Genomic DNA, 138059 nt, shown 5'->3' with positions numbered 1-138059 from the left:
TTTGCTAATGCTCGTTATCTGTAGGTGCAGCGGCAGATTGATTCTTACAAAAAATATGGTCCAGCATGCGGTGCCTCCTTCCTTCCGAGAGCCGGCGGCGTTGGCCTGCAGGCTCCATCTTGTCATACACCGTTTAATTCTAGAGAAAACATGGGAACATGTTCATTCTCTCAGCCCTCATCCCCCCGCTGTTGATCTGGGCCAACGGGAGCCACTACGACAACGCGCGCTAAGGCGGTTCAGCATCCGTTTAATTCCGCAGAAAACAAGGAAACATGTTCGTTCTCTCTGCCCTCATCCCGGCGTGTTGATCTAGGCCAACGGGAGCCACTACGACAACGCGCGCTAAGGCGGTTCAGCCGTGATTATGGGGGATGATTGAGGAGGGGAAAAGGAAGGGAAGGGTAGTGGGATACGGTTCAGAGCACCTGGAGGGGTTGTGGGTCGAGGAGACGTCGTCGAGGGTGGAGAGGGCGGCGACCGGCGCACGCATGTGCTGCTTTTGGCGCAAGGAGGAAGACGGGCACGAGAACTCGTGCGGACATGGGCGGGACGCTTTTGGAGAAGCTGGTCCAAGAGGGAAAACGGATGTGGCCCAAGACGAAAAAAAGAAAAAGAGAAAAAAACATAAAAAACCTAAAAGTGACTTTCTTGGGCCCTGTGATAGCGCACGGACATTCTGCTATTAAGAAAAAAAATCATGCAGGTGATCTTGAGGGGTGTTGGTTTACTACGATTTCGGACGCTAGCTGCCGCAGAAACTGGAGTTTAGGCAGGCAATGGTCCAAAAGAGCAGCTGACAGAACTCTTTGCTATTGCTAATAAAAATTGGTACACCTGCGGAAGATTAGGCGTCGTCGGTCTTCATGTGTCATGATTTACCTAAGCTAATATACCCCTTTTTTGTTCTCGCATTCGATAGGAGTCTACAGAAAGTTGCAACACTGTTGCAGAAGTCGGAAGACCAGTAAAAAGTTTTTTTCAGAAGATAGATGTCGGGATAAAATATTCTGATCAATCGCAGTAGATCCGACGGCTTAAAAAGTGCACGGTTCGACAGCCGCAGCGGGTCCGACCGTCCACGCCTCTCCAGCCAGTTCATAAAGACGAGCCATCTGCCATTCCTCGCCACCATCGCATCCTCCCTTCTTCCTGGCACACAACAAACACGTCGGCATACCACACAGAGCAGAGACAGAGAGAGCGAGCCAAAGAAGATGCCCATGGAGAGGTCGGTGTCCTGCGCCGAGAGGAGCTCCGCCTTCAAGCCCGCAGCCCCCGCGATCGACCTCCGCTCCCACAGCGCCTCCTACGCCGCCCGCTACGCCCCCGCGCCGACCACCAAGCCGCCGCCGCAGCAGCTCGCCAGGAGCAACAGCTCCTGGTCGCGCCCCCCCGCCGCCGCCGTGCAGCGGAGCGGCAGCACCAAGTCCGTCTCCGGAGGACCCACGCCGGGGCTGAACCTCCGGTGCTACAGCGCCTCCTACGCCGCCTCCTACGACCCCTTCTCCGACGCCGCCGGGGGACCCGCCCAGGCGAAGGCGCCCGGCACCACCGCCGCCGCCGCCTGGTGCTCCGCCGGCCGCCGCTCCCTCAACCTCAGGGGATACACGCCCTCCTTCGCCGCATTGGTCGACGACGACCCGGCCCCGGCGCCCAAGTCGACGGCGGCGGCGGATGACGCCGAGGCGGAGATGCAGAGGAAGAAGCGGCTGGTTGCCTACAAGGTGTTCGACGTGGAAGGGAAGGTGAAGCTCTCCGTGCGGCGCAGCGTCAAGTGGATCAAGGGCAAGTACTCCCGCGCCGTCTACGGTGTCTGACGATGGCCTCTGCTAGTCCCGGTACAGTTGAGCCGAGCTCTGTTCTGCTATGTCTGATGAGCTCCTGTTGCCTGATTACTATTCTATCCCTCTGCTCTTGTCTTTGCTCTCTCCCTTCCTTCTTTTCTTCTTCTTGGAATAGGATTTTTGACCAGATTTGTTGTGGCATATGTGTAATACTCTAGTACGTAGTACGAGCGGTGCTTCTCTTGGTGATTTGTTTGCGTAGCCAAATCCAAAGAGAAGCTGGGTCTGCGTTGTCCTTGTAAATATGGATCCTTTTTTCCCGGTGTACCATTATCTGATTATGTGATCTAGTAGACACTGTATATGTAGAATAAGATTTTGGTGGTGTGAGATGTAAATTACTACTACTAGATGATACTACTATTACATGATTCCCCATGTTCTTCCGTGGTTATTACTGAACTGACTCTACTGATCTGTGATAACTGATAATTAAGTCTACTGTCCACTTGTCCAGTACGAACTGTACCCTGTCTTGTTCTTTTTCCTCATGATACAACTGTGCGAACTGCCAAGTGTGTTCAGTGCTTGAGCTGAAAAATGCCAAAGAGGAACTCCTGCTAGTACAATTGGTTAGTTTCAGCGTCTCTTCTTCTTGTTGTTTACCAAGGAGGATGAGTGTTGTCCCCGTGCCCATCCCTGTCGGAATCCGATTCTTCTATGGCCTGAAAGAATGGATTCTCTGCCGACGCCCCTGCACTTTCATCTTCTTGAATTGACCTGGCGCTGCCGAAGTGGGGTTTCTTGATTCCGTTTCCTGCAGCACAAAACCAATATCCAGGTAAAACATGTTTCTGAAGTGTTAATGGTTACAGTGATGATATACATACTCCAGACTCCAGTACAGGTGTAATTCTCCTAGTCACCTTTTTCAGAGCAACTGGACGAAGTCTTCCTCTTCCCTACCATTTCCCTTTTATCTGCGCGGTCCAATTCAAGTCCACAGGTAAAGGTTTGCGCTTGATTGTTCCGTAATCAGTTGAAAAGTCTTGGCCGATTATGTTGCTTGCGAGAATGGACTTCTCCGTGGCTTCTTCTTTTTGCCGGTTAGGTCACTAATTTGTCCATGCGTTCTGGCCTGTACCGAGATATGTTAGTTTTACCTTACCTCACCGACGGCAAATAATTCTTGAGTTACGTCATTCTATCTTATCTGATCCGTATTAAGGAAATCATGCTCTAAAGAATTAGTATCTCGTTGCCTGTCATTCTACTACGAGCATGTTCTTTTTTCGAAGTGTGCTGCTCACGGTGAATTTGGATTACCGAGAAAAGAACCCCAATGTCTTGTCCTTGATCAATCAGCCTGCAGTCCCTTTCTTGAATCGGTCTCTTGACAGCGGACGGGAGCAATATTTTCTTCTCGCTGACAGCAACCCGGGACGTTGCGCGCTTATTGCAGATCGAGGGGGTCTCATCCGAGTTCGATGTGTGCAGCTCAACGCTTTGCTTTTATCCCGAACCTAATTGCTACAATCATGCACAGTTGGGGTACTATTTCCTGATGCAAATCTGAAATCTAGTCTACGTGGAAGGAAATACTCATCTGATTAAGGACATTCTGGCGTAAACTGTTCACTGATAGGAGGGGGTCGCAAGTTGCGCCAAAGCTTTTGGATGTTTCCTTTGGGAAGTTGAAGACGCTGGCGACGGAACCGCATCGATCAGGGGTCCAGTTGCTCGCATCTACCCGTGCAACTAGCCATGCATGTCTTATCCTTGTGTCAGCAGCGAGTGACTCAAATTTGTTCAAATATGAAAGTATTTATGTCTAAAAAACGTCTAAATACATATGATAGAAAATCAGTTAATATGGGACGGAAACAGTAGTATTTTCATCAGTGGCTCGAGCGACGGTGTCCTAACTAGGTAGTGACAGCACGTACGTACGCCCGTTGGCTCATCGACTCGTGATTAACTGAGAGCTCAATGGCTCAGTGCCTACCTGACACACCTGGTCGGGTCAGGTCAACTCAGATCTGAAGAGAGATACAGCATATGATCCCCACTAATCCATGGCTTACTCGTACCCTGAAATGCAATTAGGGCGAGTATTCGGTTGGTCACAAGCGTGTATAATCGCTCATCAGATAGTCCATGGTTTATTTGGTTACACAGTCTCATTATGTCTGTTCTGGGTGCATTTGTTTGTGCCTGCACTGTTCCAGGTTACAGGGTTCCTTTTGCTTTATGATGCTGAATCGCCGATCGGTCCTCTTCCGGGAGTTCCACTGAAACCTGCCTGGCTTGGCTCCTACCGATCACCGGACCAGACGCCTTCGGAAAGATCGGAAGAGGACACGACGGGCCATAGATCTGGCTGCACTGTTGTACTACCTTCGTACGAAATGTTTTGGGGTTCTAGAATACACGCCACGCCATACAGGAACACCTTCAAACTCCTGATTATTGATTTCTTTTTCCCTAAAAAATATAGCCGGGGCTGTTTTGCGGTACCATGCATACACCTTCAAACTCATGATTATCACATAAGTATACTGTGGAAACATACATCATGCTCCTTCCGTCACAAAATAAGTGACTTGGATTTATATAGTAATCCCTCCGATCCATATTAATTGTCCAAATTTGCCAAATATGGATGTATCTATATCTAAAAAAATGTCTAAATAGATGTAATATTTTGACAATTAATATGGATCGGAGGAAGTAACAGATTTGATAAAACTAGACTAATTTAGAGACGCACTCCCAAAAATGTCTAGATACATGTAATATTTCGATAAGAATTATGAGACAAAGGGAGTAGATGTTAGTAGATTTCAATAGATGTCTATAATTTGGTCAATGAGACGGAGGGAGTAGATGTTAGTAGATTTCTATAATTTGGTCACATGAGTTCAGGAAAGATAGTTTCATGAATTTAATCTCTATTTGTGTAGAATATGGAGAAAAAAATTATACGGAAGTGCTGCCCCAGGATATACCACGCGTCCGTGGCCTGCCATAGATCAGCCAATGCCCCCTCATCTGGGTTACAGGCTAGCGACACCAAGCTCGGTTTATGCTGGCTGGCTTAAGGTATTTAAGCCGGCTCAATTTGTCTCAAACAAGCCGTGTGGGACTAAAGTTTAGATATCCCATGAAAGACGATAGCGCGTGGGCCTCAGCCCACAACCAAACACTACATGGGCCATATACTTCGCCCAGGCTAGTATTCACCTCACGAGATGGCAGCAGCCGGCCCATATCAATTTGTGGACTTTGCGTCGCACGTGCCGAGAAATCCCTGCACGTGTCCAGCATCTTCAGCGAATCAGCCAGCGTCAGGAGCAGCGACCATGCCAAACGCTGTCGTCCGAACAGAAACTGTGAATCAATCCCGTACAATGAACCGTAGTACCGTACTGTACTCCCATGGATCAGCCGTCAGCGGGCTAGCTAGCGTATTACGGAGTACAGTATAACTTCTCGAAGGGAAGGGATGAGAGTGGGGACCTGTCTGTGGTAGTTTGGAGTAATCTCATAATCACGAGTATTCTTTCAGAAGGACATGCGGTGGAATCTGCTGCAGCATAGCATGGCGCAATCACGATTAAATTGACACCGTCTACTCATGTATAGGAGCTCAAATTTTCCACGGGGTTAACTAATTCCTAGAGCCAATGCTGTCTGATTGTTACTTAAACCGAGGGAACCCCCAAATAAGCAGGATTTGTTTCCCAAATTGGTGTCAGACCAAGGGAGAGCCTAATTTTTTTAGCCACACAGCCGGCCGGGCTTGATCAAAACAGAGATAGTCGACGCATGATCGCTGTCATGGAGTAGATGCAAAGTACTCTTGGTGCTCCATCGTAGTACGCTGAACTAGCCTCGTGACACTGTCACAGCATCGGGTGAAGCCTTCCTAACCAAGTACTCCATAATTAACCAACTAACACTGATGTGATTAGATTAAGATGCTCCGACCCATTACACCCACCCGAATGCGCAACGGTGAAAACCACAATGCCCATACGCTGCTCTAACCAAGTAAATTTGTCCAAGTAAGCACTTGAAATTCAGTGTGATAAAGCTCCTTTCGCTGTAGCTCCAAGTCCAACTGAACTAATTTAGCTATTTAGTAGTTCTAAAGTGCTTCGTAAGTATGCCCTACTGTCAGTGTGTACATAGCTTGAGAGATTGCACCCTTTTAGCATAATTACTACAACACATCTGACCATATGTTTAGTACGACCATGCTTGAATTCTGCACATGCGACAGATCGCTAGGAGTTCTCAAGATGCTAATTAGTACCCACTGTATATATTGATGCTACCACGTGATTATCTTATTTCCAGGAGCACAGTGCCATCTCAATTTTTTCTGCCGACGAGCCTGCTGCAGATCAAGATAGGCCGTTTTGAGGTTTCTTCAAAAGATTGCAACGTGCACAATTATCTTCTCTTCGCTGCTCATGAGTATCCAAATGCCAGCAACAACTAAATAGGTCTTGCATATGTAGTTTTTTGGTGTAGCAAAATCTAGCTACGTACTCATATGTGACAATAGTTGACCTGTTGTGTCATATTATCTGACCATAGCTAGCTCTAGCCATCTACGGATTTGTCATGTCTGTAATGAGTTTCTGTTGGTTGTTAATTTTGACTTCATTTTAATTTATTTGTATTTGAACAATAAAATGGTCAATATAAATTCATATATGGTCAATACATATTTCAATATGGTTTCCTATGGTGTATTTTAGAGTCATGTAGGTAAATTCCTCTATGGGAAGATGATGATGTGGCAATACCTGATTTAAATTTTGGTACCACGCCTTTTCTTAGAGCTAAATTGACCCTAGGGACCGTAACTTTCCACCTTGGCATACAACTGCTATGTGATTACTTTCTCTAGAGTTCCAGTCGCTAGGTAAAGAAATGTTTCCCTAGAGGTGTTGAAATGCCACTAGGTAAAGCCTTTACCTAAGTTTTTTTTTCTTTCACCTAGAGTATTTGGCCGAAGGGAAAATTGTGATTTCTACTGGTGTTTGTACTTTTGATGAACAGTTATAATAAATTTGTGTTTTTTCATAAATTAAAAAAATTTGGAGCACGAGCCTTATTGTCTAACATGTCGTGACGAGCCGATCGAAAGGCTGTTTGTACCCCCAAGCCAGCAGGTTGGTCAAGTCGGTCAATCCTTTCTAGCGAACACAAAGCCAAAGTGATGTACTGCGGTCAATCGTGTACGACTACATCGTACTAAGAATATTAAGAATACTAGATAAAAGCACATGCGTTGCTACGGAAATATTATTATTATTTTAGATAAGTTGGTTAATTGCGTTTTTCTCTTATGTTCTCAAATTTTGTGTTAAATAACAATTATCTCAAGATATACATTCGTTTTCTAGCTGTATAGGTGATAGCCTCAATTAAGTGAATTGACGACCACCAACTCGAATCTTTATAACAAGTAAAAATTGAAATCTTGGTCTATGCATGCCAAACTTGGGTCATGCATGGATTCGTGAGTCATGATACGGCGTCCCGCACATGACCATATGGGGGCACCGGCGCAAGCATTTTGTTTGGGGTAGAGCTGGCATCCAGCCGCACCCCCCAAACGTCGGTCCTCCAAATTTGGTTTGTTTTGCCGGCAAGGGTGGCCCGCGTTGGTTTTTACCTTCACCCGACGCCCCCGCTAACCCCCTTGTGAGTAGGGTGCGGCCTGGGGACGCCGGATGTTTTGTTGGGCCGCCACGGCTTCTTTTTGGTTTCCTAAACCACGAGAGAATCACGCTCCCCTACAGGGTAGAGTAGCAATGGCGTCGATTACGAGATTTTCAGAGGTAATTTCCTAAACCACGAGAGAATCACGCTCCCCCTACACATTCTACCTAATTACAATTTCTCGGGTCTAGGTTCATACAACTTACTCTTGTCTCGCCAGAGCCCATATAGCATTGTGGTTGTACTGGAAGCTGCTAAATAGGAAACTAGTCCAGTCTCGCTTACCCCAGGTGGCATTCCACAGTTGCAACGTAGGTGCTCTCCGAATCCACGGGAGAGACGTCCATAGACGATCCCTCCCGGATCCACGGGAAGTCGACTCAGAGGGACCCATAGAAATGGATCTGACGCCGCTAATCCTCAAAATCCTCAAAGCAGCCCACCCAGGATGGTTCATTGAATTAATTGTTTTGCCTTACTCTAACAAAACATTTCATATCTCCACAGGCACAACAATTATCATAATGTAGTAATTTCCCCCACGATACTACCATAACCTAGCATTTCAACTACAATCGATAGCAATTTGGTAGCAAGGTAATGGCGAGGGTAAACTATACTACCTGGGATTTATAGCTAGCATAGAGGTACGAGTTTCCTAATGCATCCAATAAAACATTTAGTGCATAGTAAAGTATTTAGGAGAATGATCAAAGTGAACTTGCCTTGTCCAAGGTTGTGGTAGGTCTCGCCCTCTTCGCAACAACAAGGTTCACAAACCACACAATGTAAAATAAAAGAAGTCACACACACAATAAACACAACATTCAATACAAAAACATGCTATGATGCATATGCTGTGATGATGCACACTTGATTATTTCCAATTGCAACTTGTTTAGCTTTCCGTTTTGAAAATTTTCACCAAAGGTTTGGACAGCATAAACAAATAACAAAATATAATTATTATGAATGAAACAAAGGTGGGCTTTAATTAAAAACTTATATGGTTTTTGCAAAACATAGATCAAGATTAAACTTATATGGCAATATCCTTTACAAAATAATTTCTCTTCTAGTCCTAATGGACAGAGAACATGCTTAAATAATTTTACAGCAAGCTAACATGCTCAAAATTATTTTGAAATAATTCATTTAAAATTTAAACCATAATTAAGCATTCTGTAATTTGCTTCTGACAAAGTTGTTCAAAATTGAAAATAAACTATGCCAAAAGATTCTACAAGTCGAGAGGATTTCAGAAAGGTGTGGATCACAATTTTTCGACAAACGGTTTAAAAGTTATGATGGTTTGAATAATCGGGACTTTTCTGCAAAATTTACAATTTTAATTCGGCCGAAAATATGATTAAAATTGCTTGACAGGTGGCAGGACGGTATTGGCCCGTACCGGTTCGAAGTTAGGGTTTTAATCTGGGCCGTATGATTGAGATCCAAGGTTGAGGATTAGGGGGCCTTACCGGGGCGACGCGGGCTGCCGGAGACGAAGAGGAACGCGGCGGCGACGGTCGGGCGGTGGCGGCGTGGTGTCTTCGGGCGGCGGCCGGGCTCGGGAAAACGGGAAAGATGGGCGGCGTGGCGATGCGGTCCAGGCCGCGGCCTTGGCTTCGGGCGGCAGCGGTCGGGCGGAGGCGGACGGCGGTGAGCACGGGCGGCGGCGACGCGGTAGTTGCGGCAACTAAACACAATTTCGTCCGCGTCACGGAGTGCGCACGGGAGAGGAGAGAAGGAAATAGGAGGGCGACGGACGAGAGACTCACCGGAGCGGCGGCGAAATCGCGAAGATGGCGGCGGCCGAAAGCTTTCTCCGGCGAGAAATTAAAGCGTGGAGCGAGAGAAATCGGGTGAGAGAGTTTGGGGAAAAGAGAGGCGGCCAAGAGCTTCAAACTGACGCGCGGGGTTTCGAAGATGGGGTCGCGTGGCCAGAGAAATCAGGGTGGCGTCATGGGTGGTTCGGGCGCGTGCGTGGCGTGGACTCCGGGCGGCAGTTGGAGAAAGAGGGCATGGGGCCCACCTGGCGAATTATTTGTAGTCCCTTCCTCTTGAAATAACTGACATGGATTTGTATAAGATTTGTATAAGAATCTATACAAATCCACGTGAATTAATTCGGAAGGAGTAGTTTTGATGGCAGAGAACATGCAGAAAGTTGTACACACACAACCGACGCAGACACGTATTGCTATTTATGGAAATAGAGAATAGTATATGGAAATAGAAAAATGTGCATACATAATAAACAGTGCAATAAAACAGAAAAGACCAAACTAGATAAAAAAAAAGTATTAAACAGACCAATTATGGAGTCCTAACAGTTGAGAGGATCGAAAAGCATGAGATAGTTCAGCAAGACACATCAAACATAATCAGAATATTGCTCAAACATGGTCCACATCACTATCTTTACTCATACACCTTCAATATCTTCAAGTCCAGTACTCTCTGTTCCAATGCTCCCCAACTTCTGAATCATGTAGCAAATGCTCCCATCACCTTGGTGCAACCGCCCTGTAACTCATGCCCACTAAGAGCATGATCTTTGTGCCTGCGTGCAACAAAATAGGGCATGCCTCAGTTATTAAAAGAAAAACTCAATGAGATGTTACTTACATTACATGATATAAGATGTCACCCTAATCAAATACTCCCTCCGTTCCATGATTCTTGTCTCAAATTTGTCCAAAAGTGGATGTATCTATTCCTAAAAAGTGTCTACGTACATGTAATATTTCGACAAGAATTATGGAACGGAGGGAGTAATTCTTTGTAGGTTTCCTGAACATCAGCAACAACAATAAATCAATACCATCCGCGTCAAACAGGTCCGGCAACGAACGAATCCTTCTACTCCCATTGCAAGCCGCAGTAACAGAAAGAGCCAGGTTTCACCTGAGGTACCCACTTACTTAGCTGTTTCATCCCACCTAACTATTTGCAAGGATACTATCCATACCAGCATTATCAGAAGCGAAGTAGATAGCACCCAGCCAATTAATCCCTAGGTTAATCCCTACTATGCCTACTCAGGTGGTGACATGCATCAGATGACCAACGGTCATGGATGTGTTTCCATGGCAACTTTAACCCAAAACTAGCAAGAAGAGTCTTTATGTTCATGAATCATGGTTCCAGGTGCCTAATAAATCAGATGCAAACGATATTTTCATTTTGTGATGGTCCATGGGTTGTTCACAAGCAATGTCAATTTATTTTTGGTGTACGTTGGCATTGACCATGCATCTGCAGGGAGTATGTACTCCTAGTAGTATGGTACGGGCGTCCTAGAACAAAATAGGTGTCCTATGTAAGAAACAGTATGGCTTATCAGACGAGTATTAATAACTATACCAAATGGGGCACTAACAGACTCCATAAATATTAAGTGGCATAAACCATATCTTGCCTTCGTTGATCAGCAGTAGTCCGAAACTTCAACAGATGATGACAAACTTCTCCTTCAAAGTGACGACTGTCAAGCACATATACGTATTAGTTGAACTGCATAATTATTAATTCCAGAAAACAGCAGGTTAACGGGCCTCTACGCGACTAGAGATACAAATAGGCACGCTCACGTATAATAGTTACCTGTTGGAAGACCTTTTGGCCAGATGCTTGGAGATCTTGCTTTGAAGGTACGTCAAATTGAAACGATAGGTTCTTTCAGGCCTGAAATCAGCCACTCCATTTAGAGTCTTGTTCCTCATATCAACAGCAAGCATCCACGCCTTATGGCTGTCCATGTGGTGAACCTTGGCCATGATGTACACAGTATCATCATGCATGCTCAGAGCAGGATGGCCCACATGGAGTCTTCTCAAAGTTGGCTTCATCTCTGTAGGCCCATGGGGATGAAGAGGATTAGGGAGCAATTCATAGTGACTCTTGTCCACCAGGACATTGGAAGCTTTGAGCCTGTACTCCATGTGCCAATTCTTCTCAGAATCCACCCATTTCCATGTGGCGGCCTCCCAGTCTTGGGAAGTGTAGGAGGTGCCAATGCACGAGCCAGGCTCAGCATGAACACACATATCAAAGTACTTGATGTAGCCCTGACTGACGGTGATGTCCCGATCGCACGTCGGAGGGTCTCGGCACATCTTGTTCGAAGCCATGAGAAAGGGCAACCGGATGTAGCGAAGGATATTGTCATCCCCCATAAGCACATCACAGATGAGGATACCCTGCAAGAGGTCAACGAAGCCGATTGAACCTCGTTTCCCTCCTATGGTGATCACTTTGGTTGTGCTAGTGAAAGAGTAGTCATGAGCCTGCGACGACTCAACATACATGGGCTTGGTGCTCCATATGCGTTTCCTGGAGTCGTACAGCTCGAGCTTGTAATGCCCACGGCGGTAAACTGAAGAGAGAGCGGCTACGAAGAACCTGCCGGTGTCGTCATGGCAATTGAGGAGACCAACTTGCGCGTCACAAGGTAAGCGCTTGCGGTCTGGATTGAGGGGGAGCACCTGAAGCGTCTTGCTGCCGGCCCGGTAGATGATGTGGTCATTGAATTCCGGGCGGAGGCGGAGACCGGGAGGGCAGACGGACACACGGAGTAGGACGAGGTCGCCGTCGGTGCGGACGATCCGGGGCAACTCGCCGATCTTGCCCGAGGGTTCAGGGAGATCCGGAAAGTGCACGGTGAAATATGACACGCGCGGTGGGTGTGAAATCCAGAAGGTCACCTTGATGCGATGGCCGCGGGCCGTGCAGCCCTCGGCGGTGGAGGCATTGGTGCGGTCGTCGAGGTAGGCCTGGGCGTCGAGGACGATCGATTCGGGGGGAGGATCGTCCATGAAGCTGGGGTGGTGGATGGGTGGACGGATCCGGAACCGATGATTTTCTGGTAAGCATCGAGGGCGCTTTTCCTTGTCCACTCTCTGCGATAGATCGGAAAGGATCACTCCATCGCCATCGGGTGCAGCCATGGCGGTGTAGAGAAGAACAATCGGAGATCGGAGAGGATGGGGAAAAGAGGCCGCGACGGCGGAAGAAGAGAAGGCAAACAAGGAACGCAAACCCTAGGTTGGGCAACCCTTTTCTTTTTTCTTTTATTTCTTTTCTTTGAGCGCAGGGTACCCTTTTTCTTCGGCGTAGAATCAATGGCGTGCGAGTTTCGGTATCCTCTTTCTTTTTAGCTTGGGCTTGTACATTTTTTTCTTTCGCGGACGGTTGGTTTTCTACTTGTTTCTTAGGACACCATCTTCGGGTGAAACGGTCCGCAGTCATCCTGAAAAAAAAGTCTTCGAAAAGTCCACGTGAGACCCACCTGACAGCTCGGTGTTACTTAGTGGCTGCATGGTTTTTTTTTTCTTTTTCGAAAAGGCCAAGCCATATGTTAAAATCAACCAACCCTTGCAGCACCATCTTTAAAATAAAAGAAAATTGCATGCAAGTTCTTATAAAGTAAACGTTGTTAGTTTCCTCCTGCACTCGCCGGTGGCGCGCCGTGAGCGAAGCTCGATGCTGCGTCTGGACCTCCAAACCATGTCGGAGTCAGGAAACCGTTGATGACGTAGTGGCCGGGAAGTTGCCGGTCAGAGCCAGAAGACGCTAGCGACAGTGATCTGAGAAACAGACCATCGTCCCGGAGAAGAAAACGACGAACATGGTTGGATGACCAACCCAGATCCGGCCAGACGGATCCGAGAAGACCTGCCGAACTAACTCCACTATGAGGTTGAAGCTGGCCAAGTCTCATCGGTAGAAAAGAAACGAATAAACCGATCCGTGTAGACGACCTGCAAAGCAAAAACACATAACCAGATCCAGCACTTCAGAAGAGTAGCGACCAACCGTCCCGCACTCCTCAACGCCACAGGTAGAATCGCCGTCGATGAGGTGGATGAGGACTCGGGAAAACCTTATTCTTTACCCGCACAGTGCTAGAAGAAGCAGGGACGTAGTTCTCCGGCCGGGCTTGGAGACGAGATCGATCTGAGGCGACGCTGGGTGGCGGCTAGGGCAGAGCCTTTTTCTAAGGCCTGTGTGATTTAATACTAGGCTTGCCTTGCCAAGATATTGATCAAGCTTTTGCTTGTTCATGAATTGGCCAATTTTGATCAAAAGATGAACTAAGAATGGCAAAGTAGAAATTGGCATGCCAAAAGGTTGGCTATCATGCATACAAACACCAAAAATTTGGTCATATCAAAAAATTGAAGGCTGCGACAGTCCAAGTCGAGAAGACATGCTGCCCCACCAAACGGCCACCCGAGGGCGTGAAACGGCGACGGTGTGCTTGGCGGCGGACGTCTCCTAAAGCCCCCATGGTGGTAGCATGGCACATGGATCCACATCGATTGGCGCCCCATCCTCAAGCTCCATGGAAAGAACCTTTGAGTGCCCAGAGGGGGATTTGACTGCATCCTGGCTTGTACATCGATCTTGGAGAAGAAACCTAGATTGATTTGATTTTTTGTTCGCTCGTTGCGTTTCGCGGGAAAGGGGGAAACATGTTTTCTGGGAAGATGTGATCCAACCCACTATAACCAACGCTATGAGATACAACGGGAACGTGGCCGTCGGTAAGGAACCATTTGCGCGGAAATCGCCGGTCTATGTTTCTATCGACGTATTGTGTCGCACCGGTGACACCCGCGGTGCCACCGGTGCACGACGCGTGGGTCGCACCGCTTGGTTCCCGGGAGATCGCACCCCGGGCGGCAGCGTCCAGGCTGCCCGGCAAGCTACCAGCCCGGCAGGGCTAGCGGGGCTTCGGGGAAAAATCCCGCATGGGCACCTCTCGGGAAGGCACTTGCCGAGAGGAGGCGTTCCCGGGCACAGGTTTCTGCCGCGAGGGCGGGGCCGAGCGAACAGAGTAGCAGCGCCACGTGGGCGCGCGGCAGGCGCCCGGTGCGCAGGATCGCCAGGACGAGGAGTGAAGCGCACGGCGCATTTAATGAGCCGACAGGAGGGGGGTTATTATTTTGAAAGTTGTTTGCAATCTTAGTAGAGAAATAAGTGTCGACAAACGTAGTCTTTCTATTGTATATTTCTCTAGGGTCTAAGTAATTTGTGGAAATTTCGTTTACCCTTGGTGACTGTTCGCAATTTCCCGTTGCGGTTAACTCCAGGCTTTCCGATGCTCCAGCATCAGTAATTGAGTGCACTATTGAGCTGGGTTGTTGAAGCGACTGCCCCGTACAAGGGTTCGATCTCTGTGTTTACAGTGCTAGTCCCTGGATCGACTCGCTAGCACACACAGTATTAAGATGTAAGATCAAGATACAAAGGTCTCAAGTATTACAACGCAATGATCCAGAATTTTAATAATACCTTACATATTGCATAACCTCATGGGTTAGCTCAAAGAAAATAAAATCTTGCAGCGGAAGGCAGAAGATACAGGAGTCCCATAACAACTCCATAGTCGAAACATGTTGGAATGTAAACTCGCAACCCTAACAATTCGTACCTCACTCTTCACCTGGTTCACCTGCAACATTTAAACGTTGCAGCCACTAGGGGGTCAATACATTGAATGTATTGGCAAGTTCACCAAAGGGTTATAACAGATCCTATCAAGTACATGCACTATTTGGCCAGGTGTGGTTTGGCTATTTGCGTAAAAGCCTAAATGTTTCATCCTATCATTTTAGACAAAATAGTTTTATCACTATTGGACATGGGGTACACACACCCATGCTCCTATTAAACTAAGCACATTGAGTAGACACATCAATGCTCCTAAACCCAAGTTCAAACCATTCATTTTATTAAGAAATTAGAATGAGTGAGACTTTCCTTACAGCTCCACATCTAGTTGCTCAAATTGTCCATTGCCGGGAACACGGCTAAGTACTTAGTTTTGACGCTCTCGAGAGTTTGTACACATTGCCCACAAGAAACCGACGGGTTAATCCATTGCTGTCCTCAGGGTAGAGTAGCAACGGCGTCGATTACGAGATTTTCAGAGTTAATTTCCTAAACCACGAGAGAATCACGCCCCCCCTACACATTCTACCTCAGTACAATTTCTCGGGTCTAGGATCATACAACTTACTCTTGTCTCGCCAGAGCCCATATAGCATTGTGGTTGTACTGTAAGCTGCTAAATAGGAAACTAGTCCAGTCTCGGTTACCACAGGTGGCATTCCACAGTTGCAACGTAGGCGCTCTCCGAATCCACGGGAGAGACGTCCATGGACGATCCCTTTCCGGATCCACGGGAAGTCGACTCAGAGGGACCCATAGAAATGGACCTGACGCCGCTAATCCTCAAAATCATCAAAGCAGCCCACCCAGGATGTTTCATTGAATTAATTGTTTGTCCTTACTCTAACAAAACATTTCATATCTCCACAGGCATAACAATTATCATAATGTAGTAATTTCCCCCACGATACTACCATAGCCTAGGATTTCAACTACAATCGATGGCAATTTGGTAGCAAGGTAATGGCGAGGGTAAACTATACTATCTGGGATTTATAGCTAGCATAGAGGTACGAGTTTCCTAATGCATCCAATAAAACATTTATTGCATAGTAAAGTATTTAGGAGAATGATCAAAGTGAACTTGCCTTGTCCAAGGTTGTGGTAGTTCTCGCACTGTTCGCAACAACAAGGTTCACAAACCACACAATCTAAAATAAAAGAAGGCATACACACAATAAACACAACATTCAATACAAAAACATGCTATGATGCATATGCGGTGATGATGCACACTTGATTATTTCCAATTGCAACTTGTTTAGTTTTCCGTTTTGAAAAGCTTCACCAAAGGTTTCGACAGCATAAAAAAATAACAAAAGATAATTATTATGCATGAAACAAAGGTGGGCTGTAATTATAAACTTATATGGTTTTTGCAAAACATAGATCAAGATTAAACTTATATGGCAATATTCTTCACAAAATAATTTCTCTTCTGGTCCTAATGGACAGAGAACATGCTTAAATAATTTTAAGCAAGCTAACATGTTCAAAACTATTTTGAAATAATTCATTTGAAATTTAAACCATAATTAAGCATTATGTAATTTGCTTCTGGCAAAGTTGTTCCAAATTGAAAATAAACTATGCCAAAAGATTCTACAAGTTGAGAGGATTCCGGAAAGGTGCGGATAACAATTTTTGGACAAACGGTTTAAAAGTTATGATGGTTTGAATAATCGGGGCTTTTCTGCAAAATTTACAATTTTAATTCGGCCAAAAATATGATTAAAATTGCTTGACAGGTGGCAGGACGGTATTGGCCCGTACCGGTTCGAAGTTAGGGTTTTAATTTGGGCCGTATGATTGAGATCCAAGGGTGAGGATTAGGGGGCCTTACCGGGGCGGCGCGGGCTGCCGGAGACGAAGAGGAACGCGGCGGCGGCGGCGTCGTGGCGTCTTCGAGCGGCGGCCGGGCTCGGGAAAACAAGAAAGATGGGCGGCTCGGCGATGTGGTCCCGGCGGCAGCGGTCGGGCGGCGGCGGACGGTGGTGAGCACGGGCGGCGGCGACGTGGTAGCTGCGGCAACCAAACACAATTTCGTCCGCGTCATGGAGTGCGCACGGGAGAGGAGAGAAGGAAATAGGCGGGCGACGGACGGGTGACTCATCGGAGCGGCAGCGAAATCACGAAGACGGCGGCGGCCGAAAGCTTTCTCCGGCGAGAAATTAAAGCGTGGAGCGAGAAAAATCGGGCGAGGGAGTTTGGGGAAAGGAGAGAGGCGGCCGAGAGCTTCAAACTGACATGCGGGGTTTCGAATATGGGGTCGCGTGGCCGGAGAAATCGGGGTGGCGTCGTGGGGTGGTTCGGGCGCGTGCGTGGCGTGGACGCCGGGCGGCTGTTGGAGACGAAGGGGGGCGTGGGGCCCACCGGGCAGCGACAGAGCGCGTGGACGCGCGGGGCTGGGCCTGTCGGCTTGGTCGGCTCGGTCCGGTTCGGCCCATTAGGCCGGGCCGGCCCTGGTTTTTTTTTTCTTTTTTCTTCTTCTTTCCTTTTTCTTTTCTATTTTCTGTTTTTGAACTCCAAAATTGATTCAAAGCTCCAAATCACTCCAAATAAAATGCAACAAAATTTGTAAAATCATATCTTCATATGATCTAACTTTTGGAACAAGAATTTCCTCGAAATAAAATATTTAAAAATACATTTGCCTATAAAATGGGCTTTAGGGCTTTTTTGGCTATCAAAATAAATTATTTTTGGCTATCAAAATAAATTTGATGGTTTTTTTTCTTTTTCGAAAAGGCCAAGCCATATGTTAGAATCAACCAACCCTTCAGCATCTTTAAAATAAAAAAAAATTGCATGCAAGTTCTTATAAAGTAAACGTTGTTAGATTCCTCCGGCAAGAAATCGCGAAGATGGCGGCGGCAGAAAGCTTTCTCCGGCAAGAAATTAAAGCGTGAAGCGAGAGAAATCGGGCGAGGGAGTTTGGGAAAAAGAGAGAGGCGGCCGAGAGCTTCAAACTGACACGCGGGGTTTCGAAGATGGGGTCGCGTGGCCGGAGAAATCGGGGTGGCGTCGTGGGGTGGCTAGGGCGCGTGCGTGGCGTGGACTCCGGGCGGCAGTTGGAGAAGGGGGACGTGGGGCCCACCTGGCAGCGACAGAGCGCGTGGACGCGCGGGGCTGGGCCTGTTGGCTCGGTCCGGTTCGGCCAAATAGGCCGGGCCGTCTTCGGTTTTCTTTTTTTTTCCTTTTTTTTTTGTATTTTCTGTTTTTGAACTCCAAAATTGATTCAAAGCTCCAAATCACTCCAAATAAAATGCAATTTTTTTTGTAAAATCATATCTTCATATGATCTAACTTTTGGAACAAGAATTTCCTCAAAATAAAATATTTAAAAATACATTTGCCTATAAAATGGCCTTTTAGACTATCAAAATAAATTATTTTTCAAAATAAATTCAAAAGCCAATTTATGGGATAGCTTTATACAAGCATTAAATCCCTTTTTATGCCAAAACCCTCATGGGTTAAAATGCAAATTATTCAAAAGCAAGAACAAAACCCAAATTCAAACAAAACTCTTTTGTATAGGGATTTTTGAAGGGACGCGTAGAGATAAACAAAACTTTTCCTACGCGAACTCCCAAGATCTAGCCGAGGTAGAAGGCCACGAGGATTACCACTAGACGCGCAGTTGCGGATTATCGATGCGGCGCCTTGATGCAGTGCAGTCCCTCGATCCAATCCAGCCGATCCAATCCCGCGATCGTCGAAGTGCTGAACGTACAGCACCTCTGCCGGTATCCACACGTGCGAGGAGGAGCTCCGGCGGCGGACTGCTAGGTCCGGTGCGACGGTTGAACTGAATCGGGCTAGGGTTCTCAACGCATGAGAGTGGAAAAAAACGTGCCCCTTAGGCATCCCACGCCCCTGCTTATATACCGAGTGGAAGTGGGCTCCAAGCCTTGTGGCCCATCCACCCTGCGAGTCCAACTCGCATTGTCAGCCCAATTCCAGTTCGGGTCCAACCCGACCAAATACTTGCTCCCGCTCTTAAGTGTGTGACCCCGCAGGCTCATGGCAACTTGGACACGATTGGAGTCCGACTCACAATCGATCAATCGGTAGCGGCTCCTAGCAGAACGTGCCGACTCCCAAGTACCATCGAGTCATGACGACGTACCTTCCAATGTGACATACGTCTTAGTCCCTTTTGCCTCACGATATACCTTGTCGAACTATAGGCGATTAATCGTCATCCCTTTAATAGTTCAACTCTCTTCTCGATCTGTGATATACGATTCATCCGACTAACTCTTAGTCGATCGACCCGGTTAACAGTTCACCAAGTCGCGCATGGCCATGCTTCCCAAATCATATCACTCGAGAGGGCCCAGATAATATCTCTCCAGTCGGAGGGGCAAAATCCCATCTTGGTTATCCACATCACACAGCTTGATTCTCAGTCAACCCGAACTCTGCCTTTATAACTGCCCTGTTACGGAACAACGTTTGACAGAACCTAAGTTGGTGATCCACAACTCGGATTGTACGATAACCTCAGGTCTAAGGATTACATTGATTGAGACATGCAAATGACGACCTACTCGTTGCATCTCAATATGGGTCAGTCCGACTCGCTAAACTCTTTAGCCGAGTCCGTGTAAGCTGGAATGACATCACCATGCCCATGACAAGTGGAACCGAGTCATCAGCCAACTTTCACATTAGTCTAGGTTATGTGTCCAGCACAACCTCAATGACTAAGGACAATTTAGTATGAACAACATGAATACATAGTTCCACAATCAAATCACATATTCAATGATACATATCAGATGTTCAAACAAGGACAACTTAATAATATTTATGAATACATTGGGAATTACATCATACATGATTGCCTCTAGGGCATATTCCCAACAATTTTCTGGGTTAATTTTAGGGTTTTCAAATGTGATCAACTGCAAGGGTGACATGATGCTTATGAAATGCAATGCACATGAAGGGTTTTGAAAATTGGGATGTTACAGACCTAACCCCCTTAAGATGAATCTCGTCCTCGAGATTCCTGTTGGTCAGCAAAAAGGTGTGGGTGGTCTTCTCGAAGATCATCTCCGCGTTCCCACGTACCTTCTTCTTCGGTGTGGTGATTCCATTGGACCTTGCAGAATTTGATGGTCTTGGAATGGGTATGTCTTTCAGCTGTTTCCAAGATCCTGGTAGGTTTCTCTTCATAGGTGAGGTCGCTTTGAATCTCAACTTCATCGAGAGGTATCCCTTAGTGGCGTATCGGCCATCTCCGGGTGACACTTCTTTAACTGTGATACATGGAACATGTCGTGGACACTTGTCAACACTTCAGGTAATTCCAACTTGTAAGCTATCTCTCCTTGGCGTGCTAAAACCTTGTAGGGTCCAATAAAACGGGGCGCTAATTTATTTTAACTCCGCGTATCGGGAAAACTCTGAGATACGCTCTGTCACCAACCTCATAAGTGACCTCCCTTCGCTTCAAATCTGCATCACTCTTTTGCCTGGATTGAGCTATCTTAAGCCTGTCTCGAATCAGCCTGACCTTCTCTTCGGCATCCTTTATCATGTCGGGTCCGAATAGACTACGGCCTCCTACTCCATCCCATAGCAAAGGTGTTCTGCATTTCTTGCCATACAAAGCTTCGAATGGTGCCATTCCCCCTCGCTTGAAAACTGTTGTTGTATGAGAACTCTGCATACGGTAGATTCTCGTCCCAGCTAGAACCATAGTCCAGAGCGCAAGCTCTTAACATATCGTCGAGGATTTGGTTCACTCTTTCCGTTTGTCCATCCGTCTGTGGATGAAACGCTGTGCTAAACTCTAGTCTCGTGCCTAGAGATTCGTGCAATTGTCCCCAAAATCTTGAGGTAAATTGGGTACCTCTGTTTGAGACGATCTCTTTAGGAACTCCATGTAGGCATACAATCCTAAACATGTAGCGTTTGGCCAATTGAGCACTTGTATAGGTGGTCTTCACAGGTATGAAATGGGCAACCTTGGTCAAACGGTCAACTACAACCCATATTGAATCATAACCAGATCTTGTCCTTGGCAAGCCGGTGACAAAGTCCATGCCCACTTTATCCCATTTCCAGTCTGGCACTAGCAATGGTCGTAGTAATCCAGCTAGTTTCTGATGTTCAGGCTTGACTCTGCTACATACATCACACAGAGCGATATACTCGGCGATATCTCGCTTCAATCTTGTCCACCAAAACTTTTCCCTCAAGTCCATGTACATCTTTGTGTTCCCGGGGTGGATTGAGTACGGTGAATCGTGAGCTTCCTGTAGTATTAGCTTTCTGATCTCGGGGTCCTGTGGTAAAATATGCTTCTCAAACCATATGGTACCTGTGTCATCCTCAATGAATCCTTTTGCCTTTTCGATCGCCATATTATCCTTTATCTCTCTAATTTCTGAGTTTTCTTTTTGGGCTTTTCTAATTCTGTCCAGCAAGATGGGTCGTACTTCCATGTTAGCTAAATAACCTTCCGGGACTATCTCTAATCTAAGATCCTTGAATTGCTCACACAATTCAGCAGGTAACTCTCCAGCTGTAAGTCCGTTGACATAGCATTTTCGGCTCAAAGTATCGGCCACTACATTAGCCTTGTCTAGATGGTATTGAAGATTCAGATTATAATTCTTGATTAACTCTAACCATCTTCTTTGTCTGAAGTTCAACTCCTTCTGCGTGAATATACTTCAATCTCTTGTGATCGGTGAAAAATTCACAACGCTTTCCCATGAGATAGTGCCTCCAAGTCTTGAGTGCGTGTACTACCGATGCTAGTTCCAAATTATGAGTGGGGTAATTTCTTTCATGATTCTTAAGTTCCATGAGGCGTAAGCTACGACTCTTCCTCCTTGCATCAAAACACATCACAGTCCTAGACGCGAGGCGTCACAGTGCACTTGGAAATTTTCTAGTAAGTCGGGCAAAACGAGGATGGGTGCTGACACCAACCTCTTCTTCAAATCTTGAAAACTTTCTTCACACTTATCAGTCCATTCAAATTTTTTTTCCTTTTTCAGAAGTTCAGTCATAGGTTTAGCTATCTTGGAGAAATTCTCAATGAACCTCCGATAATATCCAGCAAGTCCTAAAAAGCCGTGAACATTGCTTATCCTATGAATATTGGTTAGTATACCCCCAAAGCTTGACTGTTGGAACCCCAGCTTTCACCTACATAAAAAAACAAAAAGATTATCAAACCTATTCCTCTCTATATGCGCTTATGTATAGAAAAAGCACACTGAAAAAGACTAGATGGGGAAAGAGACATAAACATTACAGTTTCTGTTTTGTAGTCCGTAGGGAAGAGCAAAGAAGATGGAGCAAACAAAGAAAAAAACATCTGATATGAAGAGCACACCTGGGAGTGAGGACAACTGGACAAGTAGGTGGTACATGTCGTCAATGGACACAGAACACAACTCTGACTAACCAATAACTAAAACTATAGAAGCTGGCCGGCATATAACAAAAAAGGGCAGAGATAGAGCACACAGCTATCACAAGAGACTAATTCCGTCTAGGCTAACATACATCAGGCAGGCAGGCTAGGCAGTTTAATCCATAGGCAACAAAAACTGAGCATAAGAGAAACAGAAAAATATAAATCTGATGATAACAACCAAATAACATACTCCCTCCGTCCAACAAAGGATGTCTCAACTTTGACTAAATTTGAATCCATCTATACACTAAGTCATGTCTAGATACGTCTAAATTTTGATAAACTTGAGACATCTTTTGTTGGACGGAGGGAGTAACTTAAAAAGGGACCTAGTTTCAGACTTTAGGCAGACTTTTAGTTTATATACAGGGACTAATAGTTGAGTGGCCCAAAAGCAACTAATTATGCACTTAGTCTGGCAACTCATGATTCGACAAAGTTTAGGAAGTTAATTTAACCTAATTTGGTACAACAACTTTTAATTCAACACAGTTGCTTGAGGAAAAAAATGTTCGCTATAACCTATAACTGAATTGGCACAACGATAGTCGAATTGAGGGTCAAACCTAGAACCAACACAATTAGGTTGTATCCATTTCCATAGAGGAGTGCAACAGCAGCTATAATTAGGAGCAACAATCTCAATATTGGGCTCATTATTCTCTGGCACACCCTGCACACGAATTAGCCATGTAAATTTTAAGCACTAGCAGCAAACTTATAAGGCACTTTGTCAGAGGAAAAAAAAATGCAGCATGTTGTCAACCCCTGAAGCGATTCTTCTCACATTGTCACCCTGCAAGTTTTGACCTCCCTGTAATTATCGTCTGCTACAGCGATGAATTAAATCTCCAGAATTATCTTCGACCCCAGCTGCTTCATCCTGGTTTGAATTCATGATATCCACTACACACGAGCCACAAAGCAACATGTCAACACCTACAAAACATCCACCGCTAGCAAAACTTGCCTGAAATCCAGTACTACAAACATCTGGGCAACATCTGTAACACCTGCAAAAACTGATGTGATTTAGCTAATAGTCCATAGCCGACATGCACCGTACGAGTGCCATACTGAAAACTAGAGGGGCCTAGCACCCTGAGTTGCAAGTTTACAACAACAAAAATCCAAAATTAGCAAACACCATGAAGACAAGTCTGTAGCATCTGACCCCATCTACACGGACTGCAAAACCAAGCTCCACATGCAAGTACACTAGATGCGTTTTTGGGAGGGCAGTTTCTGAAATGAGCCGCATCTAATCGACCCCCACCTCCCCCTACGAACCGAAATCCAACCAACCCGCCCAGCCGTAACACTCAAATCGTGTGGGAAAAATCGCACGATCCAACCCCAAAGCGCGCCCCGCGAACCCGGGCACAAGCAAACTACTCCTGCGAAGGGGATTGCTACGAGAACAGTTAGGGAAGGAACAATATCTACGTCGCCTAACGACACCAAAAGTCGACAAGTGCAAGAAAAACTACCAGCAACAAAGGGCCTGTTTGGTTGATGCCCTGAGCTCCATGCCTGAAGAAAAGCAGCGCCTGACTTGCGCCTGAATTTTTTGTGTTTTTGGCCTGCTCAGGCAGCCTGCAACAGGACTGTTTGGTTCCTGTCCTGGCCTGATAGAGTATTACTGTAGGAGAATACACCGTTGTCTGAACATTAGCTTATCTCTCTTGCTTGTACCGTGAACAAATCAAGTAATTAATACCCAAATCAATCACAGTCAGATCAAGATGCATGTGAGCACGTAAGGAGTTGGCGGAGATAGAACTTCATGGAAGGAGAGGCAAACCCTGTGGCTGGAGAAAATAGGGACGAGGATCCATGGATCATCTGGCTCCACCGGCAAGCCCATCGGTTGGAGCAAGGTCCGCCGGCGATCTACGCAGAGCGAGCTCGTCTTCCAGTCCTACGATTCATACGCGGCGGCCGCTGAACTTGTACGTAGGCTTCAAGGCTGCGACGGCTGTAGCTGACCCCGGCGACGCGGTGGCGAGCTAACCTTGCCGCTATGCTATCGCTTTTCCTCTCCGCTGAATCTTCTCTCTTGTTAAAGTGATTAGCATCCCAGGCGCGCGGGTGCAGAGCCAGGCCTTCGATTTGGAGCGCCTGAGCCAGACTAATGATGCTCCCGCGTTGTCCAGGCCAGGCTAGCAATTGATTTCTCAGGACACCAACCAAACAAGTGTCAGGCAGATCACAGGGAGGCCTCCGGCCAGGCACGACATGCTCAGGACACCAACCAAACAGACCCAAACAACCGTGGAACACACACTGCGGGCGCTGGCGGAGGAAGCCAAAACATGAACCCCCGGTGGAAATTGCTTAGGTCAATCGAATCGATTTGGTAAATTCGATCGATTCTGTCGCCATGGACCTCGAATCGTAAGTCAAAACGCTTCTGAAAAAGCAACTCGCCGTAGAACATGCAATTATCGGCCGGCCGGCCGGCTACACCGAAGGGGCTAAGGAACTAACCGGGGCGCTGCTTCGTCGCCGCAGAAAAACCCGTCCGCTGTTCTGGAAGCTCGCAGCGCGCGCCTCTCGCGGGCGGCGCACGCTTCTCCCAGGCGGCTCGCCGTTCAGCGCAACGCTCTGCCTCACCCCGCTGCGACCTCGCCGTCGAAATCCAGCCGCTGATGCTCACCGCGTCTCCCGAAAAAATAGCCTGGCGAAGGAGGCGAGGAAAGAGGAGATGGGAAATGTTGGGGATGACTGAGATCCGGTGCGTGCCCTGACAGATGGGCCCCGACCTCCACGAAAGTGTTGTGCTGTCTGAAAAGCGGTGTTGGATGAGGGAGGCAAATCGGACGCCTAGCTTGCGACGCGCGTGATCGGGCGGTGCAGAGCCCTGTGAGCCAGACGATGGCAATAAGTGCATTGGCCGCTTACTCTCATGTGCACCGTGCATCCTCCACCAGCTTACTTACACCCCTGACATATCCCTCAAAACTGTTAATATACCAAATGAGAGCAAAAGGACATCTTCACCAACTTACGTATGTGGTTGTCTATACCTATACTTTTAGTTAGTTATCCAAATTTTATATTTCCTTTGCTCAAATATAAGTAACCACAAGTAAAATTTCAACACATGCGCGGGAGACCAACTGTCGCACGGAGGCTTCCGTTTTGTCGCATCCCGCCGCCACCGGGCCTAAATCTGGCCGGCGTCGGCCGCTCCTCCCCAACCCTCACCGCCCCTCTCCGGCCCCTCCCCCCGTCCTTTCCCGCCCCTCCGACCACTCCTCCCCGCCCCTCTCTCGTAGGCAGCCGCGGGAGCACAACAGCAACACGCGGCATGGGTGCCCCTCCCTGCTCCTCCCCGCCCCTCTCCCGTCGAAAGCAACGGTGGACGCGCGGCAGCATCGCGTGGCATGTGCGCCCCTCCCTGCTCCTCCCGTCGGAAGCAGGCGGCGGCAGACGCGCGGCAGTAGCGCTTGGTAGGCGCAGCGCTTGGGCTCACGAGGCGGCAACCGGGTGTGTCGGCAGTGGCAACTGGGCGCCGATGCATCAGGAGAAGAAGACTGGGGAATGCGGATAAGTAAGCTGGTGGAGATGCTCTCAGGCTACCGATCTGCAAATACTCTGTCGGACACTTAAAATAGCGGCAGGCAGCGAACTGAGCCTAACTCAGGTGGTTGGTTCCTTGTGGTGGAACCAGCCCACCCAGGTTCAAGTCTCTGACTTGACGTGGGTGCTCGCATTTCCCTGGATTTATTCCCAGAACTAACCGGCGTTGTGCTTTCAGTGGGAGTGACGTACCCGTCAACTACGAGGCGCCTGTGGTGACTTCGTCAATCTCAAGATGATGTGTCGGACCAATCTCTCGGAGGTGCTCATAGGGATAGGGTGTGCGTGCGTGTGTTCATAAAGGGTGAGTGTGCGTGCGTACTTGTGAGCGTCTGTGTCTGTACCGTGTTTCCTGAAAAAAAAGAACCGATCTCCATTGGCAATATTGATCTGAACAGGGTTTGTTGAAGCCAGACCGAAATAGTACTTTTTTTTATGGACGAAATAGTATATTGGTACAGATCAATATGGGGTACAATGTTAGAACACTTTTTGTTTAATTTGTGCATCAACTCCACTACGACATGATACTGCGCTGCATAAGTTGCGCAAGTAGTGTTCAGGATGCAAATGCATAAATCCTCTGCTTTCTGTAGATATGATAAAAGACTTATACTCCGTAGTTATGATAAAAGACTGGTAGTATAGCTTAGTTCATTGATAAAAGACTGTTTTGACTCGCCCTGGCTTCTATGATATTTTTTCATATGATGTAAATTTTTATAATCTATACAAATCCACGTCACTTATTTTGAGACTATTTTGAGACGGAGGTAGTAAAATAAACTTTTTCTTATCATCTCATGGATTGTCGGATCATTTTGGCTGCCAGTGAAGCGACCACATCCATGCGCAGCCGTAGCTTAGCCCAGGAGATCACCACTTGGATCTCTCTTTGTTCTCCTTGCGCGTGGTTTTTATGTTTGACGCATGATGACACCCTAGATTATCTCTAGACAAGGAGATCACCACAGTAGATTATCTGAATATTGAAAATTTCTTGCCAGTTTCGTACTGAAACTAGCGCCAGGTTCATTCGGCGCAAGGAATTTGATCTTGTATCAAGCGGCCTGCAGCTTCATGCAATCATAGCCATACGTAGTATGCAATGTACCGTTTCAAAAACCCCAATCAAACTTTACCTGCATTATTTGTTCAGCTTGAAAGACATGGATAACTCTGCACATTAGCAACACCGACATACGCCAATTTAAGAAAAAGGTAAATACCGGATAGGATAAATGAACAACTGCATTTGCACCACATCAGTATCAAACCGCTATGATATAGCACACCAGAAATCAACAAGTTTGTTACAATCCCATATGATTCCCATGATCCAACAAAATGCAGCTGTTGTCCAGGAAAGATAACAAAAGTCTACCCAAACTTACTGGCAACCATCATGGGTGTAGGTACCATTCTCAACTACATTCTTAACAAAGCGGCAACGTTGGTGGCATCTCCCCTATCTGAGTGTTGCAGAACCTTTGGATGTCAGACAGGACACGCTCATCAGTGGGAGTGATGAAGCTGATGACAACACCCTTTCCTCCAGACTCTCCGCTTCGACGCACATGACGAAGGTAGCGTATTGGTTGTGTTGGCAGATCATAGTTGATGACGACGGGGACCTGCAGCGCATCGATGCCATGAAGGTTTGTGGCAACAAGGACATGGGACGATCCAGACCGGAGTTCCTCAACAGCAACATCTCTAGCCTGCTGGTCCATACCGCCATGGCTTGCTGAGACGGTGTACTTCCAGCCTCTGATCTTCTCAGCCAGTGACTTGACCTTTCGACGTGCATTGACAAAGATGATGCTTTTTGTGACCGCCATGGTGTCAAAAAGATCACACAATTTAGCAAACTTAAATTCTTCCTTCTCAAATTTAACATAGAACTGCTTGATATTGATGCCCTCAAGTTCATCATCTTTCGGCACGATGACCTTAAAAGGATTATTCATGAACTTGGAGCAAAGCTCAAGAACTTCTTGGGACATGGTGGCAGAGAATACTCCAAACTGGATTTTGGTTGGCAGAAGCTGGATAATATCATAGATCTGCAAGAAACATGGATGCCCATGAGTTACACAACATAGGTCACCATACTACCATAGAATCACATGAGCATAACAAGGATATATATATTCGGATTTTCGAATTAATAGAACAAGAATAGTTAGGTCAGGGAAGTTTGAATGCATGCTATGTAATGCAAGTCGTTCATTGTGATTACTGTACAGCTGAGACGGTAGGAGGGTGCAAAACCAACCTGGTCCTTGAAACCTCCAGCGAGTATTTCATCTGCTTCATCCAAGACGAACATTCTGATGTGATCTGGACAGAGTGTTCGCCTTCTCAGCATGTCAAGAATGCGACCAGGAGTACCTACAATGACCTGAACGCTGCTCAACAAAATTTGCCCATCCTCACGAATACTAGTTCCTCCAAAACAAGCATGAGCTTTGACACCTAGACAGTGCCCAAGTGCTCCAATAACTTTTTCCGTCTCCTGTGCCAAGTCACGTGTTGGTACAAGAACCAAAGCTTGGCATTGCGTAGATCCATAATCGAGTCGTTGCAGAACTCCACAGCCAAGTGTCACAGTTGTTCCAGACAATGATTGCTGGATAACATCCAGACCCTTGCACAATGGGACAATTCCTCGCTGATGGACTGCTGAAGGCTTCTCCAGACCTTCAAACAAAATTGCATGAGAACTTCACTACCATATATGCCGGGTCAATAAATAATTTTATAAATAGGCATCTAAAACAAGTAGCAGATAAAGTAGGAATCACCATATGCATATATTCCTTTCAGCAGATTTTCTCCAAGACCCATCTCGATGAAACTGTCATAGATTTCACAATATGTGCTGAACTCCTTGGAAATTTGAGTAAGCCTATAGCATGCCATGTTGGAAATAATTAAATGTTCATAAATATGGACACAATTAGTAGACCATAATGCTGAAATAATGAGACATGAAGAGAAACAAATAGACAGAAGGAAAATATGAGACCACATACTCTGCGTTCTTTTTAGAAACAGGTTGCTTTCCATCAAACTGAGCTCCTTCTGGTGCCAGTCCAGCCATGTCAACACCTTCAGAGATGGTGTAAACAACATTAAACTTTGATAAACAGGGGGCTGGTTTACCCGGCTCCATCAGAAATATTGTCAGTATTTTACAGAAATAAGATTGGAACTAAACCCCTATTTTACTTGTCCCATAGTAACCAACTAACCGCATCAAAATCAATGAAGCAGTTATTGTTTCTCGCATAACTCAAGTACTGATTTAAACTGCATTTCTAATTTGATATTTGTATTTCAAAAAAGAATTGCTATATCTATGGAATGTAGAGTTGATTAACTGTAGTTGTTCGGAACAACAAGTTCTGTGCAAGAAGAATAGACCTACAGATAACTCTTTGTTTTCCTAGAACCAAAGCGAATGGCTTGTGGGCTACCGCGTAATAAACACCTTTTTTTGGAAAAGGGTAAAAGGGATAGGAAATTTTTTGTATTCCTAAAACATCCCATCTATTTTCACTCTCCTTCCAGTTCCACCTCATTCCAAGTTGGTAAGATTGGAAACTGGTAGAAAGAAGCTTGTACAATAAGCGAAAGCAAATAATATACATTAGCCTGCCTCTAATTGGGTGCATTAGGATTTAATATCATGCTACCCTTGGAGTAATGTAAGACATTCTCCTTATGATCATGTTGACAGATATCCCGTCATTATTTAGTAAGGCTGCCATCTTGCACTGGTCTCTATAGTCCAGTTGTTGGCGTACACCCTTATTCCTATATTTCCAATTATGGCTCTCAAAAATTGAAAATTTGTTGTTTTTCCTTTTTATAGACTGGTAGTCCAATACCATTTAGGCACTTTTCTTCTAAACTGGGATAGAAGGTATATAATATACACAAGGTTTGAAGGTATATAAGACAAGTACAATGATTTTATGCACAGAGGATTCTGACTCACCATTTGTCTGTGCTCCTTTAATCATGCATGCTGAACTTCTGCTAATAGATTGCACTCCTTCAGCATACAGACTGTTCGGTTTTGTTTTCTTTTTTGTGTAGGCTGTACTGGTCCTTACGTTGTTGTCTTTATTCTCTCCATCTCCAAACTCTTCAGTTGACTTTTGCCCTTTCCCCAGTAGAGCTGTTTCTGCCATTTCTAGTTCTTTCTCATGTTTCTTTTCTAAGAAACTTTTGGAACCCAACATATTGCATGTTGAGGTTGCTACCCTTGTGGCATGACTGCTACTCCCTGGGTTTGTTCCTTTGTTCAGTTCCTTTGAAGCAGCTTCTTGCTCTGTGGATCCGTTTTGCTTCCGGTTTCTTCTCGTGTATACATATTTTATAGGTGGCTTCTGTATAGCTACACGGGCACCATCAGGAAGTGATCCTTCTGCGGTGCATCCTTTTTGCTCCCGGTCTTTTCTTCTCTCGTACACATTTATTATAGGTGGCTTCTGTATACCTTCATGGGCATTGCAGAAATGATGTCAGCAAACAAAGTGTAAACCAATTATTACTATGCCCAGCAAATTCACAGCATACAAATTATTATTAATTACAATTTTTCAAGAACTAAGAATCCATATGTTTCCTTTTATGTAAATAATTAGCCCATGCACTTACAAGTACTTGCCTTTCATTTCATTTCGAAAGGAATTTCTCATAACATATTCGATAAATATAGGACAATAACATTTAAAAAAATGCAGTTTTCTTTCACCTCTGCAGAGTCCTCCAATCAAACTCGTTGGACTTCCACTTGTGGATTGCCCACCTTCAGCTTCTGGAGTGTCTTCTGTTGTTTTCTCAGAGTTCAGTGCGGTGGCTGCTATAGCACTGCCATTGTTTTCTTTTATCCCTCCATCAGCTCTGAACTCTTCAATGCACTTCGGCACGTCCAGCAATGTAGGTGTTTCCCAGGTCTTTAGTTCCTTTCTATGTTCCTTGTCTGACAAACCTTCCAAATCGAACATATGATTACCTCTTGCTGAACTACCGCTTGTGGATCGCCCCTCTTCTGATATATTCTTAGAGTTTGTTGTACTGACCACTGGAGCATTTGATTTGTTTCCTTTGATCTCTGCATCAACTCGCAACTCTTCAATTAACTCTGTGTCTTCCAGCAATAGAGCTATTCCTGTGGTCTGCAGTTCTTTTTCATGCTCCTTGTGTGAGCAACCTTTGAAATCCAACATGCACTTGCCTGCCAAAGCTACACTGGTGCTTTCTGGATTCATTTCTTTATTCAACGCCTCTGGAGGTACCTCAACACCTTTTTCTCTTTTGTCTTCACATTCCTGAATGATGCTACCGTTAAGTTCTTCTAATTCTTCCCTTTGCCCTTCTATCCTTTTTACTTTGTCTTCGATCATGAACTTGACTAGTCTAGAAGACCATCCAAACACGAAGTGGTTAGAGAAAGGAGCGCCATCAAGACTTTGCAATGCTATCCTCAACCTAATAGGTTCTTTATCCCCACATTCCAGACTTTCCTCATCCACCTCAAGCAAGACTCCAATTGCAGATGCAACTTGATATAGCTCCTTCCAGTTTCTGTATGTTCTTGGGACTCCATAGACCAAAAGCCACTCTCCGATCAAGTCAAGCTTTTGCCCATTGCCTTCGTTCCACCTTACTGCAGTGAACTGCACCTCCATTTCATCCAGAAATATTTCTATTTTGGGAGGCTTCAAACAGCTTGTTAAGTCATCCTCTGAGTTGAAGGATGCTAGGAAACTATGTGTGCCCTCTCTACTTATCTCCCAGTCATCAGTCATCTTCCAAAACTTGTTTAGTTCAGTCTTCACTCTTTCTGGCTCCAAGTTACTCATATTAGATGTGATCAGCAGGCAGTGATGATAGAATTTCTCATTTTCAACAACTTCCTCTGAAGGTCGAATCATGTAGAACGGAGACCTTGTAGAATGTCCAAATAGCTGGGCTACAGCACCCAGTTTTTCTTTTATCATGCACTGATCCAAAGTGTGTGATATCTCTTTACAAGCAAAGCACTTCTTTTTATTGGACACAGTAGTTTGTCCTTGCTCCAGCACAGCCTTGTTTTCTCGGCTGCTTTCCATAGCTCGTTTTGCGATCTGTACTTCTTCGCCACTTTCCAACACCATGTGTATGCCCTCTTGCGTTAATGTACCTTGAACCTACATAAGTGAATATCCCAATAAAAAGAAAAGAGAATTAATACCAGATCCTTCTAAAAATAGAAGATACGCGCACTGCAATATTTACTAGTTGAAACAAAAGGAAGGTTGCTTTTCCTAAGCATATCCAACATATACGAGACATTTGCAGGCAAATTAACCATTTCAATTAATATTACCTTACAACAGCATAGCTTACAGTCAAAGTACCAAACTAATGTCTCAAATACTGTCTTTCATTATAAATTTAACTATTTTAAGGTACACCGCAGTGGTCACCGTGTGGGTTTAGAGCACGCATGCTGCACATCCGGGTTCGATCCCTGGTTGGACCCCTTCAAAAAAATCTACTATATTAAAATTTTCTTTTGACTCGACTAGGTAACAAATGTGAGTTTCTGACATGTGAAAGATTTAAAGTAGAAATCAACATAAATATTTGCACCTATTTCTTTCTCTGCAATATAGGAAAACATTTCAGAGTAGTGCTTCTATGCTCTCGAAATATGGTAGCAGGAAAGTCTTGAAGCACATCCTAGTATTTTACTGAATTCTCGTACTAAGAATAACTCAATAATAGAAACCTTTTTTAAGCAAAAATAATAGAAACCATAGCAGTGTCGCCAACTCAGAAACACCTAGCGAAACGGCAATCACACCGTGAGCGTGAAGATACCTTCACCACGCTAACAAGATAAAGCATCACTAGACAACATCAAACAAAACAGTAAAGACATGCCAAACAAGTAAAAGTACGACATGTTCACTATCCACATAGCAACTAAGATCTCATAAATAACGATTTGCGGCGCGGATACCACCGCAGCAGCGTGAGGGCAAGGCCCCCCAACCGTCAAATCGGGCTAATCTACGCCGTCTAATTCCAACTGCTGGGAGGAAGATCAAGTTGCCATGTGACGGTGGTGGTCCATAAACCACACATCCCTAGGCCCCAGCCCAATTCCTCCCAAATAAAATAAACCAAAGGTGGGCATCATCGGACCAAACTAATGGTCCCATAAGCCAAGTAATCATGTTACAGATGTTGGTCGCCCTTTTCTACGAGGGGGCGGACTCAATCGTGCTCCATCGGGTTCAGCGAAAGAGAAGAAATGGAAAAATGGACTGGTATTCAGCAGTATGCGAGTTGCGAGCACAGCTCGCCGGTGCTGTTGAGGCCTGACCTAGACGGGCCCTCCGCCGCTTCGGACGACGAGCGCCGGGGACGCGGTTTAGGGCGATGCTAGGGTTTTGGACAGAGACGGCGGCGGCTAGACGGGGATGGGCCAAGGGGACGGCCGGATGAACAAAGACGAGTATTTATTGCGTTTGAATGAATTGGAGGAGACTCGTAGCAGCAGCAGTAGTAGTAGGTAGTGGTGGTTCTGTGGATACCGGCCGGAATGTTCCAGAACATCATCGTCCCGTTTTGGTAAGAAACGCAGACAGAAATGCCTGGAGGATAGTACGCCGGAGTTCAGTTCTCTCCCTCCCCACCGAGCAGCGTCGCCTCTCTCCAACCCTAATCCCGCGCCGCCACCGCCGCCCGCAGGTTCGTGTCGTGAGAAAGAGGCAGAGCGAGAGAAGAAGCGCGTGAGAAGCAGACGAGGCGAATCGGTATCGGCCATCAGCCAGACGCCCAGACCCACGAGGCCACGCCGATTCCGAGGCCCACGAAGGAACCGACGGCCCAACACCCAAATCACGCTAACCTCTAAGGCTCTAACGAGTCATCGGAGCGAAACCGCCCGCAGTGCTGGTATTGGTACATGGGCCGTAAGATAAAACCGATTATGCAATGAAATGAATACTCCCTCCGTTCTTTTTTCACAAAATATTATACTCCGTTTTTTAGTCGGAATTTTTAAAATTTGATCAGCTTTACAGAAAATCAACCAACATCTACATGTCTGAATTAGTTCTATTAAACCTGTCATGATATACTATACCTTTGTAGATATTAGTACTCCCGTTGACAAGTAACATGGGTGGGAGGAAGTAGTTTTTTTTCTTCCGTAAATTTAGTTTAAGGTAGCACGGTCCGGTATGTCAAACACACACCGTGCACACAAAAAATTGACACAAGATGTCAGCAACACAATTCGAGGCAGCCACACTTTGAATGAAGTGAATGTGGCACAAAACGAGTCGTGCCAATATTAATCCTCAATCAACCAGGAAAGGGAGCAATATACATTTAAAAATTCAAGTCCAAAAATATATAAACATGTTCGAGTATGCACGCCTAAACGGCTTTTCAATTTTGCTGCACAATACAGGGAAATGAAACCGAGATGAGATCCAACTTGTGATTTGTTGAGACTACATGACAATTACAAAAGCCGCAAGTGACAAGTCATGTGGATGAACTTGTGCCCACAGCCTGGAAAGAATAGGATCGGACTATATAATGTACCAAAAAGATACAAGTTTGGATTCCTCTCTTTATTCAAGCTGCTGCCGCTCCTCAAACTTTGAAATTATGGACAAAATTATCAATGGGTGGCATCTCTGCTGTAGAATTGATCCAATGTCTTCGCGGGAATACGGTGGAGAAGTTCGCGGGGGAATATGCGTAGCAATGTCCATGCCAGATCAAGTGACTGGAAAATGTTTCGAGTATCATATGCTCCTTGCGCTACAAATTTCCTCTCAAACTTGTCAAGGAATTCTAAATAGAGCTGCACAACAAGAAAACATACTACATTAGTTTTGGTCTAAGAGATAATCAGGGCACGCGTCAATTAATTTGTAACAGACCAGGTCCTCGGACGAAAGAGCCTCCTCTCCAACAACAGCTTTCATCGCTTGGACATCCTTCCCAATTGCATAGTTGGCATAGAGCTGAACAGCAAGGAATGTTAGCCAATCAAAAGGAAATAAGGAGAATGAAAAATAATCAGTGATATCAATGTTCAAATGGATACCTGATTGGACACATCTGAATGATCTCGACGTGTCATACCTTCACCAATAGCACTCTGCACGTAAAGAATTATGGCATAATTCTCGATGTAATTCCAAAATGAGAGAAAAAAATATGTCAAAAATTTGAATAGCTATGAATGGCACCTTCATCAATCGAGAGAGAGATGGCAGGACGTTGATAGGTGGGTATATCTGAGAAAGCAACACAACATCATCCATATTGTCAAAGGGTAAACGCAAATGTGAAGATTTTTTTTTCCTCACATCCATATATTTGAAGGAACAATCAATGCCTATAACAGGAGACAGAACAGCAACGAATATATAGAACACGCAGATGCACCTGTCTGTTGTGAAGCTGTCTGTCAATATATATTTGCCCTTCAGTAATGTATCCCGTAAGATCGGGAGTTGGATGTGTGATATCTGTTGAAGAAACAAACAAAAACTTAGACATGACACTGCAATCTGCCGGGAAGCAAGAGTTCCGGGCGAAGGATAAACTACAGATGAAATTTTTCATTAGCCCATTGGGTAGGCACTAAACAACACCGAGTCACTGAGACAGCAGATACTTAAGCATGCATGGTCAGGTCACAATTTATGCTCTCGTTTGTTCCATCTAATAATTTGTAGTTGATTGAATATCCAATGGATAGGATACAAAATATCCCATTAAGTGGCTGAACACTATATTTACAACAACAACAACAAAAAGGTTTTCTAGAATGAAATTGACATGGCATTATAAGATTTAACTCTAAGAATGTAAACAGTTCAATTGCTTACCGTCATTAGGCATTGTAAGAATAGGAATTTGGGTAATTGATCCTTTCCTGCCCTCAATACGCCCAGCTCGCTCATATATGGTGGCTAGATCAGTATACATATACCCAGGATAACCACGCCTACCGGGCACCTCTTCGCGTGCCGCTGAGACCTAAATACAAATAAATCTCTCATATAATTACAAAGATAAAAATTTGTCAAGTCTTAGGCCATCAACAAAAATATATCTATAAGGATGATGCTGTCCTCAAAATTGATTTTATTCAGAAAGTAAATAGTACTGGAAGATATAAGCTCAGGGAATATGTGAAGACATGATAAAATCATAGAGAAAATGAAATACCTCACGAAGTGCATCTGCATAAGAGCTCATATCTGTCAGTATGACAAGAACATGCTTCCCACATTCATATGCCAAATATTCAGCTGTTGTTAGAGCAATTCGAGGAGTGATAATACGCTCAATAGTGGGATCATTTGCCTGCAAAACAATCAAGACAGTGTGATTCTTCCAGTTTAATAATAAACAGCCGTCAAACAAAAAATAAGGCAAAAATAAATTTACCAGATTCAAGAAAAGGGTGACCCGCTCCATGGAACCATTTTCTTCAAAGTCACGTTTGAAAAACTGGGCTGTTTCCATGTTTACTCCCATAGCAGCAAACACAATTGCAAAGTTGTCTTCTTCGCCACCCTAAAGAATGTATAAACCAAACCAGAAATGAGCGGGAGAAAGAAAATGTGCTGACAAAACAACAAAAGTAAAACTTACATCATGTTTTCTTTACACTATTGAGGGCAATCCAAAATTGAAGACCCAGCCATGTTATTCGGTACTTATACTTTGCTTTATTTCCAGACACTTATTTCAACAATGAATAAGTCTAAATCTACCTCAAAACCATGTATCTTTCCCCTCACTAGAAAATTAAAAATGAAAAAGGCAGAGGTTTATTATAGCTGCACATGTATTTTTATGAACAATGCAAGCTCAGTGAAAACAATACAATGCTCAAGAACATAAATATTGACTTCAAGAATAGGTAAGTGTTTGTCCATAACAAACACCCTTTATTTTAATGAGCAAAAATTTCAACGGCACAAGCAAATGGTATGCCCATTACCTCTGCCTGCTTGCTTTTCTCCAGCCTTTTAACAAGACCGGCCTGACGACAAATTTGAGCAGCAATCTCATTGTGAGGAAGCCCAGCAGCAGAGAAAAGAGGGATTTTTTGCCCACGAGCAATCGAATTCATAACATCAATAGTGGATATTCCTGTTTGAATCATCTCTTCTGGATAGGTTCTCTCACTGGGGTTGATAGAACTTCCTGTGATAACATCAGTCATCAGATATTACAAGGTTACCATAAGTTAACAGGGAAGTTTAATAGAAAGAATGGATTGTTTGACTCGTTCCCAATCCTCTTAAGCGTCATTCCATATGTATACCCGAAGAATAAGCATTAATTAATTCCAAAAGGTCCGCAGAACACATAATACTGTGAAATAACTCACCAGAAATATCCAAGTAAGCCTCGGGCAATATGGGAGGACCATTATCAATAGGCTTTCCAGAACCATTGAAAATGCGTCCTAGCATATCAAGTGAGACAGGAGTTTTCAAAACCTGGATAAAAATTATGTGTCATATGTAAAGGGAAAAATGCTGCTTCACTGTTTATGTGAAATAAAAACATCATCCAAGTTGATTTTTGGATATTGAAGGCACTAACATAAACATGTACTCCTCCTTCAGTTTCCACCAGCATGCAAGTTAGTATCATACGATTCATACAACAAATTAAAACAACTCAACAAAGCCACATTAAAAATTAAGCTATCTAGGAGGTGTCTGATATCACTCATTGTCCATGCCTAGCATTGTCTGGCTTATACATATCTGTTCATGGTAGCATTGTATACCTAAAGGAAGTTTGGTGATTTGGGTAGTTATTGAAGAGAAAGAAATAAAGCATTTACGAAACTGGAGGACAGAGAATCAAAACCAAAGATGGGAATAGCAGGATACTGATTACCTCTCCTGTAAACTGCACAGTAGTATACTTGTTGTCTATCCCTGAAGTACCTTCAAAGACCTTATTTGGCAGGCAGTTCAGTATCCAGAAAAAAGTAAATATGTAAATATGTATAATTTAATGCAGTGGATCCTAGCTAAGCACACTATGTAGACAAATCAGATCAAAAGCAGTAAGGCGTAAAACTTGATCAGCATTCTTCAATAAAAAAAAATGGTACATGCAAAGGAAGCAACCTGCACGACAGCTTTTTCACCATCGACTTCCAGGACTTGACCACGACGAGTGGTGCCATCTCCCAATCGAATATTCACAATCTCCTGATACTTTGGCCCCTAGAGAAGATTTAAAAAGAAAGAACATTGAGTTGCAAAGTGGGTATTTGGTTCAGCCATAGTATTTTCAGCGACTAGTAGCCCTAGCTATATGGAGAAAAACAAAACATACCTTCACTTTGTCCAAGATAACCAATGGCCCTGCCACACCAGAGACGGTCCTATACTCTGCATAACAAGAACTTCAATTAACGAACTGTAGACTAGATGTCATCTTTGCTATGTCACTCAAACAGTTTTTTTCATGAAGTAACTATATATGCCGGGCAGAAGATACGAAACAATGGCAAGGGAGAACAGTTCATAAAGACTAGAAAAAACTCTGACGAGAAATTCTGGAGGAAAAGCCAAAATACTCCATCCATTGCTAAATATAGGACGCACACATTTTCTAAGATTTAACTTTGACCAACGATTAATCCAACTACACGTGGATTGAGTTATACAAAATTGTCATCGTCGGATTCATACTGAAAAGAACTCTTTATTGGTATCAATTTTGTATAAACTAATCCATATATGGCTAGTCAAATCATTGGTCAAGGAAAAACTTTGAAAAATGTGCAGGCCCTATATAGGAATGGATTGCATACCTCGAGTTCAGTGATCTCTGTGGCCATTTTATGCGCCTTATCTTTATAGTTTACAACTGAAGCAATCATTCATAAATAGGCGGCTTTTGCAGAACTTTTTTATAGATACACTAACAGCTACTCAGACCCTGAATCACAAGTTCATCAACTTGCGAATATAATATAACAGTTACTGGGGTATTCTGTAATTAGTGTTTCATTCCACTGCCCTGGGGGTTTATTCGCATGTATATACTCTTAGAACATTTGTCTTTTCTTTAATATACCGCAATGTTGTCAGGGCCTCCCCTACAGTTTTCCGTAGAAAAAACCAAGTGCATCTACTTCATGTGAGCAATTCAAATAAATAACCATTAAAAGAAAAGATGAATGGTCAGAAAATAGCATGCTCTTCTCATGGACATGACCATAACTACCAGAGTGAGAATGCAGAGTTGAATTGAACCAGATGTTGCACCACATTTCCTATCCAAAAAGTGGTAGACATTCTTGATCTCCAAGGAAAAAAGTTATAGTATCAACTGTCTTCCGGTCTATTTTCTTTAAAGATCGGTAAAATCACAGTTTGATCATGGGAGTGCATTCTAGCAGCATGGCAATCATCCAGCATCTACTAGCTTCATATTGCCTTCTGGCCCTAATTAGACACAACTTGTGACATTGGTACTTGTAGAATACAATGCTTCCTAAACTAGTGAACAAATTGCCATGCAAAGCCTGGCAAACCAAACAAATTCTAGATTTCACACTGTACATGGTAACGATTCGAAACTTCAAGCTCTACCATTTTGGATTCTTAGGGAACTAGATTCCTAAATCCTACTCCCTCCAATCCATAACTTTGTACTAACTTCGTACTAAATCCCCGACACTTATTATGGATCGGAGGGAGCACAACATACCGGCTAGGCAGTTAACAAATCAACATGCTAGCCCACAATAACCTGTATATGTCAACTGCAACATGAAAGACCGCAATGGAGTACATGATACGATTAGGCGGTTTGTTTGTTTGTTTGTTTGCTTTTGATAAAAGGGATTTCACCCCGATTTCATTAAGGAAACCATAGAGATTCTTACAGCGTGACTGGAAAACTGCAGCCTGGAACAGCTAGGCAGTTAACAGATCAACATGCTACGCAACAATTGCTGAGTATATGCCCCAAACGCTGATGTAGCAAACCAACTATTGTCCATTGGAGCAAAAAAACGAAAATAGCAACACGCAAAGCTAAAACAAGCTTGGCTGTGACTTTCTAGACCAATGAACAGACCACGAGCATCATATTGCCACGGTGAAAACTTACCCATGCCAATCTCCAGTGTCCCCTCCTCCATCTCGGCACCATCCTTCGCCAGACCCATGCTGGCGGCGACGAACAACCTGCAGGAAATGACAACATCAAGGAGACCATCCAAATAAACAAAAGAGGAAGAATGTCAGCACTAGAGGCCGTAAGACAAAATCTAGGCTGATGGATCACTCCAACAAACACCAGCAGTACCAAACGCGTCAACATCGGAAAAAAATTGCCCTTTACCCAGTCCCCGAATCAAGAAAAGGTCTCGCTATATCTATCTCAGACTCTACTCCCGGATCTGGGCACTCGGTCGGATATTGCCGGGATCCGAGGGCGCGAGCAGCACAGCACAAGGATCAACCCAATTCTCCGGGCGGGGATTGGGCGCTAGTTGGGTGGGATTCGTGAGTTGGGAGGAGACGTACCTCGGCTTGGATAGGCAGCGGGGAGCGCAGCAGATCGGGGAAGGAGAGAGGGAGAGACGTGGTTAAGAGGGATGGAGACGACGACACGAGCGGAGGAGGAAGGCTAACGAAATTAAACGGGAAATTTTTTACTCCGTAGATTATAAAATTGACCTCATAATGAATAAGTATACAATACGCTGATCATGAATTTGTATTTCATTTATCTGTCTTTTCATACAAGGTGTTTCGTTAGGATAATTTGACCAGAAATTGCTATGTTACTATATGTTCTAAAGACATGAAATTTATATCAATAAAATAGTGTTCAAAAATTCTTACTGGTAATTGTGATTTTTTATTGTATTATTGGTCAAAGTTTTGTCTTAATGAAACCAAATACGACAATTTTTTAAAAGGTGAGATAATTCTAGTATTTCCTTAGATATTACTATTTCTAACTGGTACCAGTTTGGAAAAGAGTAAAGGTGATTATTAATCAATCCCTATTGTTACTTTTAATAATTCAGCTTTGTGCATTGTCGATGTGATGACTTTTTGACATCGTGTTGTCGCTACGTCAAGTAATTAAGTGTACATAGAATCAACTTGGTATCAATATAGGCGACGTATCCAGTGAAAACTCCGGTCGAGTGAAAATCTAAAAACTTTCATCGAGAACCGTTCGATAAAAAAAACCGTACAGTTCGGATCGGAGGTAGGATTCCCTCAGGCCACTTAAACGGACTTTTACGGAAAACCTCCTCACATTTCTCTGAATTGCAATGGAATCGTCGCCATCATCGCCAGGAGAAATCAATCGAGGCGATGGGAGCGCGTCGCCCTCCGTGCGTCGGTGCCGGCCCTCCGACGGACGTCTTCCATCCCTATCCGACGGCGCCCATTGAGTTGCACCCTCACCCACGCACTCCATCTGCCCCGTCCAGCATCCTACGCCCTCCGCCCGTTATTCCCCGCCCTATGCGGGAGCACTGGACCTCCGCCGGCCACGTGCAACACGGTGGACCAACCTTTGATCATGAACACACACCTGCCTCCTAGTAGCAGTACAGAGGTATGCATTGCAATTCGGTGATGGCTGCTTTTGTTCATTGATATAAATTGTTCAATGAACAAAATCACGGTTTAAGTGAAAATGCAAGGGGGTTTTCTGTAAAAATCCATTTAGGTGGTCCGAGGGAATCCCACCTCCGATCCAAACTGTACGTTTTTTATCAAACCACTCACGATGTAAGTTTTCAGGTTTTCACCGGACTGGAGTTTTCATCAGATACGTCGCCATTAATTGCTTGTTATCAAAAGAACGTTGTGATCGTTTTAGAAGATGCCTCGCCTTAGTTTGAAGCACTTTGGACTCCGGATGCTGATGTAGAGGGTGTGGGTACCACCCGTGTGCTTGCGTGACGCTAACCATAGCAATCGTCACCGACACCCCTGTAATTTTTTAATGTGTAGGAAAACACGCACCATCATCACCAACCGTAAAATAAAGAGAGTTTAGATAAGTTAAGAAAAAAAAAAGAGACTATATTTATCTAAGAGTCGGTCTTACTAGCACCATAAACTATTATCGTTCATAATGACAAATCGACGAAATCGTATATGATCAGCTTAACATACAAGCCACTGCATGATTTATTTTAAGATCCACTATAGATAACTAAATTTGTGAACGTCCTTAACTCCGTTATTTTGTTCGGAGTTTTTGTTTTAAGTAAAAAAAAAGTCCAATATAGGCCTCGAGTCTCGAGACTCAATTATAACCAATGAAAAAAACACCGAAAGTCTAGCCCAATATAGGCCTCGAGACATTTAGGCCTTGTTCTGTTTTATGTCAACATTTAGGCCTTGTTTACTTGCTCTAGTTGATGGTCAGTGATTGGATCTCTATGCTGACCGAATTATAGTGCACTCGTTGTGTTAGGGATTTATCTTTTGTGTAGGAGGAACTTACAAGGCCTTAACGGGCTGAATCTAGGCAGCGCTGCAGGCAGTTCAAGGCCCACACAGCAAGTCGGGCTTTTTGCATGGCTGCCCGGTACTGTGCAGGCAGCAGGGGCACCATTATTGACTTTTGACTCGGTCCACTCCGGCCACGGGGTGACGGGGTGACGAATTCCGTCGTCGCGAAGGAAGCGGCCAGAAGAAACATTTTATTTTCTGCTTGGTATAAACGCGTGCCTAAATGCCTAATGCCACTCTCAAATGGGCAGAAGAGTAATCAGAAAAATCATGGGCATATAAACGCACACACTGGTGAGCGGTGACTGGCGCGTCTTATTGAGATAATCACTTCGTCACTATATAATACTCTCTTTATTTTTTGTTGATGAAGGTCCCATGCATGTTGACCGGGATTTGACTCCAGAAACGGCCGCGGAGGATGGATGTCTTTCCTTACATTACAATGCTGAGAGTACAAAGAAAACGATGGTTTTATTTCCAATTTCTACATGTGTATGTAGAGAAATAATATTACTCGTAAATTAAGGAGCACAGCAACGATTCGACTGGTCAGATTACAATAATCAAGAAATGTAGCATTTGGGTCAAATTCGACGGATTTGGGAATGATTTTCAAGAAGAAGACAATTAGACAAATAGTAGAGATTTGGAATCAAGTAGGAGTAACTAAACTCCACTTGTGAGCTGATCAGATCCCAGACTCCCAGTCAACCAATCAACTCAACTACCAGCCTGTTTACAAAATGACGAAAAAGGCGAAGACAAATAAATAATATCAGCGTTGCACTCGGTACTACTTTTCCGAGAAACATGTCGTCAACTCATATGCACTTTCTTCACCAAACAAGGTACGGCGTCAAGCATCAGGATTCGCATGGACACGCGCGCACGCATGTAATTAAGTTGACACTTTCAGGAATGTGCACGCATGCAGTTTGGCGGGAATCAAATTTATATTGGAGGCGAGAATATATATTCGATAAGTGGCATGTCTCTTTTAGAGAGAGACGACGTGCATATTTAATCGACCTTTTTGGACTGTTATTTGCCTAATTAGTTAGGACATATGGATGTGTTAGCTAGACTATACTACACTAGCTAGTGCATATGTGCACGGATTATGACTACATTTTGACTACACATGCTAATTTTGTGTTGTGACTTTGCTATATATATTTCCGTGAAAAATAAGTTCACTTTTGGACCTTAAACTTTGCACCAGTTGAAGTTCGCTCACTTCTGAACCTCAAAACTTTTAAAACGTCTAGAGCGAACCTCAAACTCTGTCAAACCAGTCTTATTCGTTGTATCTCGTGGGAGTGACGTGGCGTATATTAGTGTTCATCGTATCTTGTACTCAATTAAGTGACTCAATGCTCGAATATGGATGTATCTATATCTCAAAAGTGTTTAGATACATGTAATATTTCGTCACACTTAATATGGAACGGAGGGAGTTCATGCATGAGAACGAATTAAGTACGCTTTCGTGAGCATGAGCATGAAGGATGTTAATTAATTAGACAAGCGAAACAGTGCCAAAGAATTCAAGAATACATTAACTAGTTACACTTTTTCAACAATAAAAAATAACTAGTTGCACTAATTTTTTTGAAGCAACTAGTTGCACGTACTGGGTCGTCTCTGATTAATCACACGATCGAGCATTGCCGACTCACCTGGGAGTCAACGCGGTCGAGATCATCCGTACTACGTACTGTGAATCTAACCGTCGAGTTGGAAGTTGGTCTAGCTAGCAGACAACCACCCCAACCTCTAGCGATTTAGCGAAGTAAATGAAAAAAGAAGAGTCAAATCGTCTAACAACTTTGCGCAAAAAAAAATCGTCTAACAACTTGTGAACTCGTGTAAATTTTTACTACTGGATATGTGGTTCTAGTTTTCTCGTGCTACTATTTTCGCTATCCTCCATTTAGGATTTCTTTGGGGAAAAAAATCATTCTGGCAATTATCTCTACGACATCCGACCTATTCAAGGATTCGCTCCACATGAGTCTGCGCCGCTAAAATCTTGCGTACTAGTAACGGGCAGAAAGAAAGACGAACAGAAGTTTTACTGTCTTAATTACTCTTTTTTTGAGGGAACTGTCTTAATTACTCCTAGTTGATTTGGAAACGGGGACCCGCTCGCTTGTACCTGGTTTTACTGTCTTCGTCGGTACGATAGTGCGTTCTTTGACTGGTAAAACCAAGGAGGAGTATAGTTTAAGAAGAGCAGAGATTAGAAATAGTCCATGGGCCATATCACTTGTACATGTGTGCATTACGAACTGCGCCCTTGACCTGGCTCGCAGAAAGGTACACATAGGTAGACCAAATCCCATTTTTGGAAGAGAAAAGCAGTGGACCGAGTGCATGCATGGGCCCTGGTTTGCCATGGACCCCATGGTACTGCTTAAAGAGAATCGCTTTACCAAATCGTTCGAGGAAGGAAAACGGTGCTTCAAGATAGCCACAGGTTTCACCTGAATGCACGGATCCAAACCTCGATCGATCTTGACTGATTGGTTTGACTGCATGCATGTCTATCTGCATGCTAGCTACTTCACTGTCGTGGATTAGTTCAAATTTATACTAAAATCACGACAAATCACGACAAGAATTTAGAAAATGGAGAAGTAGCTAGATATTTACACTCTTAAAGGAAACTAGTTAATTTGCTAACATGCTTGGGTATATTTTCCACCAACGCACGATTTTTAACAGATACACTATGCTTAAGATTGTGCGGGTAGATATATCTCATCTGATTACTATGCACATTCACAACCTGGACCACTAAAATAACCTGAATTTCTTGCCTACGTGCTTGGACTTATGTATCTGTGGGAATGTATGTCAACAACTAGTTCCTAGCACCTTCTAAAAATCTCACTTTCAAAAAAAAATGTATTAGAAGAGACAAAAGTGAGAACAATATCGCTTATATATTTTTGTTCTTAATTCATGCTCTATTACCAAATATTTTCCATTCTTTTTTCGGATGTTAAGTGATTTTTTAATACAAATATGAAGTAAATATACATGCAGAGATAAATGCATAGTACTTACTTGAACTAAGCATCATTTTAAAGTTCAACCATGAACTCCAATACCAGTTAGCAATGACCACCCAACTATCATAGTATGGACAAAAATTGCTGATCGATGTACCGTCCAAATGTTTGGAAAAATACAATGAAACAATAAGATAAAACTAGTGCAATACTCGTACGTTGGTAGCGGTCCGACGTCACCTTCAGACCGTAGCATCGTTTTGTTACAATGAGATGCAAGTAAACAATGATTATTTGATGTGAGACAGTAAATAGTAGAAATAACATTTTCTGTAAATATGTATTATATGTTTGTCCATGTCAATATTAGGTGAGTCAAAAATAAGTTGACATGTAGGTGTGAACAGGCGGCAAATGAATGGTTTCAAGAGCTGGGTGTGGGTGAGTTAAAGCGATTTTTTTTACCGGAGCCGGTACCTAAGTTAAAACGATTTTTTTACCCGAGCTGGTACCTAATTAAACTCCGGTAGGTACCAGCTCCGGTAAATTAGAATTTTTGGTGGGTCAGTGGGTTGTATCGATCTTGCAGCAAAAAAAATCAGAGACCCACAACAGGTTTCGCTATCTTCCTGGAAATACCAGCCGGCGCCACAAGTTGAAGTAGAAATTCTTGTATATGTCTTGAAAGGGTTGGGTAGTTGGGTTCTCGGTGTGGAATGGATCCTGGGCCTGCTACTGTCGAGATGTAACAATATTTTAGATATGCGACCTGGCTAATTTATGGTCTGATTTTAATTAGTAAGAGATTTAATAAGATGATTACTAAAACAATACTTACTACAGATGTGTTTCTAAATATAAGAAGCGCAGCTTTGTTCTAAGTGAAATTTCTTAAAATTTGATCAAATCTATAGAAAAATCTAGTAACAAGTATACTATGAAAATGTATATCGATATGAATTTAAGAAAAGGATTAATTTAGATTTCTTTTTGCGTGAAGAAAACTGATTTAGAGTTGCACATGTTGGTAGATTGCTTTATAAATTTGTTCAAAGCTAAGACTTCTTATACGAGTATTTATATTTAGGAACATGAAAGAATTGTAAAAAGACACATGCTGAAAATTGGTTCTTCATCGTATTTGCTTTCATATTTTTAGTAGAGCATGAAAAAATTGTAAAAAGGCACGCTGAAAAATTAGTTCTTCATCCATTTGAAGAACGCTTGAAACAAAGAGATAGACAGAAGAGAAAACACTCTTCTACGGCCACTTTATGTCAATGATTGTGATGATTCTATATGGATTATGGAGACATCAAGACAGTCTATATTGGAGGTTCTCACGATTTATGAGACATAATAAAAAGTGTAAGAAAAAGACATCAAAACATTGAATCAAATCTATGCATAAATAATAGGGTGTGGCTATTTTTCAGTCGTCTGATTTTTAAGCAAAACGTCTTAACTCTAAGTTGATGGATCAGAGCCGTTGCATTAAGATATGAGGGTCGTCCCCACCTTTTTCCCTCTCCCACATGGTACCGTTGGATTACGATCCGACGACCAAGAAAAATCAACTGATTTTTAACTAAAAAAGACAACTTCTCAGTAGCAAAAGAGTCCTAAACAATATTGGATAAAAAAAATGCATCACGGTTTTTCTTACGTGAGGCTGATCCTGCTGGCAGTTTGTGCTCAGCTAGTACCCACGATGGGTGGACAGATCCTGCGAACAAAGAGCCATCCCCGGAAGCCAAAGCAGCTATCAGAGGACAGAGCTAGGTTCAAGCGAACCATGTGAAGAAAGAGGCCAACGAGTGACTTACAGGCTTACAACGGGAATTGCTCAATTAGGAGAACCGTCGAACTCAGCCCATAGTATACGAGGTTAATATGCACATTCGTGTTTGGTGTCCGTATAAGTACGGAGGATGGAATCCCTTGGACAATGTTGAAGTGTATAAATAGATTGTCGAGTTCTATCCATCAGATTAGTCTTTTGGGTGCATTACCTAGCGCATGACGCTTGACATGATATCAGACCCAAAGGTCTCAAGTTCAAGTCCTGACTTTCGCAAAATTGCTCGTGCCTCCTCCGTCCACGTATTGGCCTCTTGAGTCATACCTCTGAGTTTACACGTGAGGAGGGGTGCTGGTATAAGTGGATTGTTTAGCCCTTTCCTTTTAGCCTTCCATCAGATCGGTCTTTTGTTTATGTTGGCTAGCGCATGAAGCTTGACTTGTCTTCCCCGTCACACGTGAGCAGGAGGGTGTTAAAATGTAGGGATTTTTATTTATGTGCCCTCCATTGTTTAGCTCAGCTCAGTTTTGTTCAAGGCTTAAGACATTGCTCGCTTCTACCCTTCCTTCTTTAGACAAATGCTCACAAATACCCTCACGGCGCACCTATTAACGGTCAAGGCGCTTTGACCGTTTGCTTCTGAAGTGTGGGACCAGGTTAAACCCTGGCTGGTGGGGCCGACCACTTGCCACGTCCACGTTCTTCTTCCTCCGACTCGAGCCATTTGAAGGCAGCTGCGGAGCTCCGGGCTCGTCAACGAGGTGTGTGATGGGCCCGACAAGAGACTTTAGGCGGCATGCGTCGTCAGGCGAGAGGTGGCGCGCATGTAGGACATGGGTGGCCAAAGCATGCCCATCAATGGTGGCGGACGGCGGCATGAGCACGGAATCAGCATGGGGATTCAGTGCGCGGGAGACTCTTTGGACGGCACTGTCTGGTTCGTCTTGACGATACGAAGCTCATGGAGGTAGCGACACAGTCTGAGGATCTTTGGATGGAGAGACCGGCCTGGCGGCGCGGCTGGCTGGATTTGGGGGAGATGGACGGGGCGCAGGAGATTGGGGCCGATTGGGGTAGATTCTTTCCATGGGGTGGCTCAATGCGGCGACGCGAGTCTATTAGACATGGTGGCGTGGCTCGAGGGGCTTGGTAATCCGGCCGTTCAAGGCGGCGGCGCACGAGCGTGCACTGGACTCGTGCGGAACGAAACGTGTGCCACTCGTGTTCCCGGCGGCGGGGGCAACCATAGGAGATGCGGCTTGGGGCACCTGATGCGCGGTCTCGGGGTCAGAGGGGAGCTCTACGCTATAAAATCCAGTTTTGAGCTTGGTTTGGATCTGGGGGTTTGGAGCTGGGAGCTGAGGGTTTGGAGCTGAGTTTGGAGGGGTTTGGAGTTGGGGGTTTGGAGGGGTTTGGATGCAATCATTTGGCATATACATATCTCAGTTTATTGTTTCATCACCAAATTTTGCACCAACATAGGTCTCACAATTGTACACAAGATTGCCAACTAGATTTTTTATTTTTATGTGATAAAATTTTTATTAAAAATTTTAAAGTGTGAAATATGCCATCTTTTGTGAAACAAGTACCCGAAATAAGATTGATAGTTTGAATTTTTCAACTTGAATATTAATTACATTATAATGGAGGTCTAATGCTGATTTTTCATGATTTTTGGAGGTGTTGTGCTATTTTTAATATATTTAATGGATTTCTAGACATTTACCTTAAGTAATTAAAATTTCAACTACAAGTGTGTTATACATTGTTCAAACAATATGGAAAAAATCATTTTATGCAGTGCTAGTATGATTGTACCTACCCTGAGGAAATAAAGTTGAAAGAACCAAACCCTAACATGAAATAGTCATGCATGCAAGTTTGACCACAATTTGTAAAATGAAAAAAATATCAAAAACTGAAATCCTTTTGCATGGGGTCATTTTATGTGTACTACTGTTTAGGAAAAAGTATAAACCTCAAATTAAACATGATGGAAGAAATTTTCTTCACAAAATGGCCTATCACGTATGAAGTTTAATGAGTTCTAAACTAAATGAATGAATCTTAGGGCATATGAGTGTCTCAATTTTTATTTCCTCACCAAATTTTGCACATACATGGGTCTTATCATTCTAAACAAGATTTCGAAGTAAAGTTTTTAATTTTAAGCTATACGTATTTAATTTAATTTTTTTAGGTGTCAAAATTGACATTTTTTATGAAGGAAGTACTCCAAGTAAGATATTCAACTTCCATACTAAGTAGATTACAATGGAGGACTAATGCCAATTGTGCATGACCTTTCATACAAAGTCATGCGACGAGTTTTCAAATTTTGACATGATTCGACAGCATGCGCATTTCATCGAGCACCCTAGGGGGGGGGGGCGAGGCAGCTGCACCTAGCGTACATGCAGACGAGCGCGTTCCATGCGGCTGGCTGACCGAGCCGTTGCCGTAGGTAGGCATCTCGCAGGCGCGGAGGACAAGCTCAGACGCACGTTTTTTTGGCTTTCTGCGAGGACTGGTATACCGTGCGCTGCGGTTTTGGGTCGTGCAAGTAGGCACCTCGCATTTCATCGAACACCCTGGGGGCGTCGGCATGGCGGCCGCACCTTGCGTACATGCAGATGAGCGCATTCCATGCGACCGAAGGAGGCCACGAAGGGGCAACAATCGTTTCATGCTGCTTAGTGCACTTTTAGACAGAGTTCATATGTTTGTTCATAATGCCAAAATGACACAAGTGGTTTGGCTGCATGTACGCAATCACGAGCAATCATTTTCTATCTTGGCGTTTGCAGCTGCCTGCGTGTTTGGCTGCATGTACGCAATCACGAGCAAGTTGTTAGCTCGGTTAGTATAGTTTGTCAGGCGCACGCCGGATCATGGGATGGGCATCTTCGTGGCCGCTCTTTCTGCCGTCCATCGTGACACCGTCGCTTCTCCCCTCGACCGCTAAACCTTGCCTCCGTGACCTCGTAGACATGCCGAAGCTATATCCGCAAGCCGCGCATCCTATCGTGCTCTATTCTGGCCAGAACACAAACGGCGTTCGCGCCGTCCAGAGCGCGCTCATGTGCCGTCGTGGCCAGCGTCCTCCATGAGGCGCTCCACCTTGCCCAAGAGACCCGCATCGGCTCGAGGATCCTTCCTGCGGAAGTAATCGACCCGAGGTGCCTCCAATCGCCGCGTCACAATCGTCTTCCTCAGCTCCGGCCGGTAGCCGCCACCGAGCAGATCTCGTTCTCCGGCGACCTTCGGACTCCACCGCCACCTCCCTCAGCTCCACCTGATCACTCTGAACCTTCTAGTGATTCTCATCGAGCCTCGCGTGGTCCGAGTCATCCCCGCGTCGCTGCTCTTCTCTGCCCGCCACCCGCCGGCGTCGAGGATCTCGCGGCAGTGCTTCTCCACCCCTTCCAACGCCTTTGTCAGATTCGTTATGACCTACCCATTCTTTTGCCCCTCTTTCCTGCCTCTCCTGTGCTCTGTATCGCCCCGCCTCCTAGTGTCACCCTCTGCCGCGCCGCACAAGCCAGCGGCCTTGCGCCTTCTAGACACACCACCCCCTGCCTAGCCTGTGTCGCACAGGAGACCAACTTCGGCAACGGCAAAGCGTCGGCGAGGCAGTGGCCAGAAGCCGTCAGATTTTTCCTTCCGACGTTGGACCCACTTGCAAATTAATCATTTCCTCTAACAGTCAAAGGGATCATTTTCCTGTTGCTTCAACCCCACATGTCAGTAGCTAGGTCGGCCCCACCAGTCAGGGTTTAACCCGGTCCCACACGTCAGCAGCAAACGGTCAAAGCGTCTTGACCGTTAACAGGTGCGCTGTGAGGGTATCTGTGAGCATTTGTCTAAGGAACGAAGGGTAGAAGCGAGCAATGTCTTAAGCCTTGGACAAAACTGAGCAGAACTAAGCAATGGAGGGCACAGAAATAAAAATCCCAAAAATGTATAAGAGAAGCTTGACATGATATCAGAGCAAAGGTTTTAAGTTCAAGTCCTGACTTTCACAATTATATTAAAAAATATTGTTACCCCTCCGTCCATATATTGGCCTCTTAAGACACCATAATTTTGAGTTTACACTTTCACAATTTATATTAAAAACTGACTAGTCTTTTCCATCATATCAATTTTTTTGTTGCGTTGGTTAGATCATGAATCTGGACACACACAAGAGGCAATTACTCGATCTGGGTTTCGACTTTCGAGAGGCCAAAATTAAGGGTGGGACGAGAGGCTGAACCGAAGATCGATCATGAGCCATCCATCCAGCAACCCACCTTGTTTGACCCTTTTTCAAGCCCATCACCACCTTTGAACGTAACGAAAGACTTGGCAGCATCTTTCATACTTTTCAACCCCCCCTCCCATCCCTCCCATGTCTCCATCCATTCTCCCCGAGCCAAACCCAACCCGGCTAGCTATCTTCAATTCCCTCCCCAACCGCACTACTATACTCCTCCTCCTAGCTCGGTACTCCTGCTAATACTTTTCCCTCCACTCACGTCCACACATGCATGCATACACACATCTCCGCCCCCGGTCGTATGTGTATATATATACCTACCGACCCAGCCATGGATCGGCGACGGCACTTGACAACGAACCAGCAGATATCGATCATCCATGGACGCCGTGGGGATCTCTCGCCGCCGTGCTGTTCTGGGAATGATATGATGGACACGCTCTTCGTCCTCGGCCAGGAATCCCGGCTGCGCATCCTCCAGCAGGCCGCGGCGCGCGTCCCCGGCTGCGCCTACATCTGCGTCTGGGCCCCAATTAATCCCGGCGCCGCCCAGCAACAGCAGCTTCTGCTGCCTCCTCCTCCTCTTTCTTCCGCCAGGTTCATCTCTCAGCGATCTCCATTATTTGATCAACGGCTCTCAACGCCTCGTCTCTAATCTCCACGCATTGTGCTGGCGCATGCATGCAGGTCACGCGGCCACCTGCTGTGTTGCCTGGACGCGTGGCTCCGGGGCGACGTGGGCGACCGCGGGCGCGCGCTGTTCCAGGCGTACAGGGGCTCGCTCTGCGGCGTGGAGAGCGGGTGCGTGCCCGGGTGGGCTTTCCGGGAAGGCCGGTCCTACATGGAGCTCCCGGAGCACGACCTGGCCGCCTCCGCGTCGCTGCCGTTGCAGCTGCAGTTCTACCAGGTCAGCAAATAGACATGCTCATGATAGTAATTCACGATTGCAATAATCGAGATATATCCCGTGGTCCAGTGGGGAAAATTCAATGCTGATCGATGCTTGTGTGATCTTCTTGTGTTTCAGGAAGCTGGCATTGAGGTTTGTTCTTGTCTACCCCTTTTGTAATCTCGCCTGAATGTCGTCACACATTGGAACGAAGCTGAGCTGTTGTATGTTATAATGGTTGTGGCATGGCATGCAGATGGCGGCCTTCGTGGGATGCGAGAGCGGCGAGATCGAGATGGGCGTGTCGGCGCCGACGAACAACCTGCGGGCGAGCGTGGAGCAGGTATTCTCCGAGGACTTCTTCCAGCAGTCGCTGCTCGAGGAGCTGCTCCAGCTCCCGCCCACGCGCCCTTCGTCCTCATCCTCCTCGATCCCCTCCATCTCCGTCGGCAGCCCGGCCGCCGACGGCGCCTCGACCTCGCTCCCCCGCAGCACGGCAACCACAATGGCCATGCCCATGGCGGCGTCCTCCGCCACGCCGTCTCCACGAGACCTCTCGCTAGCGCAGCAGCCGCTTCTCCACCCGCTGTTCAGCCGGCACGCCGCCTATGGCCACGGGCAATTCCCGAGCGCGGAGGCCGACGACGCGGCCATGGCGCAGGCCATGCTGGCCGTCATCTCCTCTTCCTCCTCGCCATCTTCTTCTTCCATGCCGGCCTTCTTCGGCACCCGCCGCGGCGCGCACCGGGGCTCGAGCACGACGACTACGGCGTTCCGGGCGTACAACGCGGCGCTGGCGCCGAGGCGTGCGCCGGGCCTAGGCGCGGCGGCAGGGCAGCGGATGATCAAGCGGGGCATCTCCATCCTCAGGAGGATGCACGTGCTCAAGTGCGGCTACGGCCAGAACCACCAGGACCAGCAGCGCGCCGCGGCCGGCGCGGCAGTGCAGCGGCGGCGAGACGAGGTGGAGGAGGAGGAGGCCGCACAGCCGCCGGCGCCGTCGAGCAGCCAGCTGCACCATATGATATCGGAGCGGAGGCGGCGGGAGCGGCTCAACGAGAGCTTCGAGGCGCTCAGAGGCCTTCTTCCTCCCGGATCAAAGGTAGGTGTATGTTAATTTACCATGAATTTATTACTGATCAATGACCAATGTTGGTTAGTTAGAGGGAACATTGCATGGAATGTTTGCACGGACTCCTACTTTGTCAGTAACCCTCTGTCAGCAATTACAACCTTCTTTTTTGAAGGATGTTCAAAAGCTGTAAACTAATTTGCTTTGCGTGCGCAATGTAGAACGACAAGGCCACGGTCCTGGCAAACACGCTGGAGTACATGAACATCCTGATAACCCAGATCGCAGACCTCGAGTCCAAGAACCGAGCCCTCGAGGCGGCGGCGCAAGTCTACCGACCCATCGTCAACGGCAGCTCCTCCAGAGAAAGTCGCCGTCCAGACCAAGCACTTGTCCAACAAGGGCTTCTAGTCGAGGTGTCTACCAGCAGCGGCGCCGGCGCGTCCACATCGTCGACACCGGTGTCCCGGGAGGTGACCATAAGAGTGGCGGCGCCAGGCGGTGACCTGTCGGAGCTGGTGACGCGCGTGCTGCGGCTGCTCAAGGAAACGGGCCACCGGTTCACGGTGGTCGCCGTCGACGCCAGCAGGCATCCGGCGGCCGGCGGCGGCGGCATTGCCCAGGCCAGCATGACACTGCGAGCAACGGTACGATTCGAACAAACTTTGATGCTGCGTGATTATTACTCGCGGTTACGATTAGACGCCGAGATCTGGTGGCTGTGGCCGTTCCTAGCTAGTAGCTAGGTCAAAGTCAAAGGGATAAGTCATGGGATCCCATTTGGGGGTTTTGGGGGCCCCGCCGGCGGAATACTCTTCGAGTCCGAGAGAACTTGACCGCCTTGTCCGGATCTTGGGTGACGTCACGGCCATCACGGCATCCTGATCCCGCTTTTTTTTCCATGGGAATTCCACTCCTTTTCAGAAGCTTCGTCCGGCAATCAGTACTGCACCGTTGAAATATATACATGTCAGTTTCATGATCTAATTTTACTCTCCACCACGAAAAGGAAATGGAGAGAGAGAGATAATGATAACCGAGGGCTGTTACAATCGCCGTGACTTGGCCTGGTTACTGTGGAACTCGTACGCTTGAAAGCTTGGTTAGAATACCTGCTGATACTGTCCACACAAGGTGAACATGTCTCTTGTGCAGATTTTACTGTCAGAATTGACCCGAGGACAGGCCGGGAACCCTCGATTCCGGTCAAATTTTCCAAACTTCGAATTTGATTTGAAATCTTGTCTTTTGTCTGCACAATTTGCGATCTCATGGTGTATGAATTAGGCATAAAGGACCTTTTTGGTATTGAAGAACCATCTTTCTGAAGATTCCTATAGCAAGTCTTCTGCTGCTTTAGCTTTTTGAGGATACGGGTGGTGGAATTTGACTGGGCTGTGAATCTTTGTTACAGGCTGCGGGTGAATTGGACGAGGCGTCTCTGAGGGAAGCTGTGGCGAAGGCTGTCGAGGGTCTGGTGACACCGTCGGACGACGACGACGAGTCGCCGTAGCGCATCAGCTTTGACCCGCCCTCTCGGCTGGTCGCTCGTGTCAGCTAGCAATGCAAGGTGGGGTCCGGATCGGCCAAGTTATGAGTCCAAGGGCACACGAGGCGTGACGTTTCCGTCTTCTATTCCGTGCTCTGGATTCGTTGGTGCGTTGGTGGTTCTTTGAGTAACTGTAGACGGTAGTTGTATTTCGCTTTTTGGCATGGATTGGGAGCAGCAAGACAGCAGACATGTACCGATCCTCCCTGTTACTCCACCCTTTTCCAATTCGCGAGACACGAGTCAGATTTTGACCGACAATTAGATCAATACTGTAGTATATAAGGTAATCTTGACACATCAGTAATATCGTTGAATTTGTAGTTTGGTACTAAAACGTATTTTCAAATTAAATCGTATAGCTTTCATACACTTAAACCAAATATTATCACTCATGTTGTTGGCCAAAATATTCATAAAAATCTCTCTCTGAGTTACAAACCAGAAAAGAGGAGTAGCTTACAACACCCACCCGAAGATAAATCGTCGCTATATTGAATAAAACTCCACGATTGTATAGCATAAAAAACTGAAAAAATCGAACCGACATGGCGATAACTCTAGATGGAGTTCTAAATTCTTCACCGTGTTACTATCTCCGCCCATGCCACTTTTAGGATTCTGAGATTTAAGTTTGACCACTAGTTAGAACAATAATACGGCAGTAATATGGAGTATTTAGTTTGTGTGGCACAAAAAAATTACAATTATTGGATTGTCATTAAAAAAATCAAACCACTATATTGGTCTAATTGATAGTAAAATATAAACCTCAGAATAATGTGCACACCTTGGAAATCGCAAAATTTTATCGTTCTCAAGAGAAACTGAGAACAATATTATTCATGCAAGTATATGTGGAATATACTTGCATGTTCGTGTACACATAGCGTTGATGAATTCGCAACCCTTGTTCCACAATGTTGATCGGTGTCCTCTGCACAATACAACCTGGAGAAAGCAAAAATAAATCAAGCGATTATACGGTGTATTACTTAAAGATAGACGGAGCATCCACATTGATCGGTCTCCCGTGTGCAATACTACCTGAGAAAGCAAAGCTGAATCGTCTAAAATCTGTAGATTATAAGCAATGTATTGAAACGGATGGAGCAATCGGAAGACGCATACATGCTTGTCCATATCTATCTCTGCATCTGATGCATAAGAACATCTCTAGCAGGTTTCTTATACGGCAAAACCGTAAAAGCCGTGTAATATACACCTAAAAACTATTTCACGGTATCGCTTTGCGTTGGGCGGAACAAATCCCATAAATTAGTATTGTTTTACCGTATCAGACGGGCTCGAGCAGATTTGGCCAGATTAGGTGGTGGCAGACGTGTGGTGGAGGTGGAAGAAATGAGGAGTTGGTCGACCATAAAAGGTTGCCGGAGCTTTAGATATTGCATGCAGACAAGAATTTTTGTGTGCCCCTAAAAACATTTTACATGCCTAGTTTTTTAAGGGGGCCCGTTCGGAGCATATTTTCGCGCAAAATTCAAAATATTTATGGAGCGGGGCTACATAAGGAATACGTCAGAGATGCTCTAAGAGACACACTGCATGCCGGTGGGCATAGCTCAAAATAATTGAGCCCAGGCACGAGTGGCTAGCATCGCGCGTGGCAAGATTTTACGGACGATTTTGCCGGTGGCCGTGGGGCCGGTTCTCCCGATATGTGCAAGTTAGTCTCCAAGGATACGGGCGAAGAGGCGTTTTACAGAATGACATATGTGGCAATTTTTTATAGTGTTTTCAAGATCTATGGTTGTGATTGATTAATTTAATAAAATCAATGGTAAGATGTAAAATGTTTTGTGTTCTGCGAGATTTCCCATTAAAACGCGCTCAACCGAGAGATTAGTGGTCAGAGCGACTTCTATCCCAAAAATCGGTGTTGATTTGTATTTTTTTAAAAAGTGGTTTTCCTATAACATTGCACCAAATGTGGTGTTTTCTTGCAATTTACTCTTTTCTAATATGTCTATGGTTGACACATCATGTACACTTTAGGTACATGCGTATCTAGATATGTAGCTGATGTAGAGGCAATGTTATGAGTGTATCTGTTTTTTTATCTGTTACTAAATATCAGATGACTTAACTTTATCCTAAGTCAAACTTCATCGAGTTTGACCAAGTTGGAGTAACACTGCAATATCAAATAAAGGCTCCCCTTCTTTTGGGCTTCTAGACCACCTGCTGGGTTCAGCTGAAGCCCAAACTAAGGAAAAATTTGCCACTAACTGCTGGGAAAAACCTAATCCAAATCGTGCGTAAAAAGAGCTTCTAGCAGAAAGTCTTCTCCGCACGGCATTTCCGGGCTTGCCCTCACGGCGAACCGTTTTTACGGAAGTGCCACCGCCAAGTTCCAGGCCGCGACGTTTTTTCCCCATCGATACCCGAGCGAGCAGCCGAGCAGAAACAAATCACCACACAGACCCTAAGCTCGCATCCCTGCCGCGGATGATCCTCCCCCGCCCCACCTCTTCTCCCCCTCCGGCAGCCTCGCCTCCTCCCCATCTCCCCAGCAACTGGCCGCCCCGCCTCCTCCACACCACCGGCCGTCCAGGAGCTCGACTCCGGCTTCCCCATCTTCCCCGCCGCCTACCCCACCGCCGGCCGTCCAGGAGCTCGACTCCGGCTACCCCATCCGCCACATCTCGTCAAGCCCGACGGCAACCTCCAGATCCGGTCGGCCGTTGCCCTGCTGCCGCCTCCCACTGGATCAATTTGCATCTGTGCCCCAAGCCTGACAGTCCCCTCCAGATCCTCTTCCGTGCGTGCATGAAGAACGAATTTGGATTTGCTTCTTCCTAATTCTTGTGTTTACAAGTAGTATCTGCAAGTTTGGCTTAGCATTACCCTGAAATTTCTGAAGTTCTTGCAAACCCTGCGCTGTACAAGTCGCAGTTCATTTTTTTTGGGATGCAATTCATGGTTCTGGATGTTTGCTGAGTAGCTGCCAGTTCAAGTAAGGGACTAACTAGGGCTCAGTCGACTGAGAATTTTCGTTTCTCAGTCGACAGCCTAGCCTGGCCTATTTCTAGTGCCTTCCCTTGGAGAGTCAGGTTGCTAGTGCATAATTCTTACAGCATCCCAATGACGTGAATCACTCTGATAAAGCACGGAGAGAGGAGAAGGATGGGACTGCAGCTCACTCAATTGGGAAAAACGTACTCTATTTCTCAGTCGACCAGTCCGGTGTATCGTTTTTGTGCGTTGTAGATCGCAGTGGATTTCCCCTCGAGCAAATCTCTACTAAAGTGCTAACTCATCTTCCGGTATAGTAAAATTTCTGAGCTTTTCTACGTTCAGACCTATCAAGCATGCAGTATCTAGACTACGTGAATGGCAAATGGGTTTTAATTTTTGTGCAGCTGAATTTTATCGTTGTGAGAAACAACTAGGTTAAAATATTAAAGCTAAGTTGCAGTTGCAAAAAATCAGCATGCAAGATTACAATTGTAATTATTGAAAAGTAAACATAAAAATTACACTTGTGTACATGGAGAAAATAAAATGCAAAAGAGTGGAAGAAACATGCAACAACATAATAATTTTGTTAGGGAACAATCGCCTAGAAATTTGAAATATCGCACATAAAAATTCACGTGCAATTTTTAAATTGCCCCAAATTTCAGTGCCAATTTTTAAAATTGCACCTAAAATTTCACCTGCAATTTAATTTTTTTTATAGTTATTTTGTTATACCGCTATTTTACGTTAATGCACATATCTAAAAAAATTAAGAGAAAAAACAAAACGAGTTATAAACGAAACCAAAAATAAAAAAAGAAAGAAAAAGGAATGAAAAACTGCAGTGCTGAGAATCGAACTTCTGTCCTCTGCAAGAGAGCGACCATCCACAAACCACCAGACCAATCACGTTTTGCTGATTTCAATTGGTTATTCACTTACATATTTGCGTTCATTTGCGCTGTCGACTGAGAAAACAAGTTTCTCAGGCGACTGTTCCCTAGCAAATCCGTTCGAGGTACTGATGCTTTATTGCCAATGGAATTGACGCTTTTGTAATTTTGTATGAACTGATGCATGCGTATGAACTTAGATGGATGAACTGATGTTGTATAGCCGAATGTATGGATACCAAATGGCGATAAATAGATGTGTGCATAATTTCAGTCTATAATATCATTTAGCACTTTATCTTATTTAACTAAACATGAAACTAGTGTAATGTAGGGGTATTACAGACATTTTGTATTCAGATCAGACAAGAAGCTAAATTTTCAGAAGCTACAAAGAAGTGGTTTGGATAGTTTCTAGAGCTTCCTGTGACAGCACCTTCCCACAGAAATTCAGCTGAAGCTGGTTTCTGGAGAAGCTGCAGCCGAAAAGAATGGGGCAAAGATATATACCGTGATGGATTTAACGAAACTAATTAGAGTTGTAAGTGTTGATGGATTTTTCTATAAACTTTGTCAAACTTTAAATTTTGACTCAGGACAAAGTTAGAACATTTCTAGGTTTGTCAACAAGAGGGAAGGTTTGGAAAAGTCACAATGGGAAGTAATTCCTTTCTATACTGAAAAGTTAGAGCTTATGAAGATTTTATTTTTATTTTTTTCTGGTTGTTTTGTCATCGGGGGGTCGATAGAAGATCTGCCCGAGATGCTCCAACAACAACTTCTAGACATGAAATTTGCTGAAAATTCGGAAGTCCGGCGACTTTAGTTGGAAAAAGGTACTACTCCGTACTACCGAAGTTGCATTAGGACACGTGAGAGGCATGCATTTCCGTTCAATTGAGCCACGCCAGATTGCGATCACCCACCCACCGATCTGCTCCCCGCTAAGCAGCATGCCTGCCGCTAGCCCGCTCTGTTGGAACACTGACTTGCCCTGGAAAAGAGAATGTTCAAAAGCAAGCAACGGAAAATATGGACTAGATCTCCAGTAGATCCATCAAAAACTTGACATCCGTAGAAAAAGAGGTGCGATAAATCTCCCATACAAAAACGAAAAGATCTCCACGGAATTAATTAACTGACAACCGTGTACTTGGAGGCAAGTACGAGGTTTCATACTGAGTAAGAAACTTCTGCTGTATATATGGAACGTTCCGTGCTCATATAGCAGCTTCCACGAGCTTTCATGAGAAATTTCCTGGATGCGCACTTGATTGGCATATCAGATTCTGCTGACGAGTTGAGCTGGAGGGTTCGCCGTTGTAGTTAATCAGCAGAGGTCCGCTTCACAAGATCACAAATGCGTGCCTTTCTTCCCCGGGTCAATTGCTGATGCCCGTGAAGTGATGGCACTGCAACCTGACGAAGACCGTGGCTGTTGTTGGCCGCTCCGCTTGGCGTTAAATAGGGTCCACTGGGCATAAGCAGAAGACTGGATAAAGACATCAGAGACTGACTGCAGTTTCCAAATATGATAGAGTCAAGCGAGTAGCACAAGGCTTCACATCTGATGTGAGAACAAATATTGTCCTTGTGATGTAACCTTGAATGTTAACTGCAGGTTTGCCCAAACAGAAGCGTCAGGTGGAGGAGAAAGCTTGCACATTTGAAGAATTTGCTTGCAATCATGTTTTAGCTGGAATTAGGACATGTGCTCTTGCTTTAAAGGAATTTTTCACCGTGAATAAGATTATTATATACGGAGTGTGGCTAACAAAAGGTACACACGATGGTTACCTGAATCTACGAAGTCTTACTTCTGGAGATTGGTTGTTGAATCTTCCTGAGGGGATAGAGATTTAGAAAGAGGCGAAGACTATGCATCGTCTGTCTCTGCAAGCGAGTGTCAGCCAAGGCAGATAAACATAAATGACGAAGACAAAAATTTCCACTTGATGTCAATATGAGGATAGGAACCTTCTGATCATGCCCACGGCTTTCCATCAAATTTTTTTTAAACTTCCATAAAAGATCATGCCCACGGCCGGTCAAACATATTGGGTGGGCTGGGGCAACCAAAATTGTTAAGACTGCTTTATACCACAGTTCCAAAATAAGCATTCAGCAAAAGGTATTCCTTGCGTTTCATAATTCTTATATCAAATTTGCTCAAAAATGGATGTATCTATTTCTAAAAAACGTCTAGATATATGTAATATTTCGACAAGAATTATGGAACGGAGGGAGTATAAGCTAATGGTCTCTAAACTTCAAAGTTCAAACCGGGCATCAGTAAACGCAAGCCAAGCAACCTTTTTGTAACGATCGGAAGGGACAACAACACTTCGCTTCCAAGGAAGAACACTCCAAGTGAAAAGCGTGGTCAAGGCAAGGCAAGAAATGAAAGCAACTGGGTATGGAAGGATGACAAGGATCTGAATGCCCGCAGTTTTTTTTTCTTTCTAGAAAAGGAGATTTCATTGATCACAAAACTGTTACATCAGGAGAATCCACAAGCGGATTACTCCAAAGCCAACAAGCCGAACGTTGACTTGACCTAGCAAATACTGCTAAATCATGACTAACACTATTCTGTGATATATGAATTTTAGAAATCTTAATCTCCCTTTGTGAGTCTCTCAGCCGACGGATCTCATTCACAAGGCCACTGTAGCGATCGAGATCGGTCCCTCCCTCCTCCATTAACAAGAGCCAGCAGCTCGGAACTATCAGTTCCCACATGTATAGGGCGATCCGTGTGTTGCAGGGCCAGAGCGAGTCCTTCCATGCAAGCTGAAAGCTCAGCCTCAAGGGCATCACAGCATGGCTCGAGGTAGCGAACGGCACTAAACCGCGTGCCTCCCGTCTCATCACGTAACGACATGCCTGCACCTGCCATACCTGTTTCCTTGATGAAACTACCATCCGTGTTCAGCTGAGTGTCTCCCGCCGCGACTGACCCCGTCTCACAGCACCAGCGGGACACGGCAGGACAACAGGTTGCTTTCCCTTACAAGGATCATCCATAGGGCGGTCCTTAATGGCACTAAGGGAAGCAGCATAGCTCTGCAGAAAACTTACTGAGGCGTGCACAGCCGGAGGAGGTTTATGATGAGTAATCTCATTATGCACGTGCCAGGCTCTCCAAAGGATGAGAAGAATTTGCATACGCTGCAGTTCCGTCGCTTTATCAAGTAATTGGAAAATCCAATCCTCCGACGCAACTTCAGCCGGAAGCAAAGCTGGCACATCCCAGCATTCAGCCATCGCAGACCAAAGCTGACGAGCAAGGGGGCATAAATACAGGGCGTGAATGGAATTCTCTTCATCAATTCCACAAATGGTGCAGGTGCTCAGTGCCTCCATATGTCGCTTCTTCTTGTTAGCCATTGTAGCAAGACCATCAGTGGCCACCTTCCAAAGAAATCACGGAAATAATCGGTGTACAATGTTCGGAACATATTGAAGATCAGCGCCACCTTAAAAATATCAGTGCACGTCTTATACAGCCGAAAACATAGAAAATGAGGTTAGGTAAAGAAAATCCTAACTACCGATTTCCTGTAATCTAGCTAATGGGCTGATATTTTTCATGGCAACCCTGTTTGATTCACGGCAACAATGGCCCATATTAAATTGGACAAACTCCTCAAGGATGCTAAAACACTCCTCATAGATTGCCGTAGAAGCAACAAGGGGTTGGGTTGGGAGGCCGCCGAGAGAGCTTGCACAACATCCGTCGAGTCGGAATTGATCTTAGTCTCGAGCACTTCAGACCTTCAGTGGGATTGCATTGCAAAATAACGACGGGCACGTTCCATCCCTAACACGGCTATTTGTTTCTGGGCTTTTACCCTGTTCCTACATGGCCCAGTTTGGTGAAGCCAGATGTTTTCAACCAGCCCAACGTTTTTATTTTATGATTTCTTTTTTGATCGTCTGGTAGGCTGCCAAGTGCCGGAGATACTCGAGCCACTTTCGTGGGCCCTGGGCGGTCCCCCAATTTGCCCGGGCTATGGACCGGGCCACTGCAAATCCAAAAAGTGGATTCCTTCTGTTGCAACTGGTTGTTACACGAGGCATCGTGGCGAACTGGCGGTGCCCAAAAAGTGGCACCGAAACTCCTGATCCCATGATCCCCAATTCCCCACCACCGTATCCCGCATTCCCAGCTCGTTTATTTATGCAGCCTTTCCCTTCCAGATAAAAGGAAGGAGATCATCTGCCACGCGCGCCCTCTCCGCTTTCCCAGTTTCCCTCCAAAACAACCACAGATGCGCGGCAAAAGCAGGAGGCTGTCCCCGGCGGCGCCGATGCCACGGCAAGGCTCGACGACCGGCACCTCGCCCAGATCTTCCTCCGGCTCCGCTCCCCCGCTACCCTCGCGCGCGCAGCCTTCGCGTGCCGGCGCTGGCGCCGCGTCGCGTTCTCCCCGGCTTTCCTTCGCCAGTACCGCCGCCTCCACCCGCCCCAGGTCGTCGGCTTCTTCATCTGCAACGGCGGCTACCGGCTCCGGCGCGTCGGCGGCGAGCGGCCCGTCCTCGAGATATCCGATCCTACCTTCCTCCCTTGTCCTGCCGCTCAGTCCTCGTGGACGGCGTTCCGAGGTACGAGCTTGACCACGAAAGCGCCTACATCGGCGCTGCCCTGATCACCGTCGACGACGACGGCGCCGGCTCGAGTGCGACCACCGTCTCCTTCGAGGTGCTCCTCGTCAGCTACTTCATGTACGGGCCGCGCCTCTGCGTCTTCTCCTCGCGCACGGGGCAATGGAGCGTCCTCCCGGAAGCCAGGTTCATGAACAAGTTCGTGATGCCGATGCTGGGCGGGGTGGGCGACCCGGCGCACGCCAACGGCCGCGTCTACTGGGTGATGGACGACGACAGCGAGGCGTACCTCATGGTGCTCGACACGCGCATCAAGGAGTTCTCCACGGTCAGGCTGCTCGCAAGCATGTGTAAGCAGTACGACGGGAACATGAGGGTCATGAGGACCGAGGACGGGGAGCTCTTTATCGTGGCCATGCTGATAGGCGGGCTTGCGCTCCATCTCTGGCATCTCGACAGGAGCAGGAGCACCAAGGGACGGTGGGTGAGGGAGAGGGTCGTGGAGTTGGCCTACTTCCATGGTGTCATGGAGCTCTTTGCGGGCGGCCATGGCGGCAGGATCAGGATCATGGATGCAGGCGAGGGGATTGTCTTCCTTAAGAATTACTCGAGCTGGGTGTTTGCTGTCAGCATCGAGAGCAGGAAGGTGCTGAGGCTGCCGCATGAAGAGTTCTCTTCTGGACCTGCACTTCCCTACCGGATGGCATTATCTCCTCCCTTACCGCGTCAGGCTCAAGGTTTCACATCAAATTTACTTGTTTTGCTTTAGTCTGCTATATGCATTATTCGTATCCATTGTGTGGATCCTACAAAATGTTTGCGCGCGGTTCTATTATGTACTCTTCTGCATAAGTTGAAATAGGCTCAAAGTCATGCATTTAGAAGTAGAACTGTACCCAATTCGAAAACAATTGTAGATTTCTGGTTAGTGATCTGCTTTATTTGTGTAGCACTAGTATTTAGCTTTCCATGAGCCACTCTATACTCTGCCATGTACACTGGACATCAGTGTTATCTTTTTTAGAAACATCGATATTGTCTTTTGATTCCTAGAATTGTTGTCTTTTTAACAACTTGTTCTGCTAGCGCTCGAACAGGAATTCCATTAACTAATGAGACTTAGTTGACTTTCTACCTTAATTGTATCTCTGATGAATTTTACCATACATAAAATTGTGAAAGAGGTAGGCTACTGGTGGAATTTGCATTTCATTGGTTTTAATTATCCTTGTTTTACTTAGAACCGGTGGTTAATTAGTACTCCCTCCATCTGGACATATAAGGCATATTTTGTTTGTTAAGACAGGATTTTTGTGACATTAAATTTATGTGGATTCATCCTCAAGATCTACAATTATGATTTGTGTTGTTCTTCTAGAAAACAACGGGAGTACGGGGTGCCAATGCTCGATGGCACAAATGCGATAATAATATGCAGGGGGTGTACGCCGTCGCTATAAGGCTGGCGTACACTTGGGACAAGTTGACACGTCGATATTTTTTGAATAGGTTCGGTCGACCTTGCGGGTACGACTTAGTTCTATGTTAGGAGAGGCTTCGAGGAGGTCGTTAGCCAAGTGTTTGGGCCGAACTCGTCTTTCAAAATCACCTATGGCGAGAGATCTCTAGGGACCGCCTCGGACTTGGGCCGAACTTGCCTTTCCAAGTAGCGAGGTTGAGATACCCTCGAGACTCTACTTCGAGTCGGGGTCGTACTAGACGGCTCGGAACCTCGAAACTAGGCTTCTCAAGTCGCATCCGCGAGGTCGAGTCGAGACTAGGCTCGACCCAAGCACTCGAGAGTGGACTCCTTAGGTTGCTCTCCCCTTTGATCTTATTCCAATGGGAGGTATTTATAGCCTAGGGGTCCATGATAAAAGACCATGGCTACCTTTGAGGGAGAGGAAAAGTGAGAGTAAAGTGATAAATTCACCCCTAGAGCTTTCTTGGCCCTTACTCTAGCTCCTTTGACCATGGTATGGGAGGTTTGACCCTTTGACTCCTTTGACCGGCACTTAGTTGGCATGGCTACGCCTCGTTGGCGCTTTGACCGGTGTTTGGGATTTGTTGACTTGGTCGTTGCCACGTAGGATTGCGGCCCGGCCCATGTAAGAATTTTATTATATTACAACAATTTGTATCACATAAACAACATACTGATGGAGTAACTATTGAACAAAATCTCGTCTTAACCAATCAAAGTTTATATATCCACACGAGGGAGTACATGTTTATGACTCTGTTATTTTGAATATGCTACTCCCTCCGACCCATATTACTTGTCTCAAATTTGTCCAAATATGGATGTATCTATGTTTAAAAAACGTGTAGATACATGTGATATTTCGACAAGTAATATGAGTCGGAGGGAGTAGTATTTTATTGGTTATTTGAGTTTACTCAACAATATATGCAGTTGAAGCAAAGCAAACGGATAGTTTCATGCTATCTCAATTTCAATCTTTGCGCCGGCCAGCTTATATTGGTAATCCCAATCATTTATGATATTGATGCCAAACCCACTCGTCATATAAGCAAACTTAAATGTTCGAATGATATCTTTCTCTTACCGTTACAAGTTTTGTCCTTACGATGTGTGTTTATTCTTATCTGCTGTTCGTTGTCAATTTCCCTAGGTATTTCTGCATGAACTTTCCAATTTAATGGAGTGCTTGCTCTATCTTTCAGGCCAAGATGGAGAAGCATCTACTTGAGGATGGAAGGTGTTGACACTACTTCGCGCATGCCTACAGTTCCCATACAGAAAGATTAAGTGAAAAAAATGCATCCACTAGCTTTTTATTTTGAGTACGAAAAAAGAAAAGAAATACCAGACTAGTTTGATAGACTTGAGGTGGAACAACAACACCTTCACGTCACCCGCGCAGCCGCGCTCCCTGGTGGTCGTGAAATTTCTTCCCCTCCTTCGTAGCTTCTGCCCTGAAACCGGAGACCGTGCGTGCCATTTTAGTACTAGTACCACTAGAAGTATTTTATCACTACTCCGCAGGCTTCTACGGCCGGCCCCCACCCCGCGCTCGCGGCTACCTTCTTCCAGGCTTCACCGCGACGGGGCGAGGGCGAAGCCGAAGCGAAGCAACGAATATATCGCTGAGGGGTGAGCAACTAGCGATAGAATATTTCGAGGGGGGAGTACAGTACCGTGCAATTGGATGGATCTATTCTAGAATAGTGGGGGGATTTTTAATAGCTTCGCCCGCGGATTAGCTAGCTGTGTGTGCTGGATTGGATCGAGGAGAGGAGGAGGAAGAAGAAGACCTCCAGTTCTCGAAACCCTCGCCGAGCCTTGAATAGCCTCGCGACTCGCCAGATGCCCAGTCGTGGCACCCCATGTCGCGCATGAAGCACCTGCTCCGCAAGCTCCACCTCTCCGGCGCCGGCGCTGGCACCGCGGCGGCCCCGTCCTCCGACCACCACCGCCCGCGGCAACGGCGCCCGGCCCATTCGCCTCTGCCGCCGCCGCCACCGGTCGTGGCCGCGGCTGTGGCCGAGCCTCCGCAACCGGCCCCGGCGGCCGCGGCCGTGGCGGTGCCCGAGGCGACGGGGATGGGGGCGGAGACGTCGTTGACGCGGCTGGAGGAGGAGTACCACGTGCGGCTCGCCCTCGCCATCTCCGCCTCGGATCCCGCGGGGCTCGTCGACCCGGACTCCGTCCAGATGCGCGCGGCCGAGCGCATCAGCCTGGGCGGCCCCGCGGCCGCGCCCGGGGACCGGACCACCATGGAAGCCCTCTCCGCCCGCTACTGGAACCACAACGTCGTCAACTACGACGAGAAGCTCTGGGACGGCTTCTACGACGTGTGCGGCGCTCCCTTGGATCCGGGCTTCCAGGTCAAATTCCCGTCCTTCAGCAGCCTCAGGGCGGTCCCTGTAGGGCGAGATGTTGCTTATGTGGCCATTTTGGTGAACCGGGAGCGTGATCCCGTGTTGAAGCGACTCGAGGGGCAGGTTATGGCGATCGCTGCACAAAGTAGGGCGAAACGTGGTGGAGTCGCCTCAGCTGAGCTTGTGCAGGAGATTGCAACCCTAGTAGTTGATGCCATGGGTGGTCCGGTGGAGGATGCTGACAGGATGAACAGGGAATGGAACAAAAAGAGCCGCGACCTCTGTGCTGAGCTAAACAGTATTGCCCTTCCTCTTGGTTCACTTCGCATTGGGCTCTCGCGCCACAGATCTCTGCTTTTCAAGGTTAGTACCTCTGTGTTGTGTGTTTCATCTCCTCATTAACCTACTACGTTATGCAATATCAATTGTAGCAAATGCGAAAAGGGTGCATTGTTGATAATTTCCACTCATCACATAATTTATACTCTCATCATGTAACTGCTGTTGAAATTATCTAGTTTGGATGATTAGTCACTTAACACTCGGGATAACTAGTGTGGAAGTTATGGCAATCCAACCTAGTTAGTCTAGTTCATCATTGCATCGGGGGATCATGAGTTTGATGCATCAGATGCATAGTTGATGAAAGGGATGCTTTAGGAGGATTTTGAGTTTTTATTGCCTTTCATAATGGAAAGCTTGCCGTTCAGTAGGTTCCTCTGAGCAAGGAAAACAACTGGTCGAATTGGTTTCAGGTACTAGCTGACCGAGTTAATCTGCCATGCAAGCTTGTCAAAGGAATATGCTATACTGGAACAGATGAAGGAGCTATTAACTTTGTTAAAATTGACTTTGACAGGTATCTTCTTGTATGATTTCTCTATTATCTTCCCATATTCGATCTTAGGGTATTTAATTATGGGTATTATTGGCGTATGGAAGTTAACCTTATGGACCTGTTGCAGTGCTGAATATATTGTTGACTTGATGGGAGCTCCAGGCACGTTAATCCCTTCAGAGATTTCTGCCAGTCAATTTCAGGATTCCAACAACAGTCAACTAAGCAGTGATGCCATTGAAGAGAGTGTCGCAGAACTATGCATAGCTCTTGAGCAGGTTAATGGTGTATATGAGAGCAGAAATGAAACTGGCGGAAATTCATCTGATCGCAGCTCTGTCCTTGGGCTTACAAGTCCACATTTGGAAGATAGATCTCACACAGAGAACCCACTTAAACAACACACTATCTCTGGTGATGGCCGATCCGATGATACTTCTCAGCAAATGAAAGTGCATGACACCTCCAGGTATTCAGTGCCTGAAGGAGTGGACCCGCAGTTCACACAAAATTTGCATGACTTGCTCCTGGAAGGTGGTGCTTTGCTACCGACTGGTTTATTATCTGGTCAAAATAGTCATGACACCAGTAACACAATGGAAATGAGTAAAACCACCTCTCTTGAAGATCAAGATACCGCTGGATGGTTGCTAGTTGCTCAAACAAGTCAGAGTTTACCGAAAGGTTCTGCAACTGAATATTCTTCGTTGGCATCTTATGAAGATGTTCAATACCCTGTAGAAAATACAGAAGCAATTGTCAGAAATTTAGATGCTATTTCCAGTGAGGGCCAAAGGTTTGGTGAAGATTCATTGGTAAACATATCAAGAAGTAGCAGCGCGAATTTGGACAAGTTGAGCTGTTCTAGTATAAAAACAATAAGTTCTGTTATGGATGATGTGGCTGAATATGAAATACCTTGGGAAGATCTTCAAATTGGAGAGCGCATTGGTCTTGGTATGCAAATAAATTTCTAATACTTATCTTAGTAGCAGTAAATGTTTACTTAACTTCAGACGCAGTTATTGCTCGTGCGTCAAAACTTTATTTTCACAGTTCTTGCTCGTGTTAAGACTCTTTAAAAGATGATATTGGGAAGTCTGGTTCTAGTGTTTCAGCTCTCAGTGTTTTATTTGTCCTCGTCAATTGTCGAACAAAATTTACTGTCCACTTCTTCCTTTTTATTTTGGGTTTTTGTTATTACTTATTAGAATCTTCAAATTGGTATGACATTTTTGTCATCATTTTTATTAGTTTTGTATCTCTTAATTGGGGTGTATCCTTTATTACACTTATTTCCTTTAATATTTTTCTTGCTAAATCTATCTGGTACCAGACACACTGGTGCGTTGATCATCGTTATGACCTCCGTTAATTTCAATGCCTCCATTTTTCTTGATTTTGCAGTCCTTGTGGTTTAGTAACTTAATAAAAATAATACTCTCTGGCCCCTAAATGAGTTAACATATACTCCCTCTGCTTCCAAATATAGGGCGCATAACTTTTGTTGAGGGTCAAACTTTCTAGACTTTGACCAAGCTTACCGGCAAAAATATTAACATCTACTATTTCAAATGAATACACTATGAAAATATATATGACAGATTTAGTGATCTTGATTTGAGACTTTACATGTTGTTGGTTTTTTCTATAAACTTGGTCAAACTTTAACAAGTTTGACAGTTATACGTCTTGTATTTTGTAACTGAGGAAGCAGAATTCTTTTGGTCAAACTTTTGCAACTTTGATAACTAGTGTCTAGTATAGTATAGATGACACATAAAAACGAGGCAACATATCGTGTGAATCCACATGGCTTGGTGCACCCGTGTGTCCGTGGGACGTCAACCTTTGGATGTCTATCTAGCGGTTAGAGATTCAAGTGTGGAATTTTTGCAAAAACACGCCCGCAGACCAGCGAACCCAGCCCTGCTAATTTGTGAAAACCCCCAGCGTTAATCACCTAAAGTACCAACCCCCTTCGTCCTCCCGCCGCACCATCAACCCCAATGACCCCAGCCAAATACCCAATACCTAAACGATGGATCTACTGCTCCCGTGATATGGAAGACCCAGACTGCCGCACCACGATGACTGTGGCGACCCATTGCACATCCTGCTGACACCCCGAATGATCCATTGCATATGCAGCTACCAGATCGGCTGCGCCGCGACGAGGCCCGACGACCGTGATCGATCACAACGTGGCGACAACGGCGGCAGCCGCGGCACATCCCAGCAACCTCCACCGCGTGACACGTAGACATTGCTAGCCAAGTTTTTTTCATGAGGACACGAGCCGGTTAGAGAACATCGCTGTACGTGGAGGCCGCCGCCCGCCGTGATGGCCATATGAACAGTGGATCGCTATATCATGGCAGGAGCACGATTGGTATTTGCGTGATTTGTGATACTGTGGGGTGTTTTCCAAATTAGCACGGCTCACTTAGCGCAGCTGCTTGCGGCCTGCGGACGTTCTTTTGCAAATGTTCCATACTTAATCTCTAATCGCTGGCTTAGAATCTGATGGCTGGCGTCACACGGACACACGGATGCACAAAGCCTTGTGGATTCACAGGATATGCTCCCTCCGTCCCATATTAAATGCCGAAATATTACATGTATCTAAACGTATTTTAGCATATCGATACGTCCATTTTTAGACAAATTTGAGTCACTTAATATGGGACGGGAGGGAGTATAAGTTTATAACTTCTACTAAAAATGGTATTTTGAAGTCATTGGTTGAAATTTTGTCTTCTAGAACTTGAAAGATAAGAAAAGTCTGCACTTGTTCTGTGAAAAAGGGAGTAACGAATTAGCTGCATTCTGCTTTGTGATTCCTTTTAAGTATCTTTTTCTAGCATGGTGGACTAAGCTGAATTTCTTGGTAGCGTCTTACGACTTTGCAGTTAATAGCTTTGGTCATTTTCTGGCAATGTGTCCTATGCAGTGTCATAAACTTAATATTTTTCTTGGCAGGCTCATATGGGGAAGTATATCATGCAGATTGGAATGGCACGGTAAGTCACATATTCAAAGTGGAATTTCATATTCATATGTGATACAGTAAAAGGTGATAAGTTGCTAATGTTGATGTTATGATACTATGATAGTGTTATATCACTTTTCTCTGTAGTCTATATGCTTTAATCCATTTTGTCAATCACTATTCATTTAACATGCATTTGATAGTATGCCTTGTGTCTAGAGCCCCTATACTATGTTACTAAAAGTGAACACACCAATTCATCAACACAATTGACATAAGTCATTAAGTGTTCAAACACCTTATTGCCCCTCACTTCATATCTTTGGAACCTGTTTCGCCTCCATCGTCCTAGCAAGTTATTGGCTGTGTTCTCTTGGGACTGCAAGCTGAACATTTGAGTAGGGCACATGAAACTACTAAACTTAATTACGATACTTTTGCTGTCTAAGGTGCTTGACAACTTGAGGACACACTGTTACAGCAAATATACACAAAATTGGAAGCAACCTGTGAAGTTCTGATTCTTATGCATTCTTCATCAGTTCCTGCAGCTGCAGAAATCCGCTTAAAGATTGCAATATTTAATTTTTCAGCAAATGACTACTGAATGTCAGGGTTTGGTTTACATTGTGTCTATTTCTGCAAAATGATAAACTATCTGGAGCTAGATAGTTCAATACATAACTCGACAAATATAAATATGTCCCTTGTAATCAAATTGAACTATCAGCACAACTGGTATAGTCCACCATGGTTTTACCCAATTGCCACCTTTAGGGCTCGTTCGGTTGTACCACTCCCGGGGGCTATTGGAGAGGATTGGGAGGAATAGACTCAGAAAGGATTTTCTTTCTTTGTGGTGGTGACAAAAAATAGTTCACCAAGTCAATGGAGAAAAACTTATACAGGGTCTCTCAGTTCCTTGTTTGTTTTGTGAGAGTTTCCTGTCTCCTAATATATTGTTCTCCTTTATCCCAGGAGGTTGCGGTGAAGAAATTTCTTGACCAGGATCTATCAGGTGTTGCACTAGAGCAATTCAAATGTGAAGTAAGTTCACTTTTACACCTCAAGAGCGATTTAAGTGTCACTATTATTGAATTTTTGCATCAACTAAGTCTGTATTAGTTCCTTATCTTCTAGGTGAGGATCATGTCAAGGCTAAGACATCCCAATGTAGTTCTCTTCCTGGGATATGTGACGCAACCTCCAAATCTGTCTATATTAACTGAATACCTCCCAAGGTTTGTGCAGCTCCCATGTTCATCCTTTGTCTGTATATATTAGAGTGCAAAGGTACTTTATTGGTTATGTGGTTATGCCAAATAAAATGTATATGTACTTTATTGTATCAGAGGGAGCCTATTTCGCCTATTGCATCGTCCAAATAGCAAAGTTGATGAAACACGAAGGCTAAAAATGGCACTTGATGTGGTAAGTTTAGGAAAGTTGGTTTGCTTGATGCCATCTGTTCTAGCTTGTTTATAGAGTATTGACCTATTGTATTCTTTCAGGCAAAAGGCATGAATTACTTACATGCTAGCCATCCTACTATTGTACATCGTGATTTGAAATCCCCAAATCTTTTAGTGGATAAAAATTGGGTTGTTAAGGTGACTCCCTTCCTCACAGTTCTCTATTCATACTCTCTTTTCATTCAATACAAGGGTACAATAGGTTTGTTGTTAGTCTGCTTTCAGCTTTGATACACATACCATTGCTACCCATTGTAGCTATAAACAAAAATTATGTAAAGGGTTGTTGATGTTGCTTTAGTAACCAGTGCACACCTCACTTAATTTTCCCATCCTTGGTTTTACACAGAATGGAACCTCTGGATTGTGTGTTTGTTTATTGTATAGGCTTCCTGTTGACAGCCAGTGATTAGCTTGTGTGATGCCCAGCTGCTCCATGGAAATATAAATTCCCCTACTTGGGTATTCTTAGCTAAAAGTCAAAATGGATGTTGCAACACTAAATGTGCTTAATATGATGAAAAGGTGTACGGAAATTGGAGGCTAAGCATTAATGTTTAAGAATTTACTCTGAATATAACCTAGCAATGTAACTTCTAGGCTGCTGTTTAAGTGCGTACGGAACATTATCTTAGGGGGTATTACTGGTGTGGAGCACCTAGCACCTGAAAAGTTATATGGTTTATGAGCTTAGAGCAAGAGTTGCACTGGTCAGCTTTGCTGTACGTTCACCATTTTTAAATCTTAAAGTTGCTGATTCTATACTGAGTGTAAATATGATCTAACTATTAGAGTACTGAACAAATTGATCAGTGCTTATCAGACTTCAGTACAAGCTGTCCACAAAATGTTTTGTTGGAGGAATCCATGTCAATCAATATCCTCTCTTTGATTAACAGTTGCATCACCAGAAACTTTATAAGATGCAGTTATGCACAGACTAGTACCACAAAGTTCATTTGTACTTTTCTATGCAGGTGTCAGATTTTGGGATGTCAAGATTGAAGCATCACACTTTCCTTTCCTCTAAGTCCACAGCTGGAACAGTAATATCCTTGATCTTTTATGTTTTTGTTCTTGTTCTTGTGTGACACAGTACTATTTATATATGATCAACTAATTATTGTGCATTTACATATTTGTTACCTGGAAACCTTGAAACACTGTTTGAACTTCAAAATTGTGCCTGACCAGTACCTGACCTGATGCTTTTCTATGGCATGGAATGCAAATGGTTTGAAGTAATTTGTGGGGTGCTGCATCTTTTCAAAATATGGTTGCTGAGGGCTGCTTGTTGCCTTCTGTGGTTGCTTGGTTTTAAGGGTTGCATACTACCGTTGTTCTGGGACAAGTTTTGAATTGTTTTTGCAAAACAGGGTATATTAGTCAGTAGTAGCTCTGCATAGCCATCTGCGTAGCTCAAGTCAACCCAAACATTTCACCTTGTTGGTCCCATTTTTTGTTACAGTAGAGCGAACCTCACTTTGGGAGATAGAAAGTAATTTCATGATTATTTGGTGGTGGGAAGTGAACAGTCAAGGTTTAACAGCATTTAGAGTAGAACTGTTGATTGTTGGGATGATGCATATGTGTTCACAGATTTATATTCTGTTTAATGTGGAGAAACGAAACTATTTTCAGATGCTTCACACAGAGGAACTTAGGTAACATAAAAGATAGAAATATGCTAGGAATGGGGACACATTATAGTTGGCACTTTTAACATGCTAACAGAATTCCTACTTTATTTTCCTCTTGTACCAACAAAAAAAATGTAAATGTGGCATGTAAAACACATAATGTATCGTTGTGCTTCATGACTGTTTCTGGTTGGCATGCAGCCAGAGTGGATGGCACCAGAGGTCCTGCGGAATGAGCCAGCCAACGAGATGTGAGTCCCTGACTTTTCGCATGTGCCTCGCTCTCCTCTTCCTCCCACAATTTGTGCTAATTGAAAATTCAATGCTGGGATCAGGTGTGATGTCTACAGTTTTGGAGTAATCCTATGGGAATTAGCAACTATGCGTGTACCCTGGAGCGGTCTGAATCCAATGCAGGTCGTGGGAGCAGTTGGGTTTCAGAACAGACGACTAGACATTCCCAAAGAAGTCGACCCAGTGGTGGCTAGCATAATATTATCGTGTTGGGACAAGTAAGATAATGAATCATTTTTTCAGATTGCATGCTGCTTTTCTCATTTTCATTATCTTTTATCTGCCACTTTATCATGGACAATGACCTCAACGTTCTTTGGTGCAGTGATCCAAGCAAACGACCATCGTTCTCCCAGCTCTTGTCACCACTAAAGCAACTACAGCGATTAGTTATTGCAGAAAGCTTCTGACCGAGATATATCTCAGCACAAAAGAAAAAAAAGAAGAAAGTTACAAGTATTTACGCTGCTCTATGGACCAAGTTTTTCATGTTGAAGCCTGTGGAGATGCATCCAAGATTCTCTGCACCATGGATGCGTATGGACAAAGGTTCTGCGCATCCTTTTGTGAAAATGTGAGAACTCTCTGAAGCCGTGCAAAGGTACTGCTGAAGAAATCGTAGTGTATTAGTTCCAAATGAAGAAATTGTGGTGCAACACAAAGTGCTCTGTGCCATGGTAAATAATTGTTCAGTTCTGGATTTCGAACAGTGGAGGTGATTCTGAGAATCAGAATTTACCACAAAAAGATAGGATGTTGATTTTGTCGGTTGAAAACTGAAAAAGGAAAGAAAATGAAAAGTTTCTGGCGTCTGCAAAAAGTTGCGGCCCAATTCTTGTATTCTATACAGGCTTTGCTTGGCATCTCTGTGAACATGCATCTTAACGATTTTGGCTTTTTCTTGAGGATAAAATCCACCCTCTTTTACCAGTGCTAATCAAAAGTTTCTGGCGTCTGCAAAACGTTGCGGCCCAATTCTTGTATACTATACAGGCTTCGCTTGGCGTCTCTATGAACATGCATCTTAACGCTTTTGGCTTTTTCTTGAGGATAAAATCCATGCTCTTTTGCCAGTGCTATCACATTTTGGGGTTATCAGTAGAGTTACTTGTCGTGTGCGTGTGCGCGTGCGCGTGCGTGTGCGTGTGTGCGTGTGTGTGTGACTTTGTAGTCATATTCCTTAAGCACGAGCATCGACGAAACCGATTCATGTATTTTGTTCAGAAGTTTCTCCTGCTACACCTTTAGGTCCGCAACTCAATTATGTTCATGCAAATCTGCCAGCGATTCGCATGAATTTCGATCGGTAGCATTCATGACCAGCTGCCAATCCAATCCATTGTAATAGAAACACATAGCCAGCTGACAGTTGCAGATTATACGCCAACACAGTTTTTCACCAATTTATTATGAACGAGTGTTCATCATATCTACACGAGACCACGAATCAAAATTATACTCATTTCACAAATGTTGGCAAATTTGGTTTCATCAACACAAGACAAGACTTTGACCAATAATAAATTTATTAATATGCAATTTATATGATAGGAAACCAAAATTATTAGCAAGAACTTTTGATGGTGAATTTATTGAAATAGATTTCATGCCAAAGCCTCGTCTTAAGGAAACCAGATACGCCAACCTCAGCAGAATTTGCTTCCCTATGCACATTTAAGGAGTTTCACTATGGATTGCCATTTCTTCGATGCGCACAACTCAAATTTCCAATCAACATGCAACCAAAACTCAGAACATAGCGCAAAGAGATAACCACTATAATCAGGTAAAGGTAATATCAACTAATCCTGCAGATTTCTTTGTCCAGAATCAATAGCTACTTAAGAACTTCAGGACCAAAACCTAAACCGCTCGTTCACACTGTTTCACAACTGTTGTTTGATTGAAACACTCTACTTCACTAGTTCACTTCTGTAAGGAGAACAGCTCATTTGAAGCATTTCGCATCCAGCAATGCCTCACCATCAAATGGCTCCAGATCCTCAATCATGGCGCTTGCACGCTCCTTCTGTGCCTCATCAGAGATATCAACCTTGGTCCACTCATAGAGCTCCATGTCATATACCTCCTCCAAAACAAACTTGGGGATCTCAGTGCCACGGAAGAGCCAAAGCCCCTTCACTTTGAAAGGTGCCTCAGAACCTATCACCAACATCTTTCCAAAGGCATATTTGCGGCACAGGTCCATTCGCTGCAGGAATCCACCCACCTTGTTCAGGGTCACATAGGACACTGTGTTCTCCTCATCGTACTTGTAGTCACAGAACCACAGGGAGTAGCCCTCTGGGTCATACATATCCCAGAAACCTACAGCACAGAAGAAGATCGAGTTCAGCTCAATTCATATTTCATACAGCACATGTTATAACTTATGGAATATTTGGTCCTATAAGAGAAAAAAAATGCATAATCAAGAACTACAAACAAGCTGACACATATTATGGTATTTTCTGAAGACTGGGTGAATTCCCTTTACTTAAGCTACAGATTGATTGAATGCTAAAATCACCGCCCTAATGTAATCAACTTCAATTAATGTGGTAGAATATTAACCAGATTCCAGAAATGAACCTACCTTTAATAGCAACCTCCCGGAAGTTGGTTTTCGTGTTTGAGTATAACTTCTTCCAGTCATCCAGGATCATCTTGCTCGGAGGAAGCAAATCAAGAGGATTCTTTGGCTTCGGTTTTGGTGCCTCCTCTTCCTCATCTGGTTTCTCAACTGACTTTGGCTTGGGAGCCTCCTTTGCTTCCTTCTTGGCTTCCTTTGGCTTTTGCTCCTTCGGTGCTGCAGTCCTCTTTTGAACCGGTGGGACAGACTCTGCCTGCTTCACATCACCCATGACCTTCCTGATGTTTGGCTGATTCACCATGGTCCAAAAGTACCTCTCCACGTGTGGGAACTCAGCAGTAAAACTCTTGGTCATGATTCGTGCAAAGCCAATGTAAAGATTGCATGCCATCACAATATCAGCAAGAGTAACAGAATGCCCCACAAGGTACGTGCTTGAAGCAAGGTGTGTATTGAGGGCACCCAATGCTCTCTTCAGAGCAGCAATTGATGCTTCCTCACTCTGATGGGCCACAAAGAAGATTAGACGATTTTTCAATGCAAAGAACACATGATACATGATCACTACGCAGCACACTTACCACAGCGACATAATGATAGAATCCTAGCCGCGGGTACAGCCATTTTCCAATGTTAACATCAACCTCTGTCGCAGAAAAGTCAATCCATTGCTCAATGTGTGCCTGAAAGGGAACGAAAATCCTAATAATAAGTACAGATTTATGTTCACACGGAATTATGAAGAATGAATACCAAATAACACTCACATATTCCATTAATGAAGATCCGTAAAGCGGGTTGTCAGCCTTCACACGAGCAACTTTAAGAAGATGGCAGAGTTAAAAGTACTGAATCAGATAAAAGTCCAAGAAAGATCAAAGCAACATCACGTAGTTCTATCTTTTACTTACCATATCGTGCGATGGCATTGCTCTCAAAAACAGGTCCTTCAGGAGTCTCTAGGACAGGAACCTGCAAAGAAGTACCCACAATTATATTTTGTACACTTGTATCAAGCTTCTTAATTTTGCACAACTGTATCATGCTTCTGAAGACAATTCTGCGCATACCTTTCCAATAGGATTCATCTTGAGAAACTCAGCAGACTTGTTGGAGACACCCATCTGAAAGTCTTTCACCAATTCAATCTTCACGCCACTGTATTCAGCCGCAATGAGTGCCTTAAATGCATTCTTGTTGCCACCGCCAGCATACAACACCTACACATATGCGAGAGGCATATTACATGGCTGACCATGGAAAGGCTATATCATAGTAACAGCATGTTTGCAATACAATTGAGGGACACATGCAGTGACATAGATGCAATTTTCTCCCCAACATAAAAATTGCATGAAAATGTAAAAACCATGACAGAGGAATGCACATGCCAACAGAAAAGGGTTACAGAATCAAACAACATAAACATAATAATTGTGAGCATTTTAATTGTTTAAAAATATACGTATCAAACTACCAACCCATAGTAATTGTGAGCAACTTTAGTCAGTGCATTGATGTGCTACAGAATAAATGGTTCAGGCAAACTAATCAGGTAATGAATTATAAGGGGAAATGCACACCAATATAGCATGCAATTTAAACACAACAATGCAAACTACAGCCTAACCACACCCAGTCTTTCACTCACTAGATACCTAAAAGCTTCTCACGATCCACAAAAAACGTATAAACATGGACCACTAAAAGAGATAATTGTGTCCAACAATTAAACAACCAGTCGCTCCCTACTAAACGAGTGGAACCATGGAAAGGAATGCATCAGTAAGCATTGCAGCAGAAAGAAACATGCCCTCATCAATCCTTCAGAGCAAATATAATACCCAAAGGAATAATTTGGTGCCGATCATGATGGGTGGCAAAAACAAATCTACTAGCTGCACCCAACAATCCAAAGATGCCTAAAAATAGACTCTAAAACACTAAAGACGAAACCACTACGATCGCCATTTCAAGTTCAAACCACACAAACCATCTCAATTATACATTTATACACCGAATTTTGCGCCCGCGTCCAGGGCAAAACGAATCTAATCCAGGAGGATGAAAAACCTAAACTGCGAAATTGTAAATCGGACAGAGTCGAACAAAGAAACTCACAAGCGCCATCTTCACGGCCCGCCACAAGCTTCACTCGCTCGATCTCAGATCTGCAGGAAATCAATCGACAAACAAACAGTGAGATCCGACACGAACAGACACACGAAGACATCGCAAGATGATAGTGCAAACATTAGCCTAGCGAGATTGCGGAATCTTACAGTTCGAGATCGCGCGAGCAGCGCAGGAGAGGGGAAGCCAAAACCCTAGCGGAAGCAGCTGGGAGAGCAGATGGGCTTCGATCGGGCCCCACCTACTACTTGTATGGAGGCGAAGCCGTGGCGGTCAAGCCTGGGCTGCACGCTCGCGGTGGCAGTCGTCGGATGGTAAAGCCAGCCGCAGATTGAACGGTCGTGATTGGTTTCAGCGGAAACGTGGAGCGACCATTTCGTAGCTCTTACGTTGGGCTTTAGATGAGGCGAAGTAAAGTGGGCTTCATCGGCTCATGGGCTGGATGTGGAAGAGTTAACGGAACAAAGGATTATTCGTGTCTTTGTCTGGCTGGGCCATTTCATGGGCTTGATTAATAACCTAGCAGGCCCACCGTGAGAAAAATTGAAAATACGCAAACCAGAGTAAAAAATTCCGGTTCGTTCTGTTACCCCGTCGCGTCGGCGGTCTTCTCCGCCAGGCGCCGGTCGCGCGCACGACGTTACGGCGTCGCAGCATCTTGTTGTCGCCCGCCGGCATATGAAGTCGAGTCTCGGCCGCCGGAGGCATACTGAGGTGAGCAGCCGCCGCCGCCGCCGCCTCTTACTTTCGCTCCGCCCCTTCCGCAACCTGCGAGTGGCTAGTGTGGCCCGATCGATGAGCGAAGAGAGCTCCCTGTCGTTCACCACGTGTTCGGCGAAATGCCCGCACAGAGTTTTGAGATTCCGTAGATTCTTGAAAGGATCCACTGCGAGTTTGGAGGTTGCGCACGTAGTAATCCGGTGTTTGCTCGGCCATGGTTTCTCGTGTGGACGTGGCAATGGTTAAGAACAACCGTTGCTATTGGTGATATAGAATTTTCCTTGGAACTTAGGATGCTTTCCACAATTTCACTGGTTCTGAGCTGTTGTGTTGTGTTTCATTTATTCAATAAATAGGTTATTGAATAAATAAAACAGCAATGAAGTTAGTGACCAGTTGGAATAGTTAAAATAAAACAGCCGGAGTAATCCTTTTCTGCTTTCTCTGTTCACTATCATTCTGTCCTTAAATCCGGGTGAATAAAAAATGGATACGCAAATTAGATAGTTTTCAGTTTGGGGGGAAAGAAACAATGACCTGAGCTTTTGACGTCTAGTAGAGTAGTAGGGGCCAAATCTGCTTTTAACAAAAGAAAAGGTACAAAAGAGGAGCGATATACGATTTGCATGGTACCGGCAACTGGAGATATTCCATTGTCTGTTATTATCAAATGTTAGGAGACCAGAATCCTGACGATTCTCCTCATCTCATCCATTAGTTGGTCCTTTGTCTTGACTCTTGACTTGTCAGTGCATTGTTTCTTTACATCAAACTGGACCTTCTAGTTTTCCATCCAGCACAAATGCAGTGGTTCAGTCTTTCTTGTGTACTCCCTCCGATCCATAAAAAGTGTCGCCCACTTAGTACAAAATGGGAGACACTTTTTATGGATCGGAGGGAGTACTTGCTTACTTCGGTTCTGCTTGTTATAATTTTAAAGTATTAAAATTCTTCATATCTCTAGGATTTCCTTGCAAAATTTGATTGAGATAGAAATAATATTCTGATTTTTTGCATTTTTTTTCTTTGACTTTATGTATTATTATAAAAGGCTGATGAAAACTAAACTGATATGGGATATCAACAATCTTTTCATTTCAAAGTCGGGATATAATCCTTCTATTACGTGGAGACTGCCAGTCTATCTTTTTGTCTCGGCTATTCTGTAACGCTTCTCATTCGCAACTTAAAAGTTTCCAGTACTACTGAAGTGAAAGCTTCAATGGTGAGGCATCTGATTATGGTCAGGGAACTCATGAAGAACCAAAATCAAGAGGCGCGAGTGCATGTTTATTGTCTTAAGCCCACTACTGTCCTAAAATCGTGTATTCTCTTTCGTAGCTCACTGAGCACTGGAAGCTAGATGCATGTAAAATAATATAAAGAAGACAAATAGGTTTTATGCTTGATTTGTCAACCCATCACCAAAGCTTCTTTTTTACCTTATTAGTTTCTGACATGATCTGATCTGCCGTTCATGACTAACATAATCTCAAAATCTTGTTTCATGGCATTTAGCCTGAAAATAAGTGGCTGTGGATCAATCCTTCATCCCACCCCTAGGTTACCTTATCCACTTCCTCACTGTTAGCGTACCCTCTGTTTCTTCTTCTGTCCTTTTATTGTTTCTCTAATAGCAACCGGTTGTTGTGGGCGTGTGCCACACACAGCCACGTATTCGGTTATTTGGTGAGCACATCATAATCCTGTGATGTTATCGAATTAATACATTATTAATTTGACAATTAAATATGATTAAATCTTGGGTGCTACTTTTTATTATTTAAGTTATGTTTTTATGCGCTGTTTTACAACAAGAGATTCCAGATGTACTTTTCTCAAAGATCTTGGCCTATCTTTTTCCTAAATTAAGATAAAAAATGCAAGCATGGGAAACGGAACGGTACTCTGGAGCTGACCAGTGACCATCTTTGCAATAAAATTTTCACATTTTTTGTAAGTGCTTTCTTCCAGAATGGTCATCAACTAGTTGATAGTATTAGTTTGTTGCTAGAATGTTTAAGAATGAGTTCATGTTTGGCAATAGTACATCTTCTGATTTTATTCCTGAAACTCTAATAGCCAAAGACTTTTTAGTGTTCGACCATCAGCAATCAGCCCATGCTTATGCAATTACTGTAGATATTCTTCTGCCTACTTATTACCTACAGTCCTGCTTTATTTATTCTTTAATCATGGAACTGATCATTACACTAATTACAAATATATACCTTCTCGCTTTTGTGTGCACATGATCCAACACACTCGAGGGTCCACGTAGGCATGGAGCGCAGTGTCATTTTGCACAAAGCCATGATCCCGTTGGATTTGCAGAGCATTCTGAAAGCTACATTTTTGTTGGGCGCAGGTCTATCATTGAGCCGGGCACCTTACATCTTGTGACAGTGAATGACTTACTCACACATATACACATACAAACTCTCTCTCCAGGAGTGATTCAAAAACCATATACGTATACATCTTAACGATCATACAACCTGGGGATAGCTTTCTATTGAGGTGAACATTATCCAGCTACACAAATGAGAAGTTTGATAGTGCAGTTGGAAGTTTTCATCTGCTTGCTGTGAATATATATACAATCTATCTCAAGTGTCATATATAGCAAAAAGATGTCATTTGGTTTACATGGTTGATGTCAGTTCTTATCGTGCAACATACTTTTCTGATATTTCTGTTGGACATCTGAAGCAAGACAAAAGCATCTTCCGTGTCAAGTTAAATTTCTTGGACGAGCAGTCATTTCTAATATATTTATTAGTTGAACCCGAACATTTAAAACTACTCTAGTTGCTCAAGTTTGCCATGGATAAATATGCTGTCTAAACCTGTCTGAAATTTACATATACTGAAACTGCAGTTGGAGTTTTACACATAAACAAACTTTAGTTAAGCTGAGATATTAATTAATTAAATTTAGTATCATGCAATCTCCTTCTATTTGTCTAGGTCAGACGGTAAACCATGCATGTCCAAGCTGCTCATTAATGAATGATGAAACAAGGACAGTGTTATGTCTTGAAGTTGAGGATGATTTGGTCACTTTCTGATCTGAACAGTGTACAAACAGTCAATTAAGATGCTTAACTATAGCTAATGTGCTTCCTTGTCCATCTGAAATATCTGCACTAAATCATACTATTTGCGCTTGCGCTCCTCTTGCAGTTTGCTAACTCATTCATCTGCATCGACCCTGGAAGGCTCTGGATCCCATGTTCCAAAGACAGCCCCTGCATCCTGGCTGAAGTTTTGACGATTCATTGCTGAACCATGCCTGACAGTGCGCAAACCAAGGCAAAAAGGTCAGTGTGGGGGTCTGGACGAGATCTGCTCATTAAGAAGTTTAACCATAGCTGCTTCTCCAAAATATCTACCCGCGGTTCCAGCTCCAATTTGGCGCGCTCACCAGCCCCGCCTCCCCTGCTTCTTCCACAGCTAGCTCAGAGGTACCTCCGCCAATCTCGATGCACCCACCAGAAAAATGCCTACCCATTTCTAGCTAGCTTGAAGATCTCTGATTTCTACCTGATTTCTCCCTGCATTGTTGGATCGCAAGTTGATCGGATCAACGATCTCTCCACAAACGGCTCTTCTTTCCGTTGTCTGACATGCGCCTCTCCCTTTTTGTAGGTATACCATGTATCGCTCGCCGTGATCTGAGGATGGTGGTGCACGTACGTACGTACAGAGGCGCAGGGATGCAGTGGGCGCGGCCTGCCCTGCTGCCCCTGCCCCCCCTCCTTGGCCGAAACCCGCGCCATTAGTCGCTTGTCCTGGAGCGCCCCCCGCTGCGATTTGTCCCCAATGGGGATCACGAGAGCGGGGGAGGAACAAGTTGCCCAGATTTTGGACGCGCGCCCGTGGAAGTGTGTGGGCTTGTCATGCTGGAAGAGGGGTCGCTTTCAGGTTTAAGCTGTTTCTGCTTCCTCTCTCTCTTACTCATGGCAATAAGAGAGGTTGGCCGGCCGGTCGATGGCTGGCTGGCTGCGCTAGCTCGTGTACGTGAGTGTGACTGTGTGAGAGACTAGCTAATACGGTGAGCTAGCTAGTGTTAGTGTTAGAGATACTAGCTAGCTAAGTAGCTAGGCATGTGTCATGTCATGGCGTTTCTTGCCCTCTCCGGGTGATGAAAAGCCTGGTTGAAATAATGGCCAGGAAGCTAGCTGGTAGATGCCTAGCGATCTGTTATCCTGTTTTGGATCATGCGAAAACTTGGTCATATCTAAGTGTAGTTTACTCTGTTCCATGGTAAGTACTACCCGTACTGCTTTGGGTCTAACCTGTAAATCAAACACTTGGTTAATGTAGGTGCAGGAGATACATGTTGCTGTTCAGCACTTGCTTTCTATCAGCACAACGAGACATGGAGCTTTCTGCGTCTTGTCCGAAATTATTTACTTAACGCTGTTGGGATTTGATATCACATCACATATCTCAAGGTACTGCTACTGCTCTAACTCACTCTTGATCCCCTAGTAGGACCCCTGATATAGTTAATATTGATTGGTGGTTTAGCCGGTAGGATGTTACTAGTCCTATGATTAAGGGCAAAACAAGTATCCCATTTGCTGCTGCCAGTAAATCCAAAAACCATGCTTGCATGGGCCCTCAAGGCGCAGGAAGTGTCTCATTGCCTGCTCATGTCTTTAATAGTTCTTTGTTTCCACTCTCTCCCTCTCTCACACACACAGACACAGATCAAAGAGAGAAGAGAGAGAGATGCCTGTCCATGCAAACCTATCCATTCATAAAACAGCCGCTGCATTCACCAGATCATCCACAGGCCTCCCTCTGAGGGCTCCAGCTTTTGTTCAACCGATCTGTCTTTTATACTACAGTACCGTGAAACGTGCATGTACTGCATGTACCTGATTGACTGCAAGAGAAATAATGGAGATGGATCGGCATGTGATCGTTAGTTAACTAACGATAGATTGATGTGACCATGTCTTCGTAGTAGTGGTCTATATCTGGAGTATATGTATGTTCATTAATTAACTCAACTGATTAATTGGAATGCCGTATTGGTTTAACAGCACCTATCAAGCCATGAATGGAGAACCATGTATTTGGTAGAGTGCCCGAGACATGGCTCTACCCACCATGGTTCAAATTCGTATGTGTGCATGTGGTTCTTTCTACGTGTACATCCTTGTGTCTCTCTTCGATCTATCACAAAATGAATAGAAATAAAAATATCTGAGTTGAAAACTGGTTTTCTCGTTCTGGTCTGAGATATGTTTGAAGCGGCCAGCTTTTTCCTATTTTTCAAAAAAATTGATAATTTTATAACCATAAGTGTAACTGGAAGCAATGTATGGTCTGGCAGCAAGGCAGAGTGGCTTTCCATTTTTCTTCTGCATGCATCTTTTCTTGTGAAATCCTGGTTTTCGGATATCTCGCGGTGGAGATGTTCTTCCTGGCTACAAGCTGCATAAGGAGCTCCTGTCCAGGTATATATAATACATATAGTAGTACTAGTCAGACATATACCGACCAAAAGTTGAGAGAATATTACTGTACACGCTAATCACAGGGCATATAAGTACATGGAGAAGGGGTCTGGGAGACAATATACGTTTTCAAAATAGTGAGCAATCCTCCTCCAGTCATACGTACATACCCTCAAACTTAAAATTTGAACTCTGTTTATGACTTATGTGTGTTTGAGGAAAAATAAGAGTTTTAGCCAAGCATTATATAGATGTTGGTTTGTTGTCCAATTTGCAATGAAGTTCTGATTCTACTAGAAAGTTAAAAACAATATTTGGTGGAAACTAACTAACTTATCTAAGTAAGAAAATATATCTACTAAAATGTGCAGATTCACTTTGCGCCAACCTGCCAATGCCTAAAGTAATTAGTCTCCACTGCGACTCTCAGAAACACTATGAATTTATGTTTAGCTTCCTAATGTATAGAATGTAACCTTATTTAAAATGTTCTAAACTTCTCGTTCTTCTGTGGTGGAATTCATTATTTGTGATATTGCTAATGCCAGAAACTTGTGATCAAAACACACAAATCCAAACACCTGACAACTATGTCCTGATATCATGATCAACGGTATAGCTTGGCAGTCAGCTATTGTAAGTTTGTAGTACTATATTGTGTTTCATGCAACAAGTAGCTTTTGATATATACCAAGAGAACATAACAACAAGAGTATTTTGGATCTTCATTTTGGAACCTAGGAAATCTTCCTAATACCTACAGAAATTGAACCGTTTGTTGTTATTAACTTCCGGCAAAACTTCCGTGCAGTCCTTGCGTTCCAAATAAGGTAAAGTTCTTTGTTTAGCCTGATGGGGTAGCTTTCCATTGACGTTACAAACCCCATAACCTATTGTAAACGGCCAAATTTCAGGTGGACACCATGTGTTGCAGTTTTAAGAAATTTTCAAGCAAAAGTCAGTATTGCAGATGACCATGCAGAGTTTAAAGACCGAATCAGTTATTGGACACTTATGAAAGATATGATTAATTCAAAATTTTCCCTTTTCATATATCTTCCCAATTTGGATTCATGAGTTTGATTTTGAAAATTACATGGGTATATGATGCCATAGTTTACTTCGAAATTTTGAGAACTTTTGCATATAGTCTTTTTTGAAGAATTACACTCAGTTTCAGCTTCCATCTTTGCTTTAATGAGATACTCCTTCCGTCCAACAAAAGATGTCTCAAGTTTGTCAAAATTTGGATGTATCTAAACATGACTTAGTGTATAGAAGCATTCAAATTTAGTCAAAGTTGAGACATCCTTTGTTGGACGGAAGGAGTACATTTTTGGACACTAGCGACCGTATATGTGCAATGCACGTTAACACAATCTACACCGCACGAAATATGTATTGACAATTAGACATACACAACCAAGAGGTTGAAATACCTAGAGAGTGTAAAGGGCAATTATTTGGTAAAATTAACAGAATTATTATTATTATTTTGACGAAAAAGCACAGCGTGCTCTTTATATATCAAAGGAGGTCGACCCGAGATCGAGCCTTGATGACAGTTTTCCAATAAAAAAATCAAAGGGTAATTGTAGAATTAACAGCATCATTTCTTGGATTCATTTGTTCAAGAAACTGTCGAAGCACCGTCTTTCAGTTCGAAGAAATAGAGTGTGTTTTACAGCTATTTACAAAGCAGCTTTTAACTAGTGTTAATGGCATGCCTAGCTACTGCCAGCGGAGGAGGAAACCACAAGAGCTATGAGGAAGATGTTTGCCAAAGCCAGATCCATCACCTTGCGGTATGTTTGCCTCTCCCCACTGAAACATGGTACAGTAATTTCTTTTGTTCCAGATATGCCACATCACATAATTTCTAGGGATTCAAGCCCTTAAATTATATATATTTTGGATGATTAGGATTAATTAGTTGTATCAAGCGTACCATAACTAGCTCATTATTGTTATTTTATACCTGGTATACATTTCATGGTATATATTGCATTGGCCCTACACATATATCTGGTATGTATCATGATTTTGATCAATATCTTTCCAATGCAACAGCGTCGTCAATGCCACACAAATCCTTTATTGTAGTATATATAAAGTGCCAAATATTGCACTAGCTGGGGTGGTGCACATGCAGCAGTTGCACGGGATCTTGGTTGGGCTTGGGAACGAATATATGCATACATGTACAGTGTCCAATAGTGTGTTTCTTCGACTTTTGGTTCCTCGTCCCTTTATTAGTTTCCTGTGCTGTGTGCCTGTTGGGTCCACCCTCTTTCTCTCTCACTCACTCGAGGAAAGGGATCACACATGACATCCTTCTAAATCCCCTTAGGCTCTAGCAAGCAGCTAGAGAGAGATCGAGAGAGAGGGAGAGCTAGATAGCAACTCGATCTTGGCTCCTCTTGCTCCCTTGATAAAAAGGACGTGCTCCTCTCCACTGTCCATGATCACTCTGGGCCCTTGAAAATTGCCCCTCCAACGGCAGATCCCTATACACCTCTCCACCCCTAGCTAGCTTGCTCTCCCTCTCCCTTATATCCATCCTGATCTCTTCCATGGCTGCTCACAGTACCTCCGTGCTACCTTGCTAGATCTCTTTCTCCCTCTTTCCTCCTCCCTCACATGTCTACCATCTACATGAGCCAGCTATCCACTCTTCCCCTAATGGAGGGAGATCAGGATCAAGGGCACTTTCAGGCCTTCCATCTACCAAAGGACCCTCCCATCTTGTTCCCTTTCATGATCGACAACCCTGTGGAACATCAAGGGCAAGGCTATGGAGACCAGCACTTGACGCAGCAATTTTTTGGTGAATCTAGTCAGCAGGTGAGTTGGATCATAACAAGCTCGCTCTTGTATATATGTACGTAGATGTGATCCAACTTTTTTAGTATGTGCTAGCTCTTGTAATCCTTCTCCCTGAGTTATTTTTCTCTTCAAAATTCTCAGTTCAACGATCACATGATGATGGCTGGAGGATCGGACGTTTTTGGCACTCCTTCGCCGTTCCAACCTACCATCCAAAGCATCGGCAGTGACATGATCCAGCGATCCTCGTACAATAATCCCTATGATATCAAGAGCAAGCAGGCCGTCAGTGGATTGACCAGCGAGTGGGCATCCACCACGCCGCCGGTGAAGATGAGGATCGTGAGGAAGGCAGCGACGAGTGATCCTGAGGGCGGGGCGGCGAGAAAGCCAAGGAGAAGGGCACAAGCAAACCAAGCTGAAGAGAGCCAGCAGCAGCAGCATGCTATGGGTGTTATCAGAGTGTGCTCAGACTGTAATACCACCAAGACCCCCTTGTGGAGGAGTGGTCCCTGTGGCCCCAAGGTGAGAAAATTCTAATTAGACTAAATTTTTGATCTATCCATGTCAATCTGTACATCAGTGCGTGTACTTTAATATGCTTCAGAATGATATGTATAGTGTATAACATAGTGATTCAGCTCGTTAGTTTACACGACGATCTACCTGGTACACATGCATGTTTTAAGTGTATTTGTTGTATGGTTCATGCAGTCTCTTTGCAACGCATGCGGCATAAGGCAAAGGAAGGCGCGGCGGGCGATGGCTGCGGCGGCGGTCACTGCTGCAAACGGTCGGGTGACAACGGCTGCTTCTAATGGTGGGGCGGTGGCTATGGTACTGGGCACACAGGCGAGCAACGCATACCAAGCGGCGAAGCCAGCGAAGAAGGAGAAGAGGGCTGCGGACGTCGACAGGTCATTGCCGTTCAAAAAGCGGTGCAAGATGGTCGATCATGCTGCCATAACCATCACCAGCGAGTCCGTGGCCAGCATCGCCGCTCCAAAGGAGGATCAACATCATGCCGGCGAGGAGGGCGTCGCGGTGGCGGAGAGACCGAGCAAAGCTGGGCCTCCAGCGGCGCACTTTCACGGCTTCCCACGTGACGAGATCACCGACGCCGCCATGCTGCTCATGACACTATCCTGCGGTCTCGTCCGCGGCTAGTAGCCATTGCTGAGTGCAACTTAATTGCAACTCATGAGTATTAATTAGCCTTGTTATATTTCCGTATGTCAAGTTGGTTTGTGTTTTCTTTTTGTGTGTGGTTTTGAGGAGATCGTTCGGAACGAAGAAAAAGGGAGAGAGTAGTGATCACATGTCTAGGGTAATAAGCGAAGAAGCTCGATAGCTAGTAAGCAGTAACAACCCAGATTTGCCATATATGGAGTGAGTTTTAACTCTGAGTAACTGCATGTGTTTTCCTTTTATTTGCTGCTAGCTGCAGTTAATTATGTTTACTAAACCAGTATAAATCGTGTTTGTTCTTTGTAGTTTGTACTCGTATTGGAACTGGTATATGGAGAGGATCGATCGTGCTGGAGAAATTACTGCGCATCGATTGGTTATTCTTCACGAATACTGACTTGTTGTTACTACTGTTGCATATGTCAGCTTGTGTGTGCTGATCTACCTTTTGTCAGGTATCGCATTCTTTTTCCTTTTATTTCGGAGACAGATTTTCTCGGTCATGGCTATGCTATGCATGCATATGCATGGGAGATGTTTGGAATTGTATCTTGCAACTTGATGCATCAATAAGACAATGAGTACTCCTATATAGCTCACATATAAATTATTTTGTTAGTTTCATTTTACTGCACCAACATAGCTAGGCATGAACAAACTCCAAGACCCTATAATTGAGCAAAACATACAAACGTTAAAAATGGCCGTATTGTATATTCTAGAAAGAAAAAAATGGCCGTGTTGTTGGGAAAGCTGATGAGGGAGTTCTGTTAACACTCATCTGGGCTGCTGGGACCAAGCTTCTAGATCCAAAGATGCATTTGTAATCTTTTCACTCCCATGTTGATCATGCTTAGGAGGGAGTACAACGTACAAGCCTAAGCAAATCCTTCGCGTGTGTTTTCCTAAAGAAAAAAAGCCTAAGCAAATCCTATCATAGATTAGCAGGAAGTGAGAAAAGTGTTATCTTAATAAGTGTTATCCCTCCTTATTTTGTCCTAAAACTCCGCCACTGCTCATTTCACTTTACCTTCGCATTCCTATTCACTACTAAAATTTGCAGAAAAATAATTGAACACGTGCATGAATAGAAGAAGTATTTGAGAAAAGACTTAGACCCCTCTTAAAATGTTGCAGGAGTATTTTTTTATGGAATGGCCTGGTATAACTCTCAATCAAAAAGGGGAAGGATTTCTCGCGCTCACAGCACGCCACCTCAACAACTGCCCATGTATTTTGAGTTTTCTCAACAATGCAGGTTTTTTGGGTGGCCCGCTGGCAGCGGCCTTGTTTAGTTTAACTCTTCATAAATTTAACGAAATGCCAGCCCTCCCACTTAAAATACAACACTCCAAACAGACCCTTAGTTTAGTAGCCGGAAACTAGAGCAAGTATTGTTCTCCAGCAAAGTAGCCTAGCTATGTTTACAATCTTTTTTAAGGGTCCAAAGGAGTGCCCAGTCGGAGGAATCGATCCAAACTTTTCTGGTAAAATAAAAATCAATCACGCGTGTAATACACATATACTTTCTCCGTTTCTAATACAAGAAGTTTTAGCTTTGTCATAAATCAAATTTCTTAAAGTTTGACCAAGTTTATAGAAAAATCTACTAACATTTACAAGTCTACAACTCTAAATTAGTTCTATTAAATCTGACATGATGTATATTTTCATATTATAATTATTTGATATTGTATATGTCGTTATGTTTTTTCTACAAATTTGATCAAAGTTCAAAAAATTGACTTTAAGACAAAGGTACAACTTCTTATTTTTAAGAACATATGTGTATTTGTGTAGACCGAAAGACAATGTCACATCCGCTTTTCTTGCGGATTTTTCATTCATTTTTTTCCCAAACTTGACAGGTGGCATTGTGTGGTATACATATATAGGGGTTTGATACTGATATATAAGTTTCAGTAGCAATTCCAAAAAAAATGATGAGTTTCATTGACATTTCTCTCCTAGTAACAAGTTCAGTAAGAAATGGTCAAAGATTCGTTGAATGAACGATGGACAAGTATTAGGCTGGTCACAATGGGAAGTAACATAAACTAGTATGTTATTAGTCTAAGTTATCACCTTTATAGTGGGTAGTAACATATATGTTGTGTCATGCATTGTGTTATTTATTAGGTTGCATGCTCATCTTATTTTGTTTTGTGTGATGTTATGGTAACATATCTAGTTACCACCTCCCTTTTTTTCATTTAATACCATGCCATGTCACCAAAATGTCTAGTTGGCATCTTATGTTACTATCTAAGTTACTCCCACTATGAGCAGCTTAGAACTTGTGATGCACTTTCTTAGAGTGCATTTACATTACAGATTTACCAAAATAGTACTAGGGGTTGGATGCGACGTGGCGAAGGGAAAATGGCAGGCAGGCAGGCTATCCCAACATAGCACTTCAGTTTTTTGGCAGCACCCCAGGTCGCCGGTTGGCCGGGATACACACCCTCGTTGCAGACACAAAAATTCCCATACCTGAGTTATCCGGAGGCGTTTAACATTAGCAATGGGCTTGCATAACGGCAGGGAGTACTCCATTAATTAATTAATCTCAAAAAGAAAAACAACGGGCTGCATTGTTTTTCTATGCAAATCAAGCCGAAAACAAAAGTACTCCCTCCGGTTGGAATTACTTGTCGAAATATTACATGTATCTAGACTTTTTTACACATAGATACATTTGTATTTGGGCAAATTTAAGATAATAATACCGATCGGAGGGAGTAGCTTTTTTTTTTACAGTGACTTGTATTAGTTATGTGATAAAAAAAATCAAGGTGCCTCCTACTTTGACTTTTTATACAAATTACCTTGCTTAACGGATAACAGATTTCCTCCCACTTACCCAAAGTAGTGAAACTTGTGTGTGTTCTTTTCTCAAAGAACTTGTGTTGTGTTAGTTTTTACCCATTTTATTTATTATTTTTCTGTTCTATTAGGTGGGACCAGGTCATCACGTCTGCCCGATTGTTAGCCGATGTGGCAAAGGGGCCGACCCGACCAATCCGATGCGAGGTGCTAGTTGAGCTGCACCTCTTCGCCTCCAACGACTAGCCCGACCTTGTCTTGGCTTAACTAGACCCTTTTGCATCCCCACCGACCCAAACCACTTCGCTTGAATTGTTCATGGGTGCAGGATGATGCAAGAAGCGACGCACCTCATTGAGGAATATCCCCAGCGATCGATAGCCAGAGCCAGAGGCAACAATTGGTATGACAATCTCTTCCCCTAATTGTCACCTTTTTTTGAAGAACACCTAATTGTCACCTTTAATTGCCATGTTTTCCTCGATTTTTAGGCAGTGGCGAAGCTGCATCTAAGGTTGTGTGGTCAATTGACCATACAGCTTTTTAGCAAATTCATCAAGTGCAATTGTAAACTCATGGGGAAAACGATAAAAATAGGGTATTTTTTTCACGTGATATTGTTTTTGACATCACAAGATTAGAGTTCTGGCACCGTCGCTGTTTTTAGGTATTTTTGACTCCTTAATTATACATTCCATGTTTCGACTATATTATGAGATGGGTTTAGGTTTGATCTTATTGGATGTACATACGATATTTTTCATGGGGTTTAGGGTGAGATGATGGTTTCATGCATAAAATTCACACATATCCATACAAAGATGGTCAATGCTCAACATAGCACAAAAAACAATGCTTACATCTTAATCCTTAGAAACCAACTGCATATCTTCATAGTTAGGGGGCAAGTGTCCAACATACCACAACAAATGGCACGTCATGTAGATCATCCGAAGTTCCGACCAACCATGTCCCGCCTGGCATAATGGGGTTTGAAAAAGCAGAGAGAGTAAAAATCGACAGAAGTTCAACTAAATAGGTAAGCATAAGAAATTTCTATTAAACAAAAATCAAAGTGTGGCGTAAAAAATAAAATTCAATCTCGAAATAAAGAAGTCATATTATCAGTATAAAACATTACATGTCTTATATGATGCACCATGAGAACATGAGAATATGAGATTGATAGCATAGTATACATAGGGCCCTAATGCCCTATACCTGGCACTGCACAAGTCGTACGTACAAAATCGTACACTGTGATAGCGATCGAGCAGGTATGAGGTATCTACGTACAGTGCTAAATAGGTCCCTGGATGCCAAAAACTTACAGATGCAACCCTCACATGGCATTTGTGTTCTTCAGTACAGGCTACGCACAGTACGCTACTACGCTGGTCTAGGGCCAGCTAGTCCATCTGTTGGCCTGGCCATTTGGCATTTCTTGCTGGGTTGACGTGGATTCATTGGGCTCGCAAGACATTTCTCTGGCTAGCTAGTCCATCTGTTTTCAGGCCGCAGTGTTCGATCTCTACATGTTCATTTCATTTCTCTACATGAAAGCACTTATTTGGCATACTTTCTGCCAGATCAATGTATAGTTTGGTCAGAGAAGAATATTTGCGGGGCTCATCATAAGTGGATTTGGAGGCCAAACTCCCTATAAAAATTCAGGTTTAAGGCAACTCCAGCCATGCGACCCATTTAGGTCGGACCGGTCCGTTTCGGTCCGAACGGACCAAACTTCGTCCAGCGAGCGACCCATTTCCGCCCGCGTTCGGTTTTCTGTCCCATTCCCAACCCAAATCTGGGCTGGGTTTGCGCCTCGTGCGGATGAGAAACGGAGCCCCGCACTTATCCGCTCTTGATGTACCCTTGGTCCTCCCGTCTCTGATTGCCACCCCCATTTCAACTTTTCCACTCTTTCTTTCCCACTACCCCTGTCGCGTTTCATCGCCATGGCGGAGGAAATCATTCCTGCCACCCTACCCGCCACCAGCCCCCTGCCCTCCCCCGCCACCGGCAACAAAACGGCACCACCACCAGCTCCCGCCACCGCCGCCGTCGCGTGGCTCAAGAAACCAAAGAAGGGAACTCACCGCGGAGGAGAGGGCCGTTGAGACCAAGAAAAGGGGACAATGCCAGGCGAAGAAGCTCGCGAGCGACCAAGAGGCCGTTGCCGCCAAAGAACGGCAGGAGGTCATCGACCGGCAGCTCCTGGCCGCTACGAAAGAAAGGGAAGAGGCACTTCGAACGTGGGATCAAATTACATTTTTTTAGGGGTGGATCAAATTACATTAGAGAGAGAAAATAGAGACCTAATTATGTGGCAATTGTAGGCCTGTCATCCCATAACGGAGCGCGTCACATTGTGAGAGCAACTCTAGTAGATACCGAATACAACCTCGAACCGAAAAATAACCACTGCTTTTCGGATTCGGTGGGGAAAAAACACCTGCTAGATACCGAATACGGACCCTGATGTTCCGAAAAAACTTTTCAAGGATCCGATCTCCAGGGCGAGAAATCCCAATATACACGGGGTGGAGATCGGATTGGCGCGGAACCGAAACTGCGCTGAACTCGTTAGCGGGAGGGAAATTTTCACTGCGTGCCAGAGCTCCAACCACTCACCTTCGCCGCTGCCGATCTACTCAACCGAGCTCCATCCGGCCAAGCACTGCCCCACAAAGTCCGGCATGGAGTGCCCCAAATCCTCGTACTGCAGTTCCATGGCGGCTCCTGGCGGTGCCAACCCTCCCGCAGCCAATCTTCATCCCGTCGCTTCAGGCGGTGCCTTCCCCGCCTCTGTCGGCAACCCTGTGTTAGCCGCTTCCAAATGGAAGAGGCATGGAAACAAGACGGGGCAGGGACAAGCCCCTACCTCAAGGGCCCCTTCTGTCCCGCGTCAAGCACCTGCTGCTCCCTCCGCCATGCTAGAGGCGAATAGCGGGCGGGTGAAGATGACGGCCGGGCTGAAGAGGAAGATGGCGGCATCCCGAGGCGCACCCCCTCGTCCACCTGGAGCAGCGCTTGTGCTTGCCGAGGAGAACAAGGTCATGCTCATGGATGCAAGTGGCCTTGATCCACTTGCAAGGGAGTGGTGGGAGCTCCAAATAAAGGACATCCTCCAGCGTTGTCGCGAAGCGGCTACCGAGAAAGAGAAGGCGGCAGCTCCTGCTGCCGCTGCCACTCAGGGCGGCACTTGTGGAAATGGAGATGCCATGACAAATGGGGATGGCCAAGGAGACCAATTTCATGGTTGATTTTTTTATCGTTCTATTTTGTTGTGCAATTTCGAGAAATGTATCTGCCGAACGTCGAACTGTCAATTTGCGTTTCGGCACCTGTTTCGGTTTTGCGCGGACTCGGGAAGAACACATACCGCATACCTCGTTTTCAGTTCAGTCTTCGGATTCTGTTCTGGCCGCGGCGAGATTTTTCGCTAACTAGTTGCTGTGTGGGAGGCGGACATATGCGCTCGCTCTCGCGCGTAGGCGGCATGTAGGCATGTAGCCCGTCCCTTTCGCTGGCAATGTGGGCCGAAGAGAAACGTTGCACGGACATAATCCTTGCTCCTTAATAAGGGCATCTCCAATGAGAAAGATAGTACCGGTACTATCCCTCTCTCTCCTGCTTCAAAGCCAACATGGATGAAAAAAGCAAGATATCAGTTTCTTACATAAGAAACGGCTCAAGCACAGGTACCAAGGTATGCAAGAGACTAACGCGTGGGCCTAGCAAAAAAAGTAAAGGTAAAAAATAAAGCAGAGTCTGCACGGTAGAGGAGAGGGATGATGAGGTGGAAATAAGTATGGGCTTCTTGTTGAGGATGCCCTAAGGCCTCTACTCCGAGAAAAAGGCCCAGCCTTCTTATGTCCGAAAATCTGGCGTTGAACAATCTCGAAGAGATACGTTGAGCCACATTGCCCATTATCAGTTCTTGTTCAATCTTATAAAATGCAGAACTGTTCTAAAAAAACAAAAACAAATGCAGAACTACTCCATTGCGTGACATATGAGTACTTTTTTTATACGTGCAGTTAGGTGCTCTTATAAAAAAAAATGTGAGTACTTCTTTTATACGTGCAGTTAGCTGCTCTTGTAAAAAAATGTGAGTACTGTTTTTATACGTGCAGGTAACTACTTGCTGCTCTTATGTTTCAGAACTCAAACACGCAATCAGATCGTGCGTAAAGTCTAAAGTCAAATTAAGAATGTTTCTTAGACTAAAAAAACGGAATAATGTTTCCGGGATATGGACTTCTCCATTGTGCTGAACACCTATATTGTACACTCTATATATACAAAAAAAAAAGTCGTCCTACTTTGTTAGAGATGTCATCGGCGACAGAACTTTGGTGATTATGCACTTGCGATGCTTGACTGAAAAATCCTCTGTCCTGGTGCCATTATCGTTTGGGGGTCGTATTTGGCCTTAAGCTCGGCAATTCTCTCCCACTTAGTCCCGAAATGTCGTCGCCATCCATCCTCACTTGTGTAGTGCGGCAGGTATTGTTTGCACCGGATGGCTTCCCTGGTACAAAACGCCAGAACCGCCTCGTTCTCCCTTTCGAGACGCTCCACATCTCCAACGGCCACGGCGGACCGGAGAAGACTCACGGCATAGAACACATCTTCCTCGGTTTGGGGCGTCACTGCCGTCATCCGGTCGTCCCACTTGTTGGTGTTCATGGGGTACATAAGGATGACCCCAACAGGGTTGGTACCCCCAAGGATGCCCTTAAGAACGCCGGTATCGAAGCCAATGATTCGTGACCGGGGGATGAAAAGGTTCAGCCACGGGTGCGGCACATCCCACACCCCGACCGATCGGAGCACCTCCTCCTCCACGCGAACACGGTCGAGGAACTGCACGTAAGTTACGTCCTTGGTGAACACGAATCCTGGAGTGAAGCTTAGCTGCTCTAGCACCGCCTCCAATTTTTGGTCCACCGAGGAGGCGGTTGCTTCGTCGTAGTACATGGCGGCTTCGATGAAATATATGGCTCCGGACCCAGACCTGGAGACGAGCCCGGCAAGCCTGTTGATATCAGCACCGGAGAAGAACGGTGTGGACTCCGGACCATCGATCAGCGTTCGGTTGAGCTGGACCTGGCCTTCCACGTAGTCGAACCCGGCTTCGCTCGCCTTCTTGGAAATGAGCAGCTCTTGGTCCCCGGTGAACACAGTCACATCCGTGTAGGCGAGCCGGACCCATCGCGCCCGCTTCGGGGCCGGCTCCAGCGCGATCCGAGCCCGAGTTATGACCCCGAACTGGCCCAGCCCGCCCAACACCGCGAAGAACAGGTCAGAGCTCTCCTCACGGGAGCACGTCACCAGCTCACCCGTCCCGGTGACCACGTCGAGCTCCCGCACGTTGGCGATCTGCGGGCCATGCCGGAACGCCTGCCCGCCGATGCCGGCATTGGAGAGCGTGCCGCCGACGGTGAGTCGGAGGTAGTCCGTCCACGCGCGCGGCGCCAGGCCGTGCTCTAGCGTCGCCCGGAGGACGTCGATCCACAGCTGCTCGCCGCCGGCGTCGACGTAGCCCGCGCCCGCGGACACGTTGATGCGGCGGTGACCGCGCCCCAGAGCGCGCATGTCCACGACGACGCCGCCTGGAGCGAGCGACTGCCCGCGGGCGGAGTGGCCCTGCCCGCGCGGCGCCACGGGGAACGGGGCCTTTGAGGACGCTGAGAATCGGATCAGAGCGGCGATGTCGGCGGGCGTTGCCGGGTGGAGGACAGCCTCTGGAGCAGCCTCCACGATGCGGCCAAAATCCGATGATGCCTTTGTCGTCGCGTTGCGATCTGTGCGAATCATTGAAGCGATGCTGTGGACGAAGAGGCCACTGGGGAGCTGGCCACCGGATGGCAGTGGCCGGATCTGACCGGCGGCTACGATGGAGAGGAAGCTGGCCATGCCGATAAGAAATGCGACCAGACGAGCTCTTGCCGCCATGTCGCAGGCTTGATTAGAACTTTAGAAGCAATGCAATTGGAATTGCGCTGTGGTGAGTGTAAGCTAGCTAGAGAATTTACTGCTTAAGGTTAGCAGAGAGAAAGATTGATGCTTAATTGTGTGTTGCTTCAGGTCAAGAAACTCCCTGACGTTATATAGGGTAGCATTATGCTTCGCAGAAGTTGACTAATGTAGGTCGTGTGGGTGTTTTTTGAATGTATTGACTTTGGAGGGGAAAAACAACTTAGGGTGCCGGAAGCATGGTTAAGAAAATAATGGAATGGCTCTGCATCTCCTGGTATTGACTTGGAGAGTACTAGAGTAATAATTCTCGGGCAGAGACTTTGAGAGTACTTAAGTAATGGTTTTCTCGGTGCATTACTTAATCCTGTCACTCTTCAGAGACTCAGAGCTACAATTGCTGCGGCCAGAGGCATGTATATGTGAACATAGTGGCAAAAATGTCGCCAGTCTCTTCAGCTCTGTTTTTCTATCGTCAAATAGTATTGATCTCACTGTCATATAAACAGATGGTAAATGCAAAGAAAAAGTTTAACAGCAATTTGCAGGAAAATGTGACCTGTGAATCAACTGAGCGTAGAAGAACGATTTTTCTGAGCGATCGATCCTGCCAGTGCCCAACAAGCAGTGTCACAGGCATCTCCTTCTATCACTAGCAGTCTGCCATCTAAGTATGGCGTCAGAGTTAACTCTATTAACCCTTTCTTTTTTTCTCTACGCTATGGCGTCAGAGTTAACCGCTAATTAACCATTTTTTACTCACTGAAGCTATTGTTTATGATTTATGCCAAGTTGACCTTCTGGTTTGCGGATCTCCGGCACAAATAGAGTAATGGGATTAATTTGCTGTCCGGAATGTACGCACGCAATAGAAATCCTAGTTCATGTGAGATTAGTACGAATGGGATTTAAAAGGAAAATAAAACTGAGACGGCCAGAGATGTATTGTCAAGTATAAACAATCCAATGGAATTCAATGCAGCAGGTCGGGAGGGTTGATGCAGGAACGTTGAGGGAAATAATGTATATCCAGACCAAATCAAATCTGCAGATATGTCAACTCCTTGAATAATCTCCACGGGTTAGTGCTGATCACTTCATAACTGTATCTGCCCTTCGAACAAGCTCAGGCCAACACGTAGAGAGGGTATACGGTACATATACTATCCTGCTGGCTCATGCGTGCGCAGAAGCGGCCTTTGATTCCCTGATTTTTTTTGCGAAAGCATTTTTGTATTTAAGAAATTATCCTATTCAAAAGTATGCACTCCTTCCGTTTTTTAATATATATATACATTTGGGATTGTTCTAAGTCAAACTATGTTAATTTTGATCAAGTTTTTACATGAAAATACCAACATAGCAATACCAAACAAATGCATTATTAATTTATTATGAAAATATATTTGATTGTATTCCAAATGATATTATTTTTAAAAAAGGTGTTTCATATGTTGGTATTTTTTCACAAAGTTTGATTTAGGACAACCTCAAATGTATAGATGTTTTGAAACAGAGTGATTGGTGCTACTACTACTTCCGCTCCTAAATATGAGATCTTCTAACTTTGCTCTAAATCAACCTTTCAAAATTCGGTCGAATTTATAGAAAAATGTATTATTATCTACAATATCAAATATTTATACTATGAAGCTATATATGATGAATTTATAATTAGTTGAGTTTTAAATGTAGCTACCTACATTTTTTTCTGTAAATTTGATCAAAATTTTAAAACTTTGACGGAAGACAAAGTTATGACATCTTACTTATATTCCAACTTAAGAACGGAGAGAGCAGGCAATCCAATTGGGTGATTATAGAGAGATCAATCCTACGCAATGGTTACCGCAGGAGCGGATATACACTAGAGGCAAGTAGGGCTATTGCCCTGCATGTGGGCCAGTTATACTAGTTATGTCCTCTGGTACTAATTCACAATTTTTTGTAGCCTAACAAGTTATAGCCCCATGGTTTCCACATGTCAAGCCCAGTCCAACTCTACCTTAATTATATCCCTAGGCCTTTATCTTGCAGAGGCCAAGAGAGCTCTTAGTCCCCCTAAAAAAAAAAGAGAGCTCTTAGTTCGAAGAGAGCAGCGGTACTGACACGGATAAAGAGTGATCCAACCCAGAAACAAAACCGAAGTGCCTGGCAAGGTTACCGTCCTCTTCTTCTTGTTTCCAAAACTATTCTTCATCACTATCCCCCTTTCTCCTACTAGAACCTTCTAGATCTTTTCACCCTCCCCACATGCGCTTAGAAAAGACTGTAATAATGTCTTCATATGGTCTTAGATGTTCAAATACTCCAGAAGACAGGGCATTACATCAGGTTGGCACTCGTGCAGTTCAGCAAAAAACGAAATGACAGGCTTGGCATTATAACAACTCAACACGTCGGTAAAATTAAAGTATCTCACGTACAATTTGTCTCTGCTTGACCATGTCCTCAGGAACAGGGTAGTAACTTGCTCCAAATGAAGCACATATCCTCAGTATTTCTGCTTTAGCCTGATCCCCAGAAAAGAGAACTACAAAAACAGTCTTCTCTACCTGTCAGAATGTAACTCACAGGTAAAAAATATTGTTGAGAAATGTTGGGACATTCAATTTACTGAATAAACAATTCATCTCGCTATTAGACTGCATCAGTAAACCTAGCAACTCAATATACACAAGAATTAGCATGAGCAAACCATGATGACAGACTTTTCACCAGAAATGGGATCATTCCCTGCAAGCACCTCTCAAAAGTTAATGCCTTAGGATGGAACCACATGATGGCTGCAGGTTGTTACCAGAGAGCTCTTCGACAGAACCAAGAATAGATTAAGTTCTTATTTTGTCCCATTAATGTCTATGCAAGCACCGGTGCTTCACAGATGCTTAATACATATATCTAGCACCTCTAATTAGTATGCTAGGTAATACAACAATCTATTAGGATTTATAAAAACCTGCAATTCCTATGACAAAAATCTCTCAGCAAAGGGACTGTACAGTTTTTTGTACACCTCCTATACATAAAGTTCATTACCGATGAACATTACTCTCCCAATTAATAAAATCTACCATAGATACACAATCCAATAAGGATTGTTTAAAGAAAAGGGGAAAAATGCATGATTTTACTGAAATCAATATCCCTTGTTGACAGCTAAATGAATTGCCGGCCACAAAGGCCTGCAGGGCATCAGGGTCTCATTGAAAAGATAGATTAAGAAGTTCAATGCTAGTGTGAAACAAACTGTTGAATGTTCAGAATATGTGTATTTGTAACTACTTCAGATCTCACACCAGCTGTTTAGATATACCAACACCACCGATTAATTAGTAATCAAATATAGCCTCTGGATTGCACAAATAGCATTGTGTTATTGATCAGATCTGACAAGCAAATCACAGTAGTAAGCAGATTTTTATCATAAAGAAAGAAGAATAAAGAACTCTCATGGGAGATGGCTGGAGCCTGGAGATTACCTCGGATGGGAGACAAAAGACCATCGTGTGAATTAGTGAGCAATGCTACCCTCTGCAGCCACGTCGTCCTGTGCCTACCCGGTGCTCGTGCAGGTGCCGGTGCCGCTGCCCAGGAGCTACGCCTGTGGCTCCGCCTGGGGCGAGGACGAGGAACTCCGGGAGATCATCTGCGCCGCGTCGTAGAGGCAGTGCGGCGAGCAGCAGGCCGTCGTCCTCCAGGTTGCGGGCGGCGGGCCGGTGGCGGAGGGCGGGCTGTCAGTCGTCGTCCATGGCGCGGATCGACGAGGACACGCCACGCGAGTTCGGCGGCGGCGATGGGATGTAGTCGAGGAGCCGTGGCGTTGATTGCCTGCCGGTTGATTGATCTTTTGTTTCGGTAAGCGCGGAGTTGATTGATCTGTTGTTTTCGTAAGTGCAGTAGTGCACGAAGGGAGAGGGAATCGCTGTTACTTGCCTGTCGAAGGGGTTGGAGGACGGACAGACGACGCACGCACGCACGCACGTAACTGTGGCTTAAAGAGTAGTCAAAAAATCTACGAATACATGACAACTTACATCCTATTTTTTGGAGAAGAGAGAAGCTCGAAACGATCACGGCCAAGCTGAGAGAGAATCACCTCCAGATGGCCCACCCATATCCCCTCGTCAATGCCGCAAGCTGCCGCCACTGCCTCCACCAAGTTGGTCGCCGCCTCCGATGGCATCGCGCCCACAACCTGTTGCCTCCATGGAGCGCAGTGCTGACCTCCACGACGTGGCGCTACAGAACAGGCACCACCAACACCGGCGAGCTCGACATCGAGTTGCTCACCAAGTGTTCGACAACGGGCCTCGTCCACGACGTCGGCCGCATCCCGGCCGCAGCAGCGTCTCTGTGCACGAGGAGCGTGTCCACACCAGTTACGACACCAATGGATGCTCCAGCGGCCCCTGCACCTCGATTGGTTGACGTCCTCAAGCAGGACCAGCCGACGCCCACCAAGTATTCGATACTAGGCTCTGACGCCGGCCCCTGCGATGACAAGATCGCAACCACGTCTATGCTTCTGAGGACCATGTGCACGGCCGTTTTAGTACCGTCGCAGAGCCTGCCATTTACTGTGCTGCAAGCGTTTGCAGTTCCAAAGCTTGATGTGCCGGCGCACACAACGTGTGTGACGAAATGCTCTGGCAGCAACACCAGTGGCATCTGAGACACCCAGGTGCCCCTGTCCAGAGAGAACCTGTTCTTGGGAGCTCCAGCACGTACAAAGGCCTTGATAGTCAAGACACTGAAGCCGGTCGTTGTCCTGGAACTCGTCGAATTGATGACCACCAGGTGTTTGATAGTGTGGTCTGACGATAACATTGGCATGCAGTCGTGTTCCTTCACGGCAAGAGCGACTCTGCATATCCAGCACAAAGACTCCGGCCACAACCACGTCCTTCGTTTATCAACAACATTGTCAGCTTGCAGTCAAAACCACCATGGCCGTCGTCCAGGGTCGCTAGTAGTGGCAAGTTTCCCAATGGTGCTATCATAAATCTGTTCCAGCGGTGCAGCCCATATGACCCCACAGAAACAAGTAGTGCCACTCGTATGCTGCAGTTTTTTGGGTAACCTCTCCTCCTCTCCTGATTGCATCATCATCAATGATCTTCGCAATCCAAATGTGATGTGGTGTTTAGATGATGTTCTCTTGAGGGTTAAAGAATGGTGGTCAGATTATCAGTGTGCAGCCAGCAAATGCCTTGCTTGATGCTCTTTTTGGGTATGGACGGCATATCAGTGGAATCCCTAGGGAAGTCTAACTGTCAATGCCATGGTTTCAGTTCTGAAGTGAAATTTATTGCGTGGTTTTGCTACCTACTTTCTTGTGTGAGATTTCTTGGATGGTAGATTGGGGCATAGAAAATGTCAAATGAAAGAAAGATGTCAAATGCAGAAGGAAGGAAGCTAATGTCAGTTAAAGAGGTGCAAGAAGCAGATGTTAAGTCATGCTCTTACGACCAAGTGCCAGAGAACTTACCACATAAATACAAGTTCAGGGACGGAGCCAGAAATTCAGAACGAGGCCTTGCTATCAGCCAAGCAGTTAGCTTTTCAAGGAAACTTTAGTGGCAGCAGTTATGAGGCTACTGCACCCTGATTCACTATCACACACAGGAGGCGTTTTGCATTATGATTGGTTGCTGTCAAGGAATTGGTTGAGGAGTATTGTGGTGTTCAGTTTTCTGCACCACACCAGTGGTTTAAGCCAGGAGTTCCCTGCTCTAGGTCTGTCTGGTGAACATTCCCTTCTAAAGAGGTATGCCTTTACAACAAGCATTGCACAAATAGTAATGAAGCATGAATTCCAACAGTTATCTCTCCACACCTATGGGTCCCTAGTTGTGTTGAGCTTGCTCTAAGCAACTAATTGGAAAGCAAAACATTACTTTACTGTGCTAGCAAATCAGCATTTCCTCATTCGGGAGATAATCCACGACTTGGTGAGTACCAGGGTTCTTACTCCTTTTGCATCAGTTGGGACAAGACTTTTCAAGGAGAACATTCCAGGGGGTGCATGGGTATTTCCACAATATATGGAGACTTCTGAATTTGTTTCCCTTTCAACGGATCTCGCCCATCCTGCTGTCGGATAATAAACAGTAAACTATAATAGGTACACAAATGTCTTGTCATTACCTCCACTGATTGATTAATTTTCTCATGCATAATTCTGCAGTTGCCAAATTCTCCATATGATGAGTAAAATCATTGCTTTAATTTTTGGCTTCACCTTTTGCCGTAAATCAAACAACCATTTTGGTCCAGATTCGCAAAAGAAACAGAAACCTGGCAATAGACCTCTATCATTGCTTCTCAAATAGTATGAGCATCCGGACACGAAATCAATGCATGATAAGTATCTTCATTCTAGATTTTCTGTTGATTGCTTGTTTACCATCCATTAACTAAAATAGAACAGAAGGGTCAAAAGCACCATACTAACTACTAAGCACCTATTATGTACATTCCACACACAAAATCCTACTAAATACATGTTGTTAGAGGTGTCATTGGGCCGCTGACATAGTCGGTGACCGAAAAATTGTCTGTCCCGGTGCCATTATCTTGTGGGGGTCGTATTTGGCCTTAAGTTCGACAGTTCTGTCCCACTTAGCCCCGAAATGTCGTCGCCACCCATCCTGCTTTGTGTAATGTGGCAGGTACTGCTTGCACTGGATGGCTTCCTTGGTACAGAATGCCAGAACCGCCTCATTCTCCCTCTCGAGACGCTCCACATCTCCCACAGCCACAGCAGACCGGAGAAGCCCCACGGTGTAGAACACTTCCTCGTCAGTTTGGGGCACCACTGCCGTCATCCGGCCGTCCCACTTGTTGGTGTTCATGGGGTACATAAGGATGACCCCGACAGGATTGGTACCCCCAAGGATGCCCTTAAGCACGCCGGTATCGAAGTCAATGATGCGTGACCGCGGCACGAAGAGGTTCAGCCACGGGTGCGGCACATCCCACACCCCGACCGATTGGAGCACCTCCTCCTCCATGCGAACACGGTCGAGGAACTGCACATAAGTTACGTCCTTCATGAACACGAATCCTGGCATGAAGCTTAGCTGCTCTAGCACCGCCTCCAATTTTTTGTCCACTGAGGTGGTTGCTTCGTCGTAGTACATGGCAGCTTCGATGAAATATATGGCTCCGGACCCAGACCTGGAGACGAGCCCGGCGAGCCTGCTGATATCAGCACTGGAAAAGAATGGTGTGGACTCTGGACCCTCGAGCAGCGTTCGGTTGAGCTGGACCTGGCCTTCCACGTAGTCGAACCCGGCTTCGCTCGCCTTCTTGGAAATGAGCAGCTCTTGGTCCCTGGTGAACGTAGTCACATCCGTGTAGGCGAGGCGGACCCATCGCGCCCGCTTTGCGGCGGGCTCAAGCACGATCCGAGCCCGAGTTATGACCCCGAACTGGCCCAGCCCGCCCAACACCGCGAAGAACAGGTCCGGGCTCTTATCACGGGAGCATGTCACCAGCTGACCCGTCCCGGTGACCACGTCCAGCTCCTGCACGTTGGTGATCTGCGGACCATGCCGGAACGCCTGCCCGCCGATGCCGGCATTGGAGAGCGTGCCGCCGACGGTGAGTCGGAGATAGTCCGTCCACGCGCGGGGCGCAAGACCGTGCTGTAGTGTGGCATGGAGAATGTCGATCCACAGCTGCTCGCCGCCGGCGTCGACGTAGCCCGCGCCCACGGACACATTGATGCGGCGGTGACCGTGCCCCAGCGCACGCATGTCGACAACGACGCCCCCTGGAGCGAGTGACTGCCCACGGGCGGAGTGGCCCTGCCCGCGCGGCGCCACGGGGAACGGTGCCGGCGAGGACGTAGAGAACCGGATGAGCGCGGCAATGTCGGCGGGCGTTGCTGGGTGGAGGACAGCTTCTGGAGCGGCCTCCATGATGCGGCCAAAATCCGATGATGCCATCGTCGTCGCGTTGCGATCCGTGCGAATCTTTGAAGCGATGTTGAGGGCGAAGAGGTCGCCGGGGAGCTGGCCACCAGATGGCAATGGACTGATTTGACCGGCGACGACGAAGAGAAAGCTGGTCATGCCGATAAGAAATGCGACCAAAGGAGTTTTTGCGGCCATTGCAGGCTAGTACCAATGCAATTCGAATTGCGCTGTGGTGGGTGTTGTTGCTTGAGGTTAGCAGAGAGAGAGAGAGAGAGAGAGAGAGAGAGAGATTGATGCTTCTGTGTTTTGTATCAGGTCAAGAAACTCCGTGACATTATATATGGCAGCGTTATGGCTCGAAGAAGTTGACAAATGCAGGTCGTGCGGAGTTTTTAGCTTGTTTTAATCTTTACAATATTTCGAAATGTATTGACTTTGGGGCATGAAAAACAACTCCGTGTGCCGGAAGCATGGTTAAGAAAACAATAAAGTAATGATTGGCTGAAGCTGGACCCATGGCTCTGTAATCTGTATCTCCTGGTTTTGACTTGGAGAGTACTTAAGTAATGATTATCTCGGTGCAAAACTTAATCATATCTCTTTTTTTCTTAGCTTTGACTCAGAGGCTCAGAGCTACATTGGCTGAAGCCGGAGACCGGACGCATGTCTAAATATAGTGGCAAAAGTGTTGCCAATCTCTTCAGCTCTGTTTTGCTATCATCAAACAGTATCCAACTGTATAAAGTTATTGTCACTGTCATATAAACAGATGGTAAATGCAAAGAAAAAGTTTGACAGCAATTTGCAGGAAAAAGGTGACATGTGAATCAACTGAACATAGAAGCCAATTCTTGTCAGCGATCGATCCTGCCCAACAAACAATGTTACAGCAGGCATCTCCTTCTAGCACTACCGTCTACGCTATGTCGTCAGAGTTAACTGGTATTAACCCTTTTTTTCTCCACACTATGGCGTCAGAGTTAACTGCTAATTAAGCATTTTTTTACTCACTGAAGCTATTGATTATGCTTTATGCCAAGTTGACCTTCTGGTCTGTTGATTTCCGGCACAAATAGAGTAATGGGATTAATGGGCTGTCCGGAAAGTAAGCACGCAATAGAAATCCTAGTTCATGTGAGGTTAGTCAGGATGGGATTTAAAAGAAAAAAAATACCTGAGACGACCGGAGTATAAACAAGTCAGGGGAATACAATACAGCAGATCGGGAGGGTGGATGCATGAACGTTGAGGGAAGTAATATATATCCGGACCAAATCAAATCTGCAGATATGTCAACTGCTTGAAACCTCCACGGGTTAGTGGTGATCACTTCACAACTATATCTGCCCTTCGAACGAACTCCAAGGCCAACACGTAGAGAGGGTATACAGTATACTAGTAACCCTTGCTGATGGTTCATGCATGCGCACAAGTGGCCGCTGATGACCCTGATATATTAGTGCATTATGTCTGTCATGAAAATTGGTATTCATTTCCGAAAGCATATCTTTTTCTAAGTCCATGCTTTCTTTTGTTAGCTTGTCAATTACTCAATTGTCATACTCCGTACTTCACTGACGAAATGAGTAAAGACATGGAAGATGGAACACAGAAAACATAATCACAGACGGTTCAAAAACGTTAGTGTCGACCCTGCTCGGCCCCCTTTGAATCTGTCCCTGCCCAGGTGCATGTATGTATGAGGTCTATTCAAAAGCCTCTTTGATTCATAGGAAAACAGTAGGAATAAAAAAAAAATACTGCCTCTTAATCCTCGGTTCAAATTGTTCTGCCTATCTTGTTAGTTTTTTTTTACCGACTTGTTCAACATAATTTCTTGTGATGTTTAATTATTGGGTATTATGTGTCCCGCTAATTCTTTGAAAGTTTGAATTAAAATATAGTATGTTTCCAATTATTTGTAGTATGTTTTTTCTACGAAATGCAGCAGCGCTGCTATTCATTGAGTAGTATTATAGTGCATTATGTCTGTCATGAAAATTGGTATTCATTTCCGAAAGCATATCTTTTTCTAAGTCCATGCTTGTTTTTGTTAGCTTGTCAATTACTCAATTGTCATACTTAACTGACGAAATGAGTAAAGCGTGGAACACTGATAACATAATCACAGACGTTCAGAAACGTTAGTGTCAACCCTGCTCGCGCCCCCTTGAATCTGTCCCTGCCCTGCTGCCCAGGTGTATGTGTGTATGAGGTCAATTCAAAATTTCTAAGTACTGCAGTGTTGTTGAGTCCCACATTGCTAAGACAAGAACGTGGAAACCAACATACAAGGCGCAACCTCTATTGTTGTTTAAAATAGATTAAATAGAAAGTTCTATGGTAATGGTACATGCATACTTTGGCTAGTGTGACAAATTGTCTTGATTATCTTTTTAGGTTTTTTACTGCCTCGCTCAGCATATTTTAGCCGTTGCTTGCGATGTTTAATTATTGGGAATTATGCTCGCTATGTTTAATTAACTGGAATTATGCTTGCTATGTTTAATTATTGGGAATTATGCTTGCTATGTTTAATTATTGGGAATTAAAAAAATCTATACATTTCCAACTATTTCTAGTATATGAATCGTTGTGACGACGAACTATTTAGACAGTTTTTGTTCTAAGTTTCCTAATGGTAGTCTAGACCAGTGGCGGATCCAGGATTTGACCTATGTGGGTGCAGAGTGTAAAAAACTTCATGGCATACACCGACAAAAAAGAGAACAAAAATATGTTGAGTGCTTTATTATGATACATCATACCAGTTCCTTGTACCCTCTCAGCCTTATATTAAGTGTCTTAAATTTGTCAAAAAATAAATGTATCTATATCTAAAAAACGTATAGATACATGTAATATTTCGATATTTAATATGCGACGGAGGGAGCAGGCTGCAGCAACTACAGAGAAGTAGAAGGATTCTGTAGTTCCTTCGGAAGAGAATTGGAATTTGGAAACGGACGAGAAAATAGGCAGTCTCGGATTTCTTTTTTATGCGGGTGCAGCTGACCCCCCTTGGCCCAACGTGGCCTGGCCTCGCTACTGGTCTAGCCGTTTCCAAATTCTTTCACAAATATCTTTTTACGAATCGTTTGCAATGACCTGGCTAATATTGGTAGCGTTGTACACAGTAGCGAACTCTTTTTGTGGGGCATTAGGGTTAGAAAACCTGTAGCCTAGTTTACTGTTAGGTTGTGTTTGCCACTGCAATGGATTCTCATAATCATGTTTGTCTCGATCATCGACTTTTGCCTATTTTATTGTTTGGCTAACGATTTTTCTGTTTCTGTGTGTAGTTTTTCACAATAGATAATAAAATAGGTTCGCTCAACACAGTTTAGCAACCATAAACTGACCCTTGGTTTTAGTAGATGACTTCATGAAATGTCTACCTCACCGTACTCCGAATTATATGTATTTGAATGCCCGGCTAATAAATTCTCCAATGAATAAGGAAAAAAACTGACCTTGCTTCACGAAAAATCGGGTTCTACAGAAATGAGGATCGAAATTTTTAAAAACAAAGACCGAACACAAATAAACCAAAATTTCGGTTCGTCTATTCGATCCACCGAAGAACTTGAACTAGGCTAGGAAAAGGAAGAGTGGCCCTATAAAATTGACTGGGCTCGGAGAGATCTAGTTGGACTTTGGGTTAGCTAAGAGATTTTCTACAAGTGAACTTTTGGAAAGGAAAGAGTGGATGGGTATTGAGTGCGTGGAAGAATAGCTAGTCGGTCCTCGGGTTGGCCGGAAGAATTTTTTTATGACTTCGGGCTTATTCGAGTTTCCAAAGTAAAATTCCGAAGTGCAATGTTAATTAAAATGGACCGAATCAAAAAATCGAAACCCGAATAGACCAACAATTCGGTCTATTATGGTTCGATTTGATTCGGTTTTCAGTCCAGGGGCTGTAATCTCAAGTTCTCAACCTGTGGAAACTGGAAACTGACAATTAGCATGCTTGTTCATTTTGCCTTTACGGATCACCACCGGGCTGGTTTTCTTGGGTTCAATTAAGAAGCTCTTTCTGGCACGAATCTTAACAGCAAAGGCCCAAACTATGTGGGCTGTCTGTTTGTTTCAACCTAGTTTGTCCAGAGGCCCAAATATTGGTCCTATGAAAAAGAAAACGGGCTGATTTTTGTTTGCAGGAAAAAAAGGGCTGATTTCACGGTGAACAAATAGCTGATGTCACGTTCATGCCCATCGCAGACAGGGAATCCACGTACTGTGATGTGACACTGCTCGGGCGTTGTTATTAAAGGTTAGACGTGGATACCGTTTTTTCCTTGTCGAAAGACAGAGAGATAGTACCTCAGTAGGATACTGATGAAGTACGATCAAATCGCATCGATTGTGTTCCAAAAGCACTGCTACATTTTCCCTTTTTCGAAAAGAAGGGAACGCCGCTGTTGTTACGTTAGACTAGATTTCATCTCCCTGCGGTCTGCAGGTTGCACAAATCCGTCCGACCGTCCCCGCGATGTCAAACAAACATTTTCCTGCGTGCCTTTCGGCTCCACGTTTCACTCCAAACACAACACGCGTAGTGCCCTTTCTCGCCACGACGACCTGCACGCGCTCGGTGCCTGCTGCTGCTGCTGCCGCCGCCGCGTGTAATTCCTAGTGGAGACCCAACCTTCCAACGACGGCAGCAGTGAGTGACCCGTCCCCACGACAGCTATGGCGCCGCACCATCGCCACCGGAAAAGAAGACCCGCAGCCCTCAACTCGATCTCCTCGCTAATCATAGCCAGACGGCTCATCCTCACCAACCGCTACCCTCAAAGCCTCTGGCCCGATCGGCACCATCCAACAGTCGATTCATGGCCAAGATTTTGCTGTAGCCCTCTAGATTGTTTGATGACTCCATATATAGCTCTGGCCGCTGCTCTGCTCTTTGGAAGCTAGTGCTCGTCGTCGGAGTCTTCCTCCCCTCCCTTCAGCGCACTCATTTGCAAAGGATTGGGGAAGGAAACAAGCTAGATTTGCTGTTGATAGCCAGCACGTACGGAGTGGCGAAGCAGAAGATGGCGACGGCGCGCTTCAAGGTCCTTGAGATGGCGCTGCGGGCGTGCGTGGTTCCCCTGGCCGTGGCCTCCCTGTGGGAGATGGCCACCAACAAGCAAGCCGATGACACCTACGGGGAGATCAGCTTCTCCAACCTCTCCGGCTTCAAGTGAGCTCGCCTTCTTTCTCCTCAATCCCACCCTTCTGCAGCCTAATTTTGTGTTCAATTTCGTTTTTTTTTGTTTCTCTGCCAGGTATTTGGTTTTCGCCAACGCCATCACTGCCGCCTACTCCGTGGCCTCCATCCTGCTGTCGTCCATCAAGTCCTTCGCTCGCTACGACTGGCTGATTTTCCTCCTAGATCAGGTCCGATTTCTTCCTCTTCTCCCCTTTCAAAATCCAGACACAGACTCCACTCGCTCTGTATATGTAACTTGGGCGGCGCTGCAGGCGGCGGCGTACCTGCTGGTGACGTCGTGCTCGGCGGCGGCGGAGCTGGTGTACCTGGCGCGGGAGGGCGACAAGGAGGTGTCGTGGGGGGAGGTGTGCTCCTACTTCGGCCGGTTCTGCGGCAGGGCCACCGTGTCGGTGGCGCTGCAGGGCGCGGCCCTGCTCTGCTTCGTCGTGCTCTCCCTCGGGTCCGCATTCAGGGTCTTCAGCAAGTGCGACGCCCCCTGTCGTCCCGGTGCTGCCGCTGGCTCCAAGCAGCCAGAGGGCCAATTTGCTTACTGATGAGTCACAGTTCAGCGTTCAGTCCCTGATGCTTTGGACTAGCGTTCCTTACTTACTGATGTATGCTGATCCTGGATGGGTTGTGAAATAAAATTTTAGAGAATCAGCATTGTTCCGGGGTTGTTTGTACTTAGCATGCAGATGTTGGAACCTCTGAAACAAACGAGACTGAAACCAGGTTGATAGATGGCCTTCAGGATCTGGCCATGTGCCCATGGTAACGTTGGTTCTCCAGCTCTTCTGTACATGCCAAGAGCCCGTGACAGCAAATCAACAGTGTTAGAAAGCAAAAACTGTGCTCTCACGAGAGACCAAATAGTGCAGCAGCATCTTGACAGGCTTCTGACCCGATCACTGGTGCAGTACCTGCATAGGACAGTTCTCTTTTTCTCTCTGTCTAGAATACACCTAAGCACAGAACAGTTCTAGCGGTAATCACGCCGTCGAATGGCCATAGAATCTTCAATCACAAACCTGGCCATGAATCTCAAGCACATCTCTACTGCAAATTAAATTACAACATCCACAAGAACACAAAACAGTACAGGCGTCTGTCACTGAAAATCCCCACGAACTACTTACTGTTTGAACCCTACCTTACCAAGCTACTACTAAAACAAACAAACACTGGCGAATTGGCAGCAATGCCGGTTCTGGATCATCGATCCATGGATTGGATCTGGAATTTACCACTTGTAGCGGCGGAAGATGGCCTCGGCCTGGGCGTTCTTGTATGCGCTGCATCCGACGAGGTAGAGGAAGACGAGGGCGACGGTGGCGACGACGAGCGCGATGTTGGCCCTGTGCCACTGGCTCCGCAGCGCCGCCAGCAGCCCCGCGCGGCACGACTCGCACTCGTAGCACAGCTGCGCCGGGTCGTTGCTCCACAGCCCGCAGTCCGGGTCCGCCGCTGGCCGCGCCGGGCTCGTCCACACCGTCGGGCTCACGTACACGTGCCCGCACACCGACGGCGGCTTGCAGCACCCCGACTGCATTCCACGCCAATAACCGAACCACAGATTTCAGATGAGCAATTTTCAGTTAAGTTAACTGAGTTTAATCTGTCATCAGATAGACTAAAACAACAACAAATACAGAAATTTATTTGAGTATTACTCGTCTTGGAGCTTTCCCTGTAGTCAGATCTGAATAAGGCGTGGAAGATGGAGCCAGATAGACTCTTATTTATCCTAGAGACGCGTGAACATCTCATCTGAGTCAGAGGGACCAAGCACGCGGCGCGGCGTGCAGAGACAGACAAACTCTCTGCAGATGAGGGCATCGAAATGCTGCGTGCGGCCAGTGGCCACTCCAAGAACCGTGCTCCCAACCAAGTGCCCTGAACCCCAGAACTAGGTGGAGATAGTACTAATTAACACTGGCCTCTAGAACTAATCACACTCCCCTGAGCACCGACCCACGCGACCCCTGCCTCCGACACTGTCCTTTGCTCTTTGCTTGGAACTAGGCCAATAGGCCAATAGGAACAGCGTTTTGGGATATTGGTCAGGCCACTGAGATTTTCTTCAGTCTAGTTTCAAAAGAGTTTCTCTTAAACCTTAGCCACCAAATTGGTTCCCAGATTCGCCTTTTTGTTTTGAGATGACTAGTTTATGTTTTTCGTTTGTTTCATTGAGATTCTGTTAGACCCCAGATGTATATCCGGTTCCTACTGGAGTAGTATATCCTAAGACGTGAGAGTATCTGTTTTTAGCTCAACTGATAAATACCTATGTCTAAGCTGTCGATGCTGAATGTTTGATGTATCGTATAGACTTAAAACTTGTGTGCAACTTGATTGATTTAAAAATGATATCACGCCCGACAAAGTAATTGTCCATTGAGCAGTTAATATTCGCAGTCTGTATCAGTTTCAGGTTTGTTCCAGAAAAGAGCTTAATTACGCGGACCTACGCACGGATTCCCTGGATCATTTGGCATTTTCCGCACCGGGAAAAGCGGGATGGCCCGCATTACAGTGACACTGAACGATGCCCACGCGATGCGGTGTCCTGCCAGTGCTTTTCTACGCGCCCTGTCAGAAAGTTGTCATCTGATACCTCCCCTCCTCGTCTAGTAACATCTCAGGAGGCCAAGAGATGGCCTGATGCCATGACACTTCTAAAGCACATTTCCACACCATGTCTCAGCTACAAGTGTCTCTACCTACCAATGCGTTTGCTCGAGGTGTCAAACAGAGACGATCCGTCGACATCACAATTTCTTTTATGGAATCCTATGTTTGCGAAGGACATATTTGGTAGCAGCAATAAATCATATGGCTAAACAATGACACAAAACCTGCGGACTAGAAACAACAATGCCCAAATTTACTGACGATAAGGACAGAGATTATATGGGATGGGGATTGGCTATGCCGTAGTACCTGGAGGGGCGTGAGGTTGGACTGGTAGAACTGGTCGGCGGTGACGAAGCTGGCCTGGCGAGCGAGCTTCTTGCAGGTATCAGAGACGGCAAGGCAGGACCGGATCCCCTCCCACCGTCCAGGGTCATCAGAGACATACCCGCGGAGCCACATGGAGAACCCGTCGAGGCGGTACTCGTCGTAGTTGCGGCCGAGCACCGGGTAGGCCCCGGACCCCCTGGTGACGGCGAAGGCGAAGGCGAGCAGCGCGATGAGGAGCACGATGAGCGCCGCCATGGCGAAGAGGTAGAAGGCCAGGAGTCGCCTGCGGTTCCAGTAGGCGCCGACGAATCCCGCCAGGGCCGTGAGGAGGATGAGCCCGCCCAGGATCGCCACGGGCCACCGCGCCAGCCGCGCGCACTCCTCCCCCTGGGCCGAGGCGAACCAGACGCCGGAGGCGATCACGGGGAGCGCGCAGATCAGCGCCATCAGGGTCACGCACGCCGTGATGTTGTTGCTCACCGCCATGGCGTTTTCTCTCCTGCTGCTGCTGCTGCTGCTCTGCTGTGTGTGGCTTTCCTTCGTGGGTGGGGGAATGGGCGATGCGTCCTGGGCATAAAAAGGGCTTTGCGGTTTGGGGGAAAAAGGTGGCAGGGGTTAGGATGCTCTCAAAAAAGAAAAAGGTGGCAGGGGTTAGGAGTTACTAGGAGTTAGGAGGCTGACATGCGGGGACCCGGAAAAGTTTGGCAAGCGCCGAGCGGCGAGCCAGCGTGTTAAGCGTGTGTGGGGAAACTAGGAATGTTTTGGACAAGGTTTGTTTTTGCTTTCACATGCCAGTGCCACGTCGATCCACTGGCTAGCTAAGGAAAGACGAAAAGACTTGGGCAGCAGTATATGGACCAGTAGGTCGACAAGGATGGAGTGTAGCTTAGTATAATGGCCGGACGATGAATGGAGCCCTGACCGATCAGTTTGTCGAGTCGGGAACAACTTTTGGTTCTCAACGCAGGAGCATGGGCCTGTTTGCTTAAGTGGGCTTTATACGGGCTATCAATCTATCATCTATTGAGCATAGACTCTCTCTTCTCGTGGCCAAAGAGCATAACATCGAAGCTCTCCTTTCGCTTGTTGAACTCCCGTGAAATCGAGCTGTATTCACAGAGATTTCCCTCCTTGTGATTCTTCACCACATTTGAACAATCTGAAGCAACCTGCACCCTTTGCTCGTTAAGATCGCGAGCTAGAGCCAGGGCTTCACAACAAGCAATAGCTTCAAGGATTTCTGGTGATGAAAGGCCTTCGATCGTGACCCCAAGTAGGCCCCTATCTCGTCGCGACAGACAGCTGCCACAGCTCCCGAGTAACCAGACCGGGATAGGGCAGCATCAACGTTGATCTTTACTAGCCCTGAGGCAGGAGGAATCCACCTAGGCGACTCTGTAGGCCGTCCAGCTTGGGTGACAGTCCCCTGTGACTTAACGAACGGGATCTGGATATCATCAAGGAAGCGCCGGATAAAACCGACGGTAGAGAGTGGACTTTGGAATTCCTGATCATGAATAGCTCGCCGACGTGCCCACCAGATTGCCCACAGCGTAACGAGAATCTTCGTCAGATCTTCATGCTTGCATGTCTCAAAGAGCGTGGCCAACCAAGTTCTTGCATTAGCAGACACACTTGTAGTGACATGTTCCATGGCCTCCTCATCAATCATTGCCCACACACAGCGAGCCATAGGGCAGTGTATATGTGTCTCTGGAGTCTGACCTCACCTGTAGGGATGGAGTTCCTAGCCAGGCGCCAGACGAAAACCTTCACCTTCGAGGGGACTTTTGCTTTCCAGAGGGAGGACCGTTGCTTGCTGGTTTTCTCAACGTCAGAACTTGCAGGACGCCTATCCAACCAGTCCTCTCTTCTTTTCTTCATCTCAACAATCATACGGTAAGCAGATCTCACAGAGAAGGAACCCGACTTCTCAAAGTTCCACGCCCAGTGATCCTCCTGTTGCATGGTGCTCAAAGGAATATTGCGAAGAATATCACGATCCGTAGCATAGAAGTGCTCTTCAAGCATATCAACTTTCCAGGTACAGGAAATGCTATCGATGAGTTCAGACACTAGCACAGGTGGTTGCATGGAGCGAGCATTGACTTAAATAATCTTGAGGAAGCCAGTTATCAGTAAATCCTGGAGCATACTCCGTAGGGTGTTTTTCTTTTTTTTGAGACAAGCATACTCCGTAGATGGTAGATCAAGAACAATGGAGTAGGTCACAATCGGCCCACATGACTTCCCTTTTCCTCATAGCCCAGCTTACCGGCCCACTTCGACTCCCTTCCGAGGCCCGCACGCTCTTCCGTTCCGTCCAGTCGAGGAGCGTTGCGTGCGCCGGTGGGTCCATCCCTGCGACGAGGCCCCCCTCTCCTCTCTCTCCAGATTCCCAACCGGCGTCTCCCTGATCCCGCGCTTGCTCCGGCGGCGAGCATGGCGTTCGGCCGACGGCACCGCGGGCCCTCGCTGCCCGCGCTCCCCTTCCTCCTCCAGACGCTCTCGCTGCTCGTGCTCCTCGCCTTCTCCTCCTCCGCCGCTGCGCCTACTGCGGCTTCTCCCGCCGCGATGCACAACAACAACTGGGCCGTGCTCGTATGCACCTCCCGCTTCTGGTGAGCCCTCCCTTGTCCTTTCAGCGCCATGAACTCAGCTCTCTGTTCGCTGCTCGCCTAGTCGACTCATCGTTAGCATTCGCTGGGCATCTATTTGCTGTGGAACAATGCGACTGACTACAATTTAGTGCGTTCAGGTTCACCGTGCCAAATGATGTAGTAGTTGGGTGTTTAGAGAAGCTAGGGTTTTGCTGCAAGTGCTAACTAGTTCGCGCGGTTCATACAAGGGCCTATTAACTTGTCTGTGTATTTACGAGTTTATGGTTTACTGATTCCTGTTTGCTAACTAGTATATCAGTTTATAGAGCGATTTGATTTTGTCTCAGTGGCTGGTGTCCTATTTGTGCTTTTCCTCTTCTGATTGCAACGTGTTTTAATTTTTCCGGTATGGCTTGAGATCTGAGTGAGTGTAAATTGATTAGCACCCATCCATTTTCTCTAACACTGATGGCTTAACCATAGAATGCAAGTACAGCAAGAACAAGTGTCTTCAAACAAATGTTTGTGTGTGAACGGATGCACATTCGTTAAGTCGTGTTAACGAAGGCTCGTTTTGAAAGAGCGTTCGGTTTGAGGCGCAAGATTGCTTCTCCAACTATCAATAGCATGTTACTGACTGATAATCGTATATTATCTGGTAGACATTGGGTTCTCCTGCTTATCCCTTTGATCGTTTGATTCTGACATTATTGCTAATGTTCTGCAGGTTTAATTATCGACATATGGCCAATACTCTGTCTTTGTACAGGTAACATGTGTTGCTAATATCATGTGCAATTTTCAATTCGTATTCTTTATAGAGCTTATTGTTTACTAGCTAATATAACGTTTTCTTTTTCCAGGACTGTTAAGAGATTAGGAATACCTGACGAACGGATAATACTTATGTTGGCAGATGATATGGCTTGTAATCCTAGGAATAATTATCCCGCCCAAGTGTTCAACAATGAGAACCACCAGCTTAACCTTTATGGTGACAATGTCGAGGTGGATACCGTAGCTCAATCATATTGTCGTAGTTTCCTGTTCCCTCCATTTTGGAATATTTTTCCATGTCCATCGTGTGCACATACAAAGGAGGCACCAAATCTATGAAATACTACATTGGTGCACCTATGACGACTATGACTGCTCAACCGGTTTTACAGCATTAAAGTAGAGGGACATTATTCAAATATTACACAATGTTAATTTCCCAGTTGACAAATATTATGAAGCGATGCCTCCTGAGAAAATAGATAGGTATTGAGAAGTGAGGGATACTTAAGATCTCTAAGCAGTGCAATTTGGTCATTTGGTGATTTAGTGAGTGTGACAGTTGAGAGTTTACTACACTAAAAGCTCGCCAAGTACAGTGCACATCAGTGATAAGTAATCTTATATTTATTATCTTTGCAACATAATAACTGATCTTAGTACCCTGATGCTGCTCTTTTGGTTTTCTAACAGGTTGATTATCGAGGTTATGAGGTGACCGTTGAAAACTTTTTAAGAGTTTTGACAGGTAGACATGAGAGTGCGGTACCACGATCAAAGCGTCTTTTAAGTGATGAAGGAAGCCATATTCTTCTGTACATGACTGGACATGGTGGGGATGAATTTTTGAAGTTCCAAGATAATGAAGAACTTCAGAGCCATGATTTAGCAGATGCAGTAAAGCAAATGAAGGAGAAGCATAGGTGATGTTTCTTGATAGCTCTTGCCTTAAATTATCTCTCCTCATCCTCCATTTTTTATGCAGAGAAGCTCAAAAATGAAATCAAGGGGTTATTTAATTATCAACATTGGGATGATGGCTTGCACCCTTCATTTCAGGGTTCATTACTCTAACATTTTCTCTTGCAGATTTAAAGAGTTGTTGATAATGGTAGATACATGTCAAGCTGCTACTCTCTTTTCACAGGTTTGTTCCACTATTCTAGTTGCTACAATTTGCTATATTTTAACTGATCAATGTTTTTTGTACAGTTCACAAATGGCCTTTTTATTCTTGCAATGACACATGTTATACATCTATAATAATTCCCCACAGTTTTTTTGGAAGGCTTGCATTTTGAAAATGGTGTATGGATGCAACTTGTTGCAGATTTGACTTTCCAAATATTATTCATATGATTTTATTTGGTTACTTAACATCGGCTGTATTTGTAAATTATTTTGTATACTAAATAGCAATTTGACATATAGGAAGGCCAAAGACTGTGCACTGCTGTTGTGCTAAGCATTTGGATAAGCACTTATTGTGTTTTGAACATTATTTTTTAATAATATTCCACATCATTATAAAATTTACATTGCTGCAGCAGATTTGATGTGTTCTATATCTGAGAACTCAAAGCTGTACGCCTGTACCTGAAATATTTTGCATCTGCAGCTTCACTCACCTGGTGTTTTGGCAATTGGTAGCAGCATGAAGGGTGAAAATTCTTACTCTCATCACCTTGACTCGGACGTGAGAACCTGCGCTCTGTTCACAATTGTTTTAGATAGTTTGCAAACTTATTATGCCTTGTTGTCACTTGTCATGAAGCTGTTAATCGGATATATTTCTGGTGGCAGATTGGTGTCTCTGTCGTGGATAGATTTACTTTCTATACACTTGCGTTCTTTGAGAAGCTGAACATGTATAGCAATGCATCATTGAACAGGTAAATTAGATTTTACCTTCTTTTCTCATATTTTGCATTATAGTTGGAAGTTCATCAATTGTCTACGTGCCAAGTATAATTCAGGCCAATGTTCTATATAATAAATCATTATTCACTTTTTTGGGGGGTTTGGTATTGACTTTGTGTTTAGCCAGTCGAGGTCTTACTGGGATGTGCAGTTACATGATAGAACTTGCTTCTCTGTTCTGTATTTGATATAATGATGTCCTTCCATCTGACGTTTTCATGCAATGCATTCAATAGAAGTTCTACATCATTTGGGTTCTTTCTGTATCATTGTGCTTTTTTGGAACTCTATAAAGTATTTTAAATTCCTGGCTCGCAACTGGTAGGCTTATATCGAACTGCAGTGGATTTAATCCCATGATCCATGTTAACTGTTTTTTGTGATCCCTTAAGAAAGTAAGAGCAGTTGTTTGTGTATTCTAAACTACATGCAATAAATACAATCCTATATTTCTACGATGTAGCTGGGTAGCTTAAGTAACATTCAGTGTTCATCTTGTATTTGCAGATTAGCATTTAGTGTTATAACCTTCGCTTTTACCTTACAGTCTTTTCACCTCATACAACCCTTCCATGCTGCTGTCTACTGCATATTATCGGATGGATCTTTATGAGCGTGCCTTAAACGAGGTAATTGCGAGATGAGATCTGTTTCTACTCCATCATTCTGTTGTGTATGTCTAAGCTTCTTAATTTCTATTCTGTCTTTGACCAGGTCCCTGTGACAAATTTCTTTGGATCAGTCATGAAGACTATTCACACTGATTCCGCGTACACAGGCTTCTTAGCTGCACATGACACAGAAACACCATTGTCTATCAACCATGGCATGTTACAGAATGAAGCTAGCTCAAGAAGATCGAATATGGAAGAGATGAAAGTGAGTTTGAATAAGTTTATGAGATTTATATTTATTTGAGAAACTAACACTTCGAAAATTGCAACATTTAGGAGGCACAATTAAGGTCCCATGGATGGACAGAGATTCTGCAGGAACAGCTGGAAGGCAAAAAAACTGAAATTGTTGTGATGTATGGTCTGGGGACGATGGGCATATTGTTGGCAATTTCAACCTGGTTGTCAATGTAGACTTTGAATTGTGCTGTTAACAGACTATCATCTTCCAGATAAAATTGAAGCAAACAATGAAAAAGAAAAAGAGAAAAAAGAGGAAGTGAGATATTTCGGTAGTCAAAATTTTGTATATTTCTCTTTTACTTCATTAGTAGTATCCTTTCAGTTTAGAACATAATTCTTGTATAGTGTTCATATGGTATGTTCTATTTTTTTTTGGCAATGTGCCTTGCTATTTAACATGCTTTTGCGGTGGGACATTTTATTTCATTATTGTCTTTTCAATTTAGAACATAATTATTGTATATTTTTCAAAGGTACGTTCTTTTTTTGGCAATGTAGCTCGTTAGTTAACATGCTTTTGTGGTGGGACATTTTTATGCATTTCTGTTGCAGCTGCTGCATCACATGTATCGTAAGTCTGATTGTTAATTGATCTCCCTACCTACCCTATCTATATCTAGGATTAAAAAAAAACATTAGTCAAAGCTCAAAACTTTCAAATTTCTGGATGTTTCTTATACAGATCCACGTCAGTTAATTCGGGACTGAGGGAGTATAATACACTTTCACGTTCTTCTTCCAATCTTAAATATTTAACACTTGGTGGTTTATGTTTTATTAGGACTAAATCAGTACAATATTTACTCTCCATTCATCTCCCATGCAGTTCATTGCATCCTATAATGATCTTACGTGTATGTGCTGTGCTGTAAAAGGTTGCTTAAAACCAAACATTTGTTTCCATATGAAGGTTTTTGTCGGAATATGTTGGTCTTTTTGTGCATGTTAATATGTGAGGTAACAGAAAGGCGTGTTTTGTACGCTCGTGCACCAAGCTAAGATGCTGGTCCTGAGCCTCATAGAACTATATGCAAGCTCAGCCCATGGAACTATAGAACTGTGGAAATACTGCTATGGCAAATAAAACGAGCATATATTCTGTTTCATTTAGGGGAACATTGCACTTCAGCATGTTGCTCAGTGGCATCTATATTCATTAGTTGGCTAATGTAGAGATAAGTTTTACACTTATTAATTATTCTTACTAGTATAAGCAGTTAAGCACAAGACTACCATTTGTCCTTTGAGTTTTCAGACATTACATTTTGTTGATCATCTTAGATGCTGGATCTGTATATTGTCCCTTCGTTATGGCATCAACACTTCTACAGAACGATGTCTCTTTGTTTTTTGAACGGGCATGCCATAACGATTGCTATACCTTATGGCTTTACGATTTATATGCTGTGAAACTCTATATCTAACAGAAAATAGTGGTTATACACTGATTTGTAAACCACTAAACCTTATGGAGATTATGCTAGTTCGTGTGATGTGATTTGGAAATTTGTAGTGCTTGTCAGCAAGCTGACTTTGCAGCGTTGGTGGCTGTATCCTCTTCCTCTGCAAGAGTGGGATCAAGAGAAGGCAAAACTCTTAAATATCACTGACAGGTCGTGCCTATGTATGATGAGCTACTTCACATGGTGACAAAAAGTTTGTTTCCATCTAGTTCTGCCATAAAGTTGGGATGGTGATCCATTGTGGCAGTACCGGAAGTGCCCATCTTGGATATCAATATTACACACACCTACAGAAGTATTGAAGCAACGGACAGATGAGTGTGCTGATTGCACTTACAAGATCTGTTATCTTGATCTATTCTGATTCCAGAGTGACCTGAGTTCAGGACAGCTTGGGTACGTATACTGTACAATAACAATATGGTGGATGGTTTAGGCACGCCGTTTTGGATGTGTTGTTGCATTATACTCCCTCTGTTCCTGAATACTTGTACTTTGCACTAAAACCACGACAAGTATTTAGGAACGGAGGGAGTACTTTATATAGATCAGTTCAGTGGGGTGCAAATTATTGCCGGAGTTTTATGATAGAAAAGCATAGTAAAAGCGTTTTTGCTGTCTCGGTGTTCTCCATTAAGGTATGGTCCCAGAGATCTACACTTTACCTCAACCATCAATATCTGGGCGCCTCTTTATGTGTTATCTTCTTTGCTGTATGCCCATTGTTCAGCAAACAGCAGTTAATTATGTTGCCCTTTCCAGAGCTGAATTTGTTGTTTCTACTGACTCAGTTGGCGGTGTGTCACATGCAGATGAATGAGGGTGTGGGCAAAATTAAATGCCAAAACTGAAAGATCGTACATGGAAAATAGTGGATGAACTAGCTGACATTTTGTGGACTCGGATGCTGGCTTGTTGGCTATATGTGATAGTCTGCGCCAGCCCCCTTTGGAAGAAGCTGAAGCTTGAACTGTTTGCATTATGGTGTTGCGCATAGGACGTCATCTGAGTGACAACATGCCTCCAACTGTCTGTTATGCCAACCCCGAACTGTATCCTTGGTATTGGCATGCTAGGTGTTTCGAGGAATATGTTGACATCTACACATGATGATCAGTATCCTAGTCTGGAAGCTGGGTGCTGGAAATGCCAAGAGCTTGTGGCTCATATTACTATTTCGGCTTCTGCCGGTGAGGCAGGAGGTTGCCTTGTCAAAGATGAGGATTTCTGGAATTGCACAATGTTTCCTGGCTACAAAATTTGCCTAAAGATGAGGATATAGTGTGAAGGCAAGTTGCTTGCAAGATGCATGAGTACATCTGCATGTGAGATTATTACCTTAGAGCCAACACCTAGACATACTCTTCCCTCACCACTTCTCATATGTTTTCTGTTATCCTTTGCATATTATCATGGGCGCTTTCTGGGAAAGAATGAGAGGCATGTTAGGGGTTGAATTCTGTTGCTAGGGGATCGGGAGAACCTAGTATCAGCTAAGCCTATTGATAACTAGAGTTAGGCAAAAGGGGCATGTGAGAGGCCTGGGCCACAATTATGCAGTGTCGTAGCATGCTTTTCGTAGCTCAGACCTATGAACTGATTAGCTCAACGCCGCTGCTCGGTTCTTCCTCTGATTCTTTGAAATATCCTGCAAAGAGAAGGATCACGCGTCTCCTCCTACAAGGTTGTTTAGTGGGTTAGCGATAGGGTGAGCTCGTTATGATTAGCCTTGACTGTCCCTTTGCATCTTCTCTATTGGCACCCACGTTCTGTAGTACGATGTATGCTGTTGAATATGAGATCCTCTGCTATCCGAAGTTTATAATTACATGGTTTTGTGAGTCCAACGCGCACGCTAGGTTTTGTTGGGTTGTGAGTTGTGACTTGTGAGGATCCACGCAAGAAGAACACCAAACGTCCATTTTTTATGGTAATATTGTTCCAGTGCAACTGTGCCAGACCAAAAGGGTGCACCAGAGACGTTAACATAGAACAAGGATATGATCTGGAAAAACGCTAGTACTATCTTCGGGTCTCAATAAATGGTTAAGTATGACGAGACGGAGGGTTGGTATAGTGCTTTTGTTAGGTTCACTGACTTTCCTGTTGCATTGTTATCCATGTTACAAAACAACTATAGGAGATTAGGAGTGTAGGAACTAGGAAGGGGGCTGTTCCCAATTCGAGGTTAAAGAACAACGGCCATTCTTATCAGTCACTCAAGCTACTACTAAAATGTGATATCTACAAGTATGGCCAACGGCCTGTGTTTGGTTGAAATGCGTCGGAAGTGTAGGGTTAAGTATGCAGGTGTGAGGGATGGAATTATGACTAGCAGTGGCGGATCTGGTATATAATCATTGGGTTCAAATGAACCCAATGGAATTGTTAAATCCTTCACTAATTTATTACACCATAAATAAGGGGACTGAACCCAATGACTTTTGTTTCTACCTTCGCACTAGTCACTATTTTCAGTACTCACGAAGTGTTTTTTTGTTTCTTTCTGTCAAAGGAAGCATTATTCTTGTCTGCCATGATGTAGAAAAAGCTCAGAATTTCCTTTTAGGGCTGTTTTTCTCAACGAAATACCAACGGTTCATGGTCATATCATTCGTATGGCCTTTCTTCTTTTATGTGGTCCATGCATAGCCAGCTTGTACTTGAAGCACTCCCTTGCATGGCGCCTGTTTTGCTTCCTTAGATTTGTTTCTGTTTTCGTGTGATCTAGAGAAAAAGTTAATCACGGACCTTCAGTTTTCTTTCTTTCTTGTACAAACAAGATCTTAGATCCATGCGTAGAGTAGAGTAGAGTAGAGTAGAAGCCACCCCAAGCATGACCCGGCAAGTACGACGCGTGTACAGCGTACAGCGTACAGGCAGACACCTTCATCACGCATGAGTACGTACATCCCTGCTGCGCTGGCCCTTTAATTTGTCCGTCTCTCCCACACAAAACAAAATGCACATGAGAGAATACTGTGGCGAGAAACCGAGAAGGATGCCTTGTAAGTCGATCTTGTCAGATCTTCCCTCGATCTGCAGTGTCTGCTCTAATTCCCCTTTTCTGATGGAACATATGCCAAAGTGTGCTTGATCGATCCTTTTTGTTTTCATCGACATCTTTCCTTCCGTCCTCCCTCCATCATCTGATAATCTCGTTCACATGCTCCGTCCGTACTAAAATAAATGACTTACATTATGGATTTTTAATTTTAATACAAATTTGCATCATTTATTTTGAGACGGAAAAAATATATTTTTGGTTATTGGTCAAAATGAAGGTGGATAGAACAGGGCAAGCTTTACGTAGAGTGATAGTACATAAATATCACTGAAGTTGTGTGACGGAACCCGTTTTGTTTAGCAGGAGGGAATGGATAAGCGTGCAAGGTTTTGATGGCCTACGGAGACGTGCACTGCCGACCGTCCATTATGCGTCTGCACATTTTGTGTGAAGGGGAGATCTTTATTGTCTCTTGTGTTGAGAAACACAAGCAGCTTAGCAGCAGAACGTCCGTTGATCCTCTGCTTTGCTTCAGGGATATGCTTAATTAGTAGACGACGACATTACTACTCACGGATGCGTGCACGTGACGTGCGTACGTTGTACTGATGGTGTGTGCAAGCATATACTCCGTATATATACGCCTTCTTGTCGCCTAGTACTAACTACTATCTGAGACGTTGCTAACGACAGTGTCATGGTCTGGTCTGGGGTACGAGGAACCTACGTACTCATACTGGCCACACACATGCATGATCTTCATGTTGACTAATTAAGTAGAGTCACAGAGTACTTCAGAATACCCGTTTGCGCCTCTAACTATATGAAAAGGGAAAAAAATGATCTACCCAAAATATTTGAGGCATTTTTTTTTCAAATGATGTATTCCTTCCGTCTCATATTAAATGCCGAAATATTACATTTATCTAGACGTATTTTAGTATCTAGATACGTCCATATTTAGACAAAGTTAAGTAAGTTAATATGAGACATGGAGTTCAAATGACTCATGAAAAACTCTTGAGGAATATACGAGCCGAGAAATAAAATGACCTGGCATGATCGCCGTTCTTTCTCGTCCGTACCAGTGGCACTTGCAGAATTTGCCATCTGTGTCCAGCACGCACACATTTTTCAGGGGAATCTAGGAGCACACATCTAGGGAAATGTAACAACAGGCACCCGTTTCTGAAAACGCATCCCTGAGACCCGTGTCAGGTTTCCCTTCAATTGCCACCGGCATTGCATTGATGCGTTCTAGTAATAAATTTTGCGTGGATCATATTGTGTTTCTCTATCGTGTTCAAAAGTCTAGGCCCAATTTGAAACAAAGATTTCCATACTCCACGTACTGATATCTGGGAACGCGGTAGGAGGCGCCTCTTCTTCTCTCCCGAAACTTCCTCCTGCTCTTCGTCTAGCTGGCTGGAGAAGAGGGGGATGGGGGCTCGCTCCATGTTATATATTCCTCCCCATAGTTGTTGCTTAGAGGCGTTTATGATTGTTTGCCGTAGTAGGAGCTGGCCGCCTGATCTGGGATATCGCCGGTGGGTCGCCTTGGCCATCACTCTTGTCCTCGTTGTTGCTATTGGCGCCGACGGCGACGGAGCCCCCTGGTTAGGCCTTGCTCTAATAAAGGTGTCCCTTCGGATCTGGATCTTCCGCTTCACTGCGTTCTTCTTGATGTGACCTCTCGGTTCCAAGGCAAAGAAGAAAGCTGTGTTCGCAGGGGATCTAGATCCTTCGTTTCCTTGCCCATGGCAGCGAGTCCGTACTCGTCCTGCGCTACCCCATCCTCCCAGTCTTCTTCTCCCTCGCAGGTACCCAATAAAAAACCACACAAGAGTTTAGCCACAGTTGATACCAGTGCCGGGGATTCCAACCATATACACCTCACTAGTATTATTAGTTCTCGCTTATTACTTATTTGGCCAACTAAGGGCCGAGTTCTAAGCCGGTGCAAGGGCTTCCTCAGTTTCATGGCGCCAGAGTTCCTGTTCTTCTTGCTGGCATAGTTGTCTTCAATCGCAAGGTACGCCTCCTATGGAACCACATAACCTCCCGACATGGAGACCAAGTTTCTGTTTCTGGCTTCCATGGGCGTACGGCGGTCTTGCAATGGAGATTCACGGTGCTTATCAGTTCTTTGTTTCGCCAGTGCATGAGCTTCTTCAAATCTTTTGGCGTTGGCGATGTGATCCTTCCTCCTGCTCAAATGCGAGCGATCCTGGAGGTAGTGCGGCAAGGCAATCGCCGGCTTCAGCGTGCTTAGGCGGTGGATGCCTCTGCCATGAAGCTATCTGTGCTGAGTCATGAGATGCGTGTCCTTCTTCTGCCTGAGCTTTGGACGCGTTGTCTTCGTTGCAGCCTTGTATTTGTTTTTAGTACCTTGCGCGTGGTCCTTATATGTACTCCTTTGGGGGCTATTCTTGTACTTTCAAGCTTTTAATGCATTGTGGGGTTATCCTTTAAAAAAAGAAATCAAAGAGTTTCGCCTGCAATTTTTAAAATCGCGCATAAAGTTTTTCCTGTTATTTTTAGAATCGTGCATAAAGTTTCATAGGCAATTTTTAGAATCGTTCATAAATTTTTACATGCACCTGCAATTTTTTAAAATCACCCATAAAATTTCACCTGCAATATTTAGAATCGCATATAAAGTTTCACATGCAATATTTACAATCGCGCATAAAGTTCACGTGCAATTTTTAGACTGGCGCATAAAGTTTCGCATGCAATTTTTAGAATCGCGCATAAAGTTTCACCCGCATTTTTTAGAATCATGCATAAATTTTACCTGCACATGCAATTTTTTAGAATCGCCTATAAAATTTCACCTGCAATATTTTGAATCGGGCATAAAGTTTCACCTGCAATTTTTAGAATCGCGCATAAAGTTTCGCCGGCAATTTTTAGAATCGCCCACAAAGTTTCACCGGCAATTTTTAGAATCGCGCATAATATTTCACCTGCAGTTTTTAGAATCGCGCATAATGTTTCAACCGCAATTTTTAGAATCCCACATAAAATTTTATCTGTAATTTTTAAAATTTTATTTTTATTATTTTTGTTGCATTTTTCGTTTCTCCTTTCTCAGCGGCGTTGGTTGTGTTGTGAAGTGTGCTCTTGTGCGATCGGTCGTCTGAGGGGTAGACATTGTCTTATTTTATTGTTATCACTGTTTTTTTTTTCTTTATGCAACGGCCTACCTTTTCGCCGTCGTCCTTCAGCTTCCATTTCCACAGAAACCTCGTGCGCAGGGCGCCGTCCGTCCGTGCCCCTCCTCTGCTTCACAACTCTGTCCAGCGCACTCCAGTCCCCACCAACTTCACTCCACTCCACTCACGTGCAACACCTCCACCGCGTCCTCTCCCTCCGCCTGGCTTTACACGAACACGCACAACACGGTAGCACTAGCAACCTTCCAAAAGGCCGCGGCGGCAAAGCAAACCATCAAAGCAAAGGAACAGTTAAAAAAGAAGAAGCAACGCCTCCCTCCGCAAAGGAGAGCGAGCGAGAGAGAGAGGAGGTTTCATTTGTACCGTTCCCGGCGCCATTGCCAGTTCCCCATTTGCTTGCCAACCTCGGTTAAAACACCCCTTTCCCCCTCATCACACGCTCTTCCCATTGCCGCTGCCGCTGCTACTGCGCCGCTCCGCTCCAAGAATCGCAGTTCACTGCCCTCCGTCGCTCGCTCACGGCTCACCCCAACCGAGGCTAGCAGTATCAAGCAGCCCGACCAAGAAAGCGCGGCACGCAAAGAAAGAGGGATTCTTGCATTGGAGTCCGGAGAGGGAGGTCGTGTGAAGGGAAGGCCAATATATGGCGCCGCCCCGTGTTGCCGGCGGCCGCGGCCTGCTGCTGCTGCTGGCCGTCCTCGCGGCGCTCTGCTTCGCCGTCGCCAATGCCGCCGTCTCCTACGACCACCGCTCCCTCGTCATCAACGGCCGCCGCCGCATCCTCATCTCCGGCTCCATCCACTACCCGCGAAGCACGCCCGAGGTACGCCCTGCGCGCAACGCGCACTGGCCTTGGCCTCCATCCCCCCATGGACATCCAAAATCCATGGCGGGCTCACATCCCTCTCGCTTCCCCGCGCCCAAATGCCGCTTGCTGTTGCTAGTACCGACCAACCAGCTCTGATCCTTGTGTGCGCTCCGCCCGCCGTGCAGATGTGGCCGGGGCTGATCCAGAAGGCCAAGGACGGCGGCCTCGACGTCGTCCAGACCTACGTCTTCTGGAACGGCCACGAGCCGGTCAAGGGCCAGGTACACGCTCTACTAGCCCCTATCTCGCCTTTGCGGCAATCAAATCATCATACCAACCTGCCTTGCATTTGCTGCCGCCGGGTACGAGCTTTCCCTTGGTTACTGATTGTACTAATTAACTGCTGCAGTACTACTTCAGTGACCGCTACGACCTGATCCGGTTCGTGAAGCTGGTGAAGCAGGCCGGCCTCTACGTCCACCTCCGCATCGGCCCCTACGTCTGCGCCGAGTGGAACTTTGGGTACTAAACCATAATCTAAATCCTTCGATATTTGGGCATTTTAGTTTTCTAGCATGATTGCAAATTTATTTATTTAGTACGTTTGTTGTTGCTGCAGTGGCTTTCCTGTTTGGCTCAAGTATGTGCCCGGCATCAGCTTCAGGACAGACAATGGCCCCTTCAAGGTGGTGCCTCTCAAGTCTCACACCAAAAGAACACTGCTGATCTCTTCCATTGTTCACAAACTGTGTGTGCTTTCATTTAAAAAGAATATCATCTGTGCCTGATTTGGTGGTGCTCTGTGGCATTGTAGGCGGAGATGCAGAGGTTTGTCGAGAAGATCGTGTCGATGATGAAATCCGAGAGGCTGTTTGAATGGCAGGGTGGTCCGATCATCATGTCTCAGGTGAGGGAGAGGATTCTTGGTACGCGGAGAATTGACATTTGCAGTACAGATTAAGAGTGGGACCTGAATTGGGAGGCTCTTGCTGATTTGCACAGGTGGAGAATGAGTTCGGGCCAATGGAATCCGCTGGGGGCGTCGGCGCCAAGCCTTACGCGAATTGGGCTGCTAAGATGGCTGTGGCCACCAACACCGGTGTGCCGTGGGTGATGTGCAAACAAGAAGATGCCCCTGACCCCGTGGTACATTTATAGTACTTAACACCTCTCTTGGAAATTACTATAGTACTCCGTAGTTGGTAATTGTATATGCAGATCACTGCTCAGAATAGTTCTAACCTTGTAGTTTCCATTCATGTCAGATTAACACTTGCAATGGCTTTTACTGCGATTACTTCACCCCAAATAAGAAGAACAAGCCAGCCATGTGGACCGAGGCCTGGACCGGGTGGTAAGTTTCCTTGATCTTACTGGTTCCTCTATTCATGCCAATCCAAAATTCCGAATGCGTCATTCCAAACGAGAGTAATTGCATTGTTAATTTGTTACTCTAAATCTCAAGGTTTACGTCGTTCGGAGGGGCAGTGCCTCACCGTCCGGTGGAGGACATGGCCTTTGCGGTGGCAAGGTTCATACAGAAGGGTGGCTCCTTCGTGAATTATTACATGGTGAGTACGGGATAGTGGTCATGCCAGCAATGGCGTTGCAGTGAATGCTTCTACTTGCTCTGACCACATTTACATGTTATGCTGAAGTACCATGGAGGAACCAACTTTGGACGCACAGCAGGCGGTCCCTTCGTCGCAACCAGCTACGATTATGATGCCCCGATCGACGAATTTGGTATGCAGTACACTGCCATGTTTGTCAAACTTGCATTCTTGTCGGGAGCCTAGGCATATTTTTGGAAGTTTACTGCCTGGCTTGATATCTTCCGTTTGACATCTTGATTAGCATAGATTGGGTTCATCTGACAAATTCACATGTACACCCCAGGTTTGCTTAGGCAGCCGAAATGGGGTCACTTGAGGGACCTGCACAAGGCCATCAAGCAGGCTGAGCCTACCCTTGTTTCTGGTGATCCTACAATCCAGTCACTGGGAAACTACGAGAAGGTTAATGCTGCTAGAAACTTGATGTCTTGAATAATCTATCCTCGAAGTGCCACGTCAATTGAATATTCATGCATTAATCATTTCCATCAGGCATATGTCTTCAAGTCGAAAAATGGAGCTTGTGCCGCGTTCCTGTCAAACTACCACATGAATTCAGCCGTGAAAGTCAGGTTCAATGGAAGACACTATGACCTCCCTGCTTGGTCTATCAGCATTCTGCCAGACTGCAAAACCGTGGTTTTCAACACTGCAACAGTAAGGGAACCCTGAACCATAAATATATCTGTGAATTAGGCTAGCGGATCTTATAGTCTAACGAGCAATTGTGACAATTTTGTAGGTGAAGGAACCAACTCTGCTGCCAAAGATGCACCCGGTGGTACGTTTCACTTGGCAGTCGTACAGCGAGGACACAAACTCACTGGATGACAGCGCATTCACAAAGGATGGTCTGGTCGAGCAGCTTAGCATGACATGGGACAAGTCAGACTACCTATGGTACACCACATTGTGAGTGACTGACCTTGATAATTGATACAGTTAATATGCACCAATTATATCCGAAACCGTACGAAATTTCCTTGAAACTCTGGTTTACGCTTGTTGCAGCGTTAACATTGGTCCCGGTGAGCTCTCGAAGAATGGCCAGTGGCCTCAGCTCACTGTATACTCCGCTGGGCACTCGATGCAGGTTTTCGTCAATGGGAAATCATATGGTACTAGCACTTTGCTACATGGCGTTTCAGATCAAATCAAGATCCAAATTACAAGGACCCTCCTTGATTATCTTTGTGTTGCAGGTTCTGTCTATGGTGGTTTCGAGAACCCCAAGCTGACATATGATGGACATGTGAAGATGTGGCAAGGTAGCAACAAGATCTCCATTCTGAGTTCAGCAGTTGGCCTTCCTGTAAGTCAGATCACAGCTCAATTTATGCCCTGGAATTATCTCAATGAATTTAAAACTGTTTGTAACACTGGTATATGGTATTGCTGTAGAATGTCGGGGACCATTTTGAGAGGTGGAACGTCGGTGTCCTCGGACCGGTGACCCTCTCCGGCCTAAGTGAGGGGAAGAGAGACCTGAGCCATCAGAAATGGACATATCAGGTACATCTGACACCAGGCCCTCTAAGATCCTTAGCTCAAGTTCGGTCAGAATCATACCGACTTCTGACTCTCGCCCGCACAGGTCGGCCTGAAAGGCGAATCGCTGGGGATCCACACTGTCTCTGGGAGCTCCGCCGTTGAGTGGGGCGGTCCTGGCAGCAAGCAGCCACTAACTTGGCACAAGGTCAGTGCTAAATAAGATAATGCACTAGTGTGGATAAACTGTTCCATTGCACATTTGAGCCTGACAAAAATTAGTTCAAGTTCAATCAGCTACATCGTCATCTGATAATATATTTCTGTTCTTTCCATTACTGAATTCTTGTGACGATCATCATGATCAGGCCTTGTTCAACGCGCCGTCGGGGAGCGACCCGGTGGCGCTGGACATGGGGAGCATGGGGAAAGGGCAGATGTGGGTGAACGGCCACCACGTCGGCCGGTACTGGTCCTACAAGGCGCCCTCCCGCGGCTGCGGCGGCTGCAGCTACGCCGGGACGTACCGCGAGGACAAGTGCCGGTCCAGCTGCGGCGAGCTCTCCCAGAGATGGTAAGTTCAGACTTCAGAGTTCAGACAACAACGCTGATCCCATGCTGATAACTAAGGACTTGTTTACTTAAGAGTTATAAGACGACATGAAAATCTGCAGGTACCACGTGCCGCGGTCGTGGCTGAAGCCGGGTGGCAACCTGCTGGTGGTGCTGGAGGAGTACGGCGGCGACGTCGCCGGCGTCACCCTGGCGACAAGAACACAATGAAGAAAGATATCCCTGCTGATTCATCTCTTACTATATTTCACATTCTGCGATGGACATGCGAGATAGGATAGGAGTAGCATGGTCACGCGGTGCTCGCCCAAGGACTTTCCACAGATAACACTAGTGCACACGCAGACGCAGGCAGCAGCTACAGGTAAAAAGCAGGAGATGGTATTTATTGGATGCGAGTGGAAATAGTTGGTTGAGGTGCCATCCATCAGTGATTGCGGCCGCAGAAACGGCAGCTGCACCTGCACTTGCAATCAATCTGCCAGCCAGCCGATTCAATTCTTTTGAATCTCATGTGACTCAAAAATAGGAATAACACTTTGCTACCACCACAGTACTCCAGTGTATGAGGTGTTTACTGTTACTGCTTGTGACAGGTTTTTTGTACTGCATTTGCAACATTTGGGTCAAATATATGGTGCACGAACATTGCCCGATCCATGAAGTACTACTAAAAGTTTGATTTTGGAAGGTTAATAATAGCTTGTTGTTACTTACCGGGCCCCATTCTTGAGACATTTTCGCGAGGAGTGGTTGCTTGCTGTCTTGGGAATGTCAGCATGGGAGTGAATTCTATCTATTTAAGGTCATGGGCCAAAACTGTGAGTAGTACCAAGAAATTGAACTTCGCAATGCGGGGAGAAGAGATGGCGCACCTGTGACTCCAGTGCTTTGTCTGCAGTGCTTGTTTCTCTGCCCCGATCCATATCTGACACGCAGATGACATTTATTATGGGACAGGCGCTACTACTACTGTGTGTCTGTGCGAAACACAGCTGGTCAGCGCGTGAAAGCTGGAAAAGTTTCAGAAACAACGCAGGAGAGGAGAGCGGGAGGGGGGAATCCAGAGAAATGTGGCGCCAAAACTGAAGCGGGAGCTGAAATTGCAAGTTTGGGCTTTGGAACCATAAGGATAAGGTGGGGCTGGTGGGCCTCTGCGGGCCGTCTAAACCAACCAACGAGCCCCCCTCAAGGTGTCAAAACAAAGAGAGCCCCTCAACCAGTTTCCACCTGTTCTGGGCCGGCCTTGTTTTTACCTTTCAGTATGGGCGTGTTGCGTGCCCGTTACGGAAACGGGCTCTTTCTCCCTCCCTCGTCCGTTCCTGCTTTCTCAGACTCCGCTGCCGACCCAGATCGATCTACTCCCACTCCGCCTCCCGCCGCACATATACCTCGCCGTCCTTCTCCTCCCTGTTCCCCATCCGCCACGCTCGCGCGCCGACCAGCCATCTGATCCTCTCCGGCGGTGCTGATGGCGAGTGTCCGCATGTCCCGTCGGAACAACGGTACTTACCGCCGTCAATCATCGATCTCTCGGTCTCACCGGCGGTTATTGATTTATGGGAACCTTCTCCTCGAGCAGATGCAGATGTCGTCGGCGAGTGCATCGAGAAGCTCCACGAGAAGCGGCGCGCGGCGCGGGAGGATGGCGTGAAGGCCCTCGTGGCGGCGCTCGAGGGCTTGGTGCCCGTCGACGAGCTCGACTACCGCTACTTCACCGTCTTCGACCGCTGCTGCGCCTCCCTCCTCCTCCGCAAGGCCCGCCTCGCCTACCGCGCCATCGGCCTCCTCGCGCTCACCGTCGACCCCGCCCCCGACGCCGGCTGCTCCAAGGACATCCTCGACAAATCCCTCCCCATCCTCGAGAAGACGCTGCAGTCGTCGTCGTCCTCCGACGCGGCGGCCGCTCTCGAGTGTCTCGCGGCCGTGACCTTGGCCGGCGCGCGGCGCCTGGAGGACGCGGCGCCGTCCATGAAGGCCGTCCTCGGCGTGATCGAGCGCACCGCCGGAGAAGACACAAGCACTGATCTGGTCGTCCTGCCCGCCGCCGTGTCTGCGTTCTCGGTGCTCCTCACCACCGCGGGCGACTTGTTGAGGACGTGCCGCTGGGGCTCCTTCAGAGAGGTCATGATCCCGTTCGGCGGCCTCGCCGAGCTCCTCGAGTCCGGCAACCCCGCCGTCCGAATGGCCGCGGGCGAGGTGCTGGCCGTGTGCGCCGAGCTCAACCTGACGCGGCACGCCTCGCCCGGGGACCAGGAAGCGCTCGAGACCAGAGTGTTCGAACTGGCATACGAGGCCGGCGACAACGAGGATCAACAGGTTCTCTTCCAGAAAATCGCGGCCGTGCTGAGTGATGAAGAGTGCCCGAAGCCGGAGGAGTCGATGGCGCCGCCGCCATCGTCGTCGAGCGGGCGCGGCGTGCTCAGGACATCGACGCTGGCGAGGATGGTCCAGCTCAATTTCCTGAAGCGGTTCCTTGGCAAGGGCTTCGACAAGCACGTCCAGGGCAACCCACTCTTCCGCGAAGAGGACTCCAGCGTCGCCGTCGCAGATGAACTGCCAACCGAGAAGATCAGGCAACGGGATTGCCGGACCGAAAAACAGAGGAGCTCGGCCAGGAGGATGGATCGTGACATTGGATGGGAGAGCAAGAACAGATTCCCGCACTATGATTAGTCCATGGTTTAATTTCTTTAGTTACTTCACTGATCGTGATTCGTGACATTGGATGGGAGAGGAAGAGTACTAGTACCTAGTAATTCGGGGAGGATTTAGATTGCTTATTCAAGTTACTTTTGCTGGCACCACGTTATTTTTGGAACATTTTACAATTTACATTGTGGTCGAAACTCCAGAGAAAACAAGTATATTGTACTAGCTCCGATGCATATAAAGTGTCGCCCAGGGAGTACTGTGTTAGTACAGTGAGTTCTGTAGACACAGCAAATTTTAAGTTCACACTCATTCATTTCGGAGTATCTATGTAAACACAAAATTTCAACACTGAACAGTAGCACTCAACCTGTATACGCACAATTAGCTAGGTTGAAAACTAAACTACGATTCATATACTCCCTCCGTTCCATATTAAGTAACTTTCTATTACATGTATCTATACGCATTTTAGACATAGATATATCCATATTTGGACAAATTTGAGTCACTTAATATGTGATGGAGTGAGTAGAAAAAACCTAACCCAGGCCCACACCAAACCGAACGGTATCGACCAAGAACAACAGAACAGAAGAGACCAAACCACACCCATTTAAAACAATATTAAAAAAAACTATCGCAGTTTAAATCCCTCTCCGATTAACGGAAAAATGATAACAAACTATAGCAATATATATTTTTTATACTCTCTCCGTCACTAAATATAAATGGTTCTATTCATTTTCATCATATACTCATTTCATATTGTACATATTAATACGTTTTTTTACAAATTTGGTCAAACTTGAAGAAGTTTGACTTATGCAGGATTTACGATCCGTTTTCACCGTTGAGTTAGTGACAATGAGGGCTTCAAAACAAGATCTCACTTGGGTATGTTTCGACAACTTTTTTCGAGCTCAAAAGTTACCAAGCACTAAGACGTGAGTTAGCAGACCTTGGCACAAGTAGTTACCCGCTTCAAAAACTATATTAGATCAACGTTCGAACACCAAGATAACTTGGATATCTTGATAACTACAATGATGCCATGGTCCTGAACAGTAACATGGATAATCTGTTAACTACATAGTGCTATGTTGAGAAACTAGATCAGTACCACATTAGTAACAATCCATTAGTAATTGTAACACGAAACCTAGTTAACTACATCACTGCTATGATATAGATGGTAACTTTCACCCAAAATCTGAATAACTATGTTAATAATATGGTGGTAATTGAAGCTTAGATAGTTGGATAGTATATTATTGACACGATGAATATTATAAACTAAACGACTGGATAACTATATGAGTGTCACGATGGTAACTTTAATAATCTAAATGACTAGATAACTATTGTGTGTCATGATGATAACTGTAACATAAATGACTGGATAACTACATGACTGTCAAGATGGTAACTGTAACCTAAACGACTGGATAAATACATGAGAGTCATGATGATAACTGCAAACTAAATGTCGTGGTGGTGTCACGACAGATGCCATAGGATGGGTTAACTTGGGGCCGATGGACGAATGAGGACCCGGAGGAGGGAGGACGTGAAGAAGAACACGCACGATTCACACAAGAACACACAGATTTAACCAGGTTCGGAGCCCTCTTGTCGAGGTAAGACTCCTACTCCTGCTTTGTTGTATTAGCCGAGATAGGCAAACTCTACAATGTCGCTCCTTGAGCTGTATTCTTGAGCAAGAAGAAGAAGAAGAAGAAGAAGAAGAAGGGGAAACCCTAAAATGTCTAAGTGCTCCGTCCCCTCTCCAGGGAGGTGTAGTGCTCTATTTAAGGGCCAGGCATGTCACACTGACATGCGGGCTGAGTCTAACGTCACCTTCCTTGGGCCGCGCCGGGCACGCGGCTCGGTTCCCTCCAGGCAGTACCGCAGGGGACATGACAACTTTACTTTTCCCTGCTAGCCTGCAACGGGTACAGCTATCCTCTGCCGACTTCCGTCATAGATTCTCTTTCGGTGCTTCTCTAGCGTGGTCACCTGACACCGGTACGCAGGCGCTAACTGCTTTTATGTGATGATGATGGCGTTCATTTACTTTGCACCGCGTGGTCAGGATAAGACCGTTGAAGGATCTCGGCACCGCCGAGGTCAAGGGGGCTCGTCCTTATCCTGCAAACTTACAAGATAAGAAAACTATGCCGGCATACGCCCGGGATGCTGGCTTATTGTTAGTTTAACTTTATGATGCCGGCATACGTTGCTATGCCGGCTTTGCCTCCGTTATCTCAGCTAGAGTTGTGTCGCCATGACCCTACCCGGGGTCATCCCCCCGACACTAAACGACTGAATAACTACGTCAGTGTCATGATGGTAACTGTAACCTAAACGTTTGGATAACTAAATGAGTGCCTTTATGGTAATTGTAACTTTAACGGTTGGATAAGTATGTGAGTTTCATTATGGTAACTGTAATCTAAATGAATGGAGAATTCAC

The 138059-nt window shown here is 45.3% G+C and overlaps 15 protein-coding genes and 1 long non-coding RNA gene across 25 annotated transcripts; 8 read left to right on the top strand and 8 right to left on the bottom strand.

Moving 5' to 3' along the window:
- The first annotated feature begins 1083 nt into the window (after window positions 1–1083).
- On the top strand, window positions 1084–2241 carry LOC100822758. The gene has a single exon (XM_003571689.4). The coding sequence runs from the start codon at window positions 1218–1220 to the stop codon at window positions 1818–1820; it is 603 nt and encodes a 200-aa protein (XP_003571737.1). The 5' UTR covers window positions 1084–1217; the 3' UTR covers window positions 1821–2241.
- A 7485-nt stretch (window positions 2242–9726) lies between these two features.
- Window positions 9727–12637, bottom strand: LOC100844581. Of its 2 annotated transcripts, none has more exons than XM_014901604.2 (3): window positions 11136–12637; window positions 10896–11016; window positions 9727–10092 (listed from the first exon to the last, which is right to left on the bottom strand). In XM_014901604.2, the coding sequence occupies exons 1-2, from the start codon at window positions 12476–12478 to the stop codon at window positions 10926–10928; spliced, it is 1434 nt and encodes a 477-aa protein (XP_014757090.1). In that variant the 5' UTR covers window positions 12479–12637; the 3' UTR covers window positions 9727–10092; window positions 10896–10925. The 2 variants fall into 2 exon arrangements, with proteins under 2 accessions (XP_014757090.1, XP_003571124.1); XM_003571076.4 differs by having other exon boundaries at window positions 10951–11016; window positions 11136–12632.
- A 9104-nt stretch (window positions 12638–21741) lies between these two features.
- Window positions 21742–25197, bottom strand: LOC112271793. Its single transcript, XR_002965242.1, has 2 exons — window positions 24925–25197; window positions 21742–23447 (listed from the first exon to the last, which is right to left on the bottom strand). It is a non-coding gene; the product is annotated as an uncharacterized LOC112271793 (long non-coding RNA).
- Window positions 25198–27254: 2057 nt separating this feature from the next.
- Window positions 27255–33801, bottom strand: LOC100844278 (ATP-dependent RNA helicase drs1). 2 transcript variants are annotated; one of them, XM_010235747.2, is made up of 7 exons: window positions 33621–33801; window positions 30788–32225; window positions 30026–30529; window positions 29058–29133; window positions 28827–28930; window positions 28298–28722; window positions 27255–28085 (listed from the first exon to the last, which is right to left on the bottom strand). In XM_010235747.2, the coding sequence occupies exons 2-7, from the start codon at window positions 32190–32192 to the stop codon at window positions 27456–27458; spliced, it is 3144 nt and encodes a 1047-aa protein (XP_010234049.1). In that variant the 5' UTR covers window positions 32193–32225; window positions 33621–33801; the 3' UTR covers window positions 27255–27455. The 2 variants fall into 2 exon arrangements, with proteins under 2 accessions (XP_010234049.1, XP_010234050.1); XM_010235748.3 differs by lacking the exon at window positions 33621–33801 and adding an exon at window positions 33410–33604.
- A 583-nt stretch (window positions 33802–34384) lies between these two features.
- On the bottom strand, window positions 34385–40789 carry LOC100845199 (V-type proton ATPase subunit B 2). The gene is made up of 15 exons (XM_010235746.3): window positions 40635–40789; window positions 40216–40292; window positions 38428–38483; window positions 38217–38315; window positions 37981–38040; window positions 37460–37571; window positions 37067–37272; window positions 36508–36636; window positions 36286–36423; window positions 35943–36093; window positions 35497–35579; window positions 35298–35345; window positions 35153–35206; window positions 34986–35069; window positions 34385–34906 (listed from the first exon to the last, which is right to left on the bottom strand). The coding sequence occupies exons 2-15, from the start codon at window positions 40271–40273 to the stop codon at window positions 34721–34723; spliced, it is 1464 nt and encodes a 487-aa protein (XP_010234048.1). The 5' UTR covers window positions 40274–40292; window positions 40635–40789; the 3' UTR covers window positions 34385–34720.
- An 11121-nt stretch (window positions 40790–51910) lies between these two features.
- Window positions 51911–55545, top strand: LOC100843975 (putative transcription factor bHLH041). 3 transcript variants are annotated; one of them, XM_014900667.2, is made up of 6 exons: window positions 51911–52278; window positions 52369–52588; window positions 52709–52723; window positions 52827–53672; window positions 53864–54289; window positions 55057–55545. In XM_014900667.2, exons 1-6 carry the CDS (start codon window positions 51953–51955, stop codon window positions 55153–55155), a joined length of 1932 nt encoding a protein of 643 aa, XP_014756153.1. In that variant the 5' UTR covers window positions 51911–51952; the 3' UTR covers window positions 55156–55545. The 3 variants fall into 3 exon arrangements, with proteins under 3 accessions (XP_014756153.1, XP_024316465.1, XP_024316466.1); XM_024460697.1 differs by having other exon boundaries at window positions 52658–52723; XM_024460698.1 differs by lacking the exon at window positions 52709–52723.
- Window positions 55546–66559: 11014 nt separating this feature from the next.
- LOC100843063 (probable serine/threonine-protein kinase SIS8) lies at window positions 66560–75680 on the top strand. Of its 2 annotated transcripts, none has more exons than XM_010235744.3 (12): window positions 66560–67882; window positions 68233–68378; window positions 68485–69314; window positions 71340–71380; window positions 72328–72396; window positions 72490–72590; window positions 72702–72780; window positions 72861–72959; window positions 73799–73867; window positions 74663–74712; window positions 74797–74973; window positions 75081–75680. In XM_010235744.3, exons 1-12 carry the CDS (start codon window positions 67025–67027, stop codon window positions 75163–75165), a joined length of 2604 nt encoding a protein of 867 aa, XP_010234046.1. In that variant the 5' UTR covers window positions 66560–67024; the 3' UTR covers window positions 75166–75680. The 2 variants fall into 2 exon arrangements, with proteins under 2 accessions (XP_010234046.1, XP_003571729.2); XM_003571681.4 differs by having other exon boundaries at window positions 66562–67882; window positions 68275–68378.
- Window positions 75681–76512: 832 nt separating this feature from the next.
- LOC100841544 (elongation factor 1-gamma 2) lies at window positions 76513–79771 on the bottom strand. The gene is made up of 8 exons (XM_003571676.4): window positions 79631–79771; window positions 79470–79519; window positions 78419–78568; window positions 78260–78320; window positions 78116–78168; window positions 77930–78031; window positions 77352–77850; window positions 76513–77083 (listed from the first exon to the last, which is right to left on the bottom strand). Exons 2-8 carry the CDS (start codon window positions 79476–79478, stop codon window positions 76704–76706), a joined length of 1254 nt encoding a protein of 417 aa, XP_003571724.1. The 5' UTR covers window positions 79479–79519; window positions 79631–79771; the 3' UTR covers window positions 76513–76703.
- An 8077-nt stretch (window positions 79772–87848) lies between these two features.
- On the top strand, window positions 87849–93223 carry LOC100843667 (putative GATA transcription factor 22). Of its 4 annotated transcripts, XR_002965562.1 has the most exons (7): window positions 87849–88519; window positions 88643–89026; window positions 89216–89890; window positions 89996–90144; window positions 90827–90920; window positions 92647–92918; window positions 93007–93223. XR_002965562.1 is itself a non-coding variant. In XM_003571073.4 (3 exons), the coding sequence occupies exons 1-3, from the start codon at window positions 88316–88318 to the stop codon at window positions 89666–89668; spliced, it is 1041 nt and encodes a 346-aa protein (XP_003571121.1). In that variant the 5' UTR covers window positions 87849–88315; the 3' UTR covers window positions 89669–89984. The 4 variants fall into 4 exon arrangements, 1 of the variants encoding a protein (XP_003571121.1); XR_731237.3 differs by having other exon boundaries at window positions 92647–93223; XR_002965561.1 differs by lacking the exon at window positions 90827–90920 and having other exon boundaries at window positions 92647–93223.
- A 3540-nt stretch (window positions 93224–96763) lies between these two features.
- Window positions 96764–98479, bottom strand: LOC100839711 (cytokinin dehydrogenase 7). Its single transcript, XM_003571671.3, has one exon. The coding sequence runs from the start codon at window positions 98477–98479 to the stop codon at window positions 96881–96883; it is 1599 nt and encodes a 532-aa protein (XP_003571719.1). The 3' UTR covers window positions 96764–96880.
- A 6381-nt stretch (window positions 98480–104860) lies between these two features.
- Window positions 104861–106727, bottom strand: LOC100843361 (cytokinin dehydrogenase 7). Its single transcript, XM_014900434.2, has one exon. The coding sequence runs from the start codon at window positions 106618–106620 to the stop codon at window positions 105022–105024; it is 1599 nt and encodes a 532-aa protein (XP_014755920.1). The 5' UTR covers window positions 106621–106727; the 3' UTR covers window positions 104861–105021.
- Window positions 106728–111040: 4313 nt separating this feature from the next.
- On the top strand, window positions 111041–112363 carry LOC100836967 (CASP-like protein 2D1). Its single transcript, XM_003571666.4, has 3 exons — window positions 111041–111613; window positions 111699–111810; window positions 111895–112363. The coding sequence occupies exons 1-3, from the start codon at window positions 111465–111467 to the stop codon at window positions 112174–112176; spliced, it is 543 nt and encodes a 180-aa protein (XP_003571714.1). The 5' UTR covers window positions 111041–111464; the 3' UTR covers window positions 112177–112363.
- A 274-nt stretch (window positions 112364–112637) lies between these two features.
- On the bottom strand, window positions 112638–115177 carry LOC100835423 (tetraspanin-2). Its single transcript, XM_003571663.4, has 2 exons — window positions 114563–115177; window positions 112638–113165 (listed from the first exon to the last, which is right to left on the bottom strand). Exons 1-2 carry the CDS (start codon window positions 115067–115069, stop codon window positions 112863–112865), a joined length of 810 nt encoding a protein of 269 aa, XP_003571711.1. The 5' UTR covers window positions 115070–115177; the 3' UTR covers window positions 112638–112862.
- A 1758-nt stretch (window positions 115178–116935) lies between these two features.
- On the top strand, window positions 116936–121260 carry LOC100834211 (putative GPI-anchor transamidase). Its single transcript, XM_003571659.4, has 10 exons — window positions 116936–117204; window positions 117911–117952; window positions 118047–118191; window positions 118654–118883; window positions 119050–119107; window positions 119579–119656; window positions 119764–119852; window positions 120428–120509; window positions 120595–120759; window positions 120831–121260. Exons 1-10 carry the CDS (start codon window positions 117026–117028, stop codon window positions 120966–120968), a joined length of 1206 nt encoding a protein of 401 aa, XP_003571707.1. The 5' UTR covers window positions 116936–117025; the 3' UTR covers window positions 120969–121260.
- Window positions 121261–128297: 7037 nt separating this feature from the next.
- On the top strand, window positions 128298–133645 carry LOC100842758 (beta-galactosidase 4). Of its 2 annotated transcripts, XM_010235743.3 has the most exons (18): window positions 128311–129269; window positions 129440–129535; window positions 129664–129776; window positions 129874–129940; window positions 130069–130161; window positions 130257–130400; window positions 130520–130608; window positions 130720–130825; window positions 130913–131000; window positions 131154–131272; window positions 131363–131527; window positions 131613–131782; window positions 131882–131988; window positions 132073–132182; window positions 132272–132382; window positions 132465–132566; window positions 132727–132932; window positions 133033–133645. In XM_010235743.3, exons 1-18 carry the CDS (start codon window positions 129090–129092, stop codon window positions 133139–133141), a joined length of 2175 nt encoding a protein of 724 aa, XP_010234045.1. In that variant the 5' UTR covers window positions 128311–129089; the 3' UTR covers window positions 133142–133645. The 2 variants fall into 2 exon arrangements, with proteins under 2 accessions (XP_024318052.1, XP_010234045.1); XM_024462284.1 differs by having other exon boundaries at window positions 128298–129269; window positions 131882–132182.
- Window positions 133646–134261: 616 nt separating this feature from the next.
- LOC104583473 lies at window positions 134262–135903 on the top strand. Its single transcript, XM_014900658.2, has 2 exons — window positions 134262–134436; window positions 134514–135903. Exons 1-2 carry the CDS (start codon window positions 134403–134405, stop codon window positions 135605–135607), a joined length of 1128 nt encoding a protein of 375 aa, XP_014756144.1. The 5' UTR covers window positions 134262–134402; the 3' UTR covers window positions 135608–135903.
- The last annotated feature ends 2156 nt before the right edge of the window (window positions 135904–138059 follow it).

Source organism: Brachypodium distachyon, chromosome 3 (genome assembly GCF_000005505.3).
Source record: "Brachypodium distachyon strain Bd21 chromosome 3, Brachypodium_distachyon_v3.0, whole genome shotgun sequence".
NCBI classification, from domain to species: Eukaryota; Viridiplantae; Streptophyta; class Magnoliopsida; order Poales; family Poaceae; genus Brachypodium; species Brachypodium distachyon.
This window is presented reverse-complemented; position numbering and strand designations above follow the sequence as displayed.

Bases quoted from the DNA above. Each gene is read 5' to 3' on its own strand.
- LOC100836967 (XM_003571666.4), top strand. From the start codon at position 111,465: ATGGCGACGGCGCGCTTCAAGGTCCTTGAGATGGCGCTGCGGGCGTGC. The intron at 111,614-111,698 runs GTGAGCTCGCCT...TTTCTCTGCCAG, and splicing joins TCCAACCTCTCCGGCTTCAA to GTATTTGGTTTTCGCCAACG. The intron at 111,811-111,894 runs GTCCGATTTCTT...GCGGCGCTGCAG, and splicing joins TGATTTTCCTCCTAGATCAG to GCGGCGGCGTACCTGCTGGT.
- LOC100844581 (XM_003571076.4), bottom strand. From the start codon at position 12,478: ATGGCTGCACCCGATGGCGATGGAGTGATCCTTTCCGATCTATCGCAG. The intron at 11,017-11,135 runs GTAACTATTATA...TGTGCTTGACAG, and splicing joins GCCAAAAGGTCTTCCAACAG to TCGTCACTTTGAAGGAGAAG. The intron at 10,093-10,950 runs GCAAGATATGGT...TGTTGCACGCAG, and splicing joins ACTACTGCTGATCAACGAAG to GCACAAAGATCATGCTCTTA.
- LOC100842758 (XM_024462284.1), top strand. From the start codon at position 129,090: ATGGCGCCGCCCCGTGTTGCCGGCGGCCGCGGCCTGCTGCTGCTGCTG. The intron at 129,270-129,439 runs GTACGCCCTGCG...CCCGCCGTGCAG, and splicing joins ACCCGCGAAGCACGCCCGAG to ATGTGGCCGGGGCTGATCCA. The intron at 130,609-130,719 runs GTAAGTTTCCTT...CTAAATCTCAAG, and splicing joins ACCGAGGCCTGGACCGGGTG to GTTTACGTCGTTCGGAGGGG.
- LOC100822758 (XM_003571689.4), top strand. From the start codon at position 1,218: ATGCCCATGGAGAGGTCGGTGTCCTGCGCCGAGAGGAGCTCCGCCTTC.
- LOC100835423 (XM_003571663.4), bottom strand. From the start codon at position 115,069: ATGGCGGTGAGCAACAACATCACGGCGTGCGTGACCCTGATGGCGCTG. The intron at 113,166-114,562 runs GTACTACGGCAT...CGTGGAATGCAG, and splicing joins CCAACCTCACGCCCCTCCAG to TCGGGGTGCTGCAAGCCGCC.
- LOC100844278 (XM_010235747.2), bottom strand. From the start codon at position 32,192: ATGGTGTTGGAAAGTGGCGAAGAAGTACAGATCGCAAAACGAGCTATG. The intron at 29,134-30,025 runs GTGAGTCAGAAT...CCATCTCTGAAG, and splicing joins TAAAGGAGCACAGACAAATG to GTGTTGACATGGCTGGACTG. The intron at 28,723-28,826 runs GTGATTCCTACT...TTTTGTTTGAAG, and splicing joins GAAAGGAATATATGCATATG to GTCTGGAGAAGCCTTCAGCA.
- LOC100843667 (XM_003571073.4), top strand. From the start codon at position 88,316: ATGTCTACCATCTACATGAGCCAGCTATCCACTCTTCCCCTAATGGAG. The intron at 88,520-88,642 runs GTGAGTTGGATC...CAAAATTCTCAG, and splicing joins TTGGTGAATCTAGTCAGCAG to TTCAACGATCACATGATGAT. The intron at 89,027-89,215 runs GTGAGAAAATTC...TGGTTCATGCAG, and splicing joins GTGGTCCCTGTGGCCCCAAG to TCTCTTTGCAACGCATGCGG.
- LOC104583473 (XM_014900658.2), top strand. From the start codon at position 134,403: ATGGCGAGTGTCCGCATGTCCCGTCGGAACAACG. The intron at 134,437-134,513 runs GTACTTACCGCC...CTCCTCGAGCAG, and splicing joins CATGTCCCGTCGGAACAACG to ATGCAGATGTCGTCGGCGAG.
- LOC100845199 (XM_010235746.3), bottom strand. From the start codon at position 40,273: ATGGGTCTGGCGAAGGATGGTGCCGAGATGGAGGAGGGGACACTGGAG. The intron at 38,484-40,215 runs GTAAGTTTTCAC...CTTGTTATGCAG, and splicing joins GACACTGGAGATTGGCATGG to AGTATAGGACCGTCTCTGGT. The intron at 35,070-35,152 runs GTATCCATTTGA...CTTGCTGTTCAG, and splicing joins ATTCAGATGTGTCCAATCAG to CTCTATGCCAACTATGCAAT.
- LOC100843975 (XM_024460697.1), top strand. From the start codon at position 51,953: ATGCATACACACATCTCCGCCCCCGGTCGTATGTGTATATATATACCT. The intron at 52,279-52,368 runs GTTCATCTCTCA...GCATGCATGCAG, and splicing joins CCTCCTCTTTCTTCCGCCAG to GTCACGCGGCCACCTGCTGT. The intron at 52,589-52,657 runs GTCAGCAAATAG...CCCGTGGTCCAG, and splicing joins TGCAGCTGCAGTTCTACCAG to TGGGGAAAATTCAATGCTGA.
- LOC100841544 (XM_003571676.4), bottom strand. The intron at 78,321-78,418 runs GTATGCGCAGAA...ACTTCTTTGCAG, and splicing joins AGATGAATCCTATTGGAAAG to GTTCCTGTCCTAGAGACTCC. The intron at 78,032-78,115 runs GTGAGTGTTATT...GTTCCCTTTCAG, and splicing joins GATCTTCATTAATGGAATAT to GCACACATTGAGCAATGGAT.
- LOC100834211 (XM_003571659.4), top strand. From the start codon at position 117,026: ATGGCGTTCGGCCGACGGCACCGCGGGCCCTCGCTGCCCGCGCTCCCC. The intron at 118,192-118,653 runs GTGGATACCGTA...GTTTTCTAACAG, and splicing joins TTTATGGTGACAATGTCGAG to GTTGATTATCGAGGTTATGA. The intron at 118,884-119,049 runs GTGATGTTTCTT...TTTCTCTTGCAG, and splicing joins CAAATGAAGGAGAAGCATAG to ATTTAAAGAGTTGTTGATAA.
- LOC100843063 (XM_010235744.3), top strand. From the start codon at position 67,025: ATGTCGCGCATGAAGCACCTGCTCCGCAAGCTCCACCTCTCCGGCGCC. The intron at 68,379-68,484 runs GTATCTTCTTGT...GACCTGTTGCAG, and splicing joins GTTAAAATTGACTTTGACAG to TGCTGAATATATTGTTGACT. The intron at 74,974-75,080 runs GTAAGATAATGA...TCTTTGGTGCAG, and splicing joins ATATTATCGTGTTGGGACAA to TGATCCAAGCAAACGACCAT.
- LOC100843361 (XM_014900434.2), bottom strand. From the start codon at position 106,620: ATGGCCGCAAAAACTCCTTTGGTCGCATTTCTTATCGGCATGACCAGC.
- LOC100839711 (XM_003571671.3), bottom strand. From the start codon at position 98,479: ATGGCGGCAAGAGCTCGTCTGGTCGCATTTCTTATCGGCATGGCCAGC.